General features: G+C 36.7%; 2 protein-coding genes across 4 annotated transcripts; one reads left to right on the top strand and one right to left on the bottom strand.

The window, feature by feature from the left end:
- Positions 1-3895: 3895 nt before the first annotated feature.
- On the bottom strand, positions 3896-16188 carry LOC128227796 (uncharacterized). Of its 3 annotated transcripts, none has more exons than XM_052938653.1 (5): positions 16078-16188; positions 12697-12820; positions 12017-12178; positions 7204-10552; positions 3896-4416 (listed from the first exon to the last, which is right to left on the bottom strand). In XM_052938653.1, exons 2-5 carry the CDS (start codon positions 12810-12812, stop codon positions 4282-4284), a joined length of 3762 nt encoding a protein of 1253 aa, XP_052794613.1. In that variant the 5' UTR covers positions 12813-12820; positions 16078-16188; the 3' UTR covers positions 3896-4281. The 3 variants fall into 3 exon arrangements, with proteins under 3 accessions (XP_052794613.1, XP_052794612.1, XP_052794615.1); XM_052938652.1 differs by having other exon boundaries at positions 16103-16188; XM_052938655.1 differs by lacking the exon at positions 3896-4416 and having other exon boundaries at positions 7018-10552; positions 16103-16188.
- Positions 16189-16377: 189 nt separating this feature from the next.
- Positions 16378-65335, top strand: LOC128227797 (ATP-dependent DNA helicase DDX11-like). Its single transcript, XM_052938656.1, has 28 exons — positions 16378-16443; positions 21034-21134; positions 21302-21456; positions 22222-22328; positions 23880-23923; positions 24408-24472; positions 25101-25181; positions 27803-28021; positions 29709-29816; positions 31362-31449; positions 32606-32805; positions 33114-33266; positions 33461-33587; positions 35384-35428; positions 36238-36344; positions 37028-37073; positions 39981-40070; positions 41043-41174; positions 44858-44970; positions 45279-45351; positions 45982-46085; positions 57424-57573; positions 58387-58455; positions 58879-58970; positions 60597-60681; positions 61763-61841; positions 63699-63853; positions 64175-65335. Exons 2-28 carry the CDS (start codon positions 21047-21049, stop codon positions 64193-64195), a joined length of 2796 nt encoding a protein of 931 aa, XP_052794616.1. The 5' UTR covers positions 16378-16443; positions 21034-21046; the 3' UTR covers positions 64196-65335.
- Positions 65336-103410: the final 38075 nt, after the last annotated feature.

The following is a 103410-nucleotide window of genomic DNA, read 5'->3' as shown; positions in this document are numbered from 1 at the left end:
TCATTATTTACCTGTTTTATTATATCATATTACATTTTGTATATCCATTATACTAATGTGTTAAATTCCATTTCTTATAAAGGAAAACATTAGCAGTATATTACTTTTTCTTATAATTACTATTCCTCTTGTTATTATCATAAGTATTATACTGAAGATACAACTTTTAACTGAAAATTGAACGTGATGTGTAGCTGTCTAAGATTCGTCATATGGCGCATTCCAAGAACGTCGCTTCATTTAGAAATAAAACTTTTAAATAGGCACTGACCACAACATTGAAACCTTATTCAGTATAAAACAAATCATTTTAACAGAAAAGATGTGTTTGTCTTTATCATTGAAATAAACTCGCACATGCTTTTCAAAGTAAATTTAAATCACATAATTTGCGATCGTCTACATGATATACCTTCGGACTCCACACACATTGACCAACCCAATTGCGTTCATACCCCGATAATGACATCAACCCCGCAATTCATTCCTTAATTAGTATCATAAAAAAATATTCAGATGTCTATGTTACCCTTCTCAAAGACATTTACTAGAAAATATCTTTATATAAATCACTAGAAACGCCATAAATTGTACGGATAATTAAGTTACTTGTCAACAACAAACGGGTGACGTGTTCAACAATTGAATTAGGGCATATATGAATACATACACTACATTGGCCACCTAGTTTTTATCATATTTTAGGAAAAGTATTCGGAGAAAAATACAAATAACCAAATATAAGGTTAAAACGATTTATTCCCAATACGTAAAACAAAACTTCATTAAAATATGATTACGGGAACAAACTTAACAGAGAGGGTTAACATTGACACCCTTAAAACAAAAACTGCAAGATCAAATCACGTCGTATTGATTTTTTCGAGCACCTCTGTCATTCCCACGTAGTGTGATGCGTGTCTAATCAACAAATAAAACATTGGCCCAGTCCGCCCTTGTAAATCGCAAATGTCGCCTGGCCCACAATCATCTTGCCTGCCTGTGCCTTGCGGTAAGAGTCGGAAGCCGAAGAGGACGACGACACCGCAAGCCGACGGCCCTTAGGCAATTGCGCACTGTCTGTGGGTGGATTGCGCGGTTGTGTCTGCCCACTGTATTACGGGCCGACGTCGCTGTCGTGGTAAAACGATCCTGAAGGTGGTCATTGACAATTTGAATGTCCTGTTGGGGAGTCGTCACTCTTCTTTTAGTTTTAGGGCTACACTTCCGGTTTGTACGAATTTCACCCAAAGAGTTTCAATACTGAAATGTCGCCTATTAAAAAGCCTGCAACCTGAAAAATAATAAAATCCACTTTAAGTTGATTCAAAGCTGAATGTTAATAAGATGCAATGTATTTCATTATACGACTGATCAGTCCGATATGACATAGGTATTGTATTGTTGACTACCCGTGGTTTACGACTGTTTTTACGTAAATAAGAATCACCTACAGATTAATATAAACAAATATGTTTCTGTCAATATTTTGCACTTAATAACAAATAATAATGGTGATAATTAAAGAAGTCCAACTTCAACACAAATTATTTATTTATGAAACAACGTTTCGGCCATTCGGCCTTCATCAGCAACGCGTTCAGTAAAGATGTTTGCGGCGAACGTTTGCTGTTTGGTTTCCCGCTTAACGTGTATGCGCTGCGTTGCAACAGAGATACAAAACAAAACGTTTGCGAGCGTTTTGTAAACGCTCGCCTTACTGAACGCACTGCATGTTGTATGTATAATTATAATGAACAGAAAATGACGTCAACATCAAATGACGTCAACGTTGATAACGTCAAAATATAGCATACATTTTTGCGCAAAATAATGTCTTATAGGATCTATAGAGATACAATTATACTGGTAAAATGCAATATAAATGCATAAACAAACATCAATAAACCAATATAAACTATGCAACATTAAATAGGTTAAAAACAGTTATAAACCAGATTAATTTTGTGATTTTTTTAATTCTGCAAGAAGAATTAAAACAAGAGATGTTAGTGAAACATTTATGCCCCCTTGGGAGCCAAATTGTTAGTAGGATTTGGACACTTAAATAAAATATGGACAATCAGAAAACCTTTTTTCAGCTTACAGTCACACTGACCTTGACCTTTGACCCACTGACCTCAAAATCAATAGGGTTCATCTGCTGGTCATGACCAATAAGCCTACCTAGTATGAGGTCCCTGGGTCAAAGCGTTCTCAAGTTATTGATCGGAAACCGTTTTTCATGTTAAGGTCACACTGACCTTGACCTTTGACCCACTGACCTCAAAATCAATAGGGTTCATCTGCTGGTCATGACCAATACACCTACCAAGTATGAGGTTCCTGGGTCAAAGCGTTCTCAAGTTATTGATCGGAAACCGTTTTTCATGTAAAGGTCACACTGACCTTGACCTTTGACCCACTGACCTCAAAATCAATAGGGTTCATCTGCTGGTCATGACCAATACACCTACCAAGTATGAGGTTCCTGGGTCAAAGCGTTCTCAAGTTATTGATCGGAAACCGTTTTTCATGTAAAGGTCACACTGACCTTGACCTTTGACCCACTGACCTCAAAATCAATAGGGTTCATCTGCTGGTGATGACCAATACACATACCAAGTATGAGGTCCCTCGGTCAAAGCGTTCTCAAGTTATTGATCGGAAACCATTTGGTATTCCGACCGACCGACAGACAGACAGACCGACCGACCGACCGACCGACCGACCGACATGTGCAAAACAATATACCCCACTTTTTTCAAAAGGGGGCATAATAATATTTTTGAATTCATACCATTAGGAATGACTGTGCCAAGAATGTGCATCCATTTACTCTCCTAATCGTTTCCAATTGTTCTCAGTTTTATCAATTGGCATAAAAGAAAAATCATTGATACTGTGGTCAGGAGCATTAAAATGTTCAGACACATTTGTATATGAATCTGGAAAATGCTTTATATCAAACTTATGACTGTTCATTCTCTGACTACATTTTTGTTGTGTCTGACCAACATATTGCTTTTTACATTTTTTGCAATTGATAACATATATAACACCTGTAGAAGAACAGGACAATTCATGATTTATCTTAAATTCTTTGCAATATATAAATATGTACTTGAAAATTTGTCATTTTCAAAAATAGTACAACAATGTGAACATCTGGATCTATTACATTTACACGGATGCGAAACAGTGGCTCCAGCTCTTTTTGGAGCTGTGTATAAAAAAGAGCCAATGACACTTCCGAGCTAGAGCAAAAGAACGGATATCATCGTAAAACGTAAGTATGACTCGTATTTGATCTAATGTCACAATTATGAGGGCTTATTTGAGAAATCGGGGGATGCAGTGCCATATATGTTTAATCTTCACACGTATTTCGGTTATTTTGTAAACATATATTGTTTATGCAGTTATAAAACCGATTCTCCCATCAAACACATGCATGTTTACAAACGAAAGTAGAACATTTTCACCAATTTTCAGCTGAATTTTACTCAAGCTTACATTTAAGATACAATCAGTATTATCGAATGCTTTTATTTTGTCGGGAATAAAAATGACCGCCTGTTTACCGGAATAAGCATGTTTATACTCTTTTTCTGGGTTGAGCTCTTTTTTTATACACAGCTCCTAAAAGAGCTGGAGCCACTGTTTCGCACCAATGATTTAGTAACGAACCCGTTAGTGACAACATTTGTAAGTTTAGAATTCACAAGTATAAACAAACCCTTTAAGACCATTCAAAGAAGATAAATTATAGTTAATTACAGTGGTAACATACTTTAACCTCTTGATATACATTGGTTTGTATTAGGTGCAAGTTCCAACCTAATGTCAATTTATTGTGAAAAAAATCCAATAAACTACAATGAACAGTTTTTATTTATTCTGACATTTGTCAAATACATACACCAGGTACAGTAAGTTTTGAGGATATCAATTAACAAATCAATTATTACCGAATGCTTCAGATGACTTTTATTATATATGTCAATGCAAATTTAACCCCAAAACGCCTTTTTTCAATAATGGTTGCCATGGTAACCAATTAATTTTCATTTATTTTCTCAATAATAATTGAGAATGGTTTTGAAAATATGTTGTTGTTATAATGTGGGAATTGTAGTAATGCATATTTATTGCATCTGTGAATACAAATGTTTCAATAAATTCTTGAACTTGGCCGCATATATGCATCAATTGGTTTGTAGTTAATGAGATCTTGGATAGTTTTACTTTTTGAATATCTGAGGAGTCCCCAATATTGGTTTATAATTTTACCAATGTTTGGTAATGATGGATTAAAAGTACACACAAAAGGAATAATGTTTTTTTCCGATGATTTAACATTTGGCTGCAAGGCGTCCTCTGCACTGATGGAAAATGTTTTCGAAACAGCTTCATCTATAACAGAAATTGGATAGTTTCGTGTATCAAGTCTCAATGCAATACTTAAAGTAGTTGCTGAGGAATCAACCTATGTGTGCTTGCACTCAAAACCTTAACCAGAATTTCTAAGTCTTATAATAAAGGACAATTATTTGCATTAAATGCAAACTAGAGTTATCTAATTTGGTAAATTAAGTAGGTTGGATGGTTGAGTACCATTGTATAAAGTCTCAATGCAATACCTCAAATAGTTACTGAGATATTAACCTATGTGTGCTTACACGCAAAACCTTAACCAGAATTTCTAAGTCGAATAAAAAAGGCCTATTATTTGCATTAAATGCAACTAAGAGTTATCTAACTTGGTAAATTAAGTAGGTTCGATGGTTGAGTACCATTGTATAAAGTCTCCATGCAATACCTCAAGTAGTTGGTGAGATATTAACCTATGTGTGCTTGAATGCAAAACCTTAACCAAGGGGTGATGCCGATGCCGAGGCTTGGGTGAGTAGTATAGCTCTACATATTCTTCGAATAGTCGAGCTAAAATTATTTTGCTTATATGGATGGACCATGATTTTTAGTAAAATCCATGTCATGGAACTTTGGGGAAAATAAAGGGTATTGCAAAAGTGCACTGGACCTAGATCAGTGACATGCATGTATTTTAAGGACAACATTTTTAAATGGTGAATATGTGATTTTTTTGTTTGTTTCAAGATATGCGCCTACTTGGGATTTCACCCCACATGTGACCTTGACCACAACACATTACTGAACTGTTTTATTTCAAAATATTCAAAGTAAAACTATTTTGAATAAAATAACACAGAATTGCACAAAATCCAGCAATTACATGGTTTGATTACTGTGACCTTCATTCATAACCAACAACATACAGTATAACAAGAATGGTTTGATTTCTGTGACCTTCACCACCAAACAACATATTGTATAACAAGAATGGTTCATATTCTTTGACCTTTACCATCAACAAACATACTGTATAACAAGGATGGTTCAATTTCTGTGACCTTCACCACCAAACAACATATTGTATAACAAGCATGGTTCATATTCTTTGACCTTTACCATCAACAAACATACTGTATAACAAGGATGGTTTGATTTCTGTGACCTTCACCACCAGCAACATACTGTATAACAAGAATGGTTCAATTTCTGTGACCTTCACCACCAGCAACATACTGTATAACAAGTATGGTTCAATTTCTGTGACCTTCACCACCAGCAACATACTGTATAACAAGAATGGTTCAATTTCTGTGACCTTCACCACCAAGCAACATACTGTATAACAAGTATGGTTTGATTTCTGTGACCTTCACCACCAAGCAACATACTGTATAACAAGAATGGTTCAATTTCTGTGACCTTCACCACCAACAACATACTGTATAACAAGTATGGTTCAATTTCTGTGACCTTCACCATCAAGAAACATACTGTATAACAAGTATGGTTTGATTTCTGTGACCTTCACCACCAAACAACATACTGTATAACAAGAATGGTTCAATTTCTGTGACCTTCACCACCAAACAACATACTGTATAACAAGAATGGTTCAATTTCTGTGACCTTTACCACCAAACAACATACTGTATAACAAGAATGGTTTGATTTCTGTGACCTTCACCACCAACAACATACTGTATAACAAGTATGGTTCAATTTCTGTGACCTTCACCACCAGCAACATACTGTATAGCAAGAATGGTTCAATTTCTGTGACCTTTACCACCAAGCAACATACTGTATAACAAGTATGGTTTGATTTCTGTGACCTTCACCACCAAACAACATACTGTATAACAAGAATGGTTTGATTTCTGTGACCTTCACCACCAGCAACATACTGTATAACAAGAAAGGTTCAATTTCTGTGACCTTCACCACCAGCAACATACTGTATAACAAGAATGGTTCAATTTCTGTGACCTTCACCACCAAGCAACATACTGTATAACAAGAATGGTTTGATTTCTGTGACCTTCACCACCAGCAACATACTGTATAACAAGAATGGTTCAATTTCTGTGACCTTCACCACCAAGCAACATACTGTATAACAAGTATGGTTTGATTTCTGTGACCTTCACCACCAAACAACATACTGTATAACAAGAATGGTTCAATTTCTGTGACCTTCACCACCAAACAACATACTGTATAACAAGAATGGTTTGATTTCTGAGACCTTCACCACCAAACAACATACTGTATAACAAGGATGGTTTGATTTCGGAGACCTTCACCACCAAACAACATACTGTATAACAAGAATGGTTCAATTTCTGTGACCTTCACCATCAAGAAACATACTGTATAACAAGAATGGTTTGATTTCTGTGCCCTTCACCACCAAGCAACATACTGTATATAACAATTGCTCTTTTGGATGACACATTGTCCAAATGAAGCGAACAGTTTTGCTGTATTTTCTTGTCACAGTAAATTAATATCAATAGCTTCAAGAGTGTTTATGCTTTGGCCATTACATAATTATCAAGGTTTTGCACACTGACAACCGCACTTTTAGACGCTATTAACAAGTTTTCAACTTTTCTCCAGATAAAGCGTTAAAACTATATATACAAGTTCTTTGTGTTTAATTTTCAGAAATAGACAACACAATTTGATTTTTTGTTGCTATATCTTTTTAAATTAATAAATAATAAATAAATTCATTAAAATGAGATTGTCTTTTTAAAAGAACAATTTTTTGCCAACTATAATGTTATTTTTCTTTGGCGCATGTTTAGAAAACATATCACATACATGCTGCTTCCTGAAGAGATCTGGGCTGTCACAAATTATGCTAGGAGACGTATCACAATTTTCCCCAGAGGTATCACAGCTGCTTGAATATATAACATGACTATTTACAACATCAATGTTTTCCCTTAGGCTTACTTCTTCACATTTATAAGGATTTCTATTTTCTTTGTCTTCTACAAAACTGTCAAACAAGTCACATGAACTATCACCTGTCTGATTCCCATCTGTCATCACTCGCCCTCCATCACTTTTCACCCCACATGTAGTATAATTGGTATATTTTGAAAGAACATCTACACAATTATATGACACTGACGGTCTCCTTAAGTCATTATCAATAACTAAATTTACATTGTTTTTAAAGCTATTTTTATCATTCATTGCACAGTCCTTTTCGTTCGTCTCATGGTTCAAAGTAGTTTGTATTTCTGAGAAAGAAGCAAACATGTCCCCAGACTGATCAAAGATTTCTTCCGTTGATTCAAAGTGCTTATGTTTATTCATTTCATTTTCTACTCTGATGGTTTGTGTCTGCTTTAAAAATTCAATCATTTGGTTATCTGGTTTATCTCTTGTGACTTCTGAATGTTCTGACAATCTTGTATTCAATGGGTTACAATGCTTGTTGTGAGCTTCTGCATCATCATTGCTGTTACCGGTACTTTCAATATTTAACTTTAAACATGATTTCCTTGCTGATTTTGGATTCTTTAAAGGGCTGCTGTTCATTTTCATTCTGATATCCATCAAATGGCAAGAGCTTACTCTTCTGAGTCTTTGGTCAAATTTCACTTTTCTTGGTGATTTCAGTCTTACCGTTGAAGAAACTCCTGGTACGTGCACATCATTTTTTTCTATTGTATAAGATTGTGATAATCCGATAACATAATTCTTTTCAGAAGGAGACACATCTTCGATATCCATTATGATACATTTGTCCAGTCCAGGAGTAATAGGAGCATGTTCAACACACTCATCACTTGTAAGAGGTGTGGACAAACATGGAAAGGAATAATCCAGACTCAATTTTCGAGCACAGTTCTCACTTTCTTCCTTTGTATCAGGTGTAAACAGCATGTCAAATATTGATCTCTTTTTGCTTTGATTTTGTGACACATCTGGAGTATTGAACACAGTACAGATTCCAGATTGCTTCTTTGTTGGCAATGCATCACTTGAATCATCAAAAAGATCTACAGAACCATTTGTCAAATCAGCAGCTCCATCATCAAACATATTTTCATGTATTTTATCACTTTTACCAGTTTTCACTGACAATTTAAAGAAATGAGAACTAACATTTTTGACAGTTACATTAGAAAGCTTCTGCGTCTTTAGCAAATCAGACACTTCTGTCCTATTGTTCTCATCCAAGCCTTTCAAGTCATCATTTAAAACATATTCTCCAACAAGCTTGTCATTTTCATGATCTATTTTGGGGTCTTTAGGTCTATAACACAAGAAATAGTCACAATAAAAACTGCTGTCATTGAATGATACCTCCTGTTGCTCAGACTGTACTGCATGTACATCTGGTTCAGAGGGACATTTTGAGTTCCCATGCAATACTTTCGAAAGATTTTCATCATGCCCTTGATGCACCCGTTTTTCCGAATGTTTTCCTTCTTCAATCGAACAAAGTGAAAATGAATCGAACATGCTGTCTGAGCCATATCTACTTTTTCTTTGACTTTGCTTTTCATCTTCATTCGACTGTTCAACTTCAACATTAACATTACTATTTATTTTTATGTTAAAAGTATCAAAGTCGATGTGAAGCTTGTTTGATTCATGAAGTGCAGCAAGTCTATCATTTTGAATTTCCTCATCAGTAATGTTATTGAAAAATGATTCAAGATCTTGTGTGTTTGGCTCACTATGTTTATTAACACTGGAAGATGTGTGGTCTGCTTCATAACTCTTTTGAACACGAGTCCTAATTGTAACACTTCTTTCAGTTTCTGCAAACTCCAAACTGTGTTCTCCTCTATTGATATCATTCAGAAAACTACCACTATTCATTTTCAAATTCAGGTCAGAATCATGCAAAGATAATCCTTCAAACGAGTCAAGAAAATCATCAAGCTTCTCTGACTCAGGCATTTGAGCAAAATTACCACCAAAACCTTTACAAGAAACACCAGTGGGTATGTCATTGTTGCATTCTGGCATGTTTTTTTCAAACTCAAAATCTTCAGTGTCTTTTTCCTCTGCATCTGACATGGGGTTGTCATGTCCTGACTCACTGTCAAAGTCATCATTTGAGAAGTCAATACCATTACATTGTGATTCAAAGTCTGTTGTTATGATGCAACTAGCAGGACACCTTTCTTTGTCATTGTAACCATCAGTTTTACATGTACCCCTGGGTGACAATGGAAGTAAATGTATGCTTCCTATATCACAAGCATGGAGTTGTGACGGAAGCATATTGCCAGATTTGTTTTCAGTATCATTTCTTCTCGTCTTACAATAGGTTGAATTGATGGATGTTACTTTTATTGAAATGAAGTCCTTCATAAATACATTTTGAGATTTATCCTGAGACATTATTCTTAGTGCATTTCTATGAGCTCTTCTTTTCAGCTCCTTGTCAATCGTTTTACATGTGCTAGAAAGGTCACACTCACTGTCAGTTGAAAAATTTAGTTTTTGAGTTACTGTTGTCTGACTGAGTGTTTTTGTACTTTCCTTGTTACTACTGATAGCTCTATCGGTTTCATCAACAACTACAGTGTCTGCTTCTGACTCTTCAAATGTCACAGCACATAAACAGTCATCTGTAGAAGACTTGCTGGAATTTTGAAATGCATGTAATTGTTTCACAGGATATTTTCTTTCTGACATCATCAGAGGCTGTATATTGGACGAATTAGAGCCAACTAAATCACTGTTTTCAAAGCTCAATTGCACTGATTCCTGTCTCGATTCAATTAAAGGTGTATAACAATAACTTCCTTGTTGTAATGATTTCTGACATTCTGAAGAATAGCATGGCTGTCTATGCTCAGAAACTGGGGTTGATTTGTAGCCATTCCTCAGCTGTTTCACCATAAGCCTCATGTAATCAGTCACAGTTGCATAGACACCCTCATTCCCTGCAATCATTTGTGTAGCAAGTGTGTGTGAATTATCAAAATGTTCTTGACTTCTTTCAATCTGACTAAATGTACTGCTGCAGCCCAATTTTCTTGCTGTTATAATGTCACCTAATGTTGGACTCGAAGTGGGACATTCAGCATTATGCTTGAATCCAAAGTAGAAGTATTTTCCAACAAAAGTACTTGCTAAGGCTTCAATTAGCATGGCAGAGGATGGATACCCGGACTTCTCTAAATCATCCACACTCCTGCAAAAATAGATATGTATAACAGTTAGTTAGGGCTGCAATGATATACCAGTATACCAATATATCGCGGTATACTGACTGAAGGTATTGAACTGCAGTATGATTTTCGTTTTATCAGTATATTGCAATATGCTTTCAGCAATACATTTTCCTGTCAGTACTAAAATACAACCAAGAATATCCGTTATATGATATAATACAAGAAATAATTGGCCTTGAAAATCTACACATATTTTTCAGTTATATACCATGTTGCAAGAATTTTTTGTAGATAAAAGTTTATGCATACAGAATTAAAGAATTTATTGATTCACTGATCATGACTGCATGAATACATACATGTCATGTGTGGGCACTTTATATTTAGTTTATTCTAATTTCTTTCAGCTCCATAGTGATGAAGGCTTATAAGTTATATAATCATTCATAAGTCTGTTTCTATAAAGTAGAAATCAATACAAAGGACCATTTTGACATTCTCATGCATCAGAGGTTTGATCATGATAAATCTGTGGTACGCATAGCATCATCACTCTGGTGAACGAGAATGCATTTTGAGGGACCAGGAGAAAGTCTCCCCTGGTTGTCAAATCGAAAACTCTTTGGCGAGAGGCAGAACATTAACCATTAGACAGCTTTAACACTCCTTACTTGTTGTATTTGTTATAGAGGAACTTATCTTTTAGATAAGTAGATCATTTATTTAAACCTCATAGCCTTATAATTGAGTCCAATTGAGGAGTATATACATGTAGCCCAATACAAAAACTAGAAGTAATTGATCACAATGTAGAACATACTAGAAATGTGTCCATAGGACACGGATGCCCCCACTTCGATTTTTTGTCACAGAAAATAAGCCATAATGATTATTCAGGATAATCTGCACATATAGGATAAGTTGAGTTGAGTTGGGTTTTACGGCATCGCAAGACTGTATAGGTTATATGGCCCCATTCAGGCAGGAAAAAACTTGTTGGATCCACATTGGACACATACTTTTCAAGAATTAGATTGGAAACATATATTTTTGAAGTATTTTTGGCAAAAAAGGGCCGTAACTCCTAAATGACTAAAGCGATTTCCATGACTATCGAACTTGATCAAGATATTATGGTCACAAACATGTGTTTAAAGTTTGGTGAGGATTGGACAAACAGTTTTCAAGAATTAGATTGGAAACATATATTTTTGAAGTATTTTTGGCAAAAAGGGCCGTAACTCCTAAATGACTAAAGCGATTTCCATGACTATCGAACTTGATCAAGATATTATGGTCACAAACATGTGTTTAAAGTTTGGTGAGGATTGGACAAACGGTTTTCAAGAATTAGATCGGAAACAATCTTCGGGACGTACGTACGTACAGACAGACAGACGTACGTACGGACAAGGGCAACCCTATATGCCGCCACTTTGTGGGGGCATAATAAAGACAAGAACCAGTTTAGAAAAAATAAAAACCTTTTAAAATCTGTTGCTGACTTTCCAAAGAATTTTTCAAGTATTTGCCCAAACAGTACAACACTTCCAGCTGAACTGCCATCAGAAATCTGGAGGACAAGTCGAAACCGCCAGTGCACATAGCCCTCCTCTAAGCTTGAGCAGCAACGCACACAGTGAAATCTTCAAAGAAATGCATTGTAAGCTTGTTCAATTTCATGTCTTTATCTACATAATGAACTGCATATTTATGTACATCGAACATACATTTTTTATACTATTTGTCCATACATGAAAAATCCCTGGAAATTAAAGATAACAATACTTCAATTTAAACCTTTATTATATTGGTTTAACAGTAGCTGCTAACATTTACTTTATTGTCCAAGAAATGACCAAAGTAGTTCTGCAATATAAAAAATGGTTGTAGGATCGAATCTAGATATTTAGAATTTTACACTTTTGGGTTTCTCTATAAAAGCTTATACAAGCAAATGTTGGCAGAAAGTAAGAATTGTTCTTGTCTTATCAGTGTCAACTTCCACACAAAATAGTGCCCAGATTCTAATTCTGTCAAGAACAAGGAATATCCTCATGGCCTCTCAAAATGGACACCCTAATGTGAATTAGCATATATAGCTTAAAATTCAGCTAAGGCCACATCAATTTAAACCAATAAAGTTAAAACCATGTAGGAGTACCTGTTATTGAGTGGATCAATCAACAGCTTTGTGTAGCAGTTCTGGCAGCTTGGGTAGGCAATGACAGGATCAACAATGTCTGTAACAATCGCCAGAAGTAGCACTCTATCACTCATTGTGAGCCCTGTTTGGAGAAAAAAGGATACATGTATGATTAAACAAAAGCATCATAAGCTGGTCATATGCTGATGCTCCTTTGTTCTCTCAGCAAGATCTTATTATAAATTGTTTTCACAGCAACATACCGCTAACTTGCATATAGGTCTGACAAAATCATCAATCACCGACATCCATGGAGAAAATATATTGCCATCAGAGTCTTCATCCTGTAAGTTTGAGGGTTAAGATCAAGATTGAATAGACGTGATTATCGTGACCATAAAGCTTTATATATCCTGACTGGTCACCATAATTATAGACATCACATTACCACTAAAAGCTTATAAATACAAAATAGCAGTGCTCCAGCTAGGCCTAAATAGCAGGAGAGAGCACCCTGCTGCCCTTTTTCCGCACCCTACTGCCTTTTACAATTCCCCGCTGACCCCTTTTGTTTGACAGAGCCCTATTTGATGATTATGAAATATATCTTTGATATCATTTGGACATTATTATTATAATTGTCAAGTCAATTTTCAGAAATAAGTACATTTGTATTAAAATAATACAGATACACATAATTTTGACACTTAAGTAAAGATAACAGCTAAGGTATTCATAACAAACTATTAGGATTGAAAGCAATAACAACACATACACAATATGATTTGAAAATTAACTCTTGCAGGTGCCCCATTAAGGATCATTCAATGCACATCAAACATGCCTATTCTGACGAGCACCCAGGCCTTTCTAAATCCTGGCTGGAGCACTGCATCATAATTGTATATACAGTTAAAATGGCTGCCAGAGAGAGTTGAACCTATCTTGTAAAACTTGTGTCGAATTTACCTTTAATATTGGAAAGTGTTTTTAAACTGCATGTCGCAATTGCATATATATAAACATATAAGTTTCAAAGAACATCTGCCATCAGTTTTGACTTGACGTGAGCCTTATTAGCCAAGAAGAGTCTAAGAAGTATAGTAAACCTAGGAGGAAAAGTGAGCCAGGTGTTAGTCCAAATCATTGTATGTTGAAGGACTATTTTATGATTTTTAATATGGCAAATCCTTCACGTACAAATTGATTTGTACCAAAAGTGGGTAGTTATTCCAATCGGGATTCAAGGTTTAAGCATATTGCATCTATAAAATATCATAAAAACAAGAAATATCACCAGATAATGTTATTTTATATTAGTTCCATACACAAACAAATAAATATCCAACAAATTTTGTTTGATGCGTTTTCCTTCATTTCATACTGTCAAACATAATGATATATATATGTAATGGTCCGCTGTAGGCAGTGGAGGTCTACAGCGGCGGAGGTGCTTTCATAATATTCCCAATAAAAACGGAAGTACGTTCATACCGGATGTAAACTTAGTTGGTAATATGCAAATTAGCAAAGCCCTGGCTAAGTGAGAATAGAGAAGTTAGTGTATATAAAGACCAGTGGACCCCTTCAGGGTCGAGCATGCTTTTCCCTGAAGGGATCTGTTGGTGTTTGTTTCATTACGCCAGAAAGCTCGGCTATCTGGTGTTTGTTTGAAGTCGCATGTTACAAATGGTGGCAGCGGTGGGATGATGACAACTGCCAGTACGGAGTTGCCTTACCCAGATTCCCAGACCAAGACTCGGGACGAGTCTTCTCGGAGGGGAAAGTAATGTAACGGTCCGCTGTAGGCAGTGGAGGTCTACAGCGGCGGAGGTGCGTTCATAATATTCCGTATAAAAACGGAAGTACATTCATACTGGATGTAAACTTAGTTGGTAATATGCAAATTAGGAAAGCCCGGGCTATGTGAGAATAGAGAAGTTAGTGTAAATAAAGACCAGTGGACCCCTTCAGGGTCGAGCATGCTTTTCCCTGAAGGGATCTGTTGGTGTTTGTTTCATTACGCCAGAAAGCTCGGCTATCTGGTGTTTGATTGAAGTCGCACGTTACATATACATGAAGGGCACCTGCAAGGCTGCGGTTCACAGTTATACAACAATCAGAACACTTCAGCCATGGCCGAATTGTTATGATTGTATTGACGAGGTCTATCTCGAAGCTTGCCGGAGATGGTCAAGTTTTTATGTTTGGAAAGATTGTCATCTGTGTCAGTCAAGTTTCGTATTATTGGAAAGGTAAATCCTGTGTTTTAATGCATTTAATGCTTGTTTTGAGCAAAATGGCTTTGCACTTATATGGTAAAATAGGAATATAAACCTTTATTATCTATTTCAAACATAAAATACTTCTCTAAATACAATGTCAATATTTTTTCAAAACCACCCTGTTTTTGCACAAACCCGGTTAGTCTAAAATAATAGACGTGTTATACGGGATTCTTCCAATCCCTAACGTCTAAACGGGAATGTGCAAAAAAACGGGGGTGTTTTAAAAATATTGAAATTGTTTTAAGTGAAGTATTTTATAGTTGAAATTGATCATAAAGAGTTAAATTCATATTTTACCATGTAAGTGAAATGTTATTTTGCACTAAACAAGCATTTAATGCATTAAAACAAGTTGTTTACCTTTCCAATAAAACGAAAGTTGACTGACACAGAGAACAATTATGCAAAGGGGAACAACTCGATACAATCGTAATAAATCGGCCTCCTCTGACAAAGCTTCGAGATAGACCTCGTTATACAATCGTAACAACTCGGCCATGGCCGAAATGTTCCAAGCGATTTAAAACTGTGCCCTGAAGCCTTGCAGGTGCCCTTCATGTATATATCGTTATGTTTTGACAGAATGAAAAGAAGAAAAGCCGTCAAACTCATAATTATAAGTTGGATATTTTTTTGTGTTCGTACGGAACTAATATAAAATAACATTATCTGGTAATATTTCTTGTTTTTATGATATTTTATAGACGCTATATGCTTTTAACCGCTCGAACCCTCGACATCCAGAACACTAGCAAAGCCAAACTAAGCTAGCCCGGCGGCTGGTTCTAACCAACATATACTTAAGTAGCTTGGACCAGAGATTGAAGTGCTTTGTTTTAAATAAAGTTGAACCGTGTACTGGCGTGTAGCTAAGGAAAGTTTCCAAAACCAAGTTTCCAGTGACATGAGGACCTATTTCACTTTTTTGATAAATTAAAATTTTCTATAATTCAAAAGAAATTAGCATTTCCTAGCATACGGGAAATAGCAACCTATATTTTATTTTTGACATGTCACGAATTGGAAAATGGCGTCGCGAAAATATATTGTAATTATTAAAATTAGTTTCATTCCGTCCTTATAAGCAACATGTTAACGTAGGTAAACATACACAGAATTTTTTTTTACATCCTTACAATTTCAGGTCTCATTTTCCATTGGAGAAATATGTATTCTGTTTAATAAGAATGTTGATAAAAACAGAATCAAATTGAGCTTGCCGCTTTACAGCATTATTTATTGTTTGTCGCAAATACCTTCAATAAGTAAGATCAATTAATAATATGAAGAATTACACGTTTTCATCAATATTTTGATTCATATTTTCAATATATATAATATAGAAATAAGTAAACTAATACATGTATGTTTTTATTTTTTGAACTATTACGACACTGTAGACCGTAAACATGTAAAATTGGCGCCAAAACGTCAAAGTAACTGTGTGTTTAAAATTCATTTTTGTTAGCTGAGAAAAGTAAGTGTATACGCTTTTCAATCATAAAGTGATTAGCAAAAAAAAATATTTTCTTTACAATAGCTGACATAGATTTTTCTGTATACCACCACCAGGTAGTCGAAATAATTGTACGTTGACGGATTTTTTTACGACTTTTGATATGGCAAATCCTTCACGTGCAAACTGTTTTGTACCAAAAGTGGGTAGTTGTTCCGGTCGTGATTCCGGGTTAAAGCATCCATAAAATATCATAAAAGAATAAAATAAATATTAGTAGATAATGTTATTTTATGTTAGTTCCGTACACAAAAATTACTGCAGTTAATAACAATGTGAGAAAATCTTGAAATTCCTAAGTATGCTTGTTTACCGTGAAGGATTAGCCGGTTAAGTGCTGGCGATTGCTGGATCGTGTTGATTTTGTAACGGTCCGCTGTAGGCGGCGGATGTGCATTCATCCTAGCGAATCGACGACAATGTGTATCGGTCAAGGGATGTACATCAGATTGGAGAAATGTTGATAGCGGTGTGCCACAGGGTAGTGTTTTAGGACCTGTACTTTTTATCATTTACGTGAATGATATCACAGAGGTAGTTAACTCAAGTATCAAGGTGTTTGCTGATGACACGAAAGTGTATGCCCCAACAACAGATTCCGACAACCTTCAGGATGACCTGAATTCATTGTGTGATTGGGCTAAAAAGTGGGAGCTTACATTCAATGTTGATAAGTGCAAAATTATACACTATGGGTATAATAATCCTGAAAAGAAGTATTTAATGAACAATATACCTTTGGAATCTGCTACAGAAGAGAGTGATTTAGGAGTATTGTTTGAAAGGGACTTGAAATTTCATAAACACATATCTACAAAGATAAACAAGGCAAACAGTATATTATCTATAATCAACAGAACTTTTGATTTCATGGATAAGTACACTTTCATGAAGTTGTATACAGCTATGGTCCGACCCCATCTTGAGTTTGCGAATGTGGTTTGGCACCCATATATGAGAAAAGATATTGAAAGTTTAGAAAGACTACAAAAGAGGGCTACAAAATTGATTCCATCTCTAAAAGATATGTCATATGAAGAAAGGCTCAAGCAGTTAAAATTACCCACTCTTGCTCATAGAAGAATGCGTGGAGACGCTATACAGACTTTTAAGATTGTAAAAGGTATCGATGATTGTGACTTTGAAAGATTCTTTTGCTACGCTTCATCAACAAGAGGGCATAACTTAAAGCTTGAAAAACCCAGATTTAGGACCACTTTCTGCCAGCACCAGTTTTCTCGTCGTGTTATACAAGTGTGGAATGACTTGCCTCAACATGTGATAGATGCTGAAGATGTAGAATCATTTAAAGTAAGGTTGGACCGCCACTGGCAAGGAGACATGCTGTACCAGTTTTGAGACCTGTATCAAAGTTGTCTATGGACAGCTGTAATTTAATCATATATACTCATAACTGTTACCAACAACCTTTACACGATAAGATTTTATGAGCTCCGAAGATAGATCGTGACGAAACAAGTTTAGACGAAGAGGGGTTTAAAAAGGGCACAAGTCCTTATACAGAACCCAAAATCATCCTACAGGTATCCTACAGGTATACTGTAACGGTCCACTGTAGGAGGCGGATGTGCGATCATAATAACATTCCGTTATAAACGGAAGTACGTTCATAGAATGGATGTTTACTTGGTTGGCAATATGCAAATTAGCAAAGTCCGGGCTCAGTGTGAATAGAGAATTTAGTGTAAATAAAGACCAGTGGACCCCTTCAGGGTCGAGCATGCTTTTCTCTGAAGGGATCTGTTGGTGTTTGTTAGGCTCGCATGCTACAATTTATTGACCTCGAAGCGGAACTCCGGGTATTATGCATCGCTACTACATTGCTACTGTTGAATTAAAATGCTTACATTTGAAGTTATTTTGTTTTTGAAAATCAGTCAATCATTCTCATATTTGTTTGTTTTGCCTTGGTAAAAATAAAGAAAACATATTCCATAAAAGTACAATTTTATTTTGTTTGGCTTAATTAATTTACCTTTGAACATGTTTGTAGTTTCAACATTAACCTTCATCAGCATCGTCAATTGCCAGTTGATATCCACACTATTTCTGCGTTCTAGATAATAGTTTCATTGCATTGTTATTAAAGTATGAAGGTAAGTCATGTTCAGGGGGGTTTAAAAATTGCCGATTTAATCTGTGAAGCTATTGTTGTATATTTTATGAAAGTAACAGTGGTAATATGAATATTTTGTATTTAAAGATTAATTGAACCATTTCTTCCTACCGTAATTCCCCGACTATAAGGCGATCCGCTTATAAGACGACCCCCTAACTTTGCCCATGAAATCTGGTGTTTTTGTCTCGACTCGTTTATAAGACGGGGTCGATTTTTAAAGCAAATCCAGCACTTGAAATTCTCCAAGTCTGTGATAATGTTCAAGCTTAACAGTCAGTTATCAACTAAATTTTGTTCATTTGCTTAGGATTATTGATTTTTATTTTCCGATCGTATGGTATGTTTTAACCAGCCTTGACGCAATCTTGGGAGTTGAATGGGTTTATATGGTATTTGATTGACCTATTTAAATACAAACCATTGCTGTGCACCTTTGATCTTTACACAGCTCGTGCTGTGACAACAGAAATTTCACCATTTGATCTGCAGCCGACAAACACGACACATTCCATTACATGTGTTAATAAGTTAAATTTTTGCAGGTATTTGTTTGGATTGCAGTTGATGGGACTTAAATTTTGAGAAATAAATAACCATTGATGTTATTATTTATGTGGATAAATTAATGAAATGTGTATTGAAATCTGCCAGTTACATGTATCTGCATGATATACGCAAAGCCTAATCGTTTTGGAAAAAGTAAGTTTTATTTACGACATAGAAAAAATAACAATTCATTTTTTTTTTAATATTTTTTGTTCAAAATATTTTTATTTTAAAGGTAGCAAAATATGTCTCCTGTGATAAACAACGTGTTTGGAACGATAACAAGCGTTATATAGAATGTTCATCGTAGCGAAACAAAGCAGATGGTCGTCTTAATCCAATGGGTGTGATCGTGTCACTTTTATTGGGGTGTCATCAACAGACAATAAATCAGTCAGTCGAATACCGTGATTTTTTTATGCAATTTACAGCCTTCTAAAGGCTGTTTCCCCTTGCGAAAACTGTCTATTTTCCCAAAATTTTATATTTTTTTCCCAATTTGATAAAAGCAGGTTACATTCATGATTAAAAAAGCAATGAATTTCTATAAATATAAACAAAATCTTGACAAGAATACCTGTTTCACAGCATAATGTATGCATGAAAAAGTTTTTAAAAAATGTATATTTTCCATTTGGTAAGCTATTTTGGCCTGATTTTGTATTTTTCCCAATTTGCAAGGTACAGGCAGTAAAAATAATGCCAAAAAAATCACTGGAGAAGTTGATTGAATATACATAGAAAACAGTATGTTACTGGGATTTAAAGTCAAATAATTTAAATATAATAATGCATTAAAACTAGATCAAAAAATGGACATCAACCTATATTGTGCGCCATTAAGGGATTACCAGTCTCATCATGTGCAAGTAAGTCTGAAAAATACTGAAAGCACACAATGAGAGAAAAGTATACACATAAATTAAATACAGTACTGGAAGAAATTCTTATTGGTTTCCTCAGAGTTTCGCGGTGTCTACACCTCTGAGTAACGCAGCAATGGTATTTCTTCGGTCTACTGATTGTTGGCAGGTGTGAGAGTGTTAACACCATTTAAATCAGATAGTGTAAAAGAACATTTCGTCCGCAACGCCGAAAATCTGCATAGTAAAACAAAAAGTGGTAGTTCCGCGAGGAATTTACTGAATACAGATATAAATTTAGTCAGTACTTGAGCAATAAACAGTAACTTGGAAGCAAATCTTTTTCAAATGGAGAGTAGATCATCTTGTTCACTTTTTGAAGATTTTTCATGAAATCTTCTTGATCATCTGATTTGTTGTCACATGATTGAGATTATTATATATTTGGGTTTTTTTCGAAACAATCAACTTCAGCTCTTTGTTTATACCCAACGGATATTCCGAAAACTTCGCACGATTTCCAGGCGGTACGGAAATTTCCATTGGACCGGTGCATTTATACCCAAACATGAAGAAGCGTTTTCATTTGATGGCTTTGGATGTAATTAGATGGATTTCAAATGTTGACCGAAAGTGAAAGTAGAATAAACTCAACAAAAAAACAACATTTGATTCAGATAGATAAGCGCCTTAATCATCCAGGTTTAAACAGAAGGGATGATATTATTAAGCTACTTATGGAAATGCATGCAAAAGGATTGCATGTCACTCTATATAAAACAAGTTTTAGGGCTGAATTTTTTGTGGTGTTTTCATTATTTTGTAATTAACGTTTTCAGAGTTAATCTTTGGATTTTTTTCTCATTTTGTAAGAACTGTAGCAGGAGCCAGAATAAAAGTTGTATATCTAGATAGATATTGCATGTTTGAGTCAGAAGGAAAAGTTGCTGTTCATTCATTGAATAACTTAATATTATAAATTATTATTCTTCTTGGTTACAGGGCTTGCATAAGAATGGATCCAGAGTTTGATGATGAGGGCGATGATTTGATCTCATCCTTTTTACTTCCTGAAGAAAAAACAAAAATAGTGAAAAACATTGGTTTGTATTCTTTTTATTACTGAGCACTGATGTCCATTGTACATGTGCTTGTATTTATGTCTACTGTCATTGTGTTTCAAAATTTAAAATTAATAGAACCTTTTTTTTTGGTTTAAGAACGATTGTTAAGAACTTTGTCAAATGAATTACTCACATGTAATCTACAGATGAAAATAAAGAAAACTGGATAAAGTCAGTTAGCCTACCGAAGGAGTTCCCTTTCCCATTTGAGCCCTACGAGATACAGAAGGGCTTTATGCAGGGTTTGTACACTTGCCTGGAGCAGGGACGGGTCGGAATCTTTGAAAGCCCTACTGGAACTGTGAGTCAAAGTGATAAAATTAAAAACGAAAATTATGTTGTAGAAATACTTTCAATTTAATGTCTATCTGATTGAACTTTGCTTGGATTTGGCCATAACAAACTGTAAATTGCAATAGTGTATACTTGTGGATCTACGCAAGGCAGGCCTGTATAGATATATAGATTTATTAACAGGCATAATGAAAACGTTCCGATGGTCCTGACCAGTAAATTTGGACTTGGTTCGACTAAAATTGTAAGGAGTTTGGTCTGTCTGACAGACAAGTTTCATGTACAGATCTATTAAATAATGAAGATGTTAGGTTCTGTTTTAAAAGAAAACTATTTGTTTACTATCCCGTTGTCTTAAATTTGGTAGAGTGTTGATGTAGGCATGTGTACCGACGGAGTCAAACATCACGCAACGTGTACCTCCCTTGGCTGTATATTACATATTACTTCTGTTTATTGTGCTATGTTTTTGAAATGCTAAACAATTAACTTAACGTTTGCCATAAGCATCGCAGATTTTATATGACATTTCCAAATGTATCAAATTTTCTTTCAATCCGACAAATTTTCAGATGCTGTCGGACCGAATAACTGACACTTAATTTAAATTTCATGATGTCTGCATTAAGTTTAATTGCAGTTTTCTTTCAGGCTTATGTATCAAAGAAAATAATATTTATGATAATATTTCCGAAATGATCTACTGAAAAAGAATACCAAAATGAAATGATAACTTAGTACTTACTTACGATATTTCATTCCAAATTATCAGGGGAAATCTTTAAGCCTGATATGTGGGGCTCTACGCTGGCTGAAGGATTACCAGGACCAACAAAAGAGGGAACTAGAACAGCTGCTGTCTGGGGACACAAGCAAGAGGTTGGTACACTGTATTGTTTATACGTGGGCCCTGGATTATTTTGATTTTCTAATGATTAACAAATGATTAACAAAAAATGCTGAATTAAAAATGATAAAACATTTATTGAAGAAGGTTTATTTATGTAAAAGAAGTGTTTGGCAGAAGCTGCATGTGAATTAAAACATGTAATGGCTGCATTGCATATTTACTAATATTTAAAGGAACCTCAAAGCAGTGGTCAAAATTAGCACAAGCCTACAAGCCCTGCTCTGGTAAAATGCTTTCTGGGCTTTCTCATATAGCAGGGCTTGTTTAGAAGTTTGCTGCCGTTAGCAACAAAAATTAAATGAGCTTGTTAGCCCAAAAGTCTTATTGTAATTGATTGATAATGCATGTAACACTGAATGTTTGAAGGCATCCCATTATAATACAGTGAAACTGCGTTCCCTCGAACAAGCGGTCGCTCGAGAACCGGCGTTCCCTCGAGGTCGGAGCTTGGTCCCAAACTTTTTTCCTTCTATTTTCATATAAAATATACCCACGCTGCCTCGAAACCTCATTATGTCGAGCAGTCGAGCAATATCCTCGGTCCCAAGTACACAAATCGTAATTGTCAAACACCTGAGAAATCTAATGAAGGACCCATTACTTATACCAAAACACCAACACGCCCACTCACGTCCTTTACAGGACAGAATCGGTGTCTTAGTAAACAGAAAGATATTTCATATCAAACTGGAAAATTGAAAATCGGGTCGCTCGAAACATCGGTTCCCTCGAGGTTTTGTCTCGGTCCCTGGCGACCTCGAGCGATCGCAGTTTTACTGTATATGTATCTTCTTGACAGTATTCCTCCCATAATTATTTGAAGGTGTGTTGGTGATTACGGGTTGGTTTGAGAGGGGTGTCCCCTATTTTGTTAGAAATTGTTCTGACATCATTTTTCAATAGTTTCAGATTGTTAAAGCATTTAAAGTTAACAGAAGTCCAGTCTGATGTTCATTAAATATGTTTTGGACTACCTTATTTTGAATCTGGACATTACAAAATTATCACAATTGTACATTAAAACTGTATCCAAAAGTGTTGTCTTTTTGCAAAGACTAATGTTTGCCATTCTTAATATTGAACAAAAAAATCCTTATGTTATTAAACAAGTTTAGCCGTTTTTGAAGTACCGTAAATGCAACTCATCACAAACTTTCTTCCTAACCCAATTTGCACTGACTTTAATGAAATTTATAACACCTCACTTATTTGTTTTCCTTTAACAGTAAATGTCCAAAAAAAACCTAAAAATGCCATGACATCCCTGAATAAGCTTATACTGGCTTGTTGCTTGACCATTGGAACACAGGCAGCAAACAACCAGATTTGTGACATTTTATGACATGTCATGTACTAAAAATAAGCATGTTTCAGCAATGAGTCAGCCTAGCACTGGTGCCCTATACAGGCCTAAGGGAAGCAGTGCTTCTTGAGTGCAGTGTACTTTAAGCAAGCCATTAATAATTGTTGTCGTTAACATTTCATATTCTTTATAGTTTAATACCTTTATTGTCTTTCAGTGATGAAAACAAGGAAAACAAGAATGGCAACAGTGCAGATGGAGGTAAATGGAATCATCATACTGTTTACTTAGAAAGTGGACTAATGTCTTGTTAAGGAAGAAATTATGTTAAATGGGAGTGAATGACCGTTCATACTGAGATTGCAATTTATAGTATTTAGAACATGCTGCAGGAAACTCCCATCAGACTTGACTATCAAAATTTGTTTAGGTCCATAGTAAAATATATAGCACTGTGTTATGAAAGAAGTATGAACGTCTGGTTTTAAAAACAATGGAATTAAAAAAATTAAAAGTTGATGTGACCAAATGTCTGACGGGTGACTTTAAAGTTCTTGTCAATGTGACTAACCAGGATGAACTTGTTGGTCTGACCAAATGTGTGACGGGTGAATTATGGTTTTTGTTAAGACTGTTAAAAACTGATAATATTGGCCATATGTGTCAACAAAACTTGACTTTATTTTCCACAATTTAGTAATTGAATTACTTGTATATTATAATAATAATTATCTTGCCTTTTCAGAGCTGGACTGGATTAGTGAGTTTAAAACCAAGCAAGAGACTGGGGAAAGGAGCAAGAAAATCAAGGTGAATCTCCACATATGAATTTTCCTGATGAAAAAAACATTTTTTATTATAATTCATCATTTCTCGACCAAATGGCAACATTTTGCATTGACTAAGCGTTAATTTTAATATAAAAAAACATCCATTGGTCTTTTTTGCATTCCTTTTGCTATGAAATCGAATCCTGTAGTACTTGAACCATTATTACACATGTAAATGCACATGTAGGCTTGCATTCATATTTACACACTTCATTATTTAAGCAGGGCTGAATTGGCTATAAATTGATAAATAATAAGTTAACGCCATTTATTTAATTCTTGTGAAATAAAAAGCCTATATAATAAGTGGCCAAATTGGACTAATTGATTTTTCGAAGACTATTTCAAAACTTAAACATTCAAATGCGGAAAATTATTTACTTTTGCAAAGGGAACAAATTCAAATGACAGCTATTTAAACAGATAAAAAAAACCTGAAAATTACTTATCAATAGCAAATTACACATCCTTAATTCACAATTCCTAATGCCTCACAGTTATGCATAGTAGTACATTAGGATAAAAAAAATCCAACAGTTTACATTACATGAAAGTGAAACTTTTAGATTCTGTACATTTTAAAGCTGAAATACAATAATAATTTACAGGAGGAAGTCGAGCAGAGGCTGAAACAGGAGGCCAAACTGACTGACATGAGGAAGTCTCGACTATCAGCCATGAAGAGAAAGGTAAACATCTTCACCATAATGCCACATGGTTATACAATATTAGAAGAATTAGAATTAGAAGTTGTAGTAAACTATTATTATTATTCGCTAAAGTACCGTATTATATCATTTATAGGACGCTAGCATAGATAGGACGCAGGCCAAAAAATAGTTGAAAAAAACGGGTTAAACCCCTTAATATATAAGATAGGACGCAGCGGAAAAATGTCAAAATCGGAGCCGAAAAAAATGAGGTAATAAAGTATTTATAACATATATTGAAGTAAAAAAAAATGTATATAAGGCATATATTTTGATAACTGTCTTGTGTATTTCGATAATTATCGTCATATTTCGGTAATTTAGTGTACACAACAATGATATAAGTCTTGACATTTTGAGAACATTCACGCATCTTATAAGACTTATACAAATGCCGTCCCGAAACGCTTTCTGAATGACAGTCAACCGTTGAAAAACTGTGTATTGTCAAAACTGATGATTGTTTTGATAAGGCTTGTTGCTGCGCGAATAAAGGCATGTCAGGCATAATTAATGCGTGTCGGTAATTATCCTTGCCAGCGGAAGGCACGACGGATAAAGTGCGAACAAACAACCATACGGTATTAGCATCGCAATAGTTTGTTCTATTGATGTTTTTCTAATGACAGACAGCGGGTGTTTTTCACACCTTTGCACATTTGAAAAGATTTGATAGGGACAATAATGCTACTTTGCGTTATGCACATTCCTTTATTAATTTTTTAAAACAGTAACATACAACAAAATGTTTTGTAAAATATCGAAACATTAAAATCATGAACAACGATTAATTGATATTTACCTCCTTTCCCGATTTTCCGTTGCCGTTATAACTCAATCCTGTTAAAGTGCTGACTCACATCGAGTTTTTGTGAGTAGCGTCCCTTTTGTAAAAAAGTAAACACTCGTATGTTTGTTTTCAATTTATTTCTCAATAAATCATTTTAAAGTAAACATTCAATATATTTCTGCGTGTGTTAAACTTGCATGATTTTACCTAAATCAGTTGTTCTCTCTGGTGACGCAGTACAGATACTTACTATTACCGCGTTCTTCCCCGGTCCGATATTTTCGACCTGAAATGGACTTGGAAAAAAACAGATGCAATTCTAATAGCATAGAAAGGACGCAGGCACCTTTTAAGACGAGAATTGGAGGTAAAAAAGTGCGTCCTATGCATGATATAATACGGTAATAGCTGGGGCTTTTAACCATACTTTGTCATAGGTAGTACGCGCGGCGGACGCTGATTTCCCCCAAATGAGTTTCTGGAATTCCCCATTTTGAGAGAGAAAAAAGCAATAAATTTGAACAAACAAAAAAACTAAATTGAATAATTTCAATTCCACTGCCTTCATATTTGTACACAATTTGAAATAAGATGGATTCCTGGTCAAATGGCATTATGCGCCAATGGAGGGTATTTTCATAGGACGAGAAGCCTCGTTCTGGGATTGACCTCTACTGAAAATAACTATGAAAACAAAATCGCTGGAACTAATTAAACGATAAAACAAATATATATGAGGATTTGGACTCTTCTGTTGTAAATCAATAGAGGAAATATATCCTAAAACGCTATACTATACAGCCCCTTACCAAATCGGCCCCTTCCTGTAGATGTTTCGGCCCCTGATAACGGAGACGTTTTGGCCCTTATTTTTATTTGTAAATATAAGAAAAAGAACCATAAAATTTCAATTATTCACATAAAGCTAAATATATGAATAAAAATTAAGGTATTGATAAAAAAATTATGTTATTATTATTATTTATAATAGTAAAATAAAAACCAAAATTAAATTAAAGGGCCGAAATGTCTCTGTTGAAAATCAGTAAGGGGCCAAAACGTCTTGAGTCAATTTTATTAAGGGGACGAAATGGCAGGGCCGAAACGTCTTTGAGGCCAATTTGGTAAGGGGCTGATTTGTCTCGCTCCCCATGTATCAACATTATTGTACACATGTCATTCATATTATAACGGCGATTTGAGCAATGTTGCACAGCTTAATTTGCATCCAAGACTGTTATCATTGCGATGATACCTTAGACTAGTACTAGGTGATGCACTTTATTGGAGGAGGAGGAAGAAGAAGAAAACAACACATGTTTGATGTCACTTGTCTTGGCAGTTATTGCAAAATTACAGGGACTGTTTATAGGACCCGAAGATATGTCCCTAAATGACATATGGCGCTTGTATAGTTTATTGTCATCACATTCACATCTCTGTCATAAGGGGCCAATCGTTGTAAAAAAAAGACAAACCAACTTTATACACAAGATCAGTGTTGAAGGCAATAGTTTTTTTATTATATTCATTCAACATATTTTTTCAAATATTCAAATACCGAGATTGACATTGGAATGTCAAACGTTTGATTGAATATTCGAATATTTGTTAGCATCCCTAACATAAAAATGTGTTGGATATTTAATATTCTACACTGGATTTTGGTTTGGTAACAACATAACTTTATTTAGGCATTTGATATGTTGGGTAATTGTGTTGTTTGTATTTTTTATAGACATTGCCATACATTTTCACTGGAAATAAACCATTTACAATGATCAAATTCTCAAATTGTCTTACATTATAGAGAGCCAAGCTTGAAGAAGAGTTTGATAGCCTGATGAAAGGAGCCTCTCCTGAAGTAAAGCAGTCGCTTAATTCTGAACTTGCGGAGAACCTCTCAGGAGAGGGGGACCTGGATGATGGGGATGAGGCCCTGATAGTGGCTGACTATGCCAGTGATGAGGAGGCAAAGACAGAGGGCAGTGATGATGAGGGTGATCAGGAAACAGTACACTGTACTAAGGTAGGTTGGAGGCCCTGATAGTGGCTGACTTTGCCAGTGATAAGGAGGCCAGGGCAGGGGAAAGTGATGATTAAGGGGATCGCGAAACAGTACACTTCTTTGAGGTAGGTGGGAGACCCTGACAGTGGTGGACTTTGACAGTGATAGGAGGCCCACACAGGTAACAGTAATGAGGAAGTGTATCAGGAATTAGTACCATATTTCCCCGACTATAAGGCAATCCGCTTTTAAGACGACCCCCTAAGTTTGCCCATGAAATCTTGTCTAGTTTATAAGACGTGTTCAGTTTTTTAAAGCAAATAAAGCACTTGAATTACTCCCAAGTATGTGGTAATGTTCAAGCTAAACAGTCAATTATCGACTAAATTTGTTCATTTGCTTGGAAGAAAATCACCAATTTAATGTCAACTGTGAACTCTCTAATGTGGAGGTAGGTTAATAATGGAACAACGTTACGCGGTTTCTTTTTTCGTACAGCAAAAGGTTCGAATAAAATATATTGGTCATGTTTTGAAGGTTCTCAGACGAGGATTATTGATTATTATTTTTCTGATCGTATGGTATGTTCTAACCAGCCTAGATGCAATCTTGGGAGTAAATGGAATTATATGGTAAAGGCTGACCCATTTAAATACAAACCACTGCCATGCCCCTTTGATGTTTACACAGCTCGTGCTGTGACAAAAGAAATTTCACCGTTTGATCTGCAGCCGACAAACACGACACATTCCATAACATGTGTTAATAAGTTAAATTTTTGCAGGTGTTTGTTTGGATTGCAGTTGATGGGACTTAAATTAGGAGAAATAAATAACCATTGATGATTGCGGATAAATTAATGTATATTGAACGATTAATGAAATGTGTATTGAAGCATGCCAATAAGTCTGCATGATATACGCATCTATAGCATAATCGTAAGGAAAATGTAAGTTTTATTTCCGACATGGAAAAACAAAACCACTATGATTTAATTTTTTTCAAAATATTTTAAATATAAAGGCAGTAAAATGTGTCTCCTGTGATAAACAATGTGTTTGGACCGATAACAAGTGTTTGCCAATGAGAAGATATCGAGTGTTCATCGTAGGGAAACAAAGCAGATGGTCTTCTTAATCTGATGGGTGTGATCTTGTCCGTTTTATTGGTGTGTCATCAGCAGACAATAAATCAGTCAGTCGTATACTGTTTGTTGAACATTACTGATTCTGACTCTATTCTGTCTGAATTTCTTACAGACTTGGCTATAAGACGGGCCCCCTACTTTTAGGTTTAAAATCGGGACCCAATTTCCCCGTCTTATAGTCGAGGAAAAACAGTACATTGCATTATATGAACCACTTGAACAAAATTGCTTTGTCTTTGATGAGGTGATTGATCAGTACACCATCTATTGGGTTGGTAACATTAGTTTAACATTACTTTGGTTGGTAACATTACTCTATTTGCTGATTTGTTATCCCCATTGCTCAAATGTTGCTACTTTTATCTGTCTATTTATTACCAATGGCTATTGCATATCAAGTGTTTGAAGGATTTGGACATTGCTTCCATTTTAATATTTTAACTTCCTGTTTAAGATCACTTCTGGGAGCTATCCGAATTACAAGCTCAGATTAGAAGTTGGTTTAACAATGCATTTTTCTAAAAGGTTGATATTTTTAAAGAAGTTTATTTCTGATTACAGGTGTACTTTTGCAGTCGAACTCACTCTCAGCTCTCTCAGTTTGTGAAGGAGATTATCAAGTCCCCTTATGGTGATAATACAAGAGTTGTGTCTCTTGGATCCAGGCAGGTAGGTTTTTAAGTGTGGTTTTACCAAATGCAAATAAGAAATATATCATCTGAATTAATGTAATTTTTGAATGCATTAAGATGGATGGTTAATACAACAAGCATTGAATTGATAATTGCTGTATACTTCAATACCCATTAATCCTTCAGTGAATACTTGTTATGCACCCCACAAAAATGGGGGGGGGGGGGTGAGCATACAGATTTGCCCTTGTCCATTCATGCATCCTTTTGTCCGTAAGTATGATGCAGATTCGTGTCGCTCAAAACTCCAAAACTATTTTACCTAGAGTCAAGGCATGCTGATGGAATGTTATTTAGGTTAGGAAGTTTTGCACTTGGGGTTTCGTTGCCCAATGCATCTAGTAAAACAACAGTTATGGCCCTTGGATTAGAAAAAGGTATATCTGGACTTGTGTCGCTTAAAAATCCAAATCTATATTAGCCAAGGGTCATAAGGGGAATATATTATAATGGAGTGATGATGTTGTGTACATGGGTCTTTCGTTTCCTGCTGCTTTTGGGCCCTTGAATTTGCAAAACTTGGCATTTCTGGACTTATGTTCCTCAAAACTGTGAAGAGTGAAGAATCCTTGGCGGAATGTTATTTAGGTGATGAAGATGTGCACCTGGGATTTCGTTTCCCACTGAACTTCATTTGTGTTACTCAAATTTGATGCACATATATGGAGAATGGACAAGATAATGGCCCTTGCTTTTGCGACAGACTGATTTTAAATTCATACTTGTATTGTACTTGTGTTGTATGGTCTATGCCTTACCATTTACAACTTTTTTTATAAATTGTTAAAACACTTTCTTTCACTGGGGATAAGATGTGGTCTCAAAAGTACATTGGATAAACAAGATGGCTGCAAAAATTATCACTTCGAAAATAAGGATACTCATTGTTGGTAATTATTAGGAAATGCAGAATAGTATGTGCTTCTCTTTTTTCTGAGGTTTTCTTTGTTTGGGCCTGAAACTCTTTACAAATTTTTATTAATTTTGTACATTGCCTATTCCAAAGTATTTTTCAGCGCAAGTACACTGTCTAAACAGAATATTTATGAATAAACTACTTTAGCAATTTTTTAATGCCCTGATGTAGGCTATTATCACATTTGTTGTGTTTTTGTTTTTAAAGAGTTTTAAAAATATTTCATAGCAAGTACACTGTCTAGCACTGTCTAGACAAAATATTTATAAGTACAATTTCTGAACGATTTCTGGACAATTGCTTGTTTGCCGTATTTCTCATTAAAACTAACATTATTAATGAACATTTGTAGCTATAGAGTACAACAAGAATTGATATTCCACCACGTGCACGTTAGTAATGTCTTTTAGTGATATATTGTGTTAATTTGCGGGTACTCTGCACCTAATCTGCAGATCATAAATTATCAGCAACAGTGAGTATACTCCTTATTTTTGTTGTCAAAGCGATGGTTTTACAGCCATCTTGTTTTGCCAATGTACTTTTGAGACCATGTGATACTCCTCAGTAATTTTAATAACTACCCTATTGATTCTTGCCTTATAGAACCTGTGTGTGAACGAGGCAGTGAGAAAGTTGAAGTCTGTGACACTTATCAATGATACATGCCGGGACCTCCAGAAAAAGAAGTCAGGTACGAAGTAAATGTAGTCAACTTTGTGTTTAATATACAGTGTTTAATATTATACGCACAGAGAAATTCATTTAATTCATGAATTCAGTATCTTCTTCAGTCTTCAAAACAACCCCCCCCCCCCTTTGCCCAAAGCCTGGAACAGGTAAAAATCCTGGTGGACAAGTTAGATTTATAACCATTTGGCCCGAAAAGACAAGACTGACTTTTTATCTGACAATTACTCAATGAAAAATTTAAATGTGAATGGCAGTTTTGTAAGTTCTCTGCCAAATTCAGTGGTCGAACACATATACAAGATTGCATGCTAGAATCTAACCTTGGCTTATAAACAATCTGGATTTTGTTTCATACTTGTTTGTTTGGGCTTGTGGGTTATAAACTTATTATGATGAGAATATAAAGCAAATGGGACTGTTTACAGGGCTGTCTTACAGGGCTGTCTTTCTAGTGATTTGCTGGCAGAATTTCAGCCCCATTCCTCACCTTATAAAGTAGATTAATTTTCACATCTTCTTGCCAAAATTACCATTCATTTTATGAAGATAAAAGAAGTAAAAGAAATTTGACAAAAATTGCAATGATTCAGGCAATTTGTTTTTAGCTCCACTATTTGAAGAATAAGGAGGGCTTTACTACTCGCCCCGGCGTCGGTGTCAGCGTTGGTTTTGTCACATTGCAATTCTTGTTTACTTTTTAATTTGATTTTTTTTATTGCTTTTGACAGGCACATATTACATCATTGTTGTATTCACTTTAAGTTAAAGCAGCGTAGTCGAGCCCGCTGTCTTATGACAGCTCTTGTTGCAATATGCTGTCACATTTAAGAATCGTATTGTATAATTATATATGGCACAAAAATACATTTATTTGATAGTATCATATTCTGAATAAGTAACATTCAAAATTCCCTTTCGGCAATATTCCCCTACTGCAGAAAGACAGCCCTGGTGTATGAATAGCTTAATTTCTAAACCTTCACACTATATAATAATTAAAATGCCTAAAAAGGGACATTCTTTAAAAACAATATTTCTAAAATAAATCCTATTGGCATTTTTTGAGTGACTTAACTGAATAAATATTCTCCTTGCTTAAAAAGTTATATGCCTACATGGCTGAAACCTTATTGGTTATTGAAAACATGAAATTTCAGATAAGAAGCCAACATCTGATGGCAAGAAGAGGAAAGTAGGCATATCTAAGGGCTGCCCATACTACCGTCAGGATCCAATACAGGATTACCGAGACTCAGCATTACTTGAGGTTCGCGACATCGAGCAACTTGTCACCCTTGGCAAACAGATGAAGGCGTGCCCCTACTTTGGCACTCGACTTGCTATACCAGATGCTGAGGTAGTCCTGCTGATGTAGTTAGAGCTGTTGTGCTTAAAATACTGGTTATTCTGAAAAACAAAAACAAAATACTGACAAAGTGAAAATCAACAATTTTCATAAAAATCTTGCCATTGGGTGGCAGCTGTAGTTAGACCGGAGATCTTAAATTTAAACAAGCACTGTAATTTCAGTCTTATCATAAGTCTCAGGACAATGTCATTCAAGAACATGATTTTCAGATACTAATGTTTTCTTGTCATTCAATGCTGTACAGCCACAATGATTCTGATAAAAACATTATTTTCTTTGATTATATCCCATTTAAGATAGTTGCATTGCCCTACAACACACTGCTGCACAAATCAACACGGGAGGCAAGCGGCATCAAACTGAAAGACAACATCGTGATTATAGATGAGGCCCACAACCTCTTGGAAACCATCAACAGTGTACACAGCACTGAGGTCACTGGTGCACAGGTATAATGAGCACACTAACAATATAACTGAAGTTTGTAATGTGATAACTAGTAATGTCAGGAGCAATAATTGTTACTTGATTTGTTTAGTTGTTTAATAAACAGCTAGGCTAGAATGATATATTGGTCGGACACAAAGGCCTAGACTCTCATGTCAAGGGATTGAATACACAAATCTTTTTACATTTTGTTTAGTTGGTTCGAGCCCACAGCCAGTTGAGCCAATATGAGAGTCGTTACCGGTCACGTCTTAAAGCTCAGAACCTCATGTACATCAAGCAGATACTTTCAATTCTCCAAAACCTCACCAAATGCCTTGGAGGTATGCCATACAAATATTGTCAACATTTGTTCACAGTTATCCTTCATTTAGTACCCTTAATGTTCTTTCACTTACCTATTTTGTTTATCTGCTGAATGATCTAACTATTGTGGTAGTTGCCAACATGGGTTGATGTATTGAACCCACATATGAGCTAGTTCAGTGGTAGCTCCAGGGACCTTCATGTTAAAATTTGATGCATGAACTAATGATGGCAAAAAGTTGTTAACAAAAAATGAAGTTCAACCCTAAGCAGTAACAATAGATATTCAAATGTTGTCACCTTTCATTTCAATAATGTCAAGCACACCTATATTTTGGTTATATCATACATGTGATAAATTCTTGGGTTGATTCCGGGACACTCGTCGTAATGTCAACGCACACTAGGGAGGTCCGGATTTTTTTATAAATGGGGAACGTCTGTGGTGCATTCTAGAGCATATCTGGGGCTATTTTAGTCGTTTTTAACGTCGGGAAAATGTACCTATTTTGACTGCCAAGACATATTTTTTACTTGACATGGTTTGTTTTTTTCTGCATTTTCTTGAAAAAATAAAACCACCAGATTTTTTCCCAGGCTTTAAATGAAGTGCTAACCAGGAGGATAAATTATGCAGTCTACTTTCGGTTTCATCAAAACAGGAAATAAACAACTATACGGGCACATGTTTTCCCGCGCTTTTGAGAACATACGACGTGTCTGTCACGTCAGGAGAAAGACCCGCGGTTTCTGCAGGGCGTGATATTTGTGGGTTTGAACAAGAACATCGACTGAAGGATTTCAATTTTATTGCGTTTTATAATCATACCAGCATGAATTAATAAAAATGAATAAATAATACAATATATTTTATATGTGTAATATGTATTTCAATATACACAACGATAGTTCGAAAAAAAAGTTCAAAACACTATAATTCCTTATGGACGCTTAAGTTGTTTAAAGTATAACGACGTATCGACTTTGAAATTTGAATGGAATATGGGATGTTTTCCTTGTTTTAATTTTGTTTTTTTACTCATTTTGTCACTTACTTTGAACTCACCTTCATGCTCATTTGGCGGTAAAATGTGTGAGAAATATCAATTAAAAGCTATCATTCATAAGACCAAACAAATCCATATGAAAACAATGAATTTGTATACAAGAACCCTCCCCGACTTGTTAAGCACAACAATAGGCCAATAGATCAATTATCGGGTGATTGACCTTGACGACACACGTACCAATTAACGGATTAGTGTCAACATGTCCTGTGTTTTACGACCAGTGTCCCGGAGAGGCAAAATAGCTGACTTACATTGGTAAAATTAAGATAATCGATTCCGAGATAAAAAAATTTCGTTTTTTTTTTTATGACTTTCCGGGACAAACATGCACCCTCCGTGACAGAGATACGATTTCAGGGATAATCCCAGATGTCCGGGACGTTATCACATGTATGGTTATATATAACATAAACCCTCTAGTTGTATCTGTGTACAGTGGAGTAATGGATATGGCTCCGAATGCAGACCAAGAGTACCCAGGTTTGATTCCTGCTGCTGGAGGAATATAATTCCTTTTTTTTATCATCATGTCAATTGATGAAAATTAATTTCATAACTTATCTGATGATATCACTTGCGATTAATTTTTCCAAAGAAGTCTTATATGTGATTGCATAAAAAAGCTGCATTCAAAAAAGTTGAATTCTGCCAATATTACATTGGCTGAAAGACAATTTAATCATGAATGATAGTGTGCTGTGTGAAAATGTATTAAAATATAGCTGCCTGTATTTTTATTTTAGGCAAGACGGATCAGGTCCCAGACCAACAGATGCTGCCATTTGCAGGTATAGCTACAAATTATATATATATATTTGGATGTGAATAAGGATTCCAGCCACTTGGTAGAGGTCTAAAATGATTAGTGTAGATTAGGGGGAGATTTGAATATGTGTACATGCTACAATGACCAATCTCACTTTCTTCTTTGGTTGAACATTTATGATAAGTCGATCAGTCTTATATTGAAAACATACTGGTTAATGACTCCTCTTTGCCGGGAAATTGAGGTTTGCGTTTCTTTAGAAGTACTGAATATTCTTTACTGAAATTTCACAGAGAGAAAGAAAGGTCCCTTGTATAAAAATCAGTTGGATTAGATTAATAATGTACACCTTTTTAAAGAAAAGGTTAACATGACAATCATACTTAGTAAATCCACCTAAGTGTAGTGTACTGTACCAATACTTAAATAAAAATTATTTAAAAATGTTACTGTCAGACATACAAAAAAAACTTCTGTCTATTTTCTATGAAAATGAACACATTGTTAAGTTTAGACAGGTATTTTAGGGTTGAATTATTTCCATTTGTTTGAGTGACAAAAAATTGATGAACCCCTTTTGAAAGAAATATGTCGAAACCTGGTGCAATTTCAATATTACCGATAAATTGTTCATTTGTTGTCAGTTTTTCTGGTTTTCCCATTTTAAGGGTTATTTAAACATCATCAACTATCATTTTGCATGAAAACACTTACAATGAAATGGCTTCATAAGGGCTTTACAGATTTTGCAAATAATTGGTATGAGGGAAAAGTGGTTCCTATCCAGTACCAGAATAAGAGAGTGACTTGTTTTGAATTTCATATTTCCAGAAACTCGGCTGTGGACAATCAATGACTTCCTCTTTCACTGTCAGCTCGACAATGTTAACATGTTCAAGGTTCTCCGATATTGCAAGAAAAGTCTCATCTCTCGAAAGGTAACACAACAGTTCTGATGTTAACATTTTGACTTTATATCCCTGACAATGCCAACATTTTTTAATAATAAATGTCCAAGGTGGTGCTAGCTTCTAGTAAAATTTTACATAACTGGGCCCTATAAATAAAAAAGAATTAAGGTTATCACCCTGTATGTCTGTCAGTCAACAAGTTTTTATATAATATAAAAACTATCAAAGATAGATCATAAAATTTTATACAATTGTTCAAAGTAACAATACAATATTTTGTGACAAGACCTTTTAATATATTCCGGGTTTACTACTGTTTTATAAGATATTTTTATATTGCTCATTTAAAATTTAAATCTGATCAAAACCAGAACAGCATGGCCCTATTTGCATAGTTGTACCACTAGACATTGAACATGCCTTCAAAATCCAACCCCGGTCAAATATACTATCATATGGGCCCCTTATCACATCCTGTGATGCTTTTAGTTGTCAATACCGAAAGTTATTTTAGGAATTGGGCTCGTTGATCAGTATTCAAAATGCAGTCCTCTTCATAAATTTTAAGACTATATTTGTGCTACCCTGCTGCTCAAACTAAATCATTACCTAACTTGATCACATTGAATTTGAGTTTGAACTGTGTAGGTGTAACCGTTGGTATCAAGCAGTACCTGAAATTCATGTTTAAAACCCTTTCTATATTTCAGCTCTATGGCTTTGTTGAAAAATACAACCCTGAGATAATTCCTGCAGGTATGTTGTGCTCATAAATACAACCCTGAGATAATTACTGCTTGTATGTTGTGCTCATAAATACAACACTGAGATAATTACTGCAGGTATGTTGTGCTCATAAATACAACCCTGAGATAATTCCTGCAGGTATGTTGTGCTCATAAATACAACCCTGAGATAATTCCTGCAGGTATGTTGTGCTCATAAATACAACCCTGAGATAATTACTGCAGGTATGTTGTGCTCATAAATACAACCCTGAGATAATTACTGCTTGTATGTTGTGCTCATAAATACAACCCTGAGATAATTACTGCAGGTATGTTGTGCTCATAAATACAACCCTGAGATAATTACTGCTTGTATGTTGTGCTCATAAATACAACCCTGAGATAATTACTGCAGGTATGTTGTGCTCATAAATACAACCCTGAGATAATTACTGCAGGAATGGTGTGCTCATAATACAACCCTGAGATAATTACTGCAGGTATGTTGTGCTCATAAATACAACCCTGAGATAATTACTGCAGGTATGTTGTGCTCATAAATACAACCCTGAGATAATTACTGCAGGTATGTTGTGCTCATAAATACAACCCTGAGATAATTACTGCAGGTATGTTGTGCTCATAAATACAACCCTGAGATAATTACTGCAGGTATGTTGTGCTCATAAATACAACCCTGAGATAATTACTGCAGGTATGTTGTGCTCATAAATACAACCCTGAGATAATTACTGCAGGTATGTTGTGCTCATAAATACAACCCTGAGATAATTCCTGCAGGTATGTTTTGCTCATAAATACAACCCTGAGATAATTACTGCAGGTATGTTTTGCTCATAAATACAACCCTGAGATAATTACTGCAGGTATGTTGTGCTCATAAATACAACCCTGAGATAATTACTGCAGGTATGTTGTGCTCATAAATACAACCCTGAGATAATTACTGCAGGTATGTTGTGCTCATAAATACAACCCTGAGATAATTACTGCAGGTATGTTGTGCTCATAAATACAACCCTGAGATAATTCCTGCAGGTATGTTGTGCTCATAAATACAACCCTGAGATAATTCCTGCAGGTATGTTGTGCTCATAAATACAACCCTGAGATAATTCCTGCAGGTATGTTGTGCTCATAAATACAACCCTGAGATAATTCCTGCAGGTATGTTGTGCTCATAAATACAACCCTGAGATAATTACTGCAGGTATGTTGTGCTCATAAATACAACCCTGAGATAATTCCTGCAGGTATGTTGTGCTCATAAATACAACCCTGAGATAATTCCTGCAGGTATGTTGTGCTCATAAATACAACCCTGAGATAATTCCTGCAGGTATGTTGTGCTCATAAATACAACCCTGAGATAATTCCTGCAGGTATGTTTTGCTCATAAATACAACCCTGAGATAATTCCTGTAGGTATGTTTTGCTCATAAATACAACCCTGAGATAATTACTGCAGGTATGTTTTGCTCATAAATACAACCCTGAGATAATTCCTGCAGGTATGTTGTGCTCATAAATACAACCCTGAGATAATTCCTGCAGGTATGTTGTGCTCATAAATACAACCCTGAGATAATTCCTGCAGGTATGTTGTGCTCATAAATACAACCCTGAGATAATTACTGCAGGTATGTTGTGCTCATAAATACAACCCTGAGATAATTCCTGCAGGTATGTTGTGCTCATAAATACAACCCTGAGATAATTACTGCAGGTATGTTGTGCTCATAAATACAACCCTGAGATAATTACTGCAGGTATGTTGTGCTCATAAATACAACCCTGAGATAATTACTGCAGGTATGTTGTGCTCATAAATACAACCCTGAGATAATTACTGCAGGTATGTTGTGCTCATAATTACAACCCTGAGATAATTCCTGCAGGTATGTTGTGCTCATAAATACAACCCTGAGATAATTACTGCAGGTATGTTGTGCTCATAAATACAACCCTGAGATAATTACAACAGGTACGTTGTGCTCATGAATAAAACCCATAAATAATTATTGCAGGCATGTTGTGCTCGTAAATACAAACCAGCGTTTATCACTGCAGTTATATTTAGTACTGAAATTACATATTTATTTTCTGAAGTACTGAACTAATTTGATATTTCGTAAAAATATTTGAATACAAATACATGAATGAATATTTCCAAGTTTTCAAAATGACAATGCAATTCTTAACATCAACACATACAGTTGTATATTAAGTAAAAGTTTTAAGTTTTAAGAAGTGAAATTAAGGCCCTTCTTTACAGTTTGTAGGTTTGTGTTTTTTTGTGTGTACCATTTTAGCTGGTCAAGTTAATGTGACAGCCTGGGCATTGTTGTCATCCTTGTCCAAAAACATGGCCGTAACTCAAGCTATTTGAATGAAACTTGATATTCAAGTTGCAAGAGAAATACACATATGTTCATGAATGCGCATTAATCTGGCTTTTATTAGTGTCAAGTTATATTTTTTTTGAAAAAGTCCTGTGACTTTCTTGGCCATCACTTAATAACCACTCAAGATACACCCATGTAACCAGTTACCGTCAAGTAATGCCTTTGTGAGTTGGAGAAGTCAAATTTGAAAGTTAAGCAAAAATGTATCTTGGATATTACATGATAACTATTCAAAATAATTACATTTAAGTTCGTATACTTATCAGCAGTGACAGAGTGCACATTGAAACAAGGCCAATAATTTTTGCTTTAATAATTGTATTAGACTAAGAAATAAAGGACTGTTGGCGTTCACTGTGCTCTGTGGACCTTATTTTCATGCTTTAGTAAGGGTTGTTGCTGATTTTCCTGCTTTATTAAGGGTTGTTGTCAAGTTTAAAGTGCTTGTGGAAATTCAATGTAGATGAGTTCATTATTGCACCCATGTAGATTGTGATAAACTCTTCCAGCTGAAAAAGAGAAGAAAGTGGAGTCTAGTACATCCAGCCTGTCCAACTTTCTGAAGACCATCAGTGGCAAGGGAGCACACCCCGACACAGGTACAGGGATTGAAGATTTTGGAGTTGTCTTTCTTAGTAAAGTAGATAGTTTAAGGTTGCAAAGGTTGTCTTCCTTTATGATATGATGTGCATATTGCCTATGCTGATATTTTACATGGATACAATTTCTTAATGAAATTGAGAGTTTCATTTTCATCTGCCAGGGTCTTGACTGAAATAGAATTCATTCAATTTAATATAAGTTTGTCATGTAATTTGTTATTATATCATAGATAAATACCAAAAGATGTTTCAGAGCCAATCTCTGTTTCTTTAATGAAAGGGAGCCGATTGTCATGCACATTTATGGCTTGAAAAGGAAGAGTGATTCCCCCTGAAACACTCTTTGCTGGCCCAGATACCAAGGTTTCAAGCGATTAAATTGAGTGTATGGTTCTGATGTCACCTTTGATGATTAGAGCAGGCTTCAATATAGTTAAATCACTAACTGTCCAATTGCCACCTCTAGTGTAGGGCCAGTACCACAGTGGTAGAAAGTGGAAGGGGAGTGGGTGTTTATGAACTATGCATATCAAGCTTTGAATTTCCAAAGTTGAATCCCCTTGTAGCCCCCTATTATTAATAGATCCTGGTACTGCGGTTTTCGAAGTTAGAAGGGAGGGTGTGTTTTGAACTCACCCTGATGCACATCAAGCTTTGAATACACAAGGTTTGAATTTTCTTGTAACCCTCAATTACGGGTATGTTACCTAGGTTTTTGTTAAAAAAGGAAGGGAGGGTGTGGTTATGAACTCACCGCTGATGCATATTGAAGCTTTGAATCCCCAGGGTCCCCGTGTAACTCTCTGTTTCAGTGCCTTTTAAGAAGAGGGAATAAGGGTGAGAGATGTAATTTACTCATCCCTGATGCATATTGTGGGTTAAACTATAATTGAATCTATGGATGTTTTGGAAAGGGGAGAAAGGCCTTTCAGGAAAATGGTTGAATCTCCTTGTATCCTTCAATTGCAGGGCCAGCTCCTGATGCTGTGGAAGAAAGAAGAGAGAGGGTGGTTATGAACTCCCCCCTGATGCATATTGAAGGGTTTCTTCTTTCCCTGACCAACGCTGACAAGGATGGCAGGATTGTCGTTAACAAGCAGAGTAGGTTGTCTTAAACTCTTACACAAGGAAAACTACTCTCAGCTTTATCACATTTAATATAACTGATGTTTAATGTTATAAAACATTCTCACCTTTTGTAAGTTATAATTATTTTTTGTTCTTTGTCTGTAGTTGATTTTTTTTTCAGACAGAAATGAAAATAAGTTATGTTATTAGAGATATGATTTTTCTGTAATGTGTTAATTGCAGAGTTAATGTATAACCAACGTCTGGAATTAAAAGTACATTCAATAAGATAAAATTGATTGAGTGCAATAACCTTTCAGGTGTTTTAGTTTTAACTACTCTTCCATCTTGGTGGAAAGTTTATGTGAATGTGTGACATAGGCTAATTTTTCTGAATTTATTTTGGTACCTTAATAATTTTATGAGGCGCAGACATTTGCACTAAATCTCAATGTTGACTCAGTGCTCAGTACTGCTAGACTGAGACAAGTACAACATATTTACAGGTTTTAAAAATAGAATGTTCTACGAAGTTATATAAGTATATATTTATACTTGGTGCTATTTCTAGACAACCAGGTCTTCAGGCTATATATAATATGTCTGACATATTTAATAGAAATGAAAGGTTATAACATCTGTGATACATGTGGATGGTGTTTTGATATATGGATATAAGTACATCCAGATACTTTCCAGTATATTATGCCCAATAGTCCCATACATTTGAAGGCACTTGTGTGTATAGAAAGAATACATGACTTGAAATATTTAAAATTAGATGTAATGTTAGATACAGCAAAAATATAAACCATAATTATAAATCTGTCTCAAAATTTAGTTTGCATAACCATGGATATTTAAACATAAATGTTTTTTATGTCCATGATATAACTTGAACCAATCACTGTTTCAAATCACTGCAGTAGTGTTCCTTCATACAACCAACTCACTGCAGTACTGTTCCTCCATACAACCAACTTACTGCAGTACTGTTCCTTCATACAACCAACTCTCTGCAGTACTTTTCCTTCATACAACCAACTCACTGCAGTACTGTTCCTTCATACAACCAACTTACTGCAGTACTGTTCCTTCATACAACCAACTCTCTGCAGTACTGTTCCTTCATACAACCAACTTACTGCAGTACTGTTCCTTCATACAACCAACTTACTGTAGTACTTTTCCTTCATACAACCAACTTACTGCAGTACTTTTCCTTCATACAACCAACTTACTGCAGTACTGTTCCTTCATACAACCAACTCACTGCAGTACTTTTCCTTCATACAACCAACTTACTGCAGTACTGTTCCTTCATACAACCAACTCACTGCAGTACTTTTCCTTCATACAACCAACTTACTGCAGTACTTTTCCTTCATACAACCAACTTACTGCAGTACTTTTCCTTCATACAACCAACTTACTGCAGTACTGTTCCTTCATACAACCAACTCTCTGCAGTACTGTTCCTTCATACAACCAACTTACTGCAGTACTGTTCCTTCATACAACCAACTTACTGCAGTACTTTTCCTTCATACAACCAACTTACTGCAGTACTTTTCCTTCATAATACCAACTCTCTGCAGTACTGTTCCTTCATACAACCAACTCTCTGCAGTACTGTTCCTTCATACAACCAACTCTCTGCAGTACTGTTCCTTCATACAACTAACTCTCTGCAGTACTTTTCCTTCATACAACCAACTCTCTGCAGTACTGTTCCTTCATACAACCAACTTACTGCAGTACTGTTCCTTCATACAACCAACTTACTGCAGTACTGTTCCTTCATACAACCAACTTACTGCAGTACTTTTCCTTCATACAACCAACTTACTGCAGTACTTTTCCTTCATACAACCAACTTACTGCAGTACTGTTCCTTCATACAACCAACTCTCTGCAGTACTTTTCCTTCATACAACCAACTTACTGCAGTACTGTTCCTTCATACAACCAACTCTCTGCAGTACTTTTCCTTCATAATACCAACTCGCTGCAGTACTGTTCCTTTGTACAACCAACTCGCTGCAGTACTGTTCCTTCGTACAACCAACTCGCTGCAGTACTGTTCCTTCATACAACCAACTCACTGCAGTACTGTTCCTTCATACAACCAACTCACTACAGTACTGTTCCTTCATACAACCAACTCGCTGCAGAACTTTCTTCATACAACCAACTCACTGCAGTACTGTTCCTTCATACAACCAACTCGCTGCAGTACTGTTCCTTCATACAACCAACTCGCTGCAGTACTGTTCCTTCATACAACCAACTCGCTGCAGTACTGTTCCTTCATACAACCAACTCGCTGCAGTACTGTTCCTTCATACAACCAACTCGCTGCAGTACTGTTCTATCATACAACCAACTCGCTGCAGTACTGTTCCTTCATACAACCAACTTACTGCAGTACTGTTCCTTCATACAACCAACTCTCTGCAGTACTGTTCCTTCATACAACCAACTCACTGCAGTACTGTTCCTTCATACAACCAACTCACTGCAGTACTGTTCCTTCATACAACCAACTCACTGCAGTACTGCTCCTTCATACAACCAAACCAACTCGCTGCAGTACTGTTCCTTCATACAACCAACTTGCTGCAGTACTGTTCCTTCATACAACCAACTCACTGCAGTACTGTTCCTTCATACAACCAACTCGCTGCAGTACTGTTCCTTCATACAACCAACTCGCTGCAGTACTGTTCCTTCATACAACCAACTCACTGCAGTACTGTTCCTTCATACAACCAACTCACTACAGTACTGTTCCTTCATACAACCAACTCGCTGCAGAACTTCCTTCATACAACCAACTCACTGCAGTACTGTTCCTTCATACAACCAACTTACTGCAGTACTGTTCCTTCATACAACCAACTCACTGCAGTACTGTTCCTTCATACAACCAACTCACTACAGTACTGTTCCTTCATACAACCAACTCGCTGCAGAACTTTCTTCATACAACCAACTCGCTGCAGTACTGTTCCTTCATACAACCAACTCGCTGCAGTACTGTTCCTTCATACAACCAACTCTCTGCAGTACTGTTCCTTCATACAACCAACTCGCTGCAGTACTGTTCCTTCATACAACCAACTCGCTGCAGTACTGTTCCTTCATACAACCAACTCGCTGCAGTACTGTTCCTTCATACAACCAACTCTCTGCAGTACTGTTCCTTCATACAACCAACTCACTGCAGTACTGTTCCTTCATACAACTGCAGTACTGTTCCTTCATACAACCAACTCTCTGCAGTACTGTTCCTTCATACAACCAACTCTCTGCAGTACTGTTCCTTCATACAACCAACTCTCTGCAGTACTGTTCCTTTACTGTATCTTTCTTCCTTGAATATGTGTATGACAACACACTTTGAAATAATATTCATACTAAAATCAGATTTGTTTTGTCCTGTTCTCATATTCTAAGACATCAATGGTTTCAATGAATAAAAATGTTTGAGTTGTATTAAATTTTTGAAAATGATAGGATTTTTTAGTATCTCTCTGCTTATTAATATGGAATCCTAATATTCTATTTAAGATGTTTTAACTTGGATCTTAGTGTTATTCATAAGTGGTTTTTAGTAAGCGCCTTAGCCTTCCAGCTGAACATTCACAAAATGTTTGCTCTAGGCTTTTTAAGAACCTGGAATATTTTACAGTCCAAACTTTGTTGTATTTCAGAGTTGTTGAGCCAGTCCAGTATCAAGTTTCTCCTCCTTAACCCGGCCGTTCACTTTGCGGACGTGGTGCGAGAAGCTCGTGCAGTGATTGTTGCTGGGGGAACCATGCAGCCTGTGAGTATCTAGTTTAGTTTATACTTATTTATATAAGTTCAATAGTTTAATAGTTTATAATAATAATAGTTTATAGCATCACTTTTGAGTCCGTTCCTAGGCAGAAACCAGTACTGGTGTCCAATTTTAGAGGCCATGGAAACATTCACCTAGTGGTGATTGCAGGCACTAGCTTGTGGTCACTCAAAGGGTCTGGTATCTACCCTTGAAATAGGTTTGGATTTGATTTGTATCAGCTGCCCAATGAAAAGTGTTATTGTAAATAAGTAGAAGATAACCGATTTTACCTTGATGCTTTATATTTGAAGGTGTCAGAGTTCAGAGACCAGCTATTTGGAGCGGCAGGAGTTCCTCCAGCCCGAGTCCTAGAGTACTCGTGTGGTAAGACATCTGTCTTTAAAGTCAAATGTCTGGAAATACCAGACTGATGTTATTAGATATTTCCAAGAAAAAGTACACACTTGATTTTTTTTAGAAGGTTTCCAGTGTGACTTTTTGTCAGTTGCACGAAAATGAATAGGTTATTATGTTATTATGAACTGGTTAACAGGGCTTTTAAAATCTGTAAAGTTGCCAGTATTGACTGATTTTGACCACACCATACAGATTTCAGTAATAGAAAATGGCTAAAAAATCATTTCGATGTTGTTTTTTATTATTTTGATCAAAATGGCTATGTCAATAGAAAATGAAATTCAAAAATCTTGTTTGTCCTTCACACATTATAAGATATCCTAATAAATGTGTCAAGATAACCAATCGACCAACCCGACCAGTGCTAATATGTTCAATAAATATCTGTCAATTGGTCCTCCAAACATGTGGTAGATATTAGGGGACACAATTAAACAAATTTATGTGATATAATAAACTGCTTATTCAGCCTATCATTATATGATATTGACAGGGCCTGACCAATTGAGTTTCAAAATATTAGCAACTCGCTTGTGTATGTATTAAAAACATTTTTATTTCTATGAACAATCTCCAGATAAAACCATTCCCATGTAGGTCATGTAATTCCTGGAGAGCAGCTCCTACCAATCGCCATGGTAACTGGACCCACCGGTGTTCAACTGGACTTTACATTCCAGAATCGAAGCAAGACAACGCTGGTAAGTAGCATGGGCCCATGTTGAGATTATTTTGGAGACATTTTTAGCTCTACTGGCCAAAGGCCAGAAGAGCTTATGCGATGGTAATGTGTACGTAGTATGTGCATCCGTGCGTCTGTAAACAATTGCTTGTGAACACGATACAGTCTTCAGTTTTGATTGCATCTCGATGAAACTTGTACAGTATATAGATATCCATTAGAGCTCGGTTCCTTTCGAAAACCAGCCAGATCCGTCCATAAATGCCTAGATTATAGGCCATGAAAGTTTGTGCGTCCATGCAGTCGTGCGTCTGTAAACAGTTGCTTGTGAACACGATACAGTCTTCAGTTTTGATTGTATCTCAATGAAACTTGTACAGTAAATAGATATCCATTAGAGCTCGGTTCCTTTCGATCCGTCCATAAATGCCTAGATTATAGGCCATGAAAGTTTTAAAGAAATGCTTTCTATTTTTAGCCAGGTCTGCATGAGCGAATTCTATTTTTAGCCAAGTTTACATGTACATGTAAATTCAAGTCTAGAGTTAAGGGAGACAATTTGCAAGTCTAGGATTTTGAGAGACAATTTGCTTTTTGCTTCTGCAGCTGATTTTGTGAATTACTCTGCCTTGTTCTTGTTGAAAGCCCAAAGGCCATTTTTTAGCTTTAAGTTCTGTAGTTTGCACATTCATCTTAACAAAATTGGTTGTGAATGTTTAAGTTATGCACCTGGTGTCATTACTGGCCACACCCAGGGTTCACAGGTTTGGTAAACATAAATCTGGAAAGGTTTGAAAATCTTTTTGTGTGTTCGTGCATCCATCTCAGCACAATTGATTGTGAATGTTTGTTCAAATTGATCAATGTTGTCCTAGGATGCCCTTGACTTTGACCTTTTGACCAACTTTTTTTAACTTCTAAAACTACAGAAAATTTTTCTCTGAGTACAATTTTGAAAGCATTTTTTTTTTTTTTTGTCAGATGACTTTTACTTGGCACATATTAAAATAGTTCATGCAACTAATCTGCTTACAATACTTTCTGGGCTCAGATGTTGAACGTGCTACGTTTTCAGGTAACCCAAACACAAAACATAAAGTATATGTCTACATGCTCTGGATTGATATGACCACAACAGCCATGCCAGTAGAGCATAGGCCCTTTTGGGCCTCTTGTTCAAAAGAAATTCCATTTCATGTCAAATACTTCTGCTGAAATATGTCTACCTGACACGTCTTTGCCAAGAAGTGCACTACTATGGTACATGATATTTCATTTCAACCAACATTTAAGTTATTTTTATGTGCATCCGTGCATCTGTAAACAATTGCTTGTGAACACGATACAGTCTTCAGTTTTGATTGTATCTTGATGAAACTTGTACAGTATCTAGATATCCATTAGAGCTCGGTTCCTTTTGAAAACCAGCCAGATCCGCCCATGCATGCCTAGGTTATGGCCTTTGATAGTATAAAAAAAAATGCTATTGTGTAAACAATTGGTTGTGAGCATGATACAGTCTTCAGTTTTGATTGTATCTCGATGAAACTTGTACTTGTACAGTATTTAGATATCCATTAGAACTCAGTTCCTTTTGAAAACCAGCCAGATCTGCCCATGCATGCCTGGATTATGGGTCTTGAAAGTATAAAAAATGCTATTTTAAGCTAAGTCTATTTTTAGCCAAGTCTACATGAGCGAAGTCTATTTTTAGCCAAGTTTACATGTAAAGTCACAATTGCTTGTGAAGGTTTGTTCAAATTATGCCCCTGGGGTCATTACTCGCCCCCACGGAGATTGTCCCGCAAGGGACCAGTGCGGCAAATGCAAACGACCTTGTCGACGTTGGCGGAGGCCCAGGGAAGAGTTCTCTTTTCTTTGTAAAGGACGGACTAGTTTAAGCATTTGACATAACTGGTTCAACCCTTTGACATAATTAGCTTGGCCCTTCGACATAATAAGTTCCTCCCTTTGACATAATTAGTTCAGCCCTTTGACATAGTTTGTTCAGCCCTTTGACATAATTAGTTTGGCCCTTTGACATAATTAGTTCAGCCTTTTTACATAATATGTTTAGCCCATTGATATAATTAGTTCAGCACTTTGACATAATTTGTTTAGCCCTTTCACATAATTAGTTCAGCCTTTTGACATAATTAGTTCAGCCCTTTGACAAAATTAGTTTGGCCCTTTGACAGAATTAGTTCCGCCTTTTCACATAATATGTTTAGCCCATTGATATAATTAGTTCAACCCTTTGACAAAATTAGTTCAGCCCATTGACATAATTAGTTTGGCCCTGTGACACAACTAGTTCAGCACTTTGATATAAATAGTTCAAAACTTCGACATGATTTGTTCAACCCTTTGACATAATTAGCTTGGCCCTTTGACATAATTAGCTTGGCCCTATGACATAATAAGTTCAGCCCATTCATATAATTAGTTCAGCACTTTGACATAATTTGTTCAGCCCTTTGACATAATTAGTTCAGCCCTTTCACATAATTAGTTCAGCCCATTGATATCATTAGTTCATCCTTTTGACATAATTTGTTCAGCCATTTGACATAATTAGTTTGGCCCTTTGACATAATTTGTTCGGCCATTTGACATTATTTGTTCAGCCCTTTGACATAATTAGTTTAGCCCATTGATATAATTTGCTCAGCTCTTTGGCATAATTAGTTCAGCCCTTTGACATAATTAGTTCAGCCCTTTGACATCATTTGTTCAGCCTTTTGCCATAATTTGTTCAGACCTTTGACATCATTTGCTCAGCCTTTTGTCATAATTAGTTCAGCCCTGTGACATCATTTATTCTTTGTTGTTTTATTACAAGTATGGTTCATGGTTTAGGTTTTCTCATAAATTAAGGGGTTTTCGTATGACTTTCTCTTCTTTTACAGTATTTCGTTCGCCAAATTTGATTAAATATATCAATTTTAAATTAGGCACACACTTGTAAGATAATCTTTTTCTTATGTACAAGTGATTCAAAGGTAATATTTCTACTATTGATACAACCTTATTCATTGAGAATTGTCTAAAATGTTTTCTGACCTCATGTGAATGACTCTCTGATACTCGTATTGGGTATCAGATTAATTGTAGTTAAAAATTTACAATGTATCTGCCGCCATGTATGTATATATGTTTTGTCTTAGCACAGCATTGTATTTACATTAATCTATTTAACATGTTTTAGTGCTACTAAAATGTTTGTAAAGTAAATGGCTTCTATATGTAAGCTTGCTTTTTAGTACTTTAAGATAGGATGTCTTTAAAAGAAATTTAAGAAAGCCACAGAATTAAATTATACAACGTATTATTCATTATGACAAATCTTATTCTATGCGAAACAATCCTAGTATGTCTATAACAATAACGTGTGTATTACTTAATAGACCATGATCTAGTCCTGGGTCAGTTAAGTTTCAACATTTATAAACATCCCGGTATGGCATAATGGGGCAAAGTTACATATGATTAACCATTGACCGCCAATACCGATACTGGGAGTTCCACTTTAAAAACAGATACATGTTTGTGGGATGCCCTATCCCTAGTTTTACAGTAATACCATGAATGGTGACATAGTGACATGGTTTGTGCTGCTGGATGCACTAGTTTCTCATTCCAGTCTTATAGATACTAATGTGTATCAGAAAACTGAAAAAGAAATTACAGGACATTGTGAAATGTAAACACCAAAATTTACCTGTTGTAATAAGTTTTTACTTTTCGCAATTTTTAACGGTATTTAGTAACAACAACGTAAACAATCTTGATTTTTAGTCACCATCTTATTACAAGTGAATTTAAGCATTGTATTATTTGCTTTAAATGAGAGATATTTCGAAATTAGGATAATCCAAAGATTTTCTTTGTTATATATATATATATATATATATGTGTGTGTGTGTGCGTGTCCTACTGCTACAAAGTAACCACATGGAAGTTTATTTGTTTTGGCCTTTCAAATTCTGAAAGTACATTTGCTGAAAATTAAACAATAATGACTACCGTTGTCCGGCGAATAGTTTCATTGGTCCAGATGAAAATACCCCAGACATGTCCGACAGACATTTGTATTGTCTGGTGTATGTACAACACCTATTTCTATATAAAATAAATCATATTATTTAAAAGTTTAGACTTTAAAGCTGCACTCTCACAGATTGAACGTTTTGACAACTTTTTTATTTTTTGTCTTGGAACGAGCCAATTTTAGCGAAAATCCATGGAAACCAGTTATATAAGACTGCTGACAAAAAATCAGATCGCAGATTTTTATATATAAGTTCAAAAAAGCCATAAAACATTAATTTTCAAACGGAAATATGAAAATCTACGATCTGATTTTTTGTCAGCAATCTTATATCATTGATTTGCGATATTTACGCAAAAATTTGCTCTTTCCAAGACAAAAAATAAAAAAAGTTGTTAAAATGATCAATCTGTGGGAGTGCAGCTTTAATAGTGTAGACCTGTTGAACAAAATATATGAGAAAATGGAGTGCCTTGGCAAGTCCTATATCTATCCTAAAACCAGGAGTCATATTATTAAGCAGTATAAGTCTGAATCACATTTTTTGAACATGCTTGCCTATTATTAACCTTGCAACATTACAGAAGTCAGGTTTTTTAACTAAAACATGTCAATCACAGTTTTTGTTGTCATTTGTGGCAGGTGTACCTGTAGAGCGACAAAGAATAAAAAAAACAAAAAAAAACAGTACATCTAAAGTACTGAGATTCCACTATCGTTCATTCAATGTACTATTGGTGGTAAACAGTTACATTATCTATAAATAGAGTGACATTGTATCTGTAATGGATTGATCCACTTTTTCCCATACAATGAAATTCCTTTCGAGTTCAGACTGTGTTAAAAAGGTTAACCTCATTGCACCAAGTACATTAACCAGTCTGACCTAATAGTTAACCTGGATTGATCCATTTCGTTCAGTGGTGGCTTACCTATTAGGTTTTAAACTTAGACTGTCCCACAATTAATACTATTCTGCATCATTTCTGTATGTAGGATGAATATATTATGAATATGTGAACTATATATACTGAATCAGTCAGAATTCATTTGCATATCATGCATGAATAGGAATGGGAGAGCTCATTCCTGTTTCAAGCAGACGACAAAAGATTGTAATAGACTCTTCCGTTTGAATGAGTTTGTCCAAAAATAGAGCCAACAGCCAGTTTCTTAGTGCAAGTTGACATTATGAACTCTTGATGTTACTGCTTTCTTGTTGTATTGACTGCAGCTTCTCTGGAAACAGTAATGTCCAGAATATTTTGATTTGTTAAATAAAATGCATACATACATGTATTACAGCACGTCGCCATGCTAGACTTGAGAGATTAGAAACAAAAACCTTAATGGGTTAAAATTCAGTGATTGTTGTATTTGTCCTCTAATGTAGATAATTAAATCATAACTGAATTCACTTTGAAGTTGGACACAGTCATTCGTTTTAATGTTACTTGCATAATTGTTATATTGTATGATACATTCCTCAGTGGGAGCATATCCATACTCAATGATTTGTTTATCGGACTTCGATATAATTATCCTCATCATTATGATAATGTCTTAAGAGCCTCGGTTTAAAAATAACTCAATCTGTTTTCAATGTTGCTATAAATAGAATCAACTTGCGAACGTGACCAAGTTGTTTTCTTGAATCATTTACCTTTAAGCAACTAAGTCACATTGAATGCCTTGTGTCCACATTTAATGTCATGTGGCGTTATATTGGTCTTCCTTCTTTGAAATCTAAATGTACATCATGATTACATCAACATTGAAAAAGGGGTTATTCAATGGTAATTTAGTCTGCTGACGTTAATAAGTATGGTGTTAACACAGTTATTAGATTAGTCTAAGACAGAAAAATAGGGGAATCAAAGTATGACAATATTACAAACTCACTGCTGACAATAATGTCCCCCCCACCCATTTAGCCCTGTTATCTTGCTTGTACAGGGACTATGATATTATTATGCCCCCCTTCGAAGAAGAGGGGTATATTGCTTTGCACAGGCATGTTGGTATGTAGGTCGGTCCGTCCGTCCGTCGGTAGACCAAAGCTTGTCCGAGTGATAATTCAACAATTCCTGGACGTATGGTCATCAAACTTGACATGAAGGTTGGGCCTGACCAGTAGATGACCCCTATTGATTTTAGGGCTCATCGGGTCAAAGGTCAAGGTCACAGTGACCTTTAATGGTAAAATAATTTTAAAGCTTGTCCGAGTAACTCAACAATGCCTAGACCTATGGTCATCAAACTTGATATGGAAGTTGGGCCTGACCATTAGATGACCCCTATTGTTTTGGGGGGTCATCGGGCCAAAGGTCAAGGTCACAGTGACCTTGAATGGTAAAAGGATGTCCGAGTGATAACTCAACAATGCCTGCACCCATGGCCCTCATAATTGACTTGGAGGTTTGGCCTGACCAGTAGATGAACCCTATTGTTTTTGGGGGTCATCGGGCCAAAGGTCAAGGTCACAGTGACCTTGAATGGTAAAAGGTTGTCCGTGTCATTACTCAACAATGCCTGCACCTATGGCCCTCAAACTTGACTTGGAGGTTGGGCCTGACCAGTAGATGACCCCTATTGTTTTAGGAGTCATTGGGTCAAAGGTCAGGTTCACAGTGACCTTGAATGCAAAAATGTTTCAAGTGATAATTGGACAATGCCTGCACCCATGGCCCTCAAACTTGACTTGGAGTTGTGTCTGACCTGTAGATGACCCCTTATGATTTAAGGGGTCATCGGGCCAAAGGTCAAGGTCACAGTGACCTTGAATGGTAAAAGGTTGTCCGTGTCATTACTCAACAATGCCTGCACCTATGGCCCTCAAACTTGACTTGGAGGTTGGGCCTGACCAGTAGATGACCCCTATTGTTTTTGGGGGTCATCGGGCCAAAGGTCAAGGTCACAGCGACCTTGAATGGTAAAAGGTTGTCTGAGTGATAACTCGACAATGCCTGCACCCACGGCCATCAAACTTGAATTGGAGGTTGGGCCTGACCAGAAGATGACCCCTATTGGTTTTAGGGGTCATTGGGCCAAAGGTCAAGGTAACAGTGACTTTGAACGATAAAAGGTTGCCCGAGTGATAACTCAACAATGCCTGCGCCCATGGCCCTCAAACTTGACTTTGAGGTTGGGCCTGACCAGTAGATTACCCCTATTGATTTAAGGGGTCAGAGGTCAAGGTCACAGTGACCTTGAAAGCAAACTCGACAATTCCTGGACCTATGGTCATCAAACTTGACATGAAGGTTGGGCCTGACCAGTAGATGACCCCTCTTGACTTTGGGGGTCATCAGGCCAAGGTCAAGGTCACAGTAACCTTTAACGCAAAAAAGTTAACAAATCTTCTCCCAGTGATATCTCAACAATGCCTGAATCTATGATCATCAAACTTGACATGTAAGTTGGGCCTGACCAGGAGATGACCCTTATTGATTTTAGGAGTCATTGGGTCAAAGGTCAGGTTCACAGTGACCTTGAATGCAAAAAAAAGTTTCAAGTGATAATTGGACAATGCCTGCACCCATGGCCCTCAAACTTGACTTGGAGTTGTGTCTGACCTGTAGATGACCCCTTATGATTTAAGGGGTCATTGGATCAAAGGTCAAGGTTACAGTGACCTTGAACGAAAAATGCTTGTCTGTGTGATAACTTGTCAATGCCTGCACCCATGGCCCTCAAACTAAACATTTAGATTTTTGGTGACCAGCTGATGACTACTATGGATTTTGAGGTCAAAGGTCATGGTCATAACACACTCTATCCTCAAACTTTGAATGGTCATAATCTTAAAACTGCCTCAACGGCATACAATGTTAGCGATAAATCAGCTGTCATTTCGGTCCATGCATATTTCATTCAATTGTCCATATAATCCTGACAACATGGCGCTCAGGGGGGGGGACCATAATGTTTGACAAACATCTCTTGTTCAGTTTTGTTTGCATATATGTGAAACTTTATCCAATTTCAAACTTTAGTTCAATACCTACCAAATTGAGAAAGGAACTGAAGTTTAATTCCTTGAACATACCATTTTATTTGAAATATTTTCATATTTTTGGTATAAATTTAATTTGATTCACTTCATGTATCAGAATTTGCATGTATTTATACATAACTCATTATCACTCCTTATAACCTATTTTTTCTGTAACACAAGCTGGAAACAGTAAGTGCAGTAGTTATACTTACAGGAGGTGAATTGTTGAAACTAATAAACCTTTCAAATAGTTGTTATGTTCAAGTATGAAATAATACACAAGGTGTTATAAGTTGAATGTAGTATGGGTAAATGTGAACATTCAGAAGTGTAGGTTCATTGTGCTGATGTCTGTTTTGCTCTATGGGATAATGACCCAGCCATGAGACTATATTCTAGGTCATGTAAACCTAGCTGTATTCAATAAACAAGGTCTGACAGTCACTGGAGGTCATATGGAGGGATATTGTGCATTGATCTGGCTGTAAAATGTTTGTTATTGGTCATGTCTAAGGTTGTGTTCTTTATGGAATGGAATATTGGTTGAACTCTTTACCAGTCAAGCTGACTTCCCTGATACTGCACATTGCTCTTTCTGTCGCCCACTTCCATGAAAATGTATGAAATATGATTTACAGATAATAAAAAAATGCATTAATTGGCAAACATGCTGTTTATATTATCCAGAGCAGCATGTCCTTTTCATTTGGCTTATATAATTATAAAAGTTCAATGTTTATTAATTATTTATTATTGTTTACTTTGGGGGTTTTATTTTAAAGTTAATACATACATTTTATTGGTAGAATGGTAGGCATGTTATTTACAATGTAACCTAGAAACAGGATTGAGAGCCCTTGTCCACACAAATGAATATATAAAACAATCAAACCTGATTATATTTTTATGATAACTATTCTTTTTTGTAACTATACGGTAGTCTTAACCTTCGACAGATATACAAAATCCATGGTTATCATTTGTAGAAAGTGAACTTTGCTTTATAGGTTTTTGTTTCTTTAAACTTTTGTTTAATTAATGGATTATGCATATTGAACTATTTGATTTTCATAAATAAGACCTTAGGGTTCGTGATGTTTACAATGAACTGTGCCAGTCCTAGAGCACTGACTGTTGTACATTCAAGTATACATGTCCTTATGATGTATTCTGCGGACATATAAATCAGTATATTAAATGGTTTCATTATTTGCAGTTTTTATCACGTCTGAAAGGACATTTTTCACAGCCTTTGTTTTTATAGAATCATATTTTGAATTCACTGAACATATATACTTGTCCAACATTAAGGTGATATGATATTGTTAAAACCGTAGTTATGATGCTGGAAATGTAATGTCATATGTATAACTTGACATTCATGGATGCTATTTAAACCTGATAAATATTTCCTGCACTTTAGGAATGATCAAATTGCTATTTGTTTGTGCAGATATTTCTGATGCCTTTTGTTTGAAGCTGTAATTAAGATATAGGATCATTATTTTTATTGTTTCACAATACTGCAAATTTCAAAATGTAGGGTTATGTCAGAAAGTAATTAGAGCATTCAATGCAGTACTTGCAGAAGGTTGTATTCACCATGATAAATATAGGTCTCCAAGAGGTCAGAATTATTTCAGACTGAGGCTGATTACGTAATAGACTCAAGACTGGGTTAGAAATTCCTCTGATGATAATTACTTGTAGGTCACTTGCCTCTCACCTCAGATGAACCCCTGGGCAGGTTAACTCAGAGCAGGATCACTATGACTTCTTTAAGGTCATTACATTTTGGATTTATAGGGTTAGTTAGTTTGGTATATAAGCATAAAAGTGCTTGACAGACTCTTTCAACTCATGTTTATAAGAAAGTTTCATGAATGGATAGGAAGTTGGTTTTGTTCACAGTTTATATTTGGAAAATAGGATGGTCTCAATGCACTTACCCATTATTAATGAAGCTGAGAGATACTATTGTAAAAGTAGACTCTTCCTTGAGTACATGTGTCCACATACAGAGTAAGATTTATTCGGTCACCGTTTTGAATGAAGTTAATGTAGTGCAGTTTTTTTTGTATTTCGGTCAGACAGAAATAATATTGTGATGCTGTAAATAAACTAAAATAGAACTGAACACAATAACCTTGCTGTCAGCTAGTAAGGTGATAGGATATCTATTTTTAGTGGTATGAACGTGAAAATGTTTTTGATCAACGCGTAACATGTTTGGTGGTTAATTTACTTGTTACATAATTTTAATAATTACTTAAGTAATTAAAAACTTTTACATTAATTAATTGCTATTAACCCAGTTGCAGTTACCTAACAGAATGGGTGGTGCAACATGTGCCAGTTAAGATACCTGTTATGCAACTAAATTTTACACACATTCAACCTTTTATAAGTGATTATTATTTTCACACAAGGTATGTATGTCAGTTTGACCCAGAATTTTGTGGCCTGTTTTAGATTTCTCCACCTGCTGTGTTCGGCATTGTAGGGTTGGATCATTGATGTTAGCCGTTATTTCTGCATGAAGGTGTTGGCTGTTCTATTTTCTTAACCTGTTTGAAATTTGTTTGTCCTAACTGACAAACCCACTTATATCATTCACAATCATGAATGTTAATTTGCCCTTTAAAATAAATTTTGGGCATGACAGAAGGGCAGACTTAAATTTACAATGCTTTTGGTGTACCCAGATATCCACCCACTGATTATTTTCAGATAGCCCGGATTTATGGATAAACTGATTGTACAAAGCTCGTTTATTAAAATATTATCTCTGACCAAGTTATTTCAAAGGCTAATCACAATGAGTTATAGCTTAATTTGAGAGTTTTCCCTGTCCTCGCACCTGAACAAATGTAATGTGATGTTACTCTTGTCCTCTATATCAAAACAGTGTTCTCAACAAGAACCGGCTGCTGGCCAAAATGGACGGTTCAAATGACAATAGGGCCGGTTCAAATTTGGAAAACTAAATGAATTTTTTAGTAGAATAAGTAGAAGCTGGTCGTTTACTATTTGAGACGGTTCAACCAAAACTTATTGAGAACCCTGTGTCATATAAATCATATATCCTAACCAAATGAAATATTCTGGGAATCTTGTCCTCTTAATCATATATCATATTCAGTTCCCTCCCTCCTAGCCTTATAAAGTGTTATGTAACTATTGTCCTCTTTATTTTCAGCTAGACAAGTATGACTGGCTCATTTAAATGCTGACATATTAAAACTAGTCTTCTTTTTAGCTGCATCTGTCAGTGAGATATGCCAGTGAACTCTTAATTTTCTTTTTCAGCTAGACGAGCTTGGTCGGGTTGTGCATAATGTGTGCAAGGTTGTCCCTGGCGGGGTCATCTGCTTTTTCCCGTCTTATGACTATGAGCAGTTTGTGTACACTCACTGGGAAAACACGGGTGTTCTTGCCAAAATTGGCATCAAGAAAAAGGTTTGTGAAGGTTATTTTTTCCTGTCTAAATGACTTGAATCACGTTCAGTACCACTTAGGGAGCATTCGTCACTTTCAGTGACAGCTCTTGTTATTTTGATAGATAGCGGAGTCAAACAATAACATTGTGTGCAGGAAGTCATCACTTTTGAACAATTTTTGAAGTAAATGTTATGCAAAGATTGATTTAGCAGTATTTGGCTTATAAAGTAGCCATATCAATCTCCAACGCAGTGATCTCCCTTGGCGCTAGAGAAAATCTAAAGAATAGCAGCTGGACTTAAGCTATAATTATATTTTTTGCTCTGAAGGTGCGCATGTTAAAATTGCAATATCTGTCCATCCGGTCTGGTTCAAATTCTCGTGTCCATGCTGTAACTTTTTCTTGTGTTGACAGATTTTAAAATAACTTGCCACTTGTGTTCACTGACAACACTGACATATTACAGTGACCATGCATTGGTCTCATGTGGTGTTTTAAAACATCAATGAAGGGTAATTAGTGTGCTATATATTCCACTTGTTATAGACATTCCTTTCTTTATCCACACATTTCATTGCTATTTTTTACCCATTCTAAATGACCCTTGAATCACACCCAGTACTTTTGGAGGCATTCATCACTTACAATGACAGCTCTTGTTCTTTTCTATTTTACCTAATTGCCTTCTTGGTTTGTTTAAATCTTAAAAAAGTAAATGTTTATATCAAAAAGTTGAAATATTTTTGTGATGAAAAAGAAAATAAATATTTTAGTGTGGTTACTTTATTTTGACAATCTTCAGTGGAAAATTAACTCCTATTTTTGTTCAGGTGTTTCGGGAGCCCAAGAAAGCTAGCCAGGTGGACCAGGTGTTGGCAAGATACTCATCATGCATACAGGTATAAGCCGTTGGAGTCCATTTAATATATAGCTTATAAAAAAGATGAGGCATTGCCTCAATTGTTGTTGTTGTCAGCATTATGCCAAAAAATAAGCTTGAAAACAGTTCAAGATACAAACAGGTGTTAAGTTAAGTGTTTATTAGGACCAATATCTATGGCTCAATTATCTATTGAATTATGCCACTTAATCAATTGAAAAAAACAGCTGAACTTTGGCAACTATTTATAGTGCATCTGTTATCTTCCTTTTCAAGTGTTTTCACCAATATGGGTGTTGTAACAGATTAATTTATGACATTATGCATATGTTCATTTTCAAATGCCAAGCATGGCAATTAAGTCAAAACGATTATATATATCCATTGAAAGAGCATCTCAGATTTAAATCTTTCATAATTTGATTTCATCATTCTTCACCAGAACTGTACAGGGAGCATGACTGGGTCTCTCCTGTTCTGTGTAGTTGGAGGCAAGATGAGTGAGGGCATCAACTTTGCAGATGATATGGGCAGGTAAGGCAAGATGAGGGAGGGCATCAACTTTACAGATGATATGGGCAGGTAAGGCAAGATAAGGGAGGGCATCAACTTTACAGATGATATGGGCAGGTAAGGCAAGATGAGGGAGGGCATCAACTTTGCAGATGATATGGGCAGGTAAGGCAAGATGAGGGAGGGCATCAACTTTACAGATGATATGGGCAGGTAAGGCAAGATAAGGGAGGGCATCAACTTTACAGATGATATGGGCAGCTAAGGCAAGATGAGGGAGGGCATCAACTTTGCAGATGATATGGGCAGGTAAGGCAAGATAAGGGAGGGCATCAACTTTACAGATGATATGGGCAGGTAAGGCAAGATAAGGGAGGGCATCAACTTTGCAGATGATATGGGCAGCTAAGGCAAGATGAGGGAGGGCATCAACATTACAGATGATATGGGCAAGTAAGGTAAGATGAAGGAGGGCATCAACTTTGCAGATGAATGGGCAGGTAAGGCAAGATAAGGGAGGGCATTAACTTTGCAGATGATATGGGCAGGTAAGGCAAGATAAGGGAGGGCATCAACATTACAGATGATATGGGCAAGTAAGGTAAGATGAAGGAGGGCATCAACTTTACAGATGGTATGGGCAAGTAAGGCAAGATGAGGGAGGGCATCAACTTTACAGATGATATGGGCAGGTAAGGCAAGATAAGGTAGGGCATCAACTTTACAGATGATATGGGCAGGTAAGGCAAGATAAGGTAGGGCATCAACTTTACAGCTGATACGGGCAGGTAAGGCAAGATAAGGTAGGGCATCAACTTTGCAGATGATATGGGCAGGTAAGACAAGAAAACAGAGGGCATCAACTTGGCAGATGATATGGGCACCTAAGACAGGAAAACAGAGGGCATTAATTTTGCAGATGATATGGGCAGGTAAGACAAGAAAACAGAGGGCATCAATTTTGCAGATGGTATGGGCAGGTAAGACAAGAAAACAGAGGGCATCAACTTTGCAGATGATATGGGCAGGTAAGACAAGAAAACAGAGGGCATCAACTTTGCAGATGATATGGGCAGCTAAGACAAGAAAACAGAGGGCATCAACATTGCAGATGGTATGGGCAGCTAAGACAAGAAAACAGAGGGCATCAACTTTGCAGATGATATGGGCAGGTAAGACAAGAAAACAGAGGGCATCAACATTGCAGATGGTATGGGCAGCTAAGACAAGAAAACAGAGGGCATCAATTTTGCAGATGATATGGGCAGGTAAGACAAGAAAACAGAGGGCATCAACATTGCAGATGGTATGGGCAGCTAAGACAAGAAAACAGAGGGCATCAACTTTGCAGATGATATGGGCAGGTAAGACAAGAAAACAGAGGGCATTAACTTTGCAGATGGTATGGGCTGGTAAGACAAGATCGGCTCAAGCATCATCTTTGCATATGATATTGGAAGGTAAGGTAAAATAAGCATCAAATATTAACTGGTTGAATAAAAGTCTTATTTTATGACGACTCGTGACATATTCTTTAAAGATATCACCTGCTCAGTTAAATTTATACATATTGTATGACAGTGATATCTAATACAGAATGACTTGAATATGAAAGTATCCGGAAGGCAACCTGTTGTATTATTTCAGATGTGTCATGATGGTGGGCATGCCATACCCGAACATTAACTCCCCTGAACTTAAGGAGAAAATGGAATACCTCAACGCAAACTATGTAAGCACTTGTTTTCATTATGTCCTATACTGGTCGTTGTTACATTTCCGAATAGGGCACAAATCCTGAACACCTGTTTAAACACGCATTTGTTTTCAATGATCGACTATTCGATGATATAGATCAAAACAGAGGGATGATATAGATCAAAACAGAGGCTTGCCTTGGTCACACTTGCTAAGTTTCATCTTGTTTTGTTGAGTATTTTCTCAAAATGCCATTCAATGTTCTTATATGCTTAAAGATCAAAATTTAGGACATGGGAGACTGACCTCAGAGGGCGCATGTGCATCTTTGAGGCCTTGCAGCTATGTTGATGTACATTCAAGATATTCTTCAATAGGAATCATGCTTTACATTTAAATAGAATGTTTTGAAAAACAGCGGAGACAATAAATAACTTTGCAGCTAAGTGTTTATTATTAAAGCAAACTTATTAATTATAATTGTATGACCATGAATTTTTGCTTTCAAGTGTTCCATATTTTTGCCCTCCATAGCAAAAATTGAAGGGTGATTAACTGTCCATAAAATTAACGATTTTCAACATTGAATTGATAAGATCGTGAATCTGTACTTTGACAGATGTTATTAGATTAACCAAAGATGTTTCATACAAAATTTTCACTTACTACAGCAAAAACTCTCCAAAATAATTGTTCAAAAGTCCAAAAGTCTTCGGATTTGTGCCAGTAATGTAAAACTTAATTTGAAATTTTGTTGAGGTGATGAATCAGTGTCCAGCCCTTGTTCACAAGATTGCACAGGTTCAAGCCCAACTGCAGCACTTTCTCATGGCCTCTCAAGATTGACAAGAGTACTGGTTTCTACTAAGGACAACCAGTCGCTTACAGACGTATCCACAATCTCAAAAACTATTGAAATAAATCGGTAAAAACAATTGGTGATTGTTGATCAGATTTTGTATGATTGATCAATGACAGTTCTTTGAAATTCATGTTTGTAAATGTATTTATGAGTGAATAATAGAATCATTATGTGTTCTGCATATTTAATAAGTGATAATGAATGATTGCTACTATAAAGATGTTGCATGACACTTAATGTTCTTCCTGTGTAGCCGAAGGACAGTGAAGGTAGGAAGCCAGGCCAGGTGCACTACGAAAACCTCTGTATGAAGGCAGTCAACCAGTCCATAGGTAAGGCCTTACAGTCTATTTCATGCTTACCAATTTTCACCTTGCACACAATTACCTCACTCACTTCTCTGTAAGGCACCGTGGACATAATTATTGCCAAAACTATATAGGCATTAGGGAATAATGTGAATAAAGTGGTCACCAATCAACAAAAATGGGTTTCCTACAGGCACTTTGGTTTCCAATACAAAGACAACATTCTAATGACATGTATGAACATGCGAAGGAGTTTTTTTTAAAGAAAAACATCTCGACTATGATGATACAGGAACGTGTGTTACTTATAAGGCCTGTTGAAAAGTCTGTAGCGCAATCTTTAAGACTTGTCACTGAGACTTGTTCTACAGCATCATACTCATACTGTATATTTCTTTATAAGTGTAAGTAGAGAAGAAGCATAGTTTCTGATAGCTCTCTCGAGGACATTGTTGTTTCAGAACAGGATGTAAAGGATGCATTCAGTTGTATGGATCCTTTCAAGGCTTTTGGCCCAGACCTCATCAGGCCTAGACTCATTAGTGAAGGAGCAGACACTCTTGCAGCTTCATTGTCTACTTTATTCATCAAATTAATTGCTTCCTACACATTTCCATCATCTTGGAAACTTGCTAATGTAACTCCAAATCTGACCCTCTTTAAGTCGTGAAACTATTGCCCTGTTTCTCTTCTTAGCTGTCTGTGCAAGCTAATGGAACGCTGTATTCACAAAAGGCTGTACAATTATGTTTTTATGTTTACGGTATCTTCATTTTATCCTATCAATCTGGATTCATCAAAGTGGTAAATCAACTTTCTTTCCTTTATAATGAAATCAGTCAAGCTCTTGATGAGGGCAGGGGAGTGAGGAAAGTATTTTGTGACATACCTGAGGCTTTTGATCACATCTTAAATATGGTTTTTATCCATAAATTGTCTTCTTTTGGCATCAGAGGTAACCTGCTCAACTAGTTTACCTCATATCTCGCCTGTAGGAAAGAAAGAGTCGTGGTCTCAAATGCTTCGACATTTTTGGCTGATATACTGTCAGGAGTACCTCAAGGTTCTATTCTCGGCCCTCTTCTTTTTCTCATCTACATTAAAGACATTGTGTATGATATTTAAGTTAAAATCATTATTAAACTTCTGTAATCCCCACCCAACCTAGAAACCTTTACCTTCTTAGAAACTCTGAAAACATACCCGTATCTGTTTGTTAAACACTTCTCTCATTACAGGCTTTTTGATGGCAAATGTACAAAATCAGCTTATTTGACAAAATAACATTAAAAGGAATATACCTGTACATAAGTTTTGAGTGACTTGTTTTCAGCTTTTTGTAATATTTTAAGCGTTTTTTGTACTGTACGTTAATTTTAAACTGAAGAAGAAGCAGACCTATATATAAATATACTCTTTGACACATTTGTAATACTGCCATACTAAACATACATTTTTTCAGCCTAAAACCCATAAAGGAGCCGCATTCTTTTGTTCAGTGTTCATAATTTAGCTTTCACAATTAATTCTCCATAAATGTGTTCTAAAAACTGTAAAGTTGTTTAAAGCAGGGTTTCCAAGTATGAAAAATATCAGATCAGCAGAAAACATGTAGTAATTTAGACTACTGTCGTGTAGTGTTTCAGTTTGGCCAAAAAATTTGCATGTCATGTGACAGGAACATTTTTACCCCATGCTATAAGCTGTCTGAGCGCAGGTTGTTGTGGCAATCTTCCCTCTTTAGAATGAGAGCTACATTCCATCAGAAATGTTTTTTTCAAGTACCTTTGCTAAAGGAAATGTTATGAAAATGGAACTATATGTGGTTAGCTATACATATTTTTATTAGACAACATATTTTAATCTCCCCATTCCCTGCAGGTCGTGCTATCCGTCACCAAGGAGACTATGCCACCATTCTGTTATTAGACCGGAGATACTGCCGAGCTGGGACAGTGGCCAAACTTCCAGGATGGATCTCTAAACACATTCAGAAGGAGGAGAAATTTGGTCCAGCTCTCGCCTCTATATCAAAGGTAGATACATGGAACAAATGCTGTTTAAGGACCATTACCTGCATATGACATGTGCTAAAATGTATGTTGATAAAGAAGGTGAATTACAATACCACACAGAAACACACAAATTAAAATCACCGTCGAAGCATAAGCATGATTATTATATATATTGTTGATTGTGGGATTTCAAATTGCAATCTTGACAATTGTGAAGCAATTTTGATATTGATAAAAGCATTGTATTTTTATTTGATTTTTTTATTTAATTAAAGAGCTGCAGAAAGTTTCACAGGTTGAATTCATGATACAGTCAAAGGGAGATAACTTGTACAATTTCAGTTCTTTGCCAACAAAAGGTGACGACCAGACCATGTAGCTGAATATACATAACAAAAAGACTAAGAAAAAAAAGAGGGCAAGAAAGACAAAGCAGCTCAAATGCTTGTTGAGTCCTTCACTGAGTGACCATTGGTCAGTTGTGAAAAGTGGACATCTGCTGGCATCCTCCTGCAATGATCTGGAGAGGAGTGTGGACTGTTAAAATTTGTTTGGATACATGTATCTATATTTAAGATACCAAACTAGAAGGTTAAGAGAACTATATGATTGGATTAAAAATATTGCATATTAATTCCAATGACTCTTTTCTTATATTAGTTGTTACACGTTAAACTTGCACTTCCCCTCAAGTAGGGTTATTGAAAATAATTTGTTCTGTGTTGTTAAGTGTTTTGTATGTTAACGCTACTGTACTTAATTGTTTTAACTTGAAATAGTTGATATTTGGTACATATGTTTCCCATCATAATATTAATGTCAAGTTCAACTTTGTTTATGAACCGCTGTTTTTTTATGGAGTTAAAGGCTACTTTTCAACTTAGGATTTGCTCAAAATACTGTGTATGCCTTACAATAAGGAGCGGAAACGTGACAGATTATTATTCAATATTATCGCCCCGCCACATGGCATATTTTCGGTGCAGAACATGGCGTTTCACATATTTTCGACCAGCCGTATAACGTATTTTCAAATACAGATGGCAGAAATCGGCCACCAAAGATATCAGCTAAAGAATAATATGAAAGTGAATAACATCTCGAGGGGTGTATGCGAAAAGGTTCTAAGTGACATTAAATAAAGAAGCAGATAGAACCTTTTCGCTTTCACCCCTCGATCTGGTGTGAACCATCAGTGCCAAGGGAGGGAACTCCGAATCACTTAAATGGGATTGAAGAAGTTAGAGTTGTTTTGCTTGATATACTTAGTGAAAGGGACGGTACTCCTCAGAGCTTTGCCTATTTTGTACTCATACATAAATGGTATTCAAAAAATATAATAAAACGTGTTATATCATATCTTGTCAGATAACTTACATACTTAGTGTAAAAGAAGGGGAGATTATATGTTGCTCATGATGCACATTGAATGTATTTTTAAATCTTTTATGGCATTAAATCCCTTTGGACCCTCTATGGCAGGTGTCTAAAAGATCGAAGGGAGTGTGTGGTTCTGATCTCACATTGGATGCATATTGCAGTCTCCAGTATAACTGACCATTTAAAAACTCTTTTGTAGGTATATTGCCCCGACCAACGAAGATCACGATGGCAACCTTGACAGAATTTTAAAAAAGGGTCCTTGCCTGTGGACAAAAATATCTAGAATAAATATTAAAAATATATTTTATTTGTAGAATGAATTAATCATGAAAAAATGTCCAATGTTATATCTGCATGCAGTGGAATGCGTTGCGAATATTTGAGTGTAGAAAATGTGTCTGTTTTTCATCAGAAATCAATCAATCATTCGTTTTTCATTGTCTCTAATGTCTTATTTGCTGAATACTTCCAATAAGTTCAAATTGGATTAGTGCATTAACCTTTGAAGTGTGAAGGTCACATATCCATCAGTGGTGAAAGTTTACGCGAATGTGTGTCATGGGGTAGAGCTTCTGACTTAGTTTTGCTTAAGTATTATACTGGGCCACAAAATGCACTAATACTCAGTGAGTGTCTTAACTCTTAGACGAGTCCAATATAGTAGTTGGTTAGATTCATAGTTTTCATATGTTATATGTACTCTATGTTATTCCATGACAACTGAAGAGCTACACAAGTACTATCATGTCCACAGGCTATATATATGTCTGACGTAACCAAAATGCAATTTGATAGAATGTGGAAGCAGCGTCTTTCGTTTAGGACAAATAGTTTTAAAATATGACTTAAGTATATGGCAAACTTGAGGTTTTGGCTTGCGAATTCCACTAAGTATGTAACATACTAACTGGTTGACTAGATAAGATTCGTGTTACCACTACTTAGTGGAAGTAGATAACCAGTTGTATAAATCTAATTACAGTATAGATAACTTGTAGTTAGTTCATGAATTATTTTATCTAGGTAATCAGTTATTATATTAATTCATAGGTTGTATTGGCAAATCATAACTTTGAGCCAATTACTGCTAGAAGACAGAACTGCATTTATAGAGATACAAATGTTGTGCAACACGAATCTAATCTAGTTGACCAGTTTTAATGCTACTTAAAAGTGAAATTCTCAAATTATAACTAAATAACCTGTTGCTGAGTGTTGAACAGCATGAAAAGGTAACAGGTGGTAGTTCTGGGCACTTTCAAGCCTGTTTTTAGTATTATGTTATTTATCTTACCAAAAACGTTTCGCGAATATTAACTAGATAGCTAGATAATTATCGCGAAAATTTAGTGGTAAACACGAAACAATTCGCGAACGTCGTGTTATCTTATGGCAGTAATATGCCTCCATAACTAAGTTATTTTCTGGGAACAAAGTGATGTTTAAATACTTAAATGCAGTTATTGATGATTCAATAAGAGTTTGCACTTGTTATACACTTGGTTATTTTAGATACTAAGAATTACAACCCCGTTTTTGTGTCGCCTGAAAAGACGACATATATATAGGGGTTACTTTTGTCGGGGGCGGCGGCATCCGCGTCCCATTTTCGCTTGTCCGGGGTATATCTCCTAAACTAATAGTGGTATCAACTTGAAACTTCATATGTAGTTAGATCTAATTGAGGGCAAGTGCAGTGCACAAGAACTGTTACTCTTGCTTCCATATTTTTAGAGTTATTGCCCTTTGTTATTTTTCATGCTTAAAGTTTTGTCCGGGGCATATCTTGTAGAAGATAAGAGTTATCAACTTGAAACTTCATATGTAGATAGATCTCATGGAGGGCAAGTGCAGTGCACAATAACAGTAACTCTTGCTTTCTTAGTTTTAAAATTATTGCCCTTTGTTAATTTTCATGCTTAAAGTTTTGTCTGGGGCATATCTTAAAGAATATAAGAGGTATCAACTTGAAACTTCATAGCTAGATATATCTCATTGAGGGCAAGTGCAGTGCACAAATACAGTAACTCTTGCTTTCTTAGTTTTAAAGTTATTGCCCTTTGTTAGCATGAAAATTAACAAAGGGCATATCTTGAAGAATATAAGAGGTATCAACTTGAAACTTCATAGCTAGATAGATCTCATTGAGGGCAAGTACAGTGCACAAAAACCGTTACTCTTGCTGCCATATTTTTAGAGTTATTGCCCTTTGTTAATTTTCTTGCTTAGGTTTTGTCCGTGGCATATCTCGTAAACTATAGGAGGTTTCAACCTGAAACTTATTCCGTAGGTATATCTGATTGAGGGTTCAAATGCCACCTACACTTGAAAGTTAAATGGCAACATCATTGTCTATAAATGAATAAAATGCCAATCTAACAGCTATAATGTTGACAGTAAATAATTCGTCAGGCGACACATCCGACTCGCGGAGTTCTAGTTTATTTGCTATTCCTTCTAACACAGCATCACACTATCCTACTTTTACAAAATGAAAAACGTTCTATAACAAAACTGTACTATCATTTTATAGGGAATGTTGACCCTGTACTCTTGCCTGCTGTTAAAGTGCAGGAGAGCTCAGGAGTACTAATTACTGGTTATCTCATCCTAGAATAGGCCAACTAGGACAGTGAATAGTCTAACATGTCAAATTTATATAGCTTCTCCTTACTTGGAAACAGTTAATGTGTCCTACATTCAACCCTCCCATTGCAGAACGATTCTAACTCGAGCATTAAACCCACTCACTTCAACGCATTCCTGCAGTACGGTTCAACGCATTCACTGCAGTACGGTTCCTACATTCAACCCACTCACTGCAGTACGGTTCCTGTGTTAAACTCATTCACTGCAGTACGGTTCCTACATTCAAACCACTAACTGCAGTACGGTTCCTCCATTAAACCCACTCACTGCAGTACGGTTCCTCCAGTAAACCCACTCACTGCAGTACGGTTCCTACATTCAAACCACTAACTGCAGTACGGTTCCTCCATTAAACCCACTCACTGCAGTACGGTTCCTACATTCAAACCACTCACTGCAGTACGGTTCCTCCATTAAACCCACTCACTGCAGTACGGTTCCTACATTCAAACCACTCACTGCAGTACGGTTCCTCCATTAAACCCACTCACTGCAGTACGGTTCCTACATTCAACCCACTCACTGCAGTACGGTTCCTCCATTAAACTCACTCACTGCAGTACGATTCCTGCGTTAAACCCACTCACTGCAGTACGATTCCTGCGTTAAACTCACTCACTGCAGTACGGTTTCTACATTCAACCCACTCACTGCAGTACGGTTCCTACATTAAACCCACTCACTGCAGTACGGTTCCTCCATTAAACCCACTCACTGCAGTACGGTTCCTACATTAAACCCACTCATTGCAGTACGATTCCTGCGTTAAACCCACTCACTGCTGTACGATTCCTAAATTAAACCCACTCACTGCAGTACGATTCCTACATTAAACCCACTCATTGCAGTACGATTCCTGCGTTAAACCCACTATAGTAGGGTTTCTACATTCAAACCACTAACTGCAGTATGATCCCTACATTAAACCCACTCATTGCATTATGATTCCTGCGTTAAACTCACTGTAGTAATGTTTCTACATTCAAACCACTAACTGCAGTACGATTCCTACATTCAACCGACTCACTGCAGTACGATTCCTGCATTAAACTCACTCACTGCAGTACGGTTTCTACATTCAACCCACTAACTGCAGTACGATGCCTGCGTTAAACTCAATCACTGCAGTACGATTCCTGCGTTAAACTTATTCACTGCAGTACAGTTCCCACATTCAATCCACTCACTGCAGTACGATTCCTGCGTTAAACTCAATCACTGCAGTACGATTCCTGCGTTAACCTCATTCACTGCAGTACGGTTTCTACATTAAACCCACTCACTGCAGTACGATTCCTGCGTTAAACCCACTCACTGCAGTTCGGTTCCTACATTCAAACCACCCACTGCAGTACGATTCCTACATTAAACCCACTCACTACAGTACGACTCCTGCGTTAAACTCACTGTAGTACGGTTTCTACATTCAAACCACTAACTGCAGTACGATTCTTACATTAAACCCACTCACTGCAGTGCGATTCCTACATTAATCCCACTCACTGCAGTACGGTTCCTGTGTTTAACCCACTCACTGCAGTACGGTTTCTACAGTTAATCCACTAACTGCAGTACGATTCCTACATTAACCCCACTCATTGCAATACGATTCCTGTGTTTAACCCACTCACTGCAGTACGGTTTCTACATTCAACCCACTAACTGCAGTACGATTCCAACATTAAACCCACTCATTGCAGTACGATTCCTGCATTAAACCCACTAGCTGCAGTGCGATTCCAACATTCAACCCACTCACTGCGGTACGATTCCTGCATTAAACCCACTCACTGCAGTACGGTTTCTACATTCAACCCACTCACTGCAGTACGATTCCTACATTAAACCCACTCACTGCAGTACAATTCCTGCATTAAACCCACTCACTGCAGTACAATTCCTGCATTAAACCCACTCACTGCAGTACAATTCCTGCATTAAACCCACTCACTGCAGTACGATTCCTACATTAAACCTACTCACTGCAGTACGATTCCTGCATTAAACTCACTCACTGCAGTACGATTCCTGCATTTAACCCACTCACTGCAGTACGATTCCTGCATTAAACCTACTCATTGCAGTACGATTCCTGCATTAAACCTACTCACTGCAGTACGATTCCTACATTAAACCCACTCACTGCAGTACAATTCCTGCATTAAACCCACTCACTGTCACTGCAGTACGATTCCTGCATTAAACCTACTTATTGCAGTACGATTCCTGCATTAAACCAACTCATTGCAGTACGATTCCTACATTAAACTCACTCACTACAGTACAATTCCTGCAATAAAAACCTACTCACTGCAGTACGATTCCTACATTAAACCCACTCACTGCAGTACGGTTCCTACATTCAAACCACTAACTGCAGTACGGTTCCTCCATTAAACCCACTCACTGCAGTACGGTTCCTACATTCAACCCACTCACTGCAGTACGGTTCCTCCATTAAACCCACTCACTGCAGTACGATTCCTGCGTTAAACCCACTCACTGCAGTACGATTCCTGCGTTAAACTCACTCACTGCAGTACGGTTTCTACATTCAACCCACTAACTGCAGTATGGTTCCTACATTAAACCCACTCACTGCAGTACGATTCCTGCATTAAACCCACTCACTGCAGTATGATTCCTACATTAAACCCACTCATTGCAGTACGATTCCTGCGTTAAACCCACTCACTGCTGTACGATTCCTAAATTAAACCCACTCACTGCAGTACGATTCCTACATTAAACCCACTCATTGCAGTACGATTCCTGCGTTAAACCCACTATAGTAGGGTTTCTACATTCAAACCACTAACTGCAGTATGATCCCTACATTAAACCCACTCATTGCATTATGATTCCTGCGTTAAACTCACTGTAGTAATGTTTCTACATTCAAACCACTAACTGCAGTACGATTCCTACATTCAACCGACTCACTGCAGTACGATTCCTGCATTAAACTCACTCACTGCAGTACGGTTTCTACATTCAACCCACTAACTGCAGTACGATGCCTGCGTTAAACTCAATCACTGCAGTACGATTCCTGCGTTAAACTTATTCACTGCAGTACAGTTCCCACATTCAATCCACTCACTGCAGTACGATTCCTGCGTTAAACTCAATCACTGCAGTACGATTCCTGCGTTAACCTCATTCACTGCAGTACGGTTTCTACATTAAACCCACTCACTGCAGTACGATTCCTGCGTTAAACCCACTCACTGCAGTTCGGTTCCTACATTCAAACCACCCACTGCAGTACGATTCCTACATTAAACCCACTCACTACAGTACGACTCCTGCGTTAAACTCACTGTAGTACGGTTTCTACATTCAAACCACTAACTGCAGTACGATTCTTACATTAAACCCACTCACTGCAGTGCGATTCCTACATTAATCCCACTCACTGCAGTACGGTTCCTGTGTTTAACCCACTCACTGCAGTACGGTTTCTACAGTTAATCCACTAACTGCAGTACGATTCCTACATTAACCCCACTCATTGCAATACGATTCCTGTGTTTAACCCACTCACTGCAGTACGGTTTCTACATTCAACCCACTAACTGCAGTACGATTCCAACATTAAACCCACTCATTGCAGTACGATTCCTGCATTAAACCCACTAGCTGCAGTGCGATTCCAACATTCAACCCACTCACTGCGGTACGATTCCTGCATTAAACCCACTCACTGCAGTACGGTTTCTACATTCAACCCACTAACTGCAGTACGATTCCTACATTAAACTCACTCACTGCAGTACAATTCCTGCATTAAACCCACTCACTGCAGTACAATTCCTGCATTAAACCCACTCACTGCAGTACGATTCCTGCATTAAACCCACTCACTGCAGTACGATTCCTACATTAAACCCACTCACTGCAGTACGATTCCTGCATTAAACTCACTCACTGCAGTACGATTCCTGCATTAAACCCACTCACTGCAGTACGATTCCTGCATTAAACCTACTCACTGCAGTACGATTCCTGCATTAAACCTACTCACTGCAGTACGATTCCTACATTAAACCCACTCACTGCAGTACAATTCCTGCATTAAACCCACTCACTGTCACTGCAGTACGATTCCTGCATTAAACCTACTTATTGCAGTACGATTCCTGCATTAAACCAACTCATTGCAGTACGATTCCTACATTAAACTCACTCACTACAGTACAATTCCTGCAATAAAAACCTACTCACTGCAGTACGATTCCTACATTAAACCCACTCACTGCAGTACAATTCCTGCATTAAACCCACTCACTGTCACTGCAGTACGATTCCTGCATTAAACCTACTCATTGCAGTACGATTCCTGCATTAAACCAACTCATTGCAGTACGATTCCTACATTAAACTCACTCACTACAGTACAATTCCTGCATTAAACCCACTCACTGCAGTACGATTCCTGCATTAAACCCACTCACTGCAGTACGATTCCTGCATTAAACCCACTCACTGCAGTACGATTCCTACATTAAACTCACTCACTGCAGTACGATTCCTGCATTAAACCCACTCGCTGCAGTACGATTCCTGCATTAAACCCACTCACTGCAGTACGATTCCTGCATTAAACCCACTCACTGCAGTACGATTCCTGCATTAAACCCACTCACTGCAGTACGATTCCTGCATTTAACCCACTCACTGCAGTACGATTCCTGCATTAAACCTACTCATTGCAGTACGATTCCTGCATTAAACCTACTCACTGCAGTACGATTCCTACATTAAACCCACTCACTGCAGTACAATTCCTGCATTAAACCCACTCACTGTCACTGCAGTACGATTCCTGCATTAAACCTACTCATTGCAGTACGATTCCTGCATTAAACCCACTCATTGCAGTACGATTCCTACATTAAACCCACTCACTGCAGTACAATTCCTGCATTAAACCCACTCACTGCAGTACAATTCCTGCATTAAACCCACTCACTGCAGTACAATTCCTGCATTAAACCCACTCACTGTAGTACGATTCCTGCATTAAACCCACTCACTGCAGTACGATTCCTGCATTAAACCCACTCACTGCAGTACGATTCCTACATTAAACTCACTCACTACAGTACAATTCCTGCATTAAACCCACTCACTGCAGTACGATTACTGCATTAAACCCACTCACTGCAGTACGATTCCTGCATTAAACCCACTCACTGCAGTACGATTCCTGCATTAAACCCACTCACTGCAGTACGATTCCTGCATTAAACCCACTCGCTGCAGTGCGATTCCAACATTCAACCCACTCACTGAGGTACGATTCCTGCATTAAACCCACTCACTGCAGTACGGTTTCTACATTAAACCCACTCACTGCAGTACGATTCCTACATTCAACTCACTCACTGCAGTACAATTCCTGCATTAAACCCACTCACTGCAGTACAATTCCTGCATTAAACCCACTCACTGCAGTACGATTCCTGCATTAAACCCACTCACTGCAGTACGATTCCTACATTAAACCCACTCACTGCAGTACGATTCCTGCATTAAACCCACTCACTGCAGTACGATTCCTGCATTAAACCCACTCACTGCAGTACGATTCCTGCATTAAACCCACTCACTGCAGTACGATTCCTGCATTAAACCCACTCACTGCAGTACGATTCCTACATTAAACCCACTCACTGCAGTACGATTCCTACATTAAACCCACTCACTGCAGTACGATTCCTACATTAAACTCACTCACTGCAGTACAATTCCTGCATTAAACCCACTCACTGCAGTACGATTCCTGCATTAAACCCACTCACTGCAGTACGATTCCTACATTAAACTCACTCACTGCAGTACAATTCCTGCATTAAACCCACTCACTGCAGTACGATTCCTGCATTAAACCCACTCACTGCAGTACGATTCCTGCATTAAACCCACTCACTGCAGTACGATTCCTACATTAAACTCACTCACTGCAGTACGATTCCTGCATTAAACCCACTCACTGCAGTACGATTCCTACATTAAACCCACTCACTGCAGTACGGTTCCTGCATTAAACCCACTCATTGCAGTACGATTCCTGCATTAAACCAACTCATTGCAGTACGGTTCATGCATTAAACCTACTCATTGCAGTACGATTCCTGCATTAAACCTACTCATTGCAGTACGATTCTTGCATTAAACCCACTCACTGCAGTACGGTTCCTGCATTAAACCCACTCATTGCAGTACGATTCCTGCATTAAACCCACTCAATCCAAGATAAATACAACGTTGGCGAGTGGAACGAGGTCTCTGTACGCGATTAGTTGGTACTTTTATCAGGTGTGCCCTTATGCTGTAGAATGTGAGTCCACTTAAACAAACACCTTTAAAGTCAGCATTTGAAGCGCTTTGTATGCTATCGAATCATGTGCATTGCGCAGAATAGAAAAGAAAGAATACACATGTATTCAAAACGGATGAACAATTAGATGGCGAGAAATCATGTACCATAATTTTTAAATAGTCAACATGTTTTCGTTCTTGTTTTATTGTCCATGCAGGAATAATTTCTATTTTGTATGCGATTTCCATTTAAGTTTTCATCAGGTCAATGGTCCAACAGATTGAAAAATCAACTTGCTACATGGGCGCATTGTGGTTGTTCAAGTCCGGAATGGATGCTGATGTAAATAGTTTGCTTTTAGTCACATATATACCCATGTTGGCCATTGTTGGGATATTCTTTCTTCTGTTTTATTCATCAATAAATGCCTATTAGAAAGAACTTCATTATTCTTGGTAAGCATAGTGATATATTTACAACTCGACTTCCATTCCGTAAATAAACGGTATTTCGGCAAATGTAAATATTTTCCGATGAACGCAACATTTTCGGATATGTTCGGACCATGGATATTTTCATTCAAAATGTTGAAAAGAGTTAAATTAATGTAGTAGTAATTAAATGTATTGTTGTCATTAGCGCGCGTTATTGTGACGTCATATATGATTAACTGTTTCCTGTTACGCTCGGGCCATTCTGTTTACAAGATGAGTGAGAAAGATTGACTGTAAGGTTTTCTCAAATGAAATTGAGCATTTTTTTAAACAATTCTGGTCAGAAGTAATGAACGCCTTTGGGCTGTTACTAGGACACCACACACTGACCAGCCCAACTGCGTTCATGCCCCGATAATGACACCATCCACGCAATTCATTCCTTAATTGAATAAATTTGGAAAAGCATAATTAAATAAGCAATCCATCCCTTTGACGTAACTAACTTAACCCTTTGACTGAAGTATTTCTGTAAAACTGAATTCAATCATCGTTCATTAGTACTTAAATATAATGTGGCCAATTGCAATGCATAAAGTTATTATACATTTTAAATACGTCTGTTCTTCAGTGTTAAAGCGACCTCTTATGAATCAGATGTCTTAAGTATTAAACCATACAATGTATACATTGATGGTAAAAGTAGATTCATTTTGGCAGTAACATTTAACATGACAAATCAGTTGCATTTATTGTGACAAATTTATGTAATAGTATAATGTAACGTACATGTATAACTTAATAGACCATGATATAGTCTGGCATAGCAGAGCACCTATGAATAGCCATTGACCGACTATACCGATACTGGGAGTTCCACTTTAAAAACAGATACATGTTTGTGGGATGCCCTATCCCTAGTTTTACAGTAATACCATGAATGGTGACATAGTGACATGGTTTGTGCTGCTGGATGCACTAGTTTCTCATTCCAGTCTTCTAGATATGTAAGTGGTAGCCGTGTTTATGCCCCATTTACAAACGCTTTAGCCTTCACGAGATGGTGTTCCTTATTAATTGTTTGTTTTCTCTTCAAAATATATCCAACCTTTTTCCCATACTAAAAATATAATCATTTTAGAATAAAAAAATAGACCACTAGACTTTTGAAAAGAATGAGAAAACCGTGTGTCGCAACAAATCCTATATAATCATAAAACCACGAGTCACATTGTTATGCGTGATTAGCCTTTATCACATGTTTGAACATGCTCGCCTATTATAATTATGTTGAATAAAGCATGCCACTACGTAAGACCGCTTTTATTACTAAAACGTGCCGACTACAGTTGTCGTCTGTTGTGCCATGTGTACCTGTAGTCGACAGACAAAACAACGGACGAAAGTACACTTAAAGTACTCAGGATTCCGCTATCGTTCATTTAATGCACTGTTGTTGGTAAACAGTGCATGATTTAACCACACCATCTATAAATAGTGCGACATTCTATATGTAATGGACTGATCCGGTTTTTTTTGTTTTTGTTCAATAATGAAATTTCTTCAGAGCTCGTGTTCAAAACAACTCCATTGCACAAATTACAATAGCAGGTAACCTGGAATGATCCATTTTGTTCACTCAAATAGCAGGAACGTGGCTTACTTATTCTGTTTTCAACTCAGATTGGCTGATATTAAAGATTATTCTTCATTAATTTTATATATAAAGAATGAACATGTTATGAAGTGAACTATATATTTGAATCAGACTGAATTCATTTGCATAATATGGCTGTTGCTATTCAGACCTTTTGATGCATGCATAATAATGGCAGAGTTCATTCCTGTTCTAAGCAGACGACAAAATAAAGTATCTAAATCGACTCTTCCATCTGTAATGTATTTGCCTTAATAAATAGTATTTTGAACTTTGTTTTGGGGAGAATACAAATCTTGATATAACTTCTAAAATCAGTAGTGATACTGCGAATATGTGTAAATATTCATAATCTGCTTTCTTATTGCTTTGCAGCCGATCCTTGTTCAGATATGTTTTATCTGTTATGATTTATATAAATGTATCTACCTGAATTTTAATCTATTAATTAATGTTCTATTTTATAACATCTGAAGAGTTCGCGTACTACAGACGGTTACAAACTAGTGCAACGGTCCGCTGTAGGCGGCGGATTAGTGTAACGGTCCGCTGTAGGCGGCGGATGGGCGTTCATAATAACATTCCGTTAAAACGGAAGTACGTTCATAAGTTAGTGTATATAAAGACCAGTGGACCCCTTCAGGGTCGAGCATGCTTTTCCCTGAAGGGATCTGTTGGTGTTTGTTTCATTACGCCAGAAAGCTCGGCTATCTGGTGTTTGTTTGTTTGGTTGGCTCGCACGTTACACTAGAACCTTAATTAATAGGTTAAAAGCCAGTCATTATTTCATTTGTTCTCTCGGGTAGATACATTTATAACTAAATATCTTCAATGTTTGACAGCCATTTGTGTACCTTCTAATTGACTCATGCATAATTGTTATTTTTGTTAAATTTAGCCTGAGTCTTATATGGAGGTATATCTTGTATGTTCATGGATGTGCATATGCTTATTATTCAGAAGAATCTGTGACGTGTACATGTATACACTACATAAGGCATGAGAGGCCATTTTTCTCACACTTTCATAAACAATTGCAGTTGCAATCAGTAGAAAAGCAACTTGACAGTGGCGTAGCTACATATAAGCCTGGGCCTACTACTTTTTTTAAAAAATGACAAAATTTAAATAATCCAAAAATGCAATAAAAACTTATAGCTACTTAAACACTTTGAACATCTCAACAGTGTGTTCTATTTTAACCAAAGTTTGGTGTTTATTGAAACTACGAACAGGGTGTTTGGCTTGATTTTATTGTCAAAATTGCAAATTTAATTAAGTGTGTGTAATGCCCATATGAAAGTCCCCAAACTCTTAGAGAACCATCGGGCCTAAAAGTTTTTTTAGCCCTAGCTACGTCTCCTTCTTTGAAACCTGACATCTTGAAAAGGAGTTATACAACTGTATTTTAGTCCACCAATAATAATAAGCTGTTTACAAACGCTGATGGAATAGTCTATAACTGAAAATAAGGGAAGTCAAAGAATGACAACATTACATATGCACTGCTGATTTATATCACGTCCCACATTAGTCGCGTATGTCCAGGAACTGGTGTTTACACGTGCGGCTAGCGTTTTTCTATTTCTCTAGGCTTACCAAATTCGCAAGAGAAAGGATTGTTTTCTTTTTCTTTTTTATATATATGCCCAAACAAACCATTATAAACAAACCATTTTATATAAAAATATATATGGTAGATTGAATTTGATTTTCATTATCAATCAGAATATTGATGCATGCACTCCGATACGTAACACACAACACTTAGTTCTGTAACATAAGTCGAACACTGTGAGTGTTGTTACAGGAAACTAATAAACCTATCAAAGGTTGTTGTTGTTGTAGTTTTAATTCGCGGTGGTACACAAGGCATTTAAAAGGAATGTAGACACACACTATTTAAGTTGGGTTCATTGTGCGATGTCGAGCCGTTACTCTATGGGATAATGACCCAGCCATGAGACAATATTCTAGGTCACAGAAACCTAGCTGTATTCAATAAACAAGGTCTGACAGTCACTGGAGGTCGTTTAGAGGGATAATGTGCATATTGCTAAGCTCAGGACAATGTTCTGTGTTAAATGTTTGACATGACCAATACTTAGGGCTCTCCATATTTCTATACAGAGACCATACTGCACATTGCCCGAACAGTTCACAACTTCATTCTTAAACCAATATTATTTATGAAGCAAAGCACTGATAGTGCTAAATGGCTTGATCGATGTTTCATTATATTTGATATTTAAAATTAATCATATGAATGGTAGTATATGACGCTCACTTCCACCAGCACCACCACATTTTAGACAAACATCTTTGAAGTGTTTTATTTTTTTAATAACAATATCAATACAAATTGATTAATTGGAAATGTTGTTTTATAAACATATAGCAGAGTTAAACGGACAGCATAGCAAAAGGCGGTATTCAGATTGAACCGTACATGTGTACTTGTATGTTATTATAAAATGCTTACCAATTTTAAAGACAATGTGAGAACAATTGTAGTATTCATAATATTGTTTCTATTCTGAGCACAGAGAGAGAGTGATACAACTTATTTACAAATAAGACCAATGTTATATGGAAATAGAAACCATTAAAATGTTCATTAAACATAAGTTTAAAAAAGCAAGGGAGGATAGTTGAAGTTGAATAATGAACCCCAATGTATGAGGGATATATATTAATTGATAATGACCTAAGATAAATGTTCTACCATTGAACAATGCGTTGCTACTGGGTATATTTCGTCCATTTAGCTAATTTTATAGCTAGAGCAGTGCAAAAGAAAGTAAAATTGCATAAATTTAAGTACAATGTATGTACTGTATAACTGAGTTCCTTCCCCTGTAGTATCCTATTTACATAATTATTATGAAATAGTAGTTTTCCCTTTCAAATCTGTGTTTGATAAGTGTTTTAACTGTTAATCTGCTAAAACTATTACGCATTCTTACGTCAGAATGACTATGAACTTATTTTGTAAATAAAACATTATTCCAGGTATGTTTCACAATGTGATTTTTATTGAGTTCTTGTTCTTTCGCGTATGATTTTCAACTCCACATGAGCTTAGTTGAATTTTGTGGTATATTTTTAAAGTGGATTATGCATTTTGATCTAATTGATCTTCATAAATAAGACATTGACTACACAAATAACTAAATATCTGAAGACCATTTAACTTATTTATGAACTCTGCGCAGAGATGCACAAAATAAACTGTTGCCATTTCTTGAGCACTGACTATGAGTAGATAATGTATGCTCCGGACACCTCCATTCAGTATATTGGGTGAATACATTCTGCACGTAATGAAAAATCGATCTGCTATTTGTTAAGATATTCCTGATGCCCTTTGTTAGAAACTGTGTTATTCAGAGATTGGATCATCAAATTAACCTTTGTTGCACAATACTGCAAACATCGAAATTCGGTGAGAAGGGTTATGTTATGTAGGATTTTTTCAGGTAAAACCGGAGCGTTCACTGCAATGCCTGCAGACGGCTGTATTCACTGTGATAAATATAGGTCTTGGAGAGGTCAGAATTGTTCCAGACTGAGGCTGATTACGTCATACTAGAAACACCTTGCGCAATGATAATTACTTGTAGGTCACAGTCTCACAACTTATCTCTCACCTCAGATGAACCACTGGGCAGGTCAACTCAGGTCGGGATCACTTTGATCTTTATTATTGGGTGTATTAGATTGATAAATAAGATTAAAAGTGCTTGATAGACACCATGAATGAATATGGAACTGGTTTGGTTCACAGTATCGTATATATGTCGCATCGATGCTCTTACTGAATAAACCATTGTAAAGTAGACTATTCCTTCAGTCAAAAGTACATGTGTCCACAGACAGGGTAAATACTAGTCGTTTCACCTGTCTGAATGAAGTAAGTGTGGTGCAGTTTATTGTGTCTGATAGCATTGCTGTTACTTTACATAATGGGTCATGTAATTTGTGCATTTTTACATTCCTACACAATGCACTAAACATGAACCTTTGATAGGTAATTAATTTTCAAACAATGTATGTGTGTCAGTTTGACCGAGATTCTCCTGGCCTGTTTTAGACTTCCCCTGGTTTTTTTTGCTGATCATTGATCTTAGCTAATGTATTCGCTGTTCTATATTTATATACTGAACAGACGAATAGTTTTGTAATGTGTTCTTACTGACCGACAAACCTACTAATATCATTTATAATCATGAGTGTAAAGTGACAGAAGTTGTGTTGGTGTACCCAGATATTCACCCACTGATCATTTTTAATTCACCCCAAATTATGGAAAAACTGACTGTATATAAGTCTGTTAGTAATAAGTTTACAAGTATTAGCAAGTCACAATGAGATTTCATTTTTACTTTATTTAATATTTTCTGCAAAATTGATTATACAAGTAATAGTTAGATGACATAAAGTAAAATCTTTATGAATAAGAATGGGTGGAGTGAGCAATAACTTTTTTGCTGTCCTCGCTTTTGACAAATGAATTATTATGCAACTCTTGTTATCTTTATTGTTCATCTTATTTTTTTCCTTATCTGTCAGTGAAATATGCCGTTGAACTCAAATAATTCTCCTCTTTTTTCAGCTAGTTGTGAGTGTTGTGCAAAATTTATTTAAGGTTATCCCTGTCGAGGTAATCTGTGATTCCCCGTCTTACAAACTTATGAGCAGTTGTTCTTGCCAAAATTGTCGGAAACCGTGAAGCAAAATATTTGTGATTAAACTCGAACATTGATTTTGTTTTATGTTGAAGTCAACATACAGTCGGTTGGTTGATTGGTCGGTCTTTTGGTATATCTTGTCGAGCGAACTACTCCCAATGTTAAATAGGTATCACTTTGATTATTGAATCATACTACCACCAGAAGTGCCTTGTATATTTTCCGTGACCCGTTTGTCTTAGAGTTATGTGCCCTTGAATACTATTATCACACATTTGGCTTTATTGCAGTTTGTGCATGGAGCGATTTTGATGTTCCACACTGAAACTTGATAGACATTACCACCATGATAGGTATAGTCACAGTGACTTTGTGCATAGCATATTTTACTTGACGGCTTATCTCGTTTTCATTGACGCTGTCCAACTCCCTGTTTTATTTATGTACATCAGTGTAACATTTTCGGCATACTTGCTTTATAGAATACTTGAGCTTTATCCTGTGGAAAATACGATGTCCTTTCTTTGATATAATCTTTAAACTTACATTATGATTTTATTTCAATATTTGTCTGAGTCTGTCAATGACATGTGTCAAGGCGAAGTGAGGCCAGAGAGGGTAATCTGTTTTGTACAATCTTCTGAATATAATAAATATTCTGTGATTCATTTACCTTCATTGTGCTCATTTAGTGGCCATACCCAGCACCTTCGCACCTATCTTGGTCGATGGGCATTTTCAGTCTGTCACCAAGAGACAATTCTATTATTCTGCTATTAGATCGTACGTAGATAGAGCTGGGACGGTTTCCAAACTTCAAAGCTGGATCTTCAAACACATTCAGAAGGCATTTAAAAAGGCATTTGAGCTGTTTTGAATACGTGTAATTACAGTCAAAGGGAGATAACCAGTTCTTTGCCGAGAAACCATTAAAGCCATCGCAACGAGCAATTCTGCATTTCCCTTAAATGGTGATGTTGTTCTATGTTATTTAGTTTGTTGCATTATAGGGTTAAAATACTTAATTATGGCTATTTTAACCGGACTGAAAGTATTCAACTTCTATGTATACCCCTGCCAAACAAAGTTGGATGCTCACTTAAGACAGGTACAACGGATTTAAATAGTCTTTAGATATTACGCAATAAAACAATTAAACCTTTTCGCTCACAGAAACCTACAAATAAATCAGATAACCCAATAATACTCAAAGACAACATAGGGAATTTGGTTTTTGATCAAAAGCTGGTGGCCAATAAAATGAACTAATTTTACATTAATATAGCCGAAAATACTGGAATATCTGGAACTCAGCTTAAAGATAAACACCCTAGTCTTGACAAAATAACGGAAAACTGCCAAATGTCACCTGCCTTTCACTTCACTCCGGTCACCGATAAAGATATTGGAAAATACATTGACAGGTTAAATCCCCAAAAAGCAACTGGTATAGATCTGATTCCTCCCAAAATCATCATTGCTGGCAATGATACTTAACAGGTTCCCATCCGAAACATGACCAATGAAATTATTAACCAAGGATCATTTCCAAATAGTATCAAGCTTGACCCCTTTATTGAAAAGAACTACAGACCAGTCAGTATTATACCATCAATGTCCAAGTTATATGAACGGGTCATAAGTGAGCAACTGATTAGTCATTTTGATAACATTGTTCATCCTTTCCTGGCAGTCGCGATTCAGAACCACATTTACTACCTTGTTAAGGCTGGTGCATAGAAGACTGGAAAAAAGCTCTTGACGAGAACAAATATGTAGGCGCAGTTCTAATGGACCTCTCAAAAGCATTCGACTGCCTGCCCCATGATCTCATCTTAGATAAGCTTAATGCATATGGTCTCTCAGACCCAGCTTGTAAACTTATGCACAGCTATCTTACAAAAAGAAAGCAACGTGTCAAACTTGGTCAATTTATAAGTGAGTGGGACTCCATCCTGAAAGAGGCGTACCACAAGGATCAATATTAGGGCCTTTAGTTTTCAACATTTTCCTAAACGACATCTTCTACTTTATCAATAATGCAGCTTTGTATAATTATGCAGATTATAATTCTCTTTCTGTGTGTGATAAAAATCCTGATGTTGTTAAGACCACTCTTGAAGAAGAAAGTAACATTTTGATCAACTGGTTTACTTCCAATCAAATGCAGGCTAACCCTGACAAATTTCAAACAATTTTGACACCGGTTCGAACCCGGTCTCCGACCCGATTTAAAGAGTAAAACATTTTATTAAATAATTGTCCTGAGATTCGTAACAGAAAAAAACAACTGTTTTGGTGCAAATCTGGTGTATAGTCCCTTTAAGTTATACTTTTGAAGGAACTAACCATTTTACAGTGGTGTATTAACTAGTTGAACCGTGCGCGTGTGGACTGCCCGTACAGCCGGGAAAACTTGTTGATGTTATCACTGTGTTCGATGCTCTAATCCAATTTTACTATTTAAATTGTGTATGCATGAATATCATAACGAACGGCTTTTGTAAATACTTGCTCTAATATGTGTTCATTTTAACATATATGCTTTTATTTCCAGCTCACAAGCTCATTGTTATTTTTTTATATGTTATGTATGTCTGTTGTTCATATCGGAAAATAACTCATTGAGCTAATGTTTCTTGTTAACACATACCCAACTTTAAATAAAGATGCTTGTATCTTGTATCTTGTAACATACAGGTCGTGAAATGTTTGATGGAGTTATTACCCCTTTTCAAAGAAACAACTAACCATTCCTGTGTCAGATGGCATGCGGGGCAATTGATCACAATACTGATGCACATTATGGGTTAAGTGGTATTGCTGTAATTGTTTGAATCAAAAATGGATTCATAAAATACACATTACAACAAACCACAACGTAGAAAAGATAACCCTGAACGCGGTGATTCAAATTTATGACGGGCTACATGGTCTTTGTAGGATGAGACGGGGGCTGATTATGAGGAACGGTCTCGTTTGGGGATGGTCGCCGTCTCGGGCTCCTTTTGCAGAATCTGTCCACGTCGGGACCGTCTTTTCCGTGCCATGTACATGCAATCAGTTACCGTGGCTGCTGTGACAGCTTACACTACTATATGAGTTACTGAGAGCATCACAATAGTAGTGTCTGCGTGTAATACTGGATGGAAATTTTAATGATTAAGATATTTTCTGAAATAATATCACTATAAGTGTATGTGTATTTGATACGTTAAAACACATCTAAATCCGCCCCACCCTCTAATAAAACCATGTCATAGGTTTCGTAATTACAATTAAATAGCCTTATTCAAATATAAAGAGACATCAAAATCTTGATAACAATGAATTTTATTAATCAAATTTCTTATTGTTTGGCATAAAAATATTATTATACTTATTGAATCTTATTATGTATATTTTGTCCTAGATTTTCATGATTGTACTTTTATGGATATTGGATAGAAAATGCACGTTCTGATGGCATTGAAAGTCTTAAACGAGTTTCAAACCTATGTTACCTTTTTGCCAAAAAGGAAAGCCTTTGACTCAGATCATGAACATTTTAAAATCTTCAATAAAATGTTTGAACACTCCAATTTTTTTTTATCTATTAACAATTGAAGCTCGTGCCTAATTAGCGTGCTAAGGATATATACCTATGTCGTTCCTTGTGTGATTTCCGTACATCTGTACATTCGTTGGTCTGTCTGTTCTCCTCGCTTTAATTGCTCTGCAACGCCCTCAAGGTTTGAAGCCAATTGGCGTATATTCGTATCATATAAATGCGGCGAAAAAAACGAAAACACAAAATGGCCGAAATCAGCCACCATTAATCTCAGCTAAAGAAGCGTACTTCATGATGTACAGACATGCAATGACCAATGTGTAAAATACGTGTACATTGCAACAACGTTATTACGCATTGCGGGGGCTACTATGAACATGTTGTATGAAGTTTTGAATGAAAACAGCACGTACATCCTCGATTTTCGCAGCGAACTTTCGACTATACGACTATGCGGAAATACGCGAAGTGGCGGGGCAAAAATGCGAAAATACGACAATACGGAAACACACCGGTTGAAAATTACACCAAAGGGCGGTGCCAAATTGGGTAAAAGCTTTCCTTAAATGCAGGCATTTAATTCAATAAAACCATGTTCAAGACACAGGCTCATGAATGCACATGCCTGAAAAAACAATGGCTTGTTTTGTCTTGATAGACTTGTGTGCATGCCTTCGCCTCGAAAGTACGAAATCGCAGAAATCAGCCACCAAATATTCCAGCCAAGAGAGAAAAGCGGGGTCGAGTAAATCAGTTGCAAGGTGGTAAACTCAGTTTCAAGTAAATTGGATCGTATAAGTGAGAGTTGTCTTCCTTGAAACAACAGGGTTAGTGAATGGGACGGAACTCATAAGAGCTTCGCCTACTATGTATACTCAAATGGCAAAGGTTGTCTTCCTTTACAATATGATATTCAGGGTGTAAATAGTATCCATACAATATAATGAATGTAATATTATAAGTATCTTGTAAGATATAAGTATATTATAGTTTGGTTCCATTAGCAATGAACTGCCACGGATAAACATTTAGGCATTTTTTAGTAAAACCTATTTTATACTTATTAAAAACATGACTGAGTCGTATTTAATATACTACCAGGGTATGCCCGCTCAGAAACTAAATGCATAGTTGGAATACATAGTAAAATGGTTAATGGTTTAACGTTACCTGGGAATTTCATATTGATCTGGCATCTTTATTGTTGATGCATGTACACAATAATGTTATACATTGTAACTAATAAAAACTAGATTTATTTACCATCATTTAGCTTCACCCAGTAATCGTTCTCTGCTATAATGTTTCTTGCTTAGATTTTAACGTTGATGTTTATATTTAATACTCAGTGCACTGTAGAAAAATTCTAGTTTGTACTACTGGAAAAACGTTTTAATTTCTCCAATGCGTGGCGATGGTTTTTGTCTGGTCTATTTTTGTTTGGCTAAATCCTTGTTCTGTAACAGAGCTTATGTTATGTCTGTGGACGTAAATTGAAACACTAAATATGTCGTACCTATATTTTTAAGGGGTAGATATAATAATGTTAATAGGGCAGAATGTAAATGTAAATTATGTGCACAGAATACTGTTGAGTCAGAATTTCACTTTCTACTATGTTGTTCCGCTTATAGTGATATACGAAGAAAACATGGAATATAATCACACTGGCCTAGAGTAGAGCTTACTTAAATTTAAGAATTTATTATCCTGTCAAAATGTTAAGGTTATTAACAATGTTGCTAGATTTATTTCCGATGCAATGAAATTTCGAGAGGAAAAACTCCAACTTTTGGCTGCTTCTTAATTTTACTTAAATAATAATAATAGTAATGTCAAAAATATTGATTATAATTATAGTTATTATGAAAATGAGAGAAAGGACAATAATTAATCATGATACAGTTTGTATAACTCGTTAATTACTTAGTATATTGATTATTTCAACTGTCAATATATATACATTTTCATATGCATTTTATATTATATTTGTAATATTTGTTCATGTACGTTTGTGTCTTGGCCATATCGATATTTATGCAATGTGTAAATGGCCAAAGGCAAGATGCCGATTTGCCAATAAAAACTTGTAAAACTTGTAAACTTTATATTGTTAGTTCATTTATGGCTGTAAAATGCACTCTTTACGAAAAAAATATGTATTACGAAATAAAGAGTGGCAAATCATTATAGGAGTGTTAAAACTAAGATTGTGACAGCTGGAACCCTGTTAATTTCATACTGCTTTCTAATACACTCTTCATGACCTTGTTTAAAAGTTGACCGCTGTATATCTGTTGTAAAGACATTTAATTCTTGTTTCTTTTATTTTGTTTTATTTTCTTTGCGATTGTTAAATTCCTGTTTTTTTTTTTATTTTAATTAAACGTTGTAGACTTCACCATTTTAGACTTGTTGAAAAATAAATATACGTATGAGAAAACGGAGTGTCTTCAAAAGTCATATATAATCATAAACCAATTATACAACCATGAGTCACATATAGTTATACGTGATTAGCCTTTATCACATTCTTGAACATGCTCACCTATTATGATCATGTTGATCAAAGCATGCCACTTTACTTAAGTCTGATTTTATAACTCGGAAACATGCCTGTTGTCTTTTGTTCAAGACGTATCTTAAGATCGACAAAAAAAAGACAAAAACGGACGAAAGTACATCTGAAGTACTCGGATTCCGCTATCGTTCACTCAATGCACTATGGTTGGTAAACAGTGCAGAATTTAGCTTTTCAAATTTGCATACATTATCTATAAATGTCACAGTGACATTGAATCCGAAATGGGTTGATCCACTTTGTCCTAGACCATAACGAAATTGCTTTAGAGTTCAGACTGTGTTAAAAAAGGCAATTTTATTGTACCAAGTACATTAACAAGTCTGACCTCATAGTTACCTGCAATGATCCATATTGTTAAGTCATATAACAAGAACATGGCTTTCCTATTCTATTTTAAACTTAGACTGTCCCACATTTTATATCAAAATACATTGTTCTATATTTAGGATGAATATATTATGAATATGTGACCTATATGTTCGAAAAAAGTCTGAATTCGATTAAACAATATGGCTGTTCATGATCTATTGATGCATGAATAGTAATGGAAGAGTTCATACGTGTTTTCAGCAGACAATAAAACATTCTATGTTAATGGACTCTTCCTTCTAAATGAATTAGTCCAGAAAAAAAGCAGTCAAGAGCAGGCTTCTAAGTGCACATTGCCGTTATATATGAAGTTTTGAATTTAGAATAGACATAGGCTCTCGATATGTATGACTTTTAAACACATAACTGCTGCATCTATAAATAGTCGTTAACTGCGTTCTTATTTCCTCGACTCGGCAGCCACTCCTTGTTCATGAATATGTTTGATATGATGTTTATAAAAATGAAATTCATATAAATGCACGTATTGCAGCATGTTGACAGGACGGAGCGGCCTTATTTAAGCCTGATATGTTTCATCGTACCATTGATGTCAATTCCAATTATGGATGTATAGCTCAAACAAGCCGGCACACAGCTTGTTCCAAGAACCTGACCGACTTGTACCTAATCAATACTCGAATACTTAAAAAAGTTCCCGAGTACTCATTCTATAGAGGTTTAAAGAAACTAGAACCTCAATTGGATAGAATTTAGTGATTATCAGGGATATAAAAAGACTAACTTCACTTCAATGTTTGACAGACTTTTGTGTAGTATTAATATGCTTTGTGTAGAATGTTTTGCAAATTTCAGTCCTGATTTGCAGCATAGCTTCTTCTTGTACATAATGACTAGTCCATGGTTGAAAAAATGCTTAATATAAATCAAAATGTCTTGAAAACAATACAATTTTTCTCACTTTTCAGAATAATTAATTTTGCTGCGCATACATTTAAACACCCAGAAAGTTGGGTTCATTGTGCGATATATAACTGTTACTCTATGGGATAATGACCCAGCCCTGATTACATTCTAGGTCACGGAAACCTAGCTGTATTCAGTAAACAAAGTCTAGAATCAAAGCTCTTAAAGCGTCGACAGGCTTTCGTCCTGCTACATTTATAATTATAGTGTGTTAACACATTAACATAAACATCTAAAGCTAGTGAATTCCTTCGCAAATACTTATATATTTGTTATGCTGATAAACTCAGCTGAATTAAATCAAAATCATGGAGTATCAGTAATTTGAAATACTCTTTTAATATTTGGAATACCCAAATAATTACAAAAGTATGGAGTTATACACAATAAGGCATTTAACTGTGCATTATTAACTATTTGATATTCATAAATAAGACATGGACTACACAAGATACTGAACATCTGAAAACACCTCGTTTATCCTTACAATAAAGATAACTGCGCTGAACTGGTGGGTTTTGTGATGCACATACTGCACTGGTACAGTAGAGTGCCCGTGCACTTCACTTAAACGTCTTGGTGTACGCAATAAACTGTTAATGTCTAGTGCCCTTGTCATGCACTAAGCCTCTTGATGCACGCTGTGAATATAGTTGATGCATTTTGCGGACAAATACTTCAGAATAAAAGTGACACTCTCAAAATCAATACATACCCATATATAACAAATATGAACGTTGAGTAATAAACCTTTAGCTACTTCCTAAATAATACATTTATGGAAAATATTGATTACAGATAACAAGATTGTAACCGTATATTAAATAGCTGAATACGCAAAAATATTAAATGATTGGTGAGTGCTAACATATTTACTACGATAATAGCATATCATATGGTAGAAATACGGTATTTTCTGCGCCTTTCTTTCAAATTAAACTCGGTTTCCTTCATAGAACCATTTATTCCTCGTTTTTGGTATATCAAATCAATTGTATTAATTGTGGTAAATCTTATTTGGGAATAAGAGTACCATTTTTGGCATGTCTGAAAGGACATTTTTTACAGCCTTTATAGTAGGAATTATATGTTGTACTTAATTGAACTTACATTCTTAATCGTCATTAAACCATATCATGAGTTGATGATGTTGCCAAAATTATCTTATATACTAAGCTTCTGAATAATTCCTGACGTTATGACTGATCGATCTGCTATTTGTACAGATATTCCTGATGCCCTTTTGTTCGAAACTGTGGAATTCAGATATAGGATGATCGTACCTAATAGTCCACAATTTAGTGCAAACTTCAAAATATCGGTGACAGGGGTCATTCTATGTGGAATCTTGTCAGGATTTACAGGAGCGTTCATTGCAATGCATGCAGAAGTTTGTATTCACCATGATTAATATAGATCTCTGAGAGGTCAGAATTGTTCCAGACTGAGGCTGATTACATCATAGACTCAGACTTGGTTAGAAATTCCTTTGATGGTAATTACTTGTAGGTCACAGTCTCTCAATTTCCATCTCACCTCAGATGAACCCCTCGGCAGGTTACCGTAGGAAGGAATCACTTTGACCATGTCATAAACATGTATGGATTTAAAGGTTTAGTTAGTTTTGTAAATACGCATTTAAGTCGTGGGTAGACTCAGTGAGATCATGTAAATACAACTGTTATTGAATAAATAGAAAGGTGGTCTCGATACACTTACTTATTATTAATGCAACCGGGCGATACCATTGTAAAAATAGACTGTTCCTTCAGTCAAAAGTACATGTATCCACAGACAGGTTTGAAACTATTCGGTCACCTCTCTTTATGTGGTCCAGTTTTGCGTTATAGTATATCGGTCAGACAGAGTATTTGTGGAGCCGTTAACAAGTTAACCTTAACCCTACTGTCTCCTTGTGTAGCCTGACTGAGATATAATATCTATTTATAGTGGTTATAAGTAAGTAAGTAACGTCTTTATTTAACATGGATATCCTACTGATTGCATTATTTATATTGACCACAGTAATTATAAAGACTTGATGAATAAGGGTAATTGCTTTGAACACAATTGCTGTTACCGTAGGTATATATATGTTTAACTCATTTGACTTCAATCATGTATAAAACACAATTTAAAAAATAATGAATTGTATACAGATAAAGAAATATTATTAGCGATATTATGGCGCTGTTTTAACTTAAGAATTTGTGGCCACGCAAGCAGCTTTTGACATTTTTTTGTCTTTGAATGAAACAACTTTTGCATAAATATCTGCAAACTAGTGGTATATGACCGATGGCAAAAAATTAGATCGCAGATTTTCATATTTATGTTCGAAAATTAATGTTTTATGTCTAAGAAAAATGCATAAAACATCATTTTTTGAAATTAAATATGATTATCTGCGATCTTAAGTTTTGTCAGCAGTCTTATATCACTGGTTTCAATACATTTTCGAATAAATTGGCTCGTTCCAAGACAAAAAATAAAAAAGTTGTCAAAACGTTCAATCTATGAGAGTGCAGCTTTAAAGTTAACATAATATTGAAATTGAGTTTTTTTGCCTCAACCTATATTCTACCCATATATATATATATATATATATATATATATATATATATATATATATATATATATTGTTTAACGTATTAAATGTCCAACATTGAATCTACATAATGTAGGTAATGGGTTATGAAATACATGTATGTTTAATAGTAAGTACCTACAATATGCACTTAATGTTACTCAAATTGAACCTTCCATAGGTAATTCATTTTCAAACAAGGTATGTGTGTCAGTTTGACCGAGATTCTCCTGGATTGTGTTTAATTTCTCCACCTGATTTTCTGCGTTGTAGAGCAGGATAATTGATTTGAACGTATTTTGTTTCGTGGGTATATTTGGTTTTCTATTTACGGATCAGAAGGATATTTTTTAAATGCATTCTCTCTGACCGACTTACCCAACTATGTCGTTCAAAATCATGAGTGAATAGTTGCCGTTTTAAATGGATTTTCGACATGACAGTAGGACGTACTTAACATTGGTTTGGGTGTACCCAGACTGTGCTCACTGATCATTTTCACCCTAAATTATGGATCATGAAGGGGAATGTACGAAGCTCTTTTAGTAATACAATGATAGGTTTTATCAAAGGCTTAGCACGATGATATTTCATTTGTTCTAAATTAAATAGTTTTCTGTGAAATTTTATGCACATGGTATCTTGTTAAATTCTGTGAAACCATGCATGGAATCATATTGCATTATATCATATATTCGTTGCCCTCGCTCCTGGCCAAATGAAACGTTATCTGTCTCCTGTCCTCCGTGTTATATAGATCATTCGGTGCCCTCGCTCCTGACCATTTGAACTGCTATGTGGCTCATGTCCTCTTGATCAAATATTATACATGATTCGGTGCCCTCGCTCCCGATCAAATGAAATGTTATGTGACTCCTGTCCTAATATTATCTATGATTCGGTGCCCTCGCTCCCGACCAATTGAACTGCTATGTGGCTCCTGTCCTCTTGATCAAATATTATACATGATTCGGTGCCCTCGCTCCCGATCAAATGAAATGTTATGTTATTCCTGTCCTCTTGTCTCGGCTAGATGAGTTTGGCTGTCTAGATTTTAAAGCTGCACTCTCACAGATTGAAGGTTTTGACAACTTTTATACTTTTTGTCTGAGAACGAGCCAATTTTCACGAAAATCCATGGTTACTAGTGATATAAGAGTGCTGACAAAAATTAGATCGCAGATTTTTATATTTAAGTTCAAAAATTGAAGTTTATTGCATATTTCTTAAACCGTTAGTAACAGTTTAAGCCATAAAACATGGATTTTCGAACGCAAATGTGAAAATCTAGGATCTGATTTTTGTCAGCAATCTTATATCACTGGTTTGCAGATATTTACGCAAAAATTGGCTCATTCCAAGACAAAAAAATAAAAAAAGTTGTCAAAACGGTAAATCTGTGAGAGTGCAGCTTTACTGTTCACATGTTTAGCTTGACTTTTTATTTCCGCATATATGTCCGTGAAATTTGCCGTTCAACTTAATTGTTCGCATTCTTTCTTTAGCTAGACGAGTTGGGTCGGGTTGTGCATAATGTGTGCAATGTCGCCCTAGGCTGGGTCCGTGATCTTACGAGTACGAACTGTTTAAAGCTGCATTCTCACAGATTGAACGTTATTACAACTTTTTTTTATTTTTTGTCTTGGAACTAGCCAATTTTTGCGAAAATCCATGGAAACCAGTTAAATAAGACTGCTGACAAAAATTAGATCGCAGATATTTGTATTAAAGTTCAAAACATGATGTTTTATGCATATTTCTTAAACCGTAAGTAGGCCATAAAACATTAATTTTCGAACGGAAATATGAAAATCTACGATCTGATTTTTTGTCAACAATCTTATGTCATTGGTTTGCTGATATTTACGGAAAAAAATTGTTCTTTCCAAGACAAAAAAATAAAAATAAATTTAAAAATGGTGTGAGAGTGCAGCTTTAATATGTCCATACACTGGGGAAACTCTGGTGTTCTATGCATCAGCTTTTCAGATAATCCGGCAAGATAAGGAACAGCGGCTGAAAAAGGTGAACTTAGCATTATACCAGGTAAGGAATATTTAAAGATGAATAGCTAGCTACCCTGGCCTGGTTTGGGATGGTTGGCTTATGCGAAAAAGGAATATTGCATAGTACGGGTAGTAAAATTTAGCATCTGTCTACTTAAGTGAATAAACATTTTATGACAATGATAATATGACAATATCCTGCATGTAATATTTCAGATGTGTGATGGGTGATGTTGGGCATGACATACGCAATCGGTCAAGGAGAAAATGGAATTCCTCAATGCAAGCTATGTAAGCACATGTTATTTTCATAGTAAAGCATGTAGCCAACAACAACGACAAGTAATACTGTGTCCCGTTCTTTGAATTGTATATATGTAATGTTGTGCCTCTAAAATGTATTTATGAGTGAATTAGAGATGCATTACCAATGTATTTTGAATATGTAATGATTGTTTAAGCGATAATGTATGATTGCTAGTATTTGCTACTATAAAGATGTTGCATGTCACTTTATGTTCTTCCTGTGTAGCCCAAATAACATTGAAGCCCAGTGAAGGTAGGAAGCAAAGCCATGTGCACCCTGGAAACCTCTGTATGAAGGCAGTCAATAACGGGTAAGACCTTACACCCTACTAGCATGTTGAAGCCCAGTAAAGGTAGGAAGCAAAGCTAGGTGCACCCTGGAAACCTCTGTATGAAGGCAGTCAATAACGGGTAAGGCCTTACACCCTACTAGCATGTTGAAGCCCAGTAAAGGTAGGAAGCAAAGCCATGTGCACCCTGGAAACCTCTGTATGAAGGCAGTCAATAACGGGTAAGGCCTTACACCCTACTAGCATGTTGAAGCCCAGTAAAGGTAGGAAGCAAAGCCATGTGCACCCTGGAAACCTCTGTATGAAGGCAGTCAATAACGGGTAAGGCCTTACACCCTACTAGCATGTTGAAGCCCAGTAAAGGTAGGAAGCAAGGCCATGTGCACCCTGGAAACCTCTGTATGAAGGCAGTCAATAACGGGTAAGGCCTTACACCCTACTAGCATGTTGAAGCCCAGTAAAGGTAGGAAGCAAGGCCATGTGCACCCTGGAAACCTCTGTATGAAGGCAGTCAATAACGGGTAAGGCCTTACACCCTACTAGCATGTTGAAGCCCAGTAAAGGTAGGAAGCAAAGCTAGGTGCACCCTGGAAACCTCTGTATGAAGGCAGTCAATAACGGGTAAGGCCTTACACCCTACTAGCATGTTGAAGCCCAGTAAAGGTAGGAAGCAAAGCTAGGTGCACCCTGGAAACCTCTGTATGAAGGCAGTCAATCACGGGTAAGGCCTTACACCCTACTAGCATGTTGAAGCCCAGTAAAGGTAGGAAGCAAAGCTAGGTGCACCCTGGAAACCTCTGTATGAAGGCAGTCAATCACGGGTAAGGCCTTACACCCTACTAGCATGTTGAAGCCCAGTAAAGGTAGGAAGCAAGGCCATGTGCACCCTGGAAACCTCTGTATGAAGGCAGTCAATCACGGGTAAGGCCTTACACCCTACTAGCATGTTGAAGCCCAGTAAAGGTAGGAAGCAAAGCTAGGTGCACCCTGGAAACCTCTGTATGAAGGCAGTCAATCACGGGTAAGGCCTTACACCCTACTAGCATGTTGAAGCCCAGTAAAGGTAGGAAGCAAGGCCATGTGCACCCTGGAAACCTCTGTATGAAGGCAGTCAATAACGGGTAAGGTCTTACACCCTACTAGCATGTTGAAGCCCAGTAAAGGTAGGAAGCAACGCTAGGTGCACCCTGAAAACCTCTGTATGAAGGCAGTCAATCACGGGTAAGGTCTTACACCCTACTAGCATGTTGAAGCCCAGTAAAGGTAGAAAGCAAGGCCATATGCACCCTGGAAACCTCTGTATGAAGGCAGTCAATAACGGGTAAGGTCTTACACCCTACTAGCATGTTGAAGCCCAGTAAAGGTAGGAAGCAAGGCTAGGTGCACCCTGAAAACCTCTGTATGAAGGCAGTCAATCACGGGTAAGGCCTTACACCCTACTAGCATGTTGAAGCCCAGTAAAGGTAGGAAGCAAAGCTAGGTGCACCCTGGAAACCTCTGTATGAAGGCAGTCAATAACGGGTAAGGCCTTACACCCTACTAGCATGTTGAAGCCCAGTAAAGGTAGGAAGCAAAGCTAGGTGCACCCTGGAAACCTCTGTATGAAGGCAGTCAATAACGGGTAAGGCCTTACACCCTACTAGCATGTTGAAGCCCAGTAAAGGTAGGAAGCAAGGCCATGTGCACCCTGGAAACCTCTGTATGAAGGCAGTCAATAACGGGTAAGATCTTACACCCTACTAGCATGTTGAAGCCCAGTAAAGGTAGGAAGCAAGGCCATGTGCACCTTGGAAACCTCTGTATGAAGGCAGTCAATAACGGGTAAGGCCTTACACCCTACTAGCATGTTGAAGCCCAGTAAAGGTAGGAAGCAAGGCCATGTGCACCCTGGAAACCTCTGTATGAAGGCAGTCAATAACGGGTAAGGCCTTACACCCTACTAGCATGTTGAAGCCCAGTAAAGGTAGGAAGCAAGGCCATGTGCACCCTGGAAACCTCTGTATGAAGGCAGTCAATAACGGGTAAGGCCTTACACCCTACTAGCATGTTGAAGCCCAGTAAAGGTAAGGAAGCAAAGCTATGTGCATCCTGGAAACCTCTGTATGAAGGCAGTCAATAACGGGTAAGGCCTTACATCCTACTAGCATGTTGAAGCCCAGTAAAGGTAGGAAGCAAGGCCATGTGCACCCTGGAAACCTCTGTATGAAGGCAGTCAATAACGGGTAAGGCCTTACACCCTACTAGCATGTTGAAGCCCAGTAAAGGTAGGAAGCAAAGCTAGGTGCACCCTGGAAACCTCTGTATGAAGGCAGTCAATAACGGGTAAGATCTTACATCCTACTAGCATGTTGAAGCCCAGTAAAGGTAGGAAGCAAGGTCATGTGCACCCTGGAAACCTCTGTATGAAGGCAGTCAATCACGGGTAAGGCCTTACACCCTACTAGCATGTTGAAGCCCAGTAAAGGTAGGAAGCAAGGCCATGTGCACCCTGGAAACCTCTGTATGAAGGCAGACAATAACGGGTAAGGTCTTACACCCTACTAGCGTGTTGAAGCCCAGTAAAGGTAGGAAGCAAGGCCATGTGCACCCTGGAAACCTCTGTATGAAGGCAGTCAATAACGGGTAAGGCCTTACACCCTACTAGCATGTTGAAGCCCAGTAAAGGTAGGAAGCAAGGTCATGTGCACCCTGGAAACCTCTGTATGAAGGCAGTCAATAACGGGTAAGGCCTTACACCCTACTAGCATGTTGAAGCCCAGTAAAGGTAGGAAGCAAGGTCATGTGCACCCCAGAAACCTCTGTATGAAGGTAGTCAATAACGGGTAAGGCCTTACACCCTACTAGCATGTTGAAGCCCAGTAAAGGTAGGAAGCAAGGCTAGGTGCACCCTGGAAACCTCTGTATGAAGGCAGTCAATAACGGGTAAGGCCTTACACCCTACTAGCATGTTGAAGCCCAGTAAAGGTAGGAAGCAAGGCCATGTGCACCCTGGAAACCTCTGTATGAAGGCAGTCAATCACGGGTAAGGCCTTACACCCTACTAGCATGTTGAAGCCCAGTAAAGGTAGGAAGCAAAGCCATGTGCACCCTGGAAACCTCTGTATGAAGGCAGTCAATAACGGGTAAGGCCTTACACCCTACTAGCATGTTGAAGCCCAGTAAAGGTAGGAAGCAAGGCCATGTGCACCCTGGAAACCTCTGTATGAAGGCAGTCAATAACGGGTAAGACCTTACACCCTACTAGCATGTTGAAGCCCAGTAAATGTAGGAAGCAAGGCTAGGTGCACCCTGGAAACCTCTGTATGAAGGCAGTCAATAACGGGTAAGGCCTTACACCCTACTAGCATGTTGAAGCCCAGTGAAGGTAGGAAGCAAGGCCATGTGCACCCTGGAAACCTCTGTATGAAGGCAGTCAATAACGGGTAAGGCCTTACACCCTACTAGCATGTTGAAGCCCAGTAAAGGTAGGAAGCAAGGCCATGTGCACCCTGGAAACCTCTGTATGAAGGCAGTCAATAACGGGTAAGGCCTTACACCCTACTAGCATGTTGAAGCCCAGTAAAGGTAGGAAGCAAGGTCATGTGCACCCTGGAAACCTCTGTATGAAGGCAGTCAATCACGGGTAAGGCCTTACACCCTACTAGCATGTTGAAGCCCAGTAAAGGTAGGAAGCAAAGCTAGGTGCACCCTGGAAACCTCTGTATGAAGGCAGTCAATAACGGGTAAGGCCTTACACCCTACTAGCATGTTGAAGCCCAGTAAAGGTAGGAAGCAAAGCCATGTGCACCCTGGAAACCTCTGTATGAAGGCAGTCAATAACGGGTAAGGCCTTACACCCTACTAGCATGTTGAAGCCCAGTGAAGGTAGGAAGCAAGGCCATGTGCACCCTGGAAACCTCTGTATGAAGGCAGTCAATAACGGGTAAGACCTTACACCCTACTAGCATGTTGAAGCCCAGTAAAGGTAGGAAGCAAAGCTAGGTGCACCCTGGAAACCTCTGTATGAAGGCAGTCAATAACGGGTAAGGCCTTACACCCTACTAGCATGTTGAAGCCCAGTAAAGGTAGGAAGCAAGGTCATGTGCACCCTGGAAACCTCTGTATGAAGGCAGTCAATAACGGGTAAGGCCTTACACCCTACTAGCATGTTGAAGCCCAGTAAAGGTAGGAAGCAAGGCCATGTGCACCCTGGAAACCTCTGTATGAAGGCAGTCAATCACGGGTAAGGCCTTACACCCTACTAGCATGTTGAAGCCCAGTAAAGGTAGGAAGCAAGGCCATGTGCACCCTGGAAACCTCTGTATGAAGGCAGTCAATAACGGGTAAGGCCTTACACCCTACTAGCATATGTGCACATAAATTAAAAACCCTCGCTTCTTTGTAACGCATCCTGGGCTCGATTCTTGACCAATATATAAAGGTACTTCGGTTTCCTATACGAAGACAACATTTTTAATGACATGGATGCACATGCTAAGGAGGGAGGACTTCTTTTTAAAAGAAATTCATCTTAACCATGAGGATATATGAAATAATGATGTTCGGGACTCTCTTGCCAAGTTTGTAGAGCGTGTTCTTTAACAATTCTAAAGACTCGTCTATGAAACTTGGTATACAGCATCATGCTCATACTGCATATTTATCATACTGAATACTATATTTACTGTTTAAATGTAACTATAAAGATGAAGCATACATATATAAATAGTCTCTTTGGCATTATTGTTATACTGCCACTGATGCTTTTGTGGTTAGTTATTTGAACAAAACAAATATATTTTTATGATACTAAGTACTGATATACACTTAGCACATTTTCAGTCTTCAACCCATAAAGAGGCCACACTATAGTTATTTTTCTATGTTAACATTTATAATTAGTACTCCGCAGATATACCCAGTACGTATTGCTGTTGCATTCGTATCCAAGCTTACAACTTCTATTGTTTTGTTTAAATATATTATTCAAACTAATATGGGGACCAGTCACCTCTTAATCTACCAATTCCCTGCAGGTCGAGAAATCCGTCACCTAGGAGACTATGCCACCATTCTGTTACTAGACCCGAGATACAAGGGTGGATCTACAAGGAAGCATAAGATGCTCATTGCATGTATTGTAGATAGTGAGATTTTATATTGAAATTTTTGATAAGATATTGACAAACAACTTTCAAAAGGTTTCTCTTATTTGTTTTGGATTTTTCTTTAAATAACGAGCCGCCAAAAATCTGGTCTGATAAATACTATTTCAGTCAAAGGGAGATAACTTGTTCAGTTCGTAGACGACCAGTCCATGTTCAGCTGGTATGGAACACGTACAAGCAAGATTACGAAGAGGACAAAATACATCACAGCTCCAATACTTATCGCATCCTTGGTGTTCAACGACAACTAGCATCTGCTTGCTGTGACCTTTTGAACATTTTCTTGTTGTGTTTGATGACTGAGAGATGGACTGAGGACTAATTGCTATGGACTGTTAAGATTTGTTTCGATAGTTTTTTTAATAATACCAAAATAGATAAGTGTTCATGGCAATGCTGAGAACTATATAATTATGTTCAAAATATTGCAGCTTAACTTGTTATTCATTCTTTGTATTATAAGGCTACTGTACGTAATTATGGTTATCATCGGATGTCCAGTCTTTTGTATAATAAAGCTACTGTACTAACTTGAGGATGTTTCAAATGGATTGAAAGTACTAATTTATTTTTGAATCAAAACATGTATTGATATAACATAAAAATGATTTTTACTTTTATAAAACACAATCGAATATATTAATTGCAATACTTTCCGTGAATTAATTATATAGTTAACTAACAGTAACATGGAGTTATCCACAGCTAGGTTATTTTCTGGTGTGATAAGGGCAATCAAATGCCATTTCTGTGATAAGGGCAACCCAATGCCTTTTCTGTGATAAGGGCAATCAAATGTCTTTTCTGTGATAAGGGCAACCAAATGCCTTTTCTGTGATAAGGGCAATCAAATGCCATTTCTATAATAAGGGCAACTAAATGCCTTTTCTGTGATAAGGGCAATCAAATGCCATTTCTATAATAAGGGCAACTAAATGCCTTTTCTGTGATAAGGGCAACCAAATGCCTTTTCTGTGATAAGGGCAATCAAATGTCTTTTCTGTGATAAGGGCAGTCAAATGCCGTTTCTGTGATGAGGGCAACCAAATGCCATTTCTATAATAAGGGCAACTAAATGCCTTTTCTGTGATGAGGGCAACCAAATGCCATTTCTATAATAAGATCAACTAAATGCCTTTTCTGTGATAAGGGCAACCAAATACCTTTTCTGTGATAAGGGCAATCAAATGTCTTTTCTGTGATAAGGGCAGTCAAATGCCTTTTCTGTGATAAGGGCAACCAAATGCCATTTCTATAATAAGGGCAACTAAATGCCTTTTCTGTGATAAGGGCAACTAAATACCTTTTATGTGATAAGGGCAACTAAATGCCTTTTCTGTGATAAGGGCAACTAAATGCCTTTTCTGTGATAAGGGCAACCAAATGCCATTTCTGTGATAAGGGCAATCAAATGCCATTTCTGTGATAAGGGCAACTAAATGCCTTTTCTGTGATAAGGGCAATCAAATGCCATTTCTATAATAAGGGCAACTAAATGCCTTTTCTGTGATAAGGGCAACCAAATGCCTTTTCTGTGATAAGGGCAATCAAATGTCTTTTCTGTGATAAGGGCAGTCAAATGCCTTTTCTGTGATGAGGGCAACCAAATGCCATTTCTATAATAAGGGCAACTAAATGCCTTTTCTGTGATGAGGGCAACCAAATGCCATTTCTATAATAAGAGTAACTAAATGCCTTTTCTGTGATAAGGGCAACCAAATGCCTTTTCTGTGATAAGGGCAATCAAATGTCTTTTCTGTGATAAGGGCAGTCAAATGCCTTTTCTGTGATAAGGGCAACCAAATGCCATTTCTATAATAAGGGCAACTAAATGCCTTTTCTGTGATAAGGGCAACTAAATACCCTTTCTGTGATAAGGGCAACTAAATGCCTTTTCTGTGATAAGGACAACTGAATGCCTTTTCTGTGATAAGGGCAATCAAATGCCATTTCTGTGATAAGGGCAACCAAATGCCATTTCTGTGATAAGGGCAATCAAATGCCATTTCTGTGATAAGGGCAACCAAATGCCTTTTCTGTGATAAGGGCAACCAAATGCCATTTCTATAATAAGGGCAACTAAATGCCTTTTCTGTGATAAGGGCAACCAAATGCCTTTTCTGTGATAAGGGCAATCAAATGCCATTTCTGTGATAAGGGCAACTAAATGCCTTTTCTGTGATAAGGGCAACCAAATGCCATTTCTATAATAAGGGCAACTAAATGCCTTTTCTGTGATAAGGGCAATTGAATACCTTTTCTGTGATAAGGACAACTGAATGCCTTTTCTGTGATAAGGGCAACTAAATACCTTTTATGTGATAAGGGCAACCAAATGCCTTTTCTGAGATGAGGGCAAATAAATACATTTTCTGTGATAAGGGCAACTGAATACCTTTTCTGTAATAAGGGAAGCTATATAGCTTTTATGTGAAAAGGGCAATTGAATACCATTCCTGTGATAAGGACAAATGAATGCCATTTCTGTGATAAGGGCAACTAAATACCTTTTATGTGATAAGGGCAACTAAAAACCTTTTATGTGATAAGGGCAACTAAAAACCTTTTCTGTGATAAGGGCAACTAAATACCTTTTATGTGATAAGGGCAACTAAAACCTTTTCTGTGATAAGGGAAGCTATATAGCTTTTATGTGAAAAGGGCAATTGAATACCATTCCTGTGATAAGGACAAATGAATGCCATTTCTGTGATAAGGGCAACTAAACCTTTTATGTGATAAGGGCAACTAAAAACCTTTTATGTGATAAGGGCAACTAAAAACCTTTTATGTGATAAGGGCAACTAAAACCTTTTCTGTAATAAGGGAAGCTATATAGCTTTTATGTGAAAAGGGCAATTGAATACCATTCCTGTGATAAGGACAAATGAATGCCATTTCTGTGATAAGGGCAACTAAACCTTTTATGTGATAAGGGCAACTAAAACCTTTTATGTGATAAGGGCAACTAAAAACCTTTTATGTGATAAGGGCAACTAAAAACCTTTTATGTGATAAGGGCAACTAAAACCTTTTCTGTGATAAGGGCAACTAAATGCCTTTTCTGTGATAAGGGCAACTAAATGCCTTTTCTGTGATAAGGGCAACTAAACCTTTTATGTGATAAGGGCAACTAAAAACCTTTTATGTGATAAGGGCAACTAAAAACCTTTTCTGTGATAAGGGCAACTAAAAACCTTTTATGTGATAAGGGCAACTAAAAACCTTTTCTGTGATAAGGGCAACTAAAAACCTTTTATGTGATAAGGGCAACTAAAAACCTTTTATGTGATAAGGGCAACTAAAAACCTTTTCTGTGATAAGGGCAACTAAACCTTTTATGTGATAAGGGCAACTAAAAACCTTTTATGTGATAAGGGCAACTAAATGCCTTTTATGTGATAAGGGCAACTAAAAACCTTTTATGTGATAAGGGCAACTAAAAACCTTTTATGTGATAAGGGCAACTAAATGCCTTTTATGTGATAAGGGCAACTAAAAACCTTTTATGTGATAAGGGCAACTAAAAACCTTTTATGTGATAAGGGCAACTAAAACCTTATCTGTGATAAGGGCAACTAAAAACCTTTTATGTGATAAGGGCAACTAAAAACCTTTTCTGTGATAAGGGCAACTAAAAACCTTTTCTGTGATAAAGGCAACTAAACCTTTTATGTGATAAGGGCAACTAAAAACCTTTTCTGTGATAAGGGCAACTAAAAACCTTTTATGTGATAAAGGCAACTAAACCTTTTATGTGATAAGGGCAACTAAAAACCTTTTCTGTGATAAGGGCAACTAAAAATCTTTTATGTGATAAAGGCAACTAAACCTTTTATGTGATAAGGGCAACTAAAAACCTTTTCTGTGATAAGGGCAACTAAACCTTTTATGTGATAAGGGCAACTAAAAACCTTTTATGTGATAAGGGCAACTAAAAACCTTTTATGTGATAAAGGCAACTAAACATTTTATGTGATAAGGGCAACTAAACCTTTTATGTGATAAGGGCAACTAAAAACCTTTTCTGTGATAAGGGCAACTAAAAACCTTTTATGTGATAAGGGCAACTAAACTTTTTATGTGATAAGGGCAACTAAAAACCTTTTCTGTGATAAGGGCAACTAAACCTTTTATGTGATAAGGGCAACTAAACCTTTTATGTGATAAGGGCAACTAAAAACCTTTTCTGTGATAAGGGCAACTAAAAACCTTTTCTGTGATAAAGGCAACTAAACCTTTTATGTGATAAGGGCAACTAAACACCTTTTCTGTGATAAGGGCAACTAAAAACCTTTTCTGTGATAAAGGCAACTAAACCTTTTATGTGATAAGGGCAACTAAAAACATTTTCTGTGATAAAGGCAACTAAACCTTTTATGTGATAAGGGCAACTAAAAACCTTTTCTGTGATAAGGGCAACTAAAAACCTTTTCTGTGATAAAGGCAACTAAACCTTTTATGTGATAAGGGCAACTAAACACCTTTTCTGTGATAAGGGCAACTAAAAACCTTTTCTGTGATAAAGGCAACTAAACCTTTTCTGTGATAAGGGCAACTAAAAACCTTTTCTGTGATAAAGGCAACTAAACCTTTTCTGTGATAAAGGCAACTAAACCTTTTATGTGATAAGGGCAACTAAAAACCTTTTATGTGATAAGGGCAACTAA

This window comes from Mya arenaria, chromosome 3 (assembly GCF_026914265.1).
Source record: "Mya arenaria isolate MELC-2E11 chromosome 3, ASM2691426v1".
Taxonomy (NCBI): Eukaryota; Metazoa; Mollusca; class Bivalvia; order Myida; family Myidae; genus Mya; species Mya arenaria.
The sequence above is the reverse complement of the archived record's forward strand: the minus strand, read 5'-3'. Positions and strand labels throughout refer to the sequence as shown.

What these genes read in the sequence shown, in the direction of transcription:
- LOC128227796 (XM_052938653.1), bottom strand. Translation starts at nt 12,812, where the DNA reads ATGAGTGATAGAGTGCTACTTCTGGCGATTGTTACAGACATTGTTGAT. An exon ending in ATTGATCCACTCAATAACAG is followed by an intron (nt 12,179 to 12,696) that starts GTACTCCTACAT and finishes ATTTCTTTGAAG; the next exon opens with ATTTCACTGTGTGCGTTGCT. An exon ending in ATCTCTTCAGGAAGCAGCAT is followed by an intron (nt 4,417 to 7,203) that starts GTATGTGATATG and finishes TTTCTGTTATAG; the next exon opens with ATGAAGCTGTTTCGAAAACA.
- LOC128227797 (XM_052938656.1), top strand. Translation starts at nt 21,047, where the DNA reads ATGGATCCAGAGTTTGATGATGAGGGCGATGATTTGATCTCATCCTTT. An exon ending in GGCAGTCAACCAGTCCATAG is followed by an intron (nt 61,842 to 63,698) that starts GTAAGGCCTTAC and finishes CATTCCCTGCAG; the next exon opens with GTCGTGCTATCCGTCACCAA. An exon ending in CTCTCGCCTCTATATCAAAG is followed by an intron (nt 63,854 to 64,174) that starts GTAGATACATGG and finishes GTACAATTTCAG; the next exon opens with TTCTTTGCCAACAAAAGGTG.